At 41.4% G+C, this 144,179-nt stretch overlaps 1 protein-coding gene across 1 annotated transcript; it reads right to left on the minus strand.

Moving 5' to 3' along the window:
• Positions 1 to 85,446: 85,446 nt before the first annotated feature.
• Positions 85,447 to 88,953, minus strand: LOC148018831 (uncharacterized). Its single transcript, XM_087701365.1, has 3 exons — positions 87,714 to 88,953; positions 86,309 to 87,209; positions 85,447 to 85,898 (listed from the first exon to the last, which is right to left on the minus strand). Exons 1-3 carry the CDS (start codon positions 88,689 to 88,691, stop codon positions 85,720 to 85,722), a joined length of 2,058 nt encoding a protein of 685 aa, XP_087557491.1. The 5' UTR covers positions 88,692 to 88,953; the 3' UTR covers positions 85,447 to 85,719.
• Between the last annotated feature and the right edge of the window lie 55,226 nt (positions 88,954 to 144,179).

Genomic DNA, 144,179 nt, shown 5'->3' on the forward strand with positions numbered 1-144,179 from the left:
TGGGGATGTCTTGGATGCTTATGCCATCATTTGTCAAGACATTCTTCTTTTCTATCTTCAACATGGCATAAACATCTCTCTTATGTCTCTTTTCCACCTTTAGTTCCAATTCTAGCTCCTTCTCTACCAAGGTCTTATTGAGAGGGACCTACATTGTTTGGCTCCTTCTCTACTCCCCACAGCTACTGTCCCACACTCCTTGTCAGGGTCGTATGTCCTTAAGAATTCCAAACACTTAGTGTGGTCAAACTTTTCGATGTACTTGGCGAGGTTGCACTATTCTACAACCCTCGTGACAACCTCCTCATTGGCCATCACCTCTTTGATGTTGTGAATGCTCTTAAATTTGAGCTGGTTGTAGGCCCAATTTTCAAGAGGAGGGCCATACTTTGCTCTTTTCTCTTCCATGAAGGGAAGGCAATGGGCTTAGTCTTGCTAAAATGAACCATGGTTTATCATTAGTGCTTTCCAAAATAGTTACTTGCTAGAAGAAAAGACTTCATGCTTGCTAAATTTGATAGGACCAAAAATGGGCCGGCACTAGCTATGGCACTAGCCGGGACCTCATGCACACAATAGACAACTCCAACACCATATGGCCTCACGGGCCAGGAGCATCTATAATAACTAAATGCACACTAGATACATCTAATATTGCATTTGTAGGTGGATAAGAGTGCAATGGCACCTTCCCCAAGACTCCTCAAATGGTATTCCACACATATTGGCAATATGTGCCATGTATCACAGACATAGGAGGCACCCCATCGACTGATTGCTGTGGCTCCACTACAATTCTCCTACATCTTGGGGATTGGCCCCTCGATGTGCTGCTTTTACATATAAACACATTTGCAAAAGACTCTCCTCTTTTATTCCAGCGAGATCTAGGAGATACCATGTCTCCTCACCAATAATTTCCCCCAAGAAACAAACGGCTAACCTACGGGCAAGGGGAATCTCACCCTCTCAAGCATGGGTCAACTATAATTCAAACAATTGCTATGCATTTCCAAGAGTTGATACCATATGTATGATCAATGCAATAGTGGATGTCTCATCGCGCACAAATAGTTATGTTTCGAAATCAGCCTACATTCTGGTACGAAAACAATATTTTCATGAATTCCAACTAATACGTATATGCTTCATCACAAGAATCTAGCACCAAGGCAAACCTTGTGCTACTAGATCCCTTATTTCCAAATAGGCCATTTCCTAAATGCTATGCATAGAAAAAGAAATCAGAATTTGTATTATTTCAACCCTTAAACTATTGCACAAAATCCTCCTCCCTCTCACCATTTAGGTTTTACTTCATTGCATAGGTGTATAGAGGTTGTTTTGTCATGGTTTAATGTATAAAAAGTGATAAATCACACACTATGACAAAAAGATAGGGCAAACTAAGGCCAAACCTCATGCTCTGCCACTACCATACATTCACAAACACTTATTATATTTTTCCTTATGTTTCTGAGGCGTATTCCTAATTTTTTCCTATTTTTCCTCATTTTTCTCTATTTTTTCAATAAAAAAATTGATATATTTTTAGAGCTATGGCACTTGATTCTTAGAACAATAGAAAAATAGATTTTATTGGCATTTTATCCCATGTGTATTGGTTTATCCCACCCGAAAACACAAAAAAACCCCATTTTTCTCATAAAAACCGTGTTTTACGGGTTTTTAAAAATTATTTCTAGCATTTTGACTTTATGTTTCCTAAATTTTCCACTATGCGAGCATAAAACAAATAGTAAACAACATGTCTACCAATTTTCACTCCATAAGAACAACATTGGCTCAATCAAACATAAAAAGAAGCAATTTTCCTTTGTAAAATAGAGTTATCGTTTTTTTCCTTCTTTGCGGGTTTTAAAATCTGATTCAAGACTGTAGATCAGCCCTCATTAAAGGCTCAGCCCACCTCCAAACAGCCAACTCTAGCCCTCCATCGATTCGGGAGTGATCTGGTACCATGCCGGACAAGTGTTCACCACCCGATTCTCTTCTTGATTCTTCCCACATGAATTGCCTCTTTCAAGAAAGAGAAAGAGGAGATAGAAAGACTGGTTTTTGTTCTTCATCTTCGGGCAGCCATTCCACGGGCAAAGACAGGCAATAGGATCCATGAAAATTCTTTTCTCGATCATGACATCAGATAGGGGGGTTGTTTGTAACCACCTCTATGGCTTATGAGCCCCCTCCTCACCCCCTTCCTTTTTTTTTCGATCGAAAAAGAAACGCCCCCCCACGCTATCAAATTTTGGGGATGCCAAGCCCCCCCAAAGGGGTGGCACCCCTTGGCCAGGCATTACCCTCATAATAGCATTGCACTTGCAATAGCCTTGACTGTACGTTGATGTCTAGTTGCGTCTTGGCCTTCTAGGGCACAAGGTGAGATTCTTAGTCTTGCGGAGCTGTGGGTGTCTACTCCTAGGTGGTGTCCTTGCAGTTTAGGCATCCATTGAAGCTTTGGCTCATGGGCCTTAGCTTTGACTTCAGTGATTTTCTAGTCTTAAGGCTTGGTGGGTGTGATGAAGCACTACCGCCGTCCTTCGACTTGGCTGTAGGTTTCTCTACTAGTGGCTTTGCAGACTTGGAATGAGTCATACAGCCCTTGCTAAAAGCTGTAACTATACGGATGTTGCCCATGGCTAGGTGGATACACTGCGACTCGTAGTCGATATTACAACGAGCTTGCTTCTTAAAGGTTTGTCCCTTAATAGCGACTCCGTGCTTACATCTTCAATGTTGGGCAACACATAGAAGATCATCGCCATGCTTTGAGACTCGATAGAAACTGCAGCCTTGCACTTTCCCAAGAGTGCATATGACCGGCCCCCATACGGGCTGAGTTTAGCATTAGTGGGCTGTAACTGTGGTTTGCCAATTTGGGTCCAATGATCATGAATTAAGACATTAAATTCAGCTCCCTCATCGATTAATGCATTGAAGGTGCATGTGTGCTTGGCAGTGACCATTATGCTTAGGTAAGCTGGTTGTACAGCTTCCTCATCCTCATTGTCCATCTCAATGATAGTGGCTACTCATAGATTGACAGGGGACTCTAGCATTGGAGGCTCATGCAATGGGTGCATGGGAGGGTAGTACTTTTTAATGCAGCTACCATTGAAGAAGCCTATGTCCTCACCTTCCAAGGTTGTGAGTTCTACGTTGCCAGTTCGACTAATGGCCCAAACTCTGAAAGGTCCTAACCCCCTAAACTTCATTTTTTGTTTATGTCCCTTGACTGAGTATAGTATTACTAAGACGCCTTGTTCAAAGTCTTGCTACTTGACATGCTTGTCAAACCAGCTTTTGCATCTTGCCTTCTCACATATTAGCACATGGGTGGCTAGAAGCCGAGTTTTCGATAAGCATTTGAGCTCAACAAGGTGTTCCGTCCATGCCTCCTTCCCATCCCATCTCTCTTCTTGAAGGGCTATCCTAAGGCTAGGAACAAAAAACTCTAAGGGAAGAATTACTTCAGTTCCATAGGTCAACCCAAAGAGATTCTGATCCACATCCATTTTATAAGCCATGCGGTAGGCCCACAAGGCCACCATCAACTTGTTATCCCAGTTACTACGCAAAGCAGAGACTACCTTGGTCAAGATGTTCAGCAAGATTTTATTTGTGGATTCAGCTTGGCCCTTTGCCTGAGGATAATAAGGTGAAGATTTCCGATGGATGATTAGGAAGGTGGATAGGAGATGAGCTATCACTTTGTTGATAAAGTGTGTGCCTTGGTCACTAATAAGTTTGATGGGGCAGTCGAATCATGAGATCACTTGCTCTCATAAGAACTTAGCAGTGGTCCTAGTGTCATTTTTTATCGTATCTCATGCTTCTGTCCATTTGGTTTGGCAACAATGATGTACTTAGCTAATATTGTGCCACGAGACTAATGGGGTCCGATCAAGTCAATCCCCCATTTCTCAAAGGGTTGTCATACAATGATTGGGGTTAGCCCCATGTGATTCTTACAAATAGGGACTTTAGTTCGTTGGCACTCATCACAATGCTTTACGAATTGTGCTGCATCGAAAAAGAGTAGGCCACCACAGCTGGGACTGTAGCACCTTGCGGGCTATCGTGTCTCCATCGAAGTGTCCTCCCGTGATTTTGCCATATGTCTCTATGAGTACGATATGCATTTCATGCTCACACACGCATCTACGTAGTAACCCATCTTGCCCCATCCTATAGAGTTGGCTTGCTATCAATTGATAGGGTTGGATCTTTGGGATGAGTCCACTCTCAAGCACTTGGACTATGTCATCTTTCCAATATGGCATCATGTTGGCTTTGAACAAATCTCTTTCACTGGATAAGCTGAATAGATGCGTGTTTGGCAATTTTTCTATAATGCCTTGTTCAACAGCTTCTCCTATGGGGATGCGAGACATATGGTCAGCCATGTAGTGTTGCTTCCTTTACATAAGACCACCAAGAAGTCAAATTCTAGAAGCAAAAGGAGCCATTGAGCGATGCATCCTGTAGCACAAGGTTTATTAACAAGATATAATAAGGCTTAATGGTCAACAAAGAAGGTAAAAGGCATATCCAAAAGATAATGCCAAAATTTCTTTACAGCAAACACCATGACCAAAACCCTCTTTTTCTATTGTTGAGTAATTCATTTCAGTCTTAATGAGTTTTCTGTTAGCAAAGCTCATTGGATAATCTAGGTTGTGCTCACGAGGTTGGCACAACACAGCTTCTACAGTGAATTTCGAAGCGTCAATGTGCACATGGAATGTGAGTGTCTAATCTGGGGCTTGCAAAATTGGTGCAGTGGTTAGAGCCTTTTTCAGTTCCTCATATGCGTGTTGGTATTCCTTGTCCATTTGAATATGATCAACAACTTGTATAGAGGTCTAGCAATCAATGCATAGTTCAAAAAAACCACCGATAATACCCTATATGGCCTAAGAAGCATTGAAAGCCCTTGTAATCAGTTTGGTGGTGGAATATTGACAATGACCTTGACCTTTGAGAAGACCATGGAAATTTCGTTCTTCGACACTACGTACCCTAGGATGCATCTATGCTTTACCCAAAACTAGCACTTCAAGGTGTTCAATGAGAGATGATATAGTTGACACCATTCAAAGACCGCTTGGAGTTTGTTTAAGTGTTCCCTCTAAGTAGAGTGAACACACACGTCATCCAGGAAGACCTCTAAATCCTTTCTAAGCATATCCTTGAATATAATGCACATAAGTCATTGAAAGGTAGCTGGCGCATTAGTCAACCCAAAGAGCATGAATATATAGGCAAAGACACCCCCACTCAGTGGGGCAAATGCAGTCTTATGCCTATCATTAGGATGCACTTGCACATGATTGTATCTAGAGAAGCAGTCCAGAAAACTATAGGCCTCTTTGCCAGCCACTCTCTCGAGCATGTGCTCGGTGTATGACAATGGATAGTTGTCTCTTTTCGTAGCAACATTTACCTTCTTGTAATTGACGTACACTCTAATCTTTCCATTCTTCTTCAATACGATGACTATGGGTGAAACCCAGTCTGTGTGCTTGATTTCGTAGATGAATCTTGCTCTCATTAGCTTGTCAATTTCTTCCCTGATGGCATTGGCGTGCATTGGATTCATGGGATATAGTCGCTGCATGGCGTTGCGTCAGGTGTCATGGGTATGTTGCAAGTCACTACACTCGGGTCTACCCCTTTGAGCTCTTCTAAGGACCAAGCAAGGACGTCTATATACTCTCATAAGAGAGCAATGAGACTTGCTTCCTTTTCCTCAGTCAAGTCATTGGCTATAAAGATAGATCGGGGTGTCTCCCCTTCCCTGGCTAAATTGACCTCCTTGACCTTGGTAGGTCCTTCGATTGGTTCGCTTGCTTGCCCTTGTCATTTGGCTCTGAACAAGATCACTACCCTGTCTTTTTTTTTTTAATTTCATGAATCGCTTTGGTAGGCCTTGTAGTTTTTGTTGCTCTTCTGCCTACGTATCCTTAGGCAACTTCCATCATTCCTCTCTTAACTGTCAGTGTCTTAGGTGGATGGGTAGGTCCCCCTTGGTGCGTCTAGACTTGGAAGGTTGAGGCACCTCATGATGATCACTATCTGAGCTGACTTTTGACTCAAAATCAAACTCTCCATCTTCACTAGAAGAGAGAGTCTCTCCTGGTGGTCGTAGCTCGGAAGGTGAGTCCATTCTCAGCAGTGGTGTGGCACTTGATTGGGTTAGGATTTCTTGCTCGTAGTCAATTGTGCCTATGTGCTCCAACCAGGTTTGATCGCAATCCATGCATGTGACTCCTCTCTCTAACCTACATGAAATTTTCTTGCGTGGTCTGGAGTTAGCTCGTATTTGTTTGATTACACATCCCCCAATGTCATATTCTATAGTGTCTATTTCCCTTTCAGTCTCATCACTGAAGGAACAATAGTCTTCATATTTGTCATCAGAGCTGTCATTGTTTGACTGCTCATCATCTCCCAAAATTCATGATATGTCTCTTCTTGTTGGTCCGGGACTAAGGCCCAATTATACATCAAGTTTAAATCGTGCACCTTGGACCATCGCCACTTAGGCTCATCCAAGAGATCTTGGAGTGGCTTGAGATTCGTTGCCGGATTCCCAATCAACTTGTCAGTCAGATATCCTAGGATCTCAAGGAGCTCTTGTCTATTGTTCATCGGGACTTGGAATGTGATAGGGTTGGGTCTTCCATGTAGGCTTCTAGCCATCATGCAGACTAAAACTGAGGGTGTGTCCTTGGGCTTGCTAATTTTCTTGATGGCTTGTTCGTACTCCTCATTGTCCAAGAATGGTAGGTTGATGGTATCAAGAATATGCATCCAGTCTCACTTGTTCTCAGGACACGGGATATACTTGGTTGAGGGACCATAGGATTTCCTAATTTGGCCGTCACCCTTCAGCATGGTGGAGATGGCATCTAGGTCAACTAGCATAGTCTTCCAGGTGTCCATCTCTACCCTTAGAACCTTCGTTAGATTGCCTAGGAAGATGGGACCGTTTCCCCAATCTTTCATGACTCTCACATTGCGCATCTAGGGTCAGCCTAGCAGGATGTTGTAGTCCACTCCCTTCATGACTATAAAGTCAACAGAGAATTGGACTCATGCAATCTTCACTGGCCAATTATTTAACACATCGAATAGTTTCACCTTCATTTCGTTAGCTTGTGTGATGTTGAACCTAGCAGTCTCAACGACCGGCAAGTTACCCCAAGTTTGGAGTACCACATGGCTTGGCACACTAACTCCCGCTCCTATATCTACGATTCCCTTTCTTTTGACATCTCCAAGAGCTAATACCAACAGGACCGCATGCATCTCTGTACCTTCCCAGAAAGCATTGGCATGCAAAGAATTATGCAACGGAGTGCAGCATCATGCTCGGTGTTTGTGTTTCTACGTTGTGCTTGTTCAAGTCTGCGATAACTTGCTCATTTGATTCTTCCTCTCCTAATGTAGTTCTTGGCCAATGGCCTTGACTAATTTGCTAGCCCGTAGTAGCATTTAGACTTTGTCTAAGTGGCACTACTTGTGGCACAGTCGCAACCCTCGATTTTTCTTGTGGAGGTGAGATTGACGTGCTTGTGCTTGACAGATCATTTACCTCATCTTCTAGTATGGGCTCAACATCCTTTAGGTGCTCTTGGGCTTCTTTCACCCACTCATTCACTTTCTCGATGGCTTCAAGTTGGGATACTCCCCATCGACCTTAGCACTTCCCTTTTAAGCCATCTTTGGAGCCGACATTTCTGCCTCTGTGTCAGTGACTTTCTTTCCAACATGCAGTGTTGTGGCACTTTTGGTTTTGAGCGTGTTCTTAGCGTCTGGTCTCTTTTTCATCCGTCTCTGACTCTTCTTACCGATTGAAGTTGCGTCGAGATTGCTAGGCCTTGGCAATGATATGCTAGCCATCTTTGTCTACGAGTGGGTCATGACATGCTATGGGATAGGTGTGGCCTCCCCCCATTGAGTCTCGACATCGAAAAACCCCAATAAGATCGATGGCTTGGTTATCAAACTAGAGGATGGCTTCTGTCTACTAGGGAAATTGACAAAGAGATGAGTGATTCCACACTTAGTGCATCTTAGGTCAGTCTTGTCTCTATTTGCTTGCTCCCTCTTGAGGCAGTGCGAAGAAACGTGTCCTTGGTGACCACAAGTCTAACATACAATCGACTCTCGGATTTTCCCTCCTAGGCCTCCGCCTCTCCCTCTACCTAATGCCATCATCGGTATTGGTCGGTAGTCCATAAGGATTGCATTGCCTTCTTCGTTGTATGATACGTAAGGGTGTACATAAGGCTCTTTGCTGTTCGAGTCCTCCACATAGTGGACTGGAGTGTCACTCTTTGGATGGGTTATATAGGGTCCGAGTGGGGGCCTAGGGATACCCATAGGGTTTATCTCCATCCTAGGGATGGCCAGCTTAGTGTCATTAGGTGTTGGGAGGGGAGATGGGGCTCCCCTTCCAAAGAAGTTTGGCGGCCTATTCGCAAGGTAGGGTTGACCATAAGGCTGCGCATATGCGAGTCTTTGAAGTAATCAACAATGCATGGTGTCATGGCCGAACCTACCACAATTAGCACAAGGTCATGACACTCAGCTAGTAGGTGGTTTCCACCACAATGAATGCATTGGATGTGTGGGTGCGTTGGTCGTCTCATCATCTCTTGCAATTTGGCTATGTCCATCTTCATCTTCGCTAGCTCTTGTCATGAATCAGAGCTCTTCCCTTTATTCTGAGCACTTGGGCTTGATCTCTCGGTTGTTGGCGTTGAAGCTCTCTCGAAATTTCTAGCACTAAAGTCTTATTGATTCGAGCTTTTGGAGCTTCTCTCCTTGAGCTAGTCATCCACTCTAATAGCTTCCTCAAAGACCCTTGCCAGTGCATCTCGCTGCAGGCTCGAGTTGCCTGCCAAGGCTTTGTAGAGCTCTTTTCTTTGTATTCCGTTAATGAATACTATGGATACTGATCTTTTGGTTGGTCTCTCACCCATAGGGATTCTCTTCAAGAGGCTCCTTACATGGGTCACGTAATCTCGGATGTCCTCTTTCTCTCTCTACTTGACATTCATGAGTCGCACTAGCAAGTTATCGGAGTATCCTGGTTTGGAGAATCTCTTAATGAAGAGATTTTTCAAGCCATTGAAATTGGCTCACTCAGCAGCATCTAAACTCATGTGCCAGGTCTCCTACCCTTATCATCTAAGCATAAGGACAAAAGGCTTGCGAGCGTTGAGTGAGATCAGTGAGGCCGTTGGCCTCACAGACCTACTTGAACTACTCTACAAAGCTATGCGGATAGTTGTTTGGCTGGTATTTGTCGAGCTACTTTGCTACTATGGGAATTTTTGATTGGATCTTAGAGCCTCGGCTAACTCACCCTGCCAGTAGTGATATTGCTAATGCTGCAACACTTTGCTCCATTGCCATGTTATCTATCAATCGCTTTGCAGTAGCTCGCTCAGCGTGAGGTCTCCTTCTAGCGCTCTCTCCTTCTCTATTCGATTTCTGCTTGTTAGGGCTATCACTCTTTGGATATCTTGCATTTCCATGCTCTGGCGTAAGCTCCTAGTCTGCTGATCGTGGTTGTAAGAAACTATGCCTTGCAGAGCTTGGCATGCTAGTTTCCTCTCCTTCTCAGGGTCCTCTATGATGTCCTCTACTGTAGGTTTGCCACGATGTTCTAACCGGGTTTGAGCATCATACTTGCTCATTAATTGTTGGATTGCCTCATGAAAGTCTCCTGGATCAAGTTCTTCATTGCATTTACGATCGGAGCTACCCTCTTCCATGTCCAATATTTCCCATTATGCCAAGTCGTTGATCAAGTTGATGAGATTGGTTTAATCCATATCCTTGAGGTTGGTCCTATGCTTGGGCATTCGATCACCCATCTATGTCTTGGGATCTTCTCTTACTGGTGGGTTCTTTCAAGTTTTTATATCTGAGTGAGTTTCTTGTTAATTACAAACAATCCTCAACTTACCTTCACTCTGTGTGTGGGTGTATGTGTACTCTTTTCCGTGCATTGTGTGCAATCAAGCTTTTAGCTTTTCTTAAGTGTGTTTCAAGTGTTGGAAATTAGAGTGAGTGAGAAGACAAAGTGTCTAAGCGGCTATTTCACTCTTGTTCCTGGGTTTGACCTGATAGGCTTGTATGTCGTCCTCGCCAGTTTATAGGGTTTTCACTATGCCTTTCGCTTTGTCAAGACTAGCGTCGCCTCTACATCTGCATCTTGCTAATTCTTCTATTCCTCGCACCAGAAAGGTATTTCAAGTGTCTGTATGGCCCTTTGGAGGTTCGTACGACTAGGGTCTAGGTGGGTTTGGTCTAGAATTTAAAAATTTTGGAAAAAATCAAATTCAGCCCAACAAGTCTGATTTACAAGGGGGCGAGTATATAACTCGGACAAGCCAAATGTCCGAGGGTGGGTGTTGTGTCTAAGGACTGAGTGGATGTTGTGTCCGAGGGCCGAGTGGCCGGCTGAATCAAGCAAGCCAAATTGGGAACCAGGCCCAGTACCTAATGTGTTTGAATGTGAGATTCTGCCCAAGTGGGCTGAGTGGTTGTGCGTCTGAGTGAGCAAGGCCGAATAGGCCGAGATGAGTAGACCAAAGACAAGTGGCCAAGGGCCGATTCTGAGGCTTGGCCCAAAATTGAGCAGCTCTCGAATGGGCCAAACACAAAGCATTTTTACCGAAATGGCAAAACAAATCGAGTGACTCAAGGCTTTATAATCATCGAGCACTTCCAGATCACGTCCATGGATTTAAGAGAAGGTTTGGATATACCTGTAGCAGGCAACAAACTCGTTGGTGGCAAGATCAAAGCGAATCCATGCAATGGATCTCTCTCTCTCTCTCTCTCTCTCTCTCTCTCTCTCTCTCTCTCTCTCTCTCTCTCTCTCTCTCTCTCTCTCTCTCTCTCTCTCTCTCTCTCTCTCTCTCTCTCTCTCTCTCTCTCTCTCTCTCTCTCTCTCTCTCTCTCTCTCTCTCTCTCTCTCTCTCTCTCAATTAGGGTGTCAAATGAGCTCTCCCTTGGCGTATTGGCTATTAAACCCCTTCCCAACAAAGGTCTTGCCATTCATAATCACACTTGTTGACCTTAATCCCCTTGAGCACTCTTTTTTCCTCGTTTTTCTTTATTTGTGCCCTATTTGGGCCTATTTTACAACAGCAAACCCCATGCTTTTCCAATCCGATTTCTTAATCCTAACCTACTCTAAATGTAACAAGAATAAAAAACAAAGTACTGAATTGATTTCTCCTACTATTCTAATCATCAAACCACCAAAATAACCAAAATACTTACTTTTTTGTGAAGATTAAAAACCCAAAACATCCTACCTATCTCAAGCTTCGGTTTAGGGATGAAACCCTTACTTTGATGCTCGATTTGAGGTGCACAATGCTCAAGCTTGAATCCGTTGGTTCCGAAAATAGAACCAAAATGTAGAGGTGAGCTCATGCTCAATCGCCAAGACCCATGGATGGCTTATTGTTCAAGTGTTTCAAGCGAGCACCTATGGCTGTCTCTCAGTTAGCTGTCGTGTCTTCAATCCTACTGAGATGTTTGCAATCACACCTAACTCAGCCTCTTTGTATGAGGCAGTTTTGGCTTAGGACGTGCAGGTAGACTAAATCCCATAGGCGCACAGAGAGGGAGACTGCTACCTATCCAGCAACTATAAATCATTGTACTTGACTATCATTTTTTCATATATGATGAATGGAATATCATGATGCTTTCCTCTTTCAATTAGTGTCTTGGTCATTGTCAGTCTTATACACAAGATTGTGTTTATGATTCCAAGTCCCAATCTTGGAACCTAATTCACTTGTGTAACAGGTCAAGTCTTTGTCTATGTCATCATGAACTTAATCTTCATCTTTTATCCACCATATCTTTTGCCATGCTCTAGATCCCATGCCTTTTGACATGGTATCAGAACCGTGTCAGGCATGGCCTAGCTGAACTCAGCTCATCTTCACTTCTGGTCAGCTCATGGCTTCACTTCTAGCTCTATTCTCACTCTACCTTCAGTGAAGCTTCAATGGCTGCCATAGTCAGACAAGACCCTGCTCACTTGGAGTACTTGGATATCTCTCCAGAAGCCATATCTTAAATTACCTTCTTCTAGGGATCTATTCTCCTAATTAGGGCACCTCCATGTATACCACATTACAGTACGACATTACTGATCCATATGTCCAGCATTTCGAAAATTCAACATCGTTGTCAGATTTGTGCCCTGTCATGGTCATATAGTTGGAGCGGCCAGCAGATGCCGAGATCTACCCTACGGTCTTAGGGAAATTGAAGCCTACCTTGTAAGCTTACTCCCCACCAAACCATTTGCACTATAGCTGTGTATACGAGCTGCATTGATCAAAAACCAGTCGGGTCAAAACCCTAATTGTAGAGACTCCATAGCCTATTGAGCTAAAGCTCAAGTATTTCTTCCTTTTCTCTCCCTTGCCACTCAAATGTTACCCTAATTGCACTAAATTTGAAGGTTTCAACAAAGATTTGGGATATTTGGAAGATTTTTTTGAAGTCTTGAAGACCTCAAGCAGTAGCAATAAAAAAAGGCTTCTTTCTTTGCTTCATTCTTCCTCCATTTGTACTTCTGGTTGTAATTGAGGAGGGGCGTTGAGATGTTTGTAATCACACCTAACTCAACATCTTTGTATGAGGCAGTTCTGAGCTTAGGACATGTAGACAGACTAAATCCCACATGCATAGAGAGGGAGACTGTTACCTATCCAGAAACTATAAAGCATTGTACTTGACTATCATTTTTCGTATATGATAAATGCAATATCATGATGCTTTCCTCTTTCAGTTAGTGTCTTGGTCATTGTCAGTATTATACACAAGATTGTGTTTATGAGTCCAAGTCTCAATCTTGGAACCTAATTCACTTGTGTAACAGGTCAAGTCTCTGTCTATGTCATCGTGAGCTTAATCTTCATCTTCCATCCACCATAGCTTCTGCCATGCTCTAGATCCCGCGTCTTTTGACATGAATGAGTTGCCTCCTCCCTCAAGCACACAAGTAGCCCCATGACTCATGATGCAAGCTCAAGCATCCTCAAGCCTCAACCTCCAAGCTCCATCCTCCATAGCTGCATGCAAGACAAGAGAAGAGAAGAGAAGAAGAAGAAGAGAGGAGATAGTGGAGAGCTTCACCTCCTTGATCCCTCACACTCTCACAATCCCTCTCTCAAGCACACACAAGCAAGCAAAGAGAAGAGAAGAAGAGAAGAAGAAGAGTCTCTTGTTGCCACACACCAAAGAATGACCTCTCATTCACTTTTGCACTTTATATACATGCCCTAGAATCCCATGGGCACCCATCCCCTTTTTTACATGACCGGCCATTGTGGCAAGGTTCTCTTTTCCATTCCCTTCTACTTGACCTATATCTTTAGCCTATGCCCATCTTCTTGAGATATCGAGCTCCACTCGTGATATGCCAGGGTGACCGTTGTGCATTTATGTCACCGACTTGTCACTTGCAGATGCGGTTGGTACACCGCCCATGAATAATAGCTAGATGACAGCTATCCTTATCTACTCTAGTTCGTGGCTCAGTTAGTATGCCACCTTAGTTAGTTGAGTTTGGTTTGAGAGCCATATATAGGGTTCTTCTATTTCTATGTACTCGAGTTCTTTTTGGCTTACATAACTAAGAAGAGGAAAACTGTTTTCAGCCTCCACCTTTGTGTGTATTCCCCCATTGTGCAAGCAAAAAAGCTACAAGTGAGACTCCTTCCTTCTCTCCCACAATCTTGACATGGTATCAGAGCCTTGTTCGTGGTAAGGAGCTCAAGAAAGCAAACCAAGTTCGCGGTGTTCTGGTAAGAGGACTAGTGTTGCTTTCATTTTTCTGTTTTGGGAGCAAGTCTCTACAGGTAGCACAGCCGGAAAGCGCAAGAGTGCATTGTCTCAGATTGAAATGCCCTTCGCGGTGTAGCAAGAGGGCAGTATATGCTACGGGCAGGGCTTTAGCCCTTGGTTGCTTTGTTTTTTTTATTTGAGGCCATTTCGGGGCCTGTTTTGGAGTCGGAAGTTTTTTGCACGCACTCAGGAAAAGGCCCTATTTTATGCTATGCAACCACTGTTCTATAGGTCGGTGAAAAGTTACTGTAGAAATTGCATCATATGCCTGTGTGCAGAGACATTGGGAGTTACAGAATCATCCTTGTTGCCTGTTGATGCAAAATCGTCACTAGGAAGTGACTGTGTGGTCAAATACCACTTTCGTCAGTTTTGCAGATTTGCCCTTGTGAGGTTGAAGCTGCGTTCTTTGTAGTGACAGAATTTTTTGCAGTGTTCTGTAATGGCATCTGATTCTCTTTCACAGATTGTCAGTAAAAAGCTTGACAAGAACTTCCAAGCATGGAAGTTCAGAATGACGAATTCCCTTATGGGAAAAGGATATTGGGAATTTGTTGCAGGAAATGAAGAAGAACCAGTTCTTCCTAATGTTCCCAATCAATAGCAAATGCAGGCATTTAAAGCATGGCATGAGAGAGCCATGAAATTTATGTACTGGTTGTCTATCAGCATTTCAGACTCTATGATTGTGCATATTCAAGATGCAAGTACGCCAAAGGAGGCATGGGATACTTTGTCAAAAATGTATAGCACAAATATGCAAGCCAGGAAAATGCAGCTCAAGCAAGAGTTGCACAATGTGCAAAGAGAAAGTATGAGCATCAATGACTACCACATGAAGGTGAAGAAGATTACAGATGCACTTGCTTCCATTGGGTCGCCAATGGAAGATGATGATTTAGTTTCTGTGACCTTGAATGGTCTAGGAAAGGATTATGCACAGTTCCGAACATCCATTTCCGTCCGTGAAAGATTTCCTGATTTTAAGGAGTTGATTGCTCTTCTAATTTCTGAGGAGCAGAGAAATGGTGGTGCATATTCTTCAGGAGGAACTTCAAAAGAAGCTGTCTTCTACTCAAATGCTGGAAGAGATAGAGGATGTCAAGATTGTGGGAGAGAAGGAAGGAGTCTCACTTGTAGCTTTCTTGCTTGCACAATGGGGGAATACACACACGGGTGGAGACTGAAAACAGTTTTCCTCTTCTTAGTTGTGTAAGCCAAAAAGAACTCAAGTACAAAAGAAATAGAAGAACCCTATATATGGGTCTCAAACCAAACTCAACTAACTAAGGTGGCATACTAACTGAGCCACGAACTAGAGTAGATAAGGATAGCTGTCATCTAGCTATTATTCATGGGCGGTGTACCAACCACATCTGCAACAACTGACAAGTCGGTGACATAAATGCACAACGGCCACCCTGGCATATCACGAGTGGAGCTCGATATCTCAACACTCCCCCCGAGCTCAATCCCAATTCCTGCACACCAAGCAGGTCTCTGAACTTGTGCAGCTTCTCTGCGCCCAATACCTTCGTAAATATGTCAGCTACCTGATCCTCTGTGCTGACATGAACTAGATCAATAAGACCTAGTAAAACCCTCTCCCGCACATAGTGATAATGCACCTCAATGTGCTTTGTTCTAGCATGATAGACTGGGTTATTTGCCAAGTGTATACTGCTCATGTTGTCACAATAAATGATAACAGGCCCATCTGTAGGCTGATGCATATCATAAAGTAGCTTATGCAACCAAGCTACCTCACATGCAGCCATTGCTGCACCCCTGTACTCAGCCTCCGTGCTTGACAAGGCAACTGTAGGCTGTTTCTTGCTGCTCCAAGTGACTGCAGCACTCCCAAAAGGGAACACATATCCACTAGTAGATCGTCTATCAAAAATACTACCAGCCCAATCAGCATCAGTGTATCCATACAACTGTATCTGAACCCCAGTCTCATAAAGTAGTCCATACTACAATGTGGACTTCATATACCTGAGTATGCATCTAGCCGCATCTAAATGCGGTATCCTTGGAGCCTGCATAAACTGACTTACCAATCCAACAGCATAGCTCAAATCTAGCCTGGTAATAGTCATATAAATCAAACTTCCTACTATGCGTCTGTACATAGTAGGGTCTTCTAGAAGCTCACCTGCATCTGCGCTCAGCTTCACATTCTGCTCCAAAGGAACTGAAATAGGCTTACAGCCTGTCATCCCATATTTGGACAGCATGTCCAATCTATACTGCCTCTGTAAGAGCCATATCCCACTTGGTGATCTAATCACCTCAATGCCCAAGAAATAACGTAGCTCTCCCAAATCCTTCATCTCAAACTTCTGCTTCAATAGCATTTTCACATGAAGGATATCTTCATCACTATCACCTGTGATAGTCAAATCATCAACATAAATGACAAGCAGCATAATACCTTTCTCTGTTTTTCTCACATAAAGTGAGAAATCTGCCTTGGAAATCTGAAAGCCAATAGTGACAAGATACTGTCCTATCTTGTCAGACCATGCTCTAGGTGCTTGCTTCAAGCCATACAATGCTTTCTTCAACCTACAAATAAACTCAAGATGAACAGCATGCACATAACCTGGTGGCTGCTCCATATATACCTCTTCTTGCAAATCACCATGCAAGAAGGCATTCTTTACATCCATCTGATGTAAAGACCATTCCTTTGATGCAGCCATAGCAATGATTGCTCTTACGGTTGCCATCCTTGCAACCGGACTGAATGTTTCTTCATAATCAATGCCATATGTTTGTGCATACCCCTTGACTACTAATCTTGCCTTGTATCTGTTCACAGAACCATCTGCATTGTGCTTCACCTTATAAACCCACTTACAGCCAATTACATTCTTACCTTTAGGCAAAGGTACCAATTCCCATGTAGCATTTGCTTCCAAGGCATCCATTTCTTCATCCATGGCTTTCTCCCATTTTTCTTTTCCCATGGCTTGCTCAAAAGAAGTGGGTTCTGGTTCCTGTATCACTTTGACCATATATGCATAGTGAATGGCTGTAAATCCATCATATTTCAGCCTATCCACAGGATACCTAGCTCTCGTAGACCTGCGCAAAGTAGGTTCACTCCCAGGTGCTCTCAAAACATCCCTGGTCTTCCTTACTCCAGGTGTAACAATAGAAAGAATACCCAACTCATCATCAATGCTCTGTTCTGAGCCACAGGATTCACCATCCACATAAGAGTGACGTGCATTCACATCAAGCATGGGCTGATCTACCTTCTCTTTTCCTTTTCATGATACCTGCATACCACTATCTACATTGCTTTGAGAAGATTCTCCTGATCTCAATCTGCATGTCCATGGCGAAGAATGTGAACCACTGCTAGAGGACGCTCCAGGTCCACTAATATCTTGTGACTGCTGCTGTGAATTTTGTGCAGCATTACCATTTTGTGCATCTGCATTATCAATCACATTTACTGGTTTATACCAACTACTCATCTCATCAAAAACAACATCTCTGCTCACTGTAAACTTACGAGTAGAAGGGTTATAGCATCTATACCCTTTCTGCTGCAAAGAGTAACCAATAAAGATGCACTTCTCAGCTTTTGGATCCAACTTGGATCTCAACTCATCTGACACATGAACATAAGCAATGCAACAAAAAAATTTCAAATGAGAAATATCTGGTTTCCTACTAGTATACCTCTCCTCTGGAGTCATGCCATGTATTGCTGCAGTGGGAGTCCTGTTCATTATGTAGACTGCTGTAGCAACTGTCTCAGCCCAATAAAAATCTGGCAGGTCTTTTTCATTGAGCATGGCACGAGATACCTCTCCAATATGCTTGTTTTTTCTTTCTGCAATTCCATTTTGTTGTGGGGTATGACTGCATGAATATTGCTGCTTTATGCCATGCTCCTGCAAGAACCTTGCAAACTCATTTGAGAGATAATCTCCCCCTCCATCTGACCTTAGGCATTTTATTTGCAGGCCTGTTTCTTTTTCAACCATAGCTTTAAGAGTTTTGAAATGCCCAAAAACTTCACTTTTCTTTTTCATAAAGTACACCCAAACTTTTCTGCTATAGTCATCAATAAAAGTGACAAAATAATGACAGCCTCCAAGAGATACAGCTTTAGTAGTCCACACATCAGAGTGGATTAATTCCAATGGCTTCTTACTCTCTTGAACATGTCTAGGAAATGGTTTCCTTGCCTGTTTTCCAAATTGGCAGGCTTCACATACCTTATGCATTTCTGCAACCTTGAATTTAGGCAATTCTGCAACAATATTTTGGGCCTGCATTGATTTAAGTCACTGTACATTAACATGACCAATGCGTTTATGCCAGATATCAATATCTGCAACTACACCGGTCCCATGTGCAAACATTGCTGCACTCAATTCAGACATATCTGCATCCAACGTAAACATTTTGCCCTTCTTCTTTCCTTTTGCTATCAAGCGACCTTTATTTTTCATATCCTCAACAAAGCATCCATGAGAGTTAAATCTAACCTGCAAGCCCTGCTCAACCATTTGACCAACAGAAACTAGGTTCTTGGTGATATTCGAGACATGAAATACATCCGACAGGTATTTCTTTTTCCCATCCTACATAGACAAAGGAATTTTTCCAATATGCACAATAGGATGTGCAGTATCATCACCAGTCTCCACAAATCCTAGTTTTTCCATTTTCCTTGCATCCTGCATCCATTCTGCATGAATGTGGTTTGATGCACCTGAGTCAACATACCACACATCATTTCTTTCTTCTGCACTTGTCAGAGAATTGGTCATATACTGCACCATAAAAAAATGCTCATTTCTATCATCACCCTGTCTATTAGAAGATGTATAATTCCCTTGTTGCAATTTTCCATTCATGATGTCATTCTGCTTTTCATAGCAGTCCTTAGCCATATGACCCATTTTACCACAGTAGTAGCATTCAACATTGTTGTTTGCATTTTGGCCTCTTTGCCATCCACCACGACCTCTTTGGCTCCCCCTGCCTCTAGAGTTACCACGTCCTCCTCCATAGGACTGGTTTTCTTGAGTTTGCTGCATATTCTGATTTCTACCACAGCCTCCAGATCGGCATCCTCTACCTCTGCCTCTACCTCTTCCAACATTTGAGTAGAAGACAGCTTCTTTTGAAGTTCCTCCTGAAGAAGATGCACCACCATTTCTCTGCTCCTCAGAAATTAGAAGAGCAATCAACTCCTCAAAATCAAGAAATCTTTCACGGACGGAAATGGATGTTCGGAACTGTGCATAATCCTTTCCTATACCATTCAAGGTCACAGAAACTAAATCATCATCTTCCACTGGCGACCCAATGGAAGCAAGTGCATCTGCAATCTTCTTCACCTTCATGTGGTAGTCATTGATGCTCATATTTTCTCTTTGCACATTATGCAACTCTTGCTTGAGCTGCATTTTCTTGGCTTGCGTATTTGTGCTATACATTCTTGACAAAGTATCCCATGCCTCCTTTGGTGTACTTGCATCTTGATTATGTACAATCATAAAGTCTGAAATGCTGATAGACAGCCAATACATAACTTTCCTGGCTCTCTCATGCCATGCTTTAAATGCCTGCATTTGCTATTGATTGGGAATATCAGGAAGAACTGGTTCTTCTTCATTTCCTGCAACAAATTCCCAATATCCTTTTCCCATAAGGAGATTCGTCATTCTGAACTTCCATGCTTGAAAGTTGTTCTTGTCAAGCTTTTCAGTGACAATCTGTGAAAGAGAATCAGACCACATTATAGAACACTGCAAAAAATTCTGTCACTGCAAAGAACACAGCTTCAGTCTCACAAGGGCAAATCTGCAAAACTGACAAAAGTGGTATTTGACCACACAGTCACTTCCTAGTGACGATTTTGCATCAACAGGCAACAAGGATGATTCTGTAACTCCCAATGTCTCTGCGCACAGGCATACGATGCAATTTCTACAGTAACTTTTCACTGACCTGTAGAATAGTGGTCGCACAGCATAAAACTGGGCCTTCTCTTGAGTGCGTGCAGAAAACTTACGCCTCCAAAACAGGCCCCGAAATGGCCTCAAATCAAAAAAATAGGGTCACCAAGGGCCAAAGCCCTTACCCGCAGCATATACTGCCCGCTTGCTTCACCGCGAAGGGCGTCTCAACCTGAGACAATGCACTCTTGCACTTTTCGGCTGTGCTACCTGCAGAGACTTGCTCCCAAAACAGAAGAATGAAAGCAACACTGGTCCTCTTACTAGAACACCGCGAACTTGGCTTGCTTTCTTGAGCTCCTTACTACGAACAAGGCTCTGATACCATGTCAAGATTGTGGGAGAGAAGGAAGGAGTCTCACTTGTAGCTTTCTTGCTTGCACAATGGGGGAATACACACATGGGTGGAGGCTGAAAACAGCTTTCCTCTTCTTAGTTGTGTAAGCCAAAAATAACTGTAGTACAAAAGAAATAGAAGAGGCCTATATATGGGTCTCAAACCAAACTCAACTAACTGAGGTGGCATACTAACTGAGCCACGAACTAGAGTAGATAAGGATAGCTGTCATCTAGCTATTATTCATGGGCGGTGTACCAACCGCATCTGCAACTGACAAGTCGGTGACATAAATGCACAACGGTCACCCTGGCATATGAGAGCGGAATTTAGGTGACGGGAAGTGCTTAAAAATAGCTAAAAATTATGAATATCAAGGAAAAAATATTCACCGTCAAAGGCGGCGGCTCGATCTAGGACGATTTTAAGCATAAGCAGTCGACGGGCGCCCAAGTGACCCGTCTGGATTTTTAGTAATTTTTCTGTCAATCAGGACAGGATGTGGGAGCTGCAGGCCTGTCCGGGATGCCGAGAGGGACGCCCAGAAATTTACATCACGTCAATCGGAGTCTGTATGAGGAAGTAGCCCAAAAACTGGCCGGGGTGCCCAAAAAGGGGGCCAAAGTTGGAAATATCAAAAGGTGGGGATAGAGGGGGGTGACCTTTGGCACCCCCCCCCTCAAAAAAAAACGTGATGCAGGGGGGGCGGCGGCTGTTTTCAGCCGCCGAAAAACGCGCCTCCCTCCCAAATCGAGTTGATGGCTGCAAAGCAAGCCAGGAAATCAAGCACTGCAAGCCACTACATCCTTTCTACGCTCTGTATCGCTCCGCTCCACGCATTCAATGGCAGCCTGTAGAGGGAGAGAGAAAATCAGTCTTTCTCTCTCCTCCCTCTCTCTCTTCTAAAGGCAAGTTCATGTGGGAAGAAGAAGGAAGAAGAAAGAATGGTGGAGGCTTGTCCGGCATGGATCGGATTGCTCCACGGGCTGGAAATGGTGATTGGTGATTGTGCTGGATATGAAGTGCTGCTGATTTTCAGATTTGCAGCCATGGACATGAAACCCGAAACACGCAAATAAGCGGTAATTCAAAATTTTCAAAGGAAATTTGAGATTTTATGGCTTTGGATTGATGAAATGTTGTTCATGTGGGCTAAAAATTGTTCATGTTGCTGTTTTCTATGAGTTCTTGCTGGTCATAATCAAAAAATCAGAAAGATATGCATCTTGTGGTTCAAAATAATACATTAAAACACGTAAAACATGAAAAATCAAGGGAAAATGATGGTTTTTTGGTATAAAAATGGGAAAGTGAATAGGAACACCAACTAAACTTTCATTTTTCTGCAAGAAGGAACTAAGGGCCACAGCCCATAACCTGTTTTGAATTTTCAGTAATTAAATAATGCAGAAAAATAAGGGAAAATACAAGAAAAGGGTGAAAAAATCCTTAAAAATAGGGGAAAAATACATTTTGGATTTCGAAAGATAAGGATAAATAAGAGCAATGTTTGTGAATGTTTGTGGGGACTGAAGCATGAGGATTTGCCTCAGTTCAACCCCACCTTTTTGTTCTAGTGTGTCTTTTTCCGTTTTTTCCACATAAAATGATGGTAAAATACCCTATAAATCTATCCAACGATGCAATATTTAAACGGGGAAGGGTAGAGGAGTTGAAATATGTCTAAATGCCGTGTGAGATGATGGGAAAGTTGCTGATTTCTATGCATAGCATTTAGGACGGATGATAATTAAAATTAAGAGCTTAGTAGCACGAGGATCACCTCGGTGCTAGGCCCATGCAACAAAGCACGAACGGTAGTTGGAAAGCATTAAAAGAATGTTTTTACACTTGTGCACGATACTGTTTTGCTAAATGTTTGAGCACTAGGCATCCACCAAATGCATAGAGCATGAAAAGAATTTAGAAAATATCAGTGACCAGCTCCTGGAAATGCATTGCAATTGGTTTATTGGAACCTAACCTACGATAAGAGGCAGTGAGGTACCCATGTTGTAGGCTAGTCGTGGGGTCTAGGGGAAAGAGAAGTAAGGACAATGGTACATTCCTGGACACGCTTATTTGGTACCTTGAGCAACTTTTGTGCGAAATGTCTAAATGTTGAGCGACGCATCGAGGGGCCAATCCCCAAGGTGTAGGAGAGTCGCAGAGGGTTGACGGCATTCAGCCGTAGGAGGAACCCTATGTGTATGTGATTCAAGCATATTTGGCTATGTGAAAGGGACTCCCTCTGAGGAGTAATATTGGGTTAGGATCAGTTGGACTACAACGTATTACAAACGCAATGTTTAGGAAGGCAGAGATTTTGATAGACGCTCCTGGCCGCGAGGCCGAGGGGTTGTCTTGTGCGTAGTGACGAGGCCCGGCTAGTGCATGAGCCAGTGCCGGCCCGTTTTTAGGTCCATCAGCATATCACGAGTGGAGCTCGATATCTCAACAGAGGAGGCCGATCTGGAGGCCCTGGTAGAAATCAGAATATGCAGCAAACTCAAGAAAACCAGTCCTATTGAGGAGGACGTGGTAACTCTATACGCAGGGGGAGCCAAAGAGGTCGTGGTGGATGGCAAAGAGGCCAAAATGCAAACAGCAATGTTGAATGCTACTACTGTGGTAAAATGGGTCATATGGCTAAAGACTGCTATAAAAAGCAGAATGACATCATGAATGGAAAATTGCAACAATTGAATTATGCATCTTCTAGTAGACAGGGTGATGACAGAAATGAGCATTTGTTTATGGTGCAGCACATGACCAATTCCGTGACAAGTGCAGAAGAAAGCAACGATGTGTGGTATGTTGACTCAGGTGCATCAAACCATATGACAGGTTATACAGAATGGATGCAGGATATAAGGAAAATGGAAAAACCAGGATTTGTGGAGACTGGTGATGATACTGCACATCCTATTGTGTAGATTGAAAAAATTCCTTTGTCTATGCAAGATGGGAAAAAGAAATACCTGTCAAATGTATTTCATGTCCCGAATATCACCAAGAACCTGGTTTCTGTTGGTCAAATGGTTGAGCAGGGCTTGCAGGTCAGATTTAATTATCATGGATGCTTTGTTGAGGATATGAAAAATAAAGATCGCTTGATAGCAAAAGGAAAGAAGAAAGGCAGAATGTTTACGTTGGAAGCAGACATGCCTGAATTGAGTACAGCAATGTTTGCACACGGGACTAGTGTAGTTGCAGATATTGATATCTAGCATAAACGCATTGGTCATGTTAATGTACAGCGACTTAAATCAATGCAAGCCCAAAATATTGTTGCAGGATTGCCTAAATTCAAGGTTGCAGAAATGCATAAGATATGTGAAGCGTGTCAATTTGGAAAACAGGCAAGGAAACCATTTCCTAGACATGTTCAAGAGAGTAAGAAGCCATTGGAATTAATCCACTCTGATGTGTGGACTACTAAAGCTGCATCTCTTGGAGGCTATCATTATTTTGTCACTTTTATTGATGACTATAGAAGAAAATTTTGGGTGTATTTTATGAAAAAGAAAAGTGAAGTTTTTGGGTATTTCAAAACTCTTAAAGCTATGGTTGAAAAAGAAACAGGCCTACAAATAAAATGCCTAAGGTTAGATGGAGGGGGAGAGTACCTCTCAAATGAGTTTGCACGGTTCTTACAGGAGTATGGCATAAAGCAACAATATTCATTTAGTCATACCCCACAACAAAATGGAATTGCAGAAAGAAAAAACAGGCATATTGGAGAGGTATCTCGTGCCATGCTCAATGAAAAAGACCTGCCAGATTTTTACTGGGCTGAGGCAGTTGCTACAGCATTCTACATAATGAACAGGACTCCCACTGCAGCAATACATGGCGTGACTCCAGAGGAGAGGTATACTGGTACGAAACCAGATATTTCTCATTTGAGAATTTTTTGTTGCATTGCCTATGTTCATGTGCCAGATGAGTTGAGATCCAAGTTGGATCCAAAAGCTGAGAAGTGCATCTTTATTGGTTACTCTCTGCAGAGCAGAAAGGGTATAGATGCTATAACCCTTCTACTCGTAAGTTTACAGTGAGCAGAGATGTTGTTTTTGATGAGATAAGTAGCTGGTATAAACCAGTAAATGTGATTGATAATGTAGATACACAAAATGGTAATGCTGCACAGAATTCACAGCAGCAGTCACAAGATATTAGTGGACCTGGAGCGTCCTCTAGCAGTGGTTCACATTCTTCGCCATGGACATGCAAATTGAGATCAGGAGAATCTTCTCAAAGCAATGCAGATAGTGGTATGCAGGTATCACGAAAAGGAAAAGAGAAGGTAGATTAGCCCATGTTTGATGTGAATGCAGGTCACTCTTATGTGGATGGTGAATCCAGTGGCTCAGAACAGAGCATTGATGATGAGTTGGGTATTCCTTCTATTGTTACACCTGGAGTAAGGAAGACCAGGGATGTTTTGAGAGCACTTGGGAGTGAACCTACTTTGCGCAGGTCTACTAGAGCTAGGTATCCTGTGGATAGGCTGAAATATGATGGATTTACAGCCATTCACTATGCATATATGGTCAAAGTGATACAGGAACTAGAACCCACTTCTTTTGAGCAAGCCATGGGAAAAGAAAAATGGGAGAAAGCCATGGATGAAGAAATGGATGCCTTGGAAGCAAATGCTACATGGAAATTGGTACCTTTGTGTAAAGATAAGAATGCAATTGGTTGTAAGTGGGTTTATAAGGTGAAGCACAATGCAGATGGTTCTGTGAACAGATACAAGGCAAGATTAGTAGTCAAGGGGTATGCACAAACATATGGCATTGATTATGAAGAAACATTCAGTCCGGTTGTAAGGATGGCAACCGTAAGAACAGTCATTGCTATGGCTGCATCAAAGGAATGGTCTTTACATCAGATGGATGTAAAGAATGTCTTCTTGCATGGTGATTTGCAAGAAGAGGTATATATGGAGCAACCACCAGGTTATGTGCATGCTGTTCATCCTGAGTTTGTTTGTAGGTTGAAGAAAGCCTTGTATGGCTTGAAGCAAGCACCTAGAGCATGGCTTGACAAGATAGGACAGTATTTTGTCACTATTGGCTTTCAAATTTCCAAGGCAGATTTCTCACTTTATGTGAGAAAAACAGAGAAAGCTATTATGCTACTTGTCATTTATGTTGATGATTTGATTATGACAGGTGACAGTGATGAAGATATCCTTCATGTGAAAATGCTATTGAAGCAGAAGTTTGAGATGAAGGATTTGGGAGAGCTGCGTTATTTCTTAGGCATTGAGGTGATTAGATCACCAAGTGGGATACGGCTCTTGCAAAGGCAGTATGGATTGGACATGCTGTCCAAATATGGGATGACAGGCTGTAAGCCTATTTCAGTTCCTTTGGAGCAGAATGTGAAGCTGAGCGCAAATGCATGTGAGCTTCTGGAAGACCCTACTATGTACAGAAGCATAGTAGGAAGTTTGATTTATATGACTATTACCAGGCCAGATTTGAGCTATGATGTTGGATTGGTAAGTCAGTTTATGTAGGCTCCAAGGAAATCGCATTTGGATGCGGCTAGACGCATACTCAAGTATGTGAAGTCCACATTGCAATATGGACTATTTTATGAGACTGGGGTTCAGATACAGTTGCATGGATACACTGATGCTGATTGGGCTGGTAGTATTTCTGATAGACGATCTACCAGTGGATATGTGTTCTCTTTTGGGAGTGCTGCAGTCACTTGGAGCAGCAAGAAACAGCCTACAGTTGCCTTGTCGAGCACAGAGGCTGAGTACAGGGGTGCAACAATGGCTGCATGTGGGGTAGCTTGGTTGCATAAGCTACTTTATGATATGCATCAGCCTACAGATGGGCCAGTTGTCATTTATTCATTAGGGCCAAAAACGCTTCAAAAAATGCACTTTTGTTAATCATGGGATTAAAGAAAGGGCCAAAGAGAGTTCGCCACGTGTGCAAGAATATGGTATTCTTGTCTTCTCTTTTTTAGAGATAGTAGAGTCCATTTCATGATTCTCTCTTCTTTTTTAGCCAAAACCCCTGCTACGTTTTAGTTCATTCACCCCTCTTTGAGCTTCTTTCTCTGCGCTTTCATTCTTTTCATGGCTTCCTCCAGGCGCCCTTCTCGTTTAATACACTCTTGCATAGTCTATAGCCAGGGAGCAGATGGAAATTTTGAGCCCAAATCCTTTGCTGTAAACGATTGGGTTACCATGCTGCCATCTTGCAAGGGCTCTCATAAGGTGAAAAGAAGAAAATGAGATGATATAAAACATCACTGGAAGGGGCGTATCATTGCCTTCAAAATTATGCCCGAAGGCTGGTTTGTCAAGGTGCAACATGTTTACATGGCCAAGGATATGCACTTGCCTCCAAACGAACGTGTTCCCCAACAAACACATTGTAAGTTATTAGTTGAATAACGTATATAATTCTTTTCCATTTATGCAAGTTCTAACAAACGGTTCGTCATTGTAGATATCTTTCTGTCAACAAGTATTGAATGGCAACCTGTGGAAAGCCTAAGTGGGACTTTCCATGCCATTCATAAGGTATTGGCAGACATTATTTATGCCGATCAAACTGTGTCTTTTTTTAGTGAATGCAAGGTTTTTATATATTATGCACAGTATGTGGTTCCCTCTAAAGCAGATAGGTATGGGAATATCAAAGATTTGGCATTGCCAAGTCTTTCATCTCTAAACTGGGAGATTCCTGACAAGGTAACGGTGCAGAGTTTCAAATTCAAAATATCTCAGGATATTAAAAAGTCCATGATAGCTGGAAGGATCTCAAGAAGAATACGTTTATCATGGTTTGTACCCCTCCATATCTTCGTGGCTTGCTTCAAAACAGCAAATTTACAAAGAACGAAGGTATCCTGGCTAAGTAGAAACTTTTCGGAAGAGGATTTGGACAACACTATAGGGACGCATTGGAAATCTAGAAAGTGCGACCATAAGGGTGATATCTTGAGGTGCAGTGCATGCCCTCAATCCTTGGCTTTGGCTTACAGTATCCCTCGCCAAACTCTTGCTTTGGGCTTTGATTACAGGAGATACAAACTAAGATTGGGTATTTGGGTTCCCTTGGATTTCGATACAGATTACACACCATATAAACTTGCTGTGCACGTTTTGCCGCATGAAGAAGTAAAGAAGGTGAATGTTACTTCCAATTGGAGTCTGAAAGATGTGAGGGATACCTTGGAATTGCTAGACAATACATCCCCTAGATATAAGTTCAAAGTGAATGGCGTAACAATTGGTAAAAGAGCCGAGCGCTCTTTCTCTTGTACGAGTTGTTTGTCTCCCACAATTGTGAGTTTTGAGCCTTGAGAATGAAAACTTTGCAGGAATTTATCTTAATAGACTGTCCTTAAGATATTTTTTAGTGGGAACTCATAAGCTATCATGAAGCAAGTTGCCTTTCGAATGTATATAAATAAAATGTACATTACATTCGATTTATAAGTGAAAATTTTCATTACACCATGAGGTACAAAAATTTTATATAAATGTACAAAGCCAAAATAATAAGGCTCGTGTATGCTTATGTTTGCTATTTTGATTCTTTATCGATTTCTTCAAAGACATTTTTTCTCACAGGGCCTTTCTTTGATTGTTGAAAAAATTTCACCTTTACAGGTAGTCTCTTTTCTTGGGGCTTAAGAGGGGATGGATCAAATTTCAGAGGAGAAAGCATTGGCATTCCTTTTTTTTTAGACTCTGCGCAACAGTGGTCCCATTGCCTTTGCCGTTGCCCTTGCCCTTGCCCTTGCCCTTGCCCTTGCCCTTGCCCTTACCATTGCCATTGTCCTTACCCTTTCCCTTGCCCTTTCCCTTGCTTGTGCCCTTGGCCATTGAAGTTTTGGAAGGAAGAGGGGAGTCAGGATCATATGGTGTGATTGCCTTGTCCAGAATCAGCTCAATGCATCTCTCCCTTATCCACCAAACATATGAATCAGGATAGTCTCTACACTGTAAGAATAAATGTTATAAGTTAGTGAAAAGAAATCATGATAAGGGTTACACAAACATCAAATGAAATTAACTTACATTCACTCCTTCTATTTGTAACAACTTTGAATCCACTGTTCTGCAAATATTTGAGATAACTCTCCATCCACAAGAATGCGCATCGCTTTGCAATGGAACTTCTTGTAGAAGAAACGTATAAGGCCTTTGAGGATCAGCAAGATCCTCATATGTAGTATCCAAAAATGTAGAAACAAGTCTACCAGCACTGCAAAAGGAAGCTTTGTAAGTTCAAAATATTTTTTGTAGATAAAATCAAAGTAAGTAATTTTCTTTCAACATACATTCGTGCTTGACCATGAACACCATTGAGAGAGTTCATAAAGATAATTTCTCTTGTAAGACAATTAATGTAGATGAGACTCCAATGCCCTCTGCAAATTCATAAAAGAGGTGAGTAGAAGGGTGAAAGCAAATGAATATAAATTTTCCTCTACAGAAAAAGAAAAATACCTTTCTACATAAGGGAAAAAGATGTGGTAATTTGTCACACTTTCGAAGCTACGAAAAAATGGTGAAATATTAGAACCAGATTTTGCAAATAGTTCCACAGAGAGAAGTGGATCAACAATATATATGGTTCTACGGATATCGAGAGTGAGAGAGGAGACCAATGCCCTGCAGTCAATAGCAAAAGCTATTCAATACAAATTACATCCAAAATATACTTGAACCTATAAGACTTTACTTACGCAAAAAATATATATATATATATATAAGCCTTACCTTATGCAACAAAAAACAACAGAGTCAAATAGTTGGACATCCCTTTTTTCCAACATGGGCTGGTCCTCGGGAGATATACTAAGATATTCCTCCTCAGGTTCCGCAGAAACATTCACAAGTATCTGCCCATACACTTTGCCCATCCTCTCGCTATTGACGGGAGCAAGTGATGCGGCTTTCCTCTTGTAAACTTCGTCTTCAATTTCCAACACCTCCTGATTTTTTTCACTCAAAAGACTCCTGCTGGGTGGCACCCCTTGTAGAGTAAAGGTGAGTTACATCCTCAACCTTTAGCTTTTTCTCTTTCCTGGACAATTTCGGGGGAATGTTAAGGATTTCAAGGGCTTTTTGATCGTTGGAAGGCAAGGGCCTCAGCACTTTATCGAACCTATACCTGATTCTGCTGATGATGCTGAAATCCTTATTCATAAGGGTGATTCTATGAGCATGGGCGGCAGCAATGTAAGCATTGTTCATGAAATCAATAACAAAATCTTCTGCGGCCTCTTGCAGGGCAAGAATGGCTGAGAGTTGTGAGAAATGCAGGATCTAGAGCATGGCAAAGGCGGAAGCTATGGAGGATGGAAGATGAAGATACTACTCATGTTGACATTGACAAAGAAGACAACTGTTACACAAGTGAATTAGGTTTCAAGATTGAGACTTGAACTCATAAACACAATCTTGTGTAGGACTGACAATGGCACAGAGGCTTGACAGAAAGAGACAAGTACTATTGCATTATCATCATATGAAAGTGATAGTCAAGTACATCATTATATAGGAATGCTTGGTAGCACATTTCATCACTGTGCCTATGGGATCTGTCTCTCTTCTTAGAATGAACTGCATCTTCATAGCCTAGTTGTTCCATACAAAGGGGCATACATAGGGTGTGATTGGCAGATTCTCAACACCCCTCCTCAATCACAACCTCAAAGTACAAAGTGTGTAGAGGCTTTAGTGAGAGCTGCACCTGCAAAGTGTGGGCATACCACAAACATGGCAAAACACCAGAGGCTGTCGTAGAAAAGGCTAAGTGTGGGTACCATAAACATGGTGGACATCCAGAGGCTGTAACAGGGGCCTCACAAAGTGTACAGAGGCTGTAGTACAAGGCTACATGAGGAGTTTACAAAGCTTATGAAAGGAACATTAAGGCAGGTACAATGCTTTTAAAACAGAAAATGAGAGACAAGGACCGATAGGCCCTTGTGGTCTTTTTCAGCATATGATTTCTCTTTGTTAGCATAAAAAATCTTCTTGTCTTTCATCTTTGGTTCTTCAGCTTTGAATGATGTGGTCTTTTGGTCTTCATGGGGCTGATCTTCTTATTGTCCTTCTTCCTTTGCTCTTTGATCTTACGGTCTTCTTGGTCTGGTTCTTCTTTGACTTTGCTTGCAACTTTAGTCTTCATGTCCATGTCTTTGTCCCCCTCAAGCAAAGACATCTCATTCTTCATGATGGCCAAGGTAACTGGAGTGCCTTCAAAAACTTTAGATGGAATCATTGATTGCACTTTAGTATGATCTTCTATGTAGTGTAGATAAGTCATGTTGCTTTTCATAGATATGACCAAGAATCTGCTTTAAATCTGTGAGTAAGTGGCAACCAAATTGATCTTCAATGTGTCAAAAAACACAAGTGAAGATAGTGTTAAATCAACACTCTTAAGTATCAAGGGATACTAGAGTTGAAGATGGTGATTCTTGATGCCGATCCTTTGCTTGATGAACCAGTTGTTTGAGTCCCCTCCTTGCTAGTAAAATCTTGCTAAACACTGAGTAAATACTCAGATCAGATTAGCAAAATCTTCAGTTGAGTGAAAAGAGTAAGAAAATGAAGCTTTGGAGCTCAAGTCTATGAGAGGTCTTCAAATCTTCAATGGTCTTTAAGTGCTTCAGAGATCTCCCCTCCTTGATTTGATGGACAAATGTTGTTGGAGACTAATCAAATCAGTGAATCAAAGTGGCAGAGGCTTGGGTTGAGTGTCAAGAGAGAGAAAATGAAGAATTTTTTAGTTTGAAGGATTTTGGCTATGGTGGATTTTAGGGTTTCTGAGACAGGGGCCTGGTTTTTCTAACATTGCAGGAGCTATGGTGGACCATTTTCAAAACTTTTTTTATGGAAATGTAGCTTATGTGATGCTCTACCAAAGCCCTAATCTCTTCGCCCAGATCACGGCCCGTACTGCATGCGCAGAGACGAATTCCGTGAATAGGCGCAATCTTTATAGATTTCCGCGATTTCCGCAATGCTGGGCTCGATGACGAGCAATGTTGGACTGTGATGTATCAGGGAGCTTCGCCACGAGTAGAGGAATGTTTCTCCAGAAGAAATCATGGGGTAGGATGGCCTGTAGAGTAAGATATAGAAGCTCCAAGTGCTGTATGTCCTGTCCGGCTATGGCAGACACAGAGCAGAGATTGACAGGTTAAGCAATGCTGAGCTATGGAGTGGCCAGTGTCAAGCTCTTAAGTGATAGAAAGAAGCCTTGGGAGTCAAGGAACAAATGTCTAGAAGAGAGTAGGTTCAGATATGACCTATGGAGAGAGATCCAGGAGCTTCAAGTTGACAGGGTGCTGCTGGCTATGGCTGCCATGGAAGCTTCAGTGAGGATAGAGGTAAGAAGTGGAACCATGAGCTGGACTTGAGCTGACCTGAGGTTAAGAGGGACTAAGAGAGCAGATAAGGGAGTTATGCCATGCCCGACTGGGCTCTGATACCATGTGAGAAATGCAGGATCTAGAGCATGGCAAAGGCGGAAGCTATGGAGGATGGAAGATGAAGATACTACTCATGTTGACATTGACAAAGAAGACAACTGTTACACAAGTGAATTAGGCTTCAAGATTGAGACTTGAACTCATAAACACAATCTTGTGTAGGACTGACAATGACACAGAGACTTGACAGAAAGAGACAAGTACTATTGCATTATCATCATATGAAAGTGATAGTCAAGTACATGATTATATAGGAATGCTTGGTAGCACATTTCATCACTGTGCCTATGGGATCTGTCTCTCTTCCTAGAATGAACTGCATCTTCATAGCCTAGTTGTTCCATACAAAGGGGCATACATAGGGTGTGATTGGCAGATTCTCAACAAGAGTTGTCACTTCTTATTTAGACCAGAGACAGTTGCCACTTGAGACAATCTATCAGAGATCTCTTTAACGACTCTTATAAAAGCAGCCTTTGGAATGACATGCTGTGTAGCTCTCTGGGCTTTCCTGATCTCATTGAAACATCTTGTTGAGACTCAAGCTCATTTGTCTTCTGTCAGTTGCTTACCTTAGTGAATAAGGTTAAGTCACACTGACTTAACCATGATTAGATTTAGGTCAGTTTATCTTTGAGTGTGGATGGTACATACAGTTGACTTGTGTGTGACTGTGTGTGGATAATGGAGAATGAAATGAAGGGAGCTGTCTGCTACCCTTGGGCCTGAGTCTTTTGTCTCTATCTCTTTTTTTCCTTCTGAACTCTAATATGGTATCAGAGCCTCCATCCTCTGTGAGACCTGCTTAAATGAAGAAGAGGAGTCTGTGGATGAATGACAGTCCGAGGGCAGGATCTCGAGATGGTCTCTCAGTTCTGGTGCTGACTTCATGTGATGCAATCTAGGCATAAGCATTGCCTTTGGAATAATCAGTAACACCATAATTGTACGTCAACTCCAATACAGTCGTTTTAATCCTCAGATGCCTCTCCATCTTGTCCTTGAGGTATTGGTTGTCCTGCATGCCCAGGATCTTGTACAGGAGCACGGTCTCAGCGGTTATGGACGCGTTGCTCTCCAGTTCTGCCCACCAGTAGCCTTCCGGGTACTGCAGGGACAGTAGAAAGTCTTGGCTCTTCTTGATGGCCTCCTCCAGCTGGGACGACGTCATCGCCATAGTTGGGCACTGTAACGGCCTCTGGCTGCCATCTAGCTTAGGTTCTAGGTCAGGACCCCTCAGCAGGCCGCTGCTTATGTCTTGACTGTAGGGCGTCTGCATGGCTGCTCACGAACTTTCCTGCTGGTGAATATAATTGCTGATGAAAAAAAGGACAATGAGCTGCTGCGCCTACTGTGTACTTCTGTTCTGGGTTGTCACGAGTCCGAAGCAGTGGCATACAAAAGGCTTTTTGCATAGAAATTAATGGATCTATTCAAATCTCCAACTCTGAGCATGACTTGGCAGAGAGGCTATGGAGTGGATCCTCGCTCATTCTCAGCATCTAACGGCAGCAGTAGCGTGGTGAAAAATTTACAATCACCCAATTGCCCCATCTGTCAGGAAAGGGTTCTGAAGCTCTTTAACTTGGAGCTTATAACTGGTTTGCTCTGCACCAGGGCTGAAGCTTAGATCAAGGCTTTTAACAATACATATACCACAATAGCCTCTCGAGATCAAAGAAATCAAAAAGATTGCTATTGAAGATATGGTATTTATCTGAATAGAAGACATGTGTGTTGCCAAAATAGAGGCTGATGCTATTATTTCCCCTTTGATGTTACCATTGACTGGGATCCACATTTTTCAGCTCTTCTGAAATAACAAACACAGCAAGAGGAGCAAGACTTGACAACTTAAAACAGAGGTAACTTGAGGTAGCACTCTGAATTGCAGAAGCAGCACATTGTTGCTACACAAACATATGACAAGTTCATGGGTTATTCAAAAGCACTTGTAAACAGGTGCTAGGGCACAATAAAGAAATGCAGAGCAAGAAAGAATTGCAGTTTTTTTTTCTCATGGTTCTTAATGCACACTTGAAATATACATGTCATGTATGCTTGGCTGAACAGTGCTCAGTCTGGCACTTCAAATACGGATACTTGCAAATCTGCCACAGTGGGTAATATCTGCAGGTGCAGTGGCTACAGACCCATTGTTGATGCATGTAAGAGCCTTGTTGGAGACAAATTCTGCAGCAACAGTGAATGTATCAAGTGAAACTTTAATATCTGTACTTGATGTTCTCTTAGGCAAAGTTGTTGATGCATTGTAACTGCAGTTGAATGGAAACAGAAGCACATGCATTTTTACATTAAAAACTGGTTGCACTACAAGTTATTGAAGTATATTGCCTGTGGCATTTTGGAAAATTGACTGGTTTTACAAAGCTTAAGGCTTTAAAATGGCAAACACAGGAGAGAAGGATACTATCACTCAGATAGTTGGTGAGAAGCTGGACTATAACAATTTCGTTCTATGGAAATTCAGGATGTCTAATTTTTTAATTGGAAGAGGCTATTGGGACCTAGTCACAGGTCTTGAAGATGAGCCCAAGCTACCGGAAGATAGACCTCTAACACAGGATCAGTTGAAGGCACACAGGACTTGGTTGGAAAAGGCCAGCAAGGTCTTGCATTGGTTGTCACTATGTGTGTCAGACACAAAGGCTATGCAAATTGCAAATTGTACTTCCCCAAAAGCTGCTTGGGACTTATTGATGAAGAATTATGGGCATGTCACTCATGCAAGAAAGACACAACTGAAGCAAAAATTCAGCCACATATCTAGGAATGGAAGGTCTATTGAGGACTATGTCAGTGAGATCAGATCCATTGCAGAACAACTAGGATCAATTGGAGCTGAAGTTGAGGATGATGATCTGGTAGCTACTACCCTCCATGGACTTGGACAGGAATATAAGCAGTTTGATACTTCCATTTCAGTGCGTCAGGAGCAGCCTGACTTTGATGAACTTGTAGCACTTCTTTTGCATGAAGAAGTGAAACTTGGACTTAATACAAGTTCTAGTGGGTCTAAAAACAGTAGGGATAGTGTCTTCTACTCAAATCAAAGGGGTAGAGGTGGAAGAGGAAAATCAAATTTTCGAGGAAGAGGTGCTGGAAATGCATATGCAGCCCGTGGACAGCAAGCTACTGGATGGCAAAATAGGCAGCCTCAAGCAACTAGAGGTGCCTCAAATGCTCGTGGAAGAGGAGGTTATTCACCTAGAGGAAGAGGCACTTGGCAGCAGCCTCAAATGAGTTATGGACAGCAATCAAATACAAATAAGGATTGCCATTATTGTGGCAAATACGGGCATGTAGCTAAGGATTGCTACAAAAAGCAAAATGATCAGAGAGCAAGAGGGAAGCAACATGGTAATTATGCTTCTTCTAGTGGTATGCAGGAGGATGACATGTTGTTTGCAATGCAACATGTGAAGAAAGGGTTGCCTGTACACGACAAAGCAGATGATGTATGGTATATAGACTCAGGGGCATCTAACCACATGACTCCTCATGGAGAGTGGTTTGACACATTGGTAGAAGGTGCTCATGGATATGTTTGCACAGGGGATGATACGCAACATGACATTATGCATACAGGTACTGTTCCCTTGATGATGCATGGTGACAAAAGAAAGAGTCTTTATGATGTATTGCATGTACCCTCCATAACCAAAAACTTGCTTTCTGTGGGACAAATGGCTGAACAAAATCTACAAGTTAGATTCAATAGAGATGGATGCTACATTGAAGAGTATGGTCAAGGATGCAAACTCATTGCTAAAGGCAAAAGAAATGGCAGGATGTTTACATTGGATACGAAAATTCCAGCATTGAATGCTGCTATGTACTCACATGAAAATGCTGCAATAAGGGACATTGAGATATGGCATAAAAGGATTGGACATGTAAATGTTCAAAAGTTGAAGAATATGCAACATAAACAAGTTGTACTTGGACTTCCTAAGTTCAAGCATGCGGAATTGGGACATGTATGTCAGTCTTGTCAATTTGGAAAGCAATCAAGGCTTCCATTTATGAGGCATGTAAGCACTACCACTAGACCATTACAGCTTGTACATTCTGATGTATGGGGACCCTCACAGAATGTATCTCTTGGGGGATCACGTTACTATGTGTCATTCATAGATGACTATAGTAGGTACACATGGTTGTATGTGCTAAAGCACAAGAGTGATGTCATGGATGTTTTTCAGGATTTTAAGAGACATGTGGAGAAAGAATTGGCTTGCTATATCTCATGCTTGAGATCTGATAGTGGTGGCGAATATGTTTCTAAAGACTTTGATCACTTCTTGGCAGCTCATGGAATTAAAAGGCAACTGACATGCAGGTACACACCACAACAAAATGGTGTAGCCGAAAGGAAAAACAGGGTGATCATGGAATCGGCTAGAGCCATGTTGAATGAGAAAAGCCTACCAAATGCATATTGGGCAGAGGCTGTAATGACTACAGTGTATGTCATGAATCGTACACCAACAGCAGGTATACATGAGGTGACTCCTTATGAGAGGCTTTATGGGATAAAGCCAGACATCAGCCATCTTAAGGTTTTTGGATGCTTGGCATATGTACATGTTCCAGATGAAAAGAGGAAAAAGCTTGATCCAAAGGCAGAAAAGGCCATCTTTATTGGGTATGCACAGGATAGGAAAGCGTACAAATGCTACAATCCTTCCACTCATGAGACATTGGTCTCAAGAGATGTGGTATTTGATGAACTGAAATCATGGCATGAGAAGAAGATCACTGTGATGAATGATGAGGATGGCTATCACGAGCCTTATATACATGCAGGTACTAATGAAAGTGCAAAAATTTCTGGGCCTTCTAAAGATGCTACTACATCAGTTAGTCCTTGGACAGGCAGATTGAGGACTTCAGCATCTTTGTCCACTGACACGGGTATGTCAATGAGGGGGAGAGATGTGGATAAAGGCAAAGGAAAACTTGATGATGCTACAGGGCCACTCACTTGTGGTTATGATTCACCTGGTTACTGACAGCTTGGATAGTGAGTTTGGTATTCCATCGGTTGTGACTCCTGGTGTGAGACATAGATATATACCACCTCATGAGAGAGGAGAGTCTCATACTGCACCTCAGTTGAGGAGATCAGAAAGAGTCAGGAAGCCTATGGATAGGCTTACATACAGTGGTTACACAGTAAGACACTATGCATATATGGCAAAAGTCACTAGCTTCAAGGAACCCACAAAGTTTTTTGAAGCTATTTTGGATGATCATTGGTGTAAGGCAATGGATGAGGAATATTCAGCATTGGCTGAAAATGACACTTGGGATTTGGTTGAATTGCCTGAAGGAAAAATGGCTATTGGTTGCAAATGGGTATACAAAGTGAAATGCAAATCAAATGGCACATTGGAAAGGTACAAGGCAAGACTTGTGGCAAAAGGGTATGCACAACAATATGGTCTTGATTATGAGGAAATATTCAGTCCTGTTGCTAAAATGGCAACCGTGAGGACAGTGATTTCGTTGGCAGCATCTAAAGGATGGAGTATGTATCAGATGGATGTGAAGAATGCTTTTCTCAATGGTGATTTGGTTTAGGAAGTATACATGGATCAGCCCGAGGGCTATACACATCCAGATTTTCCTACATATGTGTGTAGATTGAAGAAAGCATTATATGGGCTGAAGCAAGCACCTAGAGCTTGGAATGCTAAGATAAGTGCATGCTTACAAAAACTTGGCTTTACTATGGGCAAGGCTGATCATAGCTTATTCACAAAGAAGACAAGAGCTGGTTATGTAGTATTAGTCATCTATGTGGATGACTTAATCATTACAGGTGATGATGTCACAGGAATTGGAGAGATCAAGGAAATGTTACATGCTGAATTTCAGGTCAAAGATTTGGGAGATCTAAAGTATTTCCTTGGGATTGAGGTTATCTCTACATCTCATGGTACTTGGTTGTTGCAGAAGCAGTATGCACAGGATATGTTAACCAAGTATGGTATGTTGGATTGCAAAGCATTGAGCACTCCATTGGAACAAAATGTTAAGCTACTTGCAAATGTTGGACATGAGATTGAGAATGTCACTATGTATAGACAAATGGTGGGTAGCCTGATTTACCTTACCATTACTAGATTGGATCTTAGTTATTCAGTTGGACTGATTAGTCAGTTCATGCAGAAGCCTATGAAGCCACACTTGGATGCAGTAAGGAGGATCTTGAGATATGTAAAGGCTACATCAGATTATGGTCTATTCTATGAGCATGATAAGCCTTTGGAGCTTATAGGATATACAGATGCTGACTGGGCAGGAAGTATCTATGACAGGAGATCTACTAGTGGGTATGCATTTTCCCTTGGTAGTAGTATGGTCAGCTGGAGCAGTAAGAAGCAACCTACAGTTGCACTCTCTAGTACTGAGGCAGAGTATAGAGGTGCTGCACTAGCTGCATGTGAGGCAGCATGGCTCATGAAGCTTCTTGATGATTTGGGCATGTAGGAAGTCAGGCCTGTCACACTCTATTGTGACAACATGAGTAGTGTACTCCTAGCCAATAATCCTATCTATCATGCTAGGACTAAGCACATTGAGGTACACTATCACTTCATCAGGGAAAAAGTGATTGCAGGTGACATTGATTTGGTCCATGTGAGGACAGAAGACCAAGTTGCAGATATCTTTACCAAGTCATTGGGTAAAGATAAGTTTGTGTATTTCAGAGAGTTACTTGGAGTCAAGTATCCTACTTGAGCTTGAGGGGGAGTGTTGAGACTCAAGCTCATTTGTCTTCTGTCAGTTGCTTACCTTAGTGAATAAGGTTAAGTCACACTGACTTAACCATGATTAGATTTAGGTCAGTTTATCTTTGAGTGTGGATGGTACATACAGTTGACTTGTGTGTGACTGTGTGTGGATAATGGAGAATGAAATGAAGGGAGTTGTCTACTACCCTTGGGCCTGAGTCTTTTGTCTCTATCTCTTTTTTTCCTTCTGAACTCTAATACATCTCTGCATATAGAAGAACCGGGACTTCCTCTTTCTCTTTTGTGGCTTGGGAGGTTCAGTGGCTTCAGCAGATGTAGGCTTAGGTGCAATTGTAGGGGATGAATCTTTCACAGGGCAAGTCTCACCCTTTGCTTCCTCAACTTTAGGAGAAGAAACATTCAGTGCACTGAAATTCTTTAACTCCATGGAAGATGTTAGGCCAACACCTGGTGTAGGGGGGATTTCTGTGGTAAAATGCTCTGGGGCCTGTGACGGCCCAGCTTCAGCAAAATTTGAAGAGGGCTCCTCCTCAAATTCACCAAATTGTAACTTTCTTCTACCCCCACTGTCCTTCCCATCCAGATACACTCTTCTTGCAGTTTGCTTTGTCCTTGCCATCCAGAGAAGCAAATACAAGAACCAGAAGGACAACAACTGAAATAGCAAAAATCTGTAAACGCAACAGGCTAAACGGCATGAGAAGGGACGAAAAGAGAAATTCCGATACGACGCGATATGAACAATATGAACAGTATGGAAGCACGCCCTCGCTCCGTATTGGAGATTACAAGAGGAAAAATGCCAAAATGGCGCGATAGGAGGAATGCAAAGACGATGGAACCACGCCCTCGCTCCATATTGGAGACGACAATGCTGATACGGCGCGATATGGAGAAAACGAAGACAACGTAGAGAAGCCCTCGCTCCGTATTGGAAATGACACAAGGCCGATATGACGCGAGGGGGAGGTTACGAAAGCCTCAGACAAACGTCCTCGCTCCGTATCGGCACACCTTGTTTTGACCAGCGAAGCAAAGGACTCAGCAAAAAGACCACCGATACAACGCGAGAGATTAGAAACGCAGAAGACACAAGACTTGGATCGCACCGTATCGGCAAGCAAGGCGGAAGAGCTCGAGAAATGTAAAGTGTACACATAGGAAAAATAACCCCTTATATACCCACGTCAATCATGACACGTGTCTGACGCTGATTGTGCCACGTGTCTGCGCATATCGTGCATATGCTACGTGTGGACTAACGACCGGTCCACGTGTTTGCCACGTGTTTATTGGCCACGTGTTGGCCAACGGCTACTGCCACGTGTCGAAGCCCAACGGATAGTGCCAGGTGGCATAATTCCACGCCTACATAAGGGTGTGTCCCTAATCCGTATGGCTTTTTTTGGTTTTTTGTGGACCTCTATCTCTTATCCTAATACGGCACGAGAGCGAGTGTTTGTCTTCTTTGCTTTCGTCTGTTCGCGTCGTTTTGGAGGTTCTGCAGAGTCTTCCTTCAGCTTGCCTCCTAAGCTCATAGTGCCCAAGCTCGGGTGATCACGGTTGTGGCTCTTTCGTTAAGGTTCTTGCTGGAATCACCGATACGGCGCGAGGGGGCACATCCGTCTGAAGCGTTTCGGTCGTATCGCGCCGTATCGGCACAAGTTGGAAACATGTCTGAACCCACAGAATTCCTAGGCTCCAAGGTTTTTCCAGGAACTAGTAAAAGAAGAAGGCTTTCAAAAGGCTCAAGGGCATCAACATGTGATGAGCCTGTGCATTCTGTTTCTTCTCCATGCTCTGCCACCAGTGTGAGAATGCCAAGTACATCTCCAGGGAAGCGAACGTCGGTAATGAGAGGTCAAGGAGTATCAGAGCTTACTGATATCACTCCATCAGAGAGGCTTCTTGATTTTATCCTTCAGAATGGAATGGATCTCTCATTCTATGGAGTTGTGAAAAATGTCTTTAATCCTGATTGGGACCTTGACAGTGTTTTGAAATCTTGTAAAAAATATATTTTGGAGGACTTTTTGGAGTTTGAAAATCTTGCAGGTCCTTCTGTTGAAGTTGGCACAATTGAATATGTCCATGTTCCCATTGGGTCAACAGGAAATGAAAAGTCAGTGTTTACTAAGAAGTGTGGTGCCCACTCTCTGGAGAGGTTTTATTCAAGAGACATATTGTGCTCCACTCATTCCAAAAACTGCAAGATGATGAGAAAATCTGCTGCTTTTATTGTTTTCACCCTTGTCAAATATCCTGTGAAAGCTGAGGAGCAACAGTTGGAAGGAGCAAAGTCTGCCAGCTTTTGCATGTTAGATGATTTGGCAGATGAAAAGGAAGCAGAGGAGGTTGTAGATGGAGATTTTGAGGCTTCTATTGCTGAGAATTTGGATGTTGCTCACTTCAAAGCTGAGACTATCATTGAGGAGAGCCAAGGAGATACAAACCCTCCAACTGATGAGAGTTCTCACCATATTGTTCCTTCTCTACCATCTATACCTTTCAAGGACAAGGAGTACATTTTACTATCAGATATTCAAAAACTTTTTAATCTCAGGGAAGATTATTGTCTAGCAATTATTGCAGAGGCTTCTGATGCTGCAAATGGGATAATTGACACAGAGAATGAATCAAAGGAAGAGATACTCAAACTTGATAAAGAAACTCTAGACGATAAGTTTATTGATGCTGGTGAGGCCCTCTCTCTTTGTTTTGAAAAGGCCAAAGAAGCTGAGAAAGAGTTGAGTATTACTGATGAGGACTTCGATCGCATTCAAAGCGAACTTGGGATTTCCAATTTTGGAAGAGAGGAGTCTGAATATGTTAAAGAATTGATTAACACCAATGAGACATCATCATCAATAAATTTATGGAATCCATTTAAATTGGAGTACGATGAAAATCAAGTGGTAAGATAATTTTGAATTTGCTTTTACACATTGGTAGGTTTACATTTCATTCTCATTCAGTATGGGTTTTATTTGCAGTTGGAGATTGCTGATACATATAACTTCTTGGGACGTGGCAAAGGATCGAGAGCTGTTGGTAGTACATTCAAAGACATTGCACTCGGCCACTACTTGGCTAGGATTGACCCTGATTCCTTTTTAGTACTTCATAGTAGTTTCTCAGAGGATGCAGCATGGCCCATACTTTGTATTAAAGCTCTTACAAGGCTTCTAGGTTTCTCAGGATTACAATATAATGCCCACAAAGTAATGTTTTTGGAAAAGACTGCAGCAATTAGGATTTTTGGCTACGGTCCAGGTTACTCTGCTTCTAGAGCAGGATACTTTTTGGTGTTCACATCCTACGCCTTGGCTGCAAACCGAACTGATGTAAAATCTATAGCTGGCTACAAGAGAAAAAAATTTCTACGTTATAGAGGAAAGATTCCTGAGGAGGAAGAGAATGTGAGAGTTTTGGAAAAGTAGCTTTGTATATATTCTTTCTTATATATAAAAGTGTGATTGCTCATGTGTCATTGCCGTCTTTTATCTGCATTCTTTGAAGTTGTCGTCGAAAAAACCAATTGAATAGCTCCTCCAAAGCATTGCTTTTTGTAACTCCTCCCCCATGCCTTGTGCTTCGAAAATAACTTGTGCGTGCTTGATAGTGGGATTTTTCCATGCCTTGGTTACTTTAAGTTGCTAAGGGGCCATGCTCCTCCATAAAGTAAGGTTCATGAATATGAAGAATATGCTGCAATAGAAAGTAACACTAATTTTATACCAATTGAAAAACCTATCAAAATAAGCCCATATTAAATAATTGTTACTTTACCAGATAAAAAGTGATATCTTTTTCTCCCCATGCCTCTTTTATCGCCTGAACAAGCTTTATGATTGATCTTTTGAACTCTTCCGCATATGTATATGTTGTCTTATGTTGCCTGAGGAGTTTCAGAAAAACATCAAGGTGTATCCAGACCTCCATTCTAAGAAACGCAAGCCTCGGCGTGCTTGCAACATTTGTTGTGATCTCACATAGCTCTCTCCAACACTCCCAAGCTGCATTCACCTGCCTTCCTGAATGGTTTCCTAAGAATCGTCTAGCTTTTGAGCCTCCCATAGAGACATCGGCCAAGATATCTCTTGTTTTTCCTGAAAGTATTGGATCCTTTCTCAAGTGAACTTGGCCCCCATGAAATCCCATTTTCGATAGTAATGCCTCGCATTTATCAATACACTCATCTGATAAAGATAATGGCTTAATGGAATATGCGTAGTCAAGATGCAACCTGAGAAGCTTATCGATTATTCTAATCTCTGCATGCAAAGTACAAATATGAACATTCTTAAGAGAGATGGAAAGAATGGGATCCCAGATGTCTTCTATGCTTTTAAGTTTACTCAAATCTATAGAGTCTCTATTTGGGGCTCTTCTTACTGGTCGCAAACTACTCCAATCTTTGGATCCAATACTTTCCATGCAATAAATGCAAGAATATTTTGCATTTGCACCATTACATATTCCAAGCATACATTTGATAGTTTTCAAATCAGCACTCATATGCCATTCCACATTAAATTTACCAACCCCATCAACTACCAACATTTCGCCTTCACTTTGAGACTTAATGATATTTGGAATACCTGTATGGTTGAACAACCATTTCAACGTTTGATGATTTTCAATTGGTACCTGGGCTGCACCAATCCACCAAATCTCCATCTCGGATTGGATCTTATGCAATGGAGCTTGGCCCTCACCATTGCTATGGTCCAATGCCATGTTCATGAGGAAAATGCTAATTCTTTCCATCTTCTGTCCCTTTTGAATCTGTGCTTCATCCAACTTCAAGGCAAACTTTAGAACACCATAACTTTCTTCTACTGTGATTTTATACATGTGAACCATTGCAATTTGCACCTTTTTTAGATCAACCCATATATTGTTAAATGCATTGTAATCAAAAATTACCTATTTTTTTTGTTTTTCATAGGACATAGACCTTTCGATGTGAATGTAATCTCCAAAAACATATGGAATCTTGCAATTCATGGCAATTCTTGCAGTCGAAACTGCAAGGGCTTGGGGCAATCCAAATATAGTTACCCTATTGCGTTTAAGATTTTTAAACCATAATCCAGAGATAGCACGATAACCTTTTTGACTTATACCCACAGTATCACATGTCTCTACAATTTCATTTGCTTTCACCGTGCCTTTTAAATCCTTCACTAACTCTTTGAGAGTTGGACCTCTCAAATCCGCATTTTTGGGTGACTTAAGAATCCTCAAAATATCTTTCTTATTCATGGTTTCCTTCAAAAGTTTGATTCTTTCCTCATTCTCTCGGATATTTATGCCTAGTATGTTAGAGACATATTTCTTTGTAAGATTTAGTCTCCTTTTCTTTGCTCTCTCACACAAGCTGGTTATATTTTTTAATGGTCTCTTTCTCTCTCTAAATCCTACTGGAGTTTCTCTCAAGCGTGTTAGCTTATCCTGCAATGACTTGTTAACATTTTTCAAAATATCAATCTGACTTTCAACTCTAAAATATTTGTTTGTGTAGTTTCTAGTGCTTTTTTCATTTCGTGCATTTGAGCTATATATGTGTAAGACGCAGAGTATAACCTCATACAATAGCCAAGCATTCCATTGTAACCTTCTCTAGCATATCTTATATAGTCATGGACATTGAAAAAAGGAGGTGGTTTACCTGTAGAAGGATCCCTGAGATAAATATTTCCATCCACCCACAAATCTATATGCTTCATTCCTTGTGTTCGCAACCTGTTGGCTTCAATCTCATCTATCAATACTCGATGATGTATACTTCTCCAAGATGTGTAAATCGGATCTAGCTGAATAGATAACTTGTATTTACGTGTGCTTGCGCCTGTGTTATTTGAAGTAGTATTGCTAGACATTCTAGCAAATGAACCGAGCAAGAATCTCACAGTGATAGGAAGCAAGTGCAACAAAAGGAATGGTAAAAGAGAATAGTGTGTAGAAAGAAAACGCGGGAGCAAACAAATGCGAAGTTCGTACGAAAATCTCGAAAATACAAAATCTCTCGAGTTCCAAGACAAAAACGGCCGAAAAGGTGACCCCTGACCTGGATTAAAAGATGAGGGCAATTAATGGCCGACCTCTTCAATGAACCAAATATTCTCTCATTAATCACATCTGGACAACCAAATGTAGAGGTTTTATTCTACCTAAACCTCAACTAATTAGCAACTTAATCACTTTCTTACAAGTGCCATTTTTTAAGCGTTTTTGGCTCTAATGTGTGACAACATGAGTAGTATACACTTGGCAAATAACCTAGTCTATCATGCTAGAACAAAGCTGTTGGGGGTAAAGGCGCCTCCGCCGTGCCGCCCCGTGTATTACTACACTGACAGTACCTGCCACTGCACACTGCAGGTGGCGGGCGCCCGTCACGTCACTTTATTCTTTATTCTTTTAGTGACAGTTTGAATAAAGGAAGGCCCGGTCACACATTGTGACTGTTGGAGTTCCCATTTCTTGTCTCTCTCTTTCTTGCTCTTGCTCTCCCGCCATAGCTCGCGTGCAAGCTTCGATCCTTCTCACCTTTCAACTGGTATCAGAGCTTGGCTTCCTCTTGCTCGAGCTCGACTCGGTGCTTCTCTACCTTCGCATCGACTCCCTTCACGCATTGGATCTCCATCCCGGCAGCCATATCCGATCTCCCCGAGCTCCCGTCACTCCCCGGCTTCCCGAGCACCTTCCCGGCCTATTGAGGCACCTTCAAGGCATTGATACTGAGGTATTTGATCATTCTTTCAGGGTTTTATTTTAGTCTACAGGTTGCAAATAGCAAGGGCATCCATGGCTTCAAACCCTTGAAGCTTATTCCCCTCATATTGTGCCTTACACCTATCAAGGCTCAAAGAGGCTTGTCATAGGCCTTCGATAGGCCCTTCTTGAGCCCCCCATTACCCCCTTTTCAGCCCATGTGGAGCAGCAGCAAGTTCAGCACCAACAGGGCAGATTGCATCATTTTTTTCCAGGCTGTGAGCACTCATCTACTTCAGCTCCACACTTGGCCATTGCTTCTTGCTCTCTACCTTGATCAAGAGGGCTATAGACTTCATGTTTGATGTCATTCAAGCTTTGGGCATTGGTCTTGATCATTCGGGGCTGATTTCTTCAGATTTGGGACTGTCATAAACTGTCATAATAGGCTGAAAACAGGGCAGCACCATTGGCATTAGCATTTGTTGCTTATACTCCATTCCGGTTGTGCTATTTGATGCCCGTATGCGGTCTACATGATGCCTAGTGCCTTGGGAATGTATGCACATGATTATGCCATGATTTTGGCTTGAAATTTTGGCTGATTTGGGACTGTTATTTACTGTTATACAGTGCTGGAAACAGGGCAGCCACACTTGGCATTGGCATTTGATGCTTATACTCTACTCCAGTTACCTTATTTGATGCCCGTATGCGGTCTACTTCCTACCCGGATGTATTGGGGATGTATGCATTTGGTTTGACCATGATTTTGGCTTGAATTCGGGGCTGAAATCTACTGTTTAGAACAGTAAATACATGCTGGAATAACAGTGGGCTGAAGGTACTTTACATGCTTTGGCACTTACCTACCGATACCGGATGTATGCTTTGAGCTTTGGCATGATGTCTCTGACATTTGGGGACGACTTGGAGCATATGTATGAGATTATGGGATGCTTTTGAGCTTTGCATTAGCTCCATCTTCACTGGCATTTGGACCGACTTGGCATGCTCGTGGACCACCTATGCCTCATGTCTCTGCTTGATAGTTAGGCTTTTGCATTACATGCTTTGGTTCGTGACATACGCTATTTGGTTCGTGTATGCCATACCGACATTTGGAGCTTGGATTTGGATGTATTTGAGTATTCCCAGCTTACTTGATCACTGATCTTGGTTGCTATTTGGATGTCATTGAGTTGACCGAGAGCTTATTTGGGCTTATGTATTGCTTCATGGTTAATACGACCGGTGCTTCATGTATGTCATGCTCTCTTGGATGCGCTTGATTCATTGACAGGGTCACTTATCACTGGTGCTTTCTCTTGGGTTGTTTGAGCTTCTAAGCTCGCTTTGTACGCCTTTTGTGCCAGTGGGAGCATTTTACATGCTTGCTTGACCTTTGACAATTGCATGCTATTGAAGCACTTACATGTATTTGGAGCAGTTTATGTCTTGAGCAGCTTTATACGCATTGAGACTTTGGGATCATACTCCGATCTTTATGGATATGCATTGATGTACTCTTGGTTCACAGGATGCTTATGAGCTGAGTCTCATATTTTGGATCTTTCTCTTTGAGCAGACACCTATTTGTGTCAGGTTTTGGCAGTTACATGAACACTTTGCCTAGAGTGTCTGGGGGTGTGCCTTTCACTGGCAGATGTTATTTTGACATGCTTCGGTGTTGAGCTCATGTTCTTTTCACTGTCATTGGCCTTGCTTATGTCCATTTCATGCCGGCTTTGGACCTAGCATTGTTTGCTTGACATTGGATCCTATTTTGGGACAGTTTGCTCTCTAGACTGCATACCTGCAATTTATTATAGCAAGCAGTTATTGGTGGACTGAGGTGTACTTTTCATGCTGAAATATCCTGATTTGGTGTACCGCACCTAGTACTAAGTGGGCAGCAACTTTTGGCACACTTTGCTCGCCCTTTGGACCCCGTTTTGGTCATTTTTGGGCAGTTTCTGTAGTAAAACAGCAAGCAGTTTTGGACTGTTTGGGCATTTCCAGCCTGCATAATGGCATCATCTTCGCATGATAGTGCCATCTTTAACATTACAAAGTTGGATGGTACCAACTACTCTTATTGGAAGAGTCAAATTTGGCAGGTCTTGGTGCAGAAATCTCAGATTAAGCCACTTCGGTTGAGTGGGGAGCAGCCTGAAACTATGGACAATGACGACTGGCTTGAACTTGATGAGCTATGCAAGTCCACGATTGTATTGTCTCTCACTGAACAGGTACATTATAATGTATTTGAGGAAGCACAGAGTGCATGGGATCTATGGAATAAGATCAAGAATCTTTATGATAAGAAAAGTCCGGCAAGTCAGATGTACTGGTTGAAGCAGCTTATGGATCTGTGCATGAAGGATAATGCGACTATGTCTGCTCACTTGAGCCAGTTCCATGCTATACTGAAGAACCTGACTTCGCAGGATATCACCTTTGGAGAGGAAGTAACTCCTCTTTTCTTGCTTGGGACTCTGAATGAGTCATGGGATGTTTTCCGTACTGCTCTTTGTGCCTCTAGTGCTACTCTAAAATTGGCAGATGTTGAGAGTGCTCTTCTTCAGGAAGAGGTGAATCGCAAAAACTTGGATGCCTCTCGTGGTAGTCATGCTTTGACAGTTAGAGGCAAGAATGACAGGTATGACCGTGGTAATGGCTAAGGCCGTGACTCGCAGAAGGGTCGGTCTAAATCTCATGGCAAGTCGCGTAGTAAGTCGCGTGGGCGCAATGCAAATGTCACTTGTCATCATTGTGGGAAAAAGGGCCATATTAGACCACAATGTCATGAGTTGCGCAATGAGAAGCGCAAGGATAAGGGAAAAGATAAAGTGCAGGAGAAGTCCTCTGATCGCAGCATAGTACCTGCGAAGTCCAGCGTCAAGATTGAGGAAATTAATGTCACGCAGACTGAGGAGTCCGATGGTGGTGATGAGTTTATACTTGCAGCTAGTTCTTCTGATGCTTCACACTTGACTGAGACACCTAGTATGTATGCACAGTGCTGGTTATTGGATTCAGGTGCGTCCTTCCATGTGATGCCTTACCGTGAGTGGTTTCACTCTTACCGTACTGTATCTGGATCAGTCAGATTTGGAGATGACAGGTCTCTTGATATTGTGGGCTGTGGAGATATTCAGTTGCAGTTTTCCACTGGCATTTCCTTTTTGCTCAGGGATGTACGTCATGTACCTGTGCTTACGCGTAGTCTTATGTCTGCAGGACAGTTGGATGATGCAGGGTTTCATGTTTGTTTTGGGGATTCTGCCTGGAAGATTACCAAAGGCAGACTTGTGCTTGCTAGAGGCGCCAAGGCTAGCAGCCTCTATCCTCTTGTTGTATCTGGGTCTTCTGTAGACCATGTTTTGGCAGTGGGCTCTATCCCACATGTATCACTTTGGCATGCCCGTTTGGGGCATATGTCTTTGAAAGGAATGAAAATGTTATCTGGTTTGCAGTATCTTCCGCCTTTGGACTATGCACGTTTTGACTCGTGTGATCATTGTCTTTATGGTAAGCAGAATAGGTCTACGCATAAGAAATCGGGTAGGCCACGCATGAGTGAGCCCTTGGCATTGGTGCATTCCGATGTTTGTGGGCCTATGCCTTGCATGTCTATGGGTGGCGCGAAGTACTTCGTTACCTTCATTGATGATTTTTCTAGGAAAGTGTGGGCTTATCCCATAAAGCAAAAGTCTGATGTCTTGGCAGTTTTTCAGAGATGGCTTGCTCTTGTTGAGAACCAGACTGGGTATAGGCTGAAATGCCTTAGGACAGATAATGGGGGAGAATATGTCTCGCATGCTTTTGAGCAGTTTTGTGATGACAGGGGTATTAAGCGTCAGTTGACTGCCCCTTACACCCCACCCCAGAATGGTTTGGCTGAGCGCATGAACAGGACTATTTAGGAGCGTGTGCGCTCTATGCTTAGCCATGCAGGCCTACCCCAGAGTTTTTGGGCTGAGGCAGTTAGTACGGCAGTGCATGTCATAAACCGATCGTCTTCCAGTGGATTGGATTTCCAGGTTGCAGAGGAAGTTTGGGCTGGTAAGCCACCCTCTTATGCGCATCTCCGTGTCTTTGGATGTGAGGCATTCTGCCATGTGCCCAAGGACAAGAGGAGTAAATTGGATCCAAAGAGCATTAAATGCATATTCCTTGGCTATGGTGAGTCAAGAGAGATGGGCTATCGCCTATGGGATCCGCAGGCGCGGAAAATAGTACGCAGCCATGATGTCGTCTTCCATGAAGACAAGATGCACAGGCAGCCTGAGAAGGTGGTTGAGATCCGCAAAGTGATCTTTCAGGAGGAGCCTAGAGCTCCAGCACTGCCAGTAGTACAGCCTGCAGCAGTTCCTCCACAGGGCCAGGGTGTTGGACAGGCAGTTAGACAGGCAACAGAGCCTGCGGTGAGACGATCTACTAGAGACAGACGTCCACCTGACAAATTTCAGCCCTCTATGCATTATGTTTTGGTTACAGATGCAGAAGAGCCTTTCACTTATGATGAGGCTATGCGCCGGGGTGACAGTCACTCCTGGGAGAGGGCTATGCAGTCTGAGATAGACTCCCTGAATAAGAATGAGACTTGGGATTTGGTTGCCTTGCCTAAGGGCAAGAAGGCTTTGCCATGCAAGTGGGTGTACAAGCTGAAAAGTACCCCTGGACACCCCAAGCCGGCATACAAGGCTAGATTGGTAACAAAGGGTTTTAAGCAGGAACATGGTGTGGACTTTGATGAGATCTTCTCTCCTGTGGTTAAGATGACCACCCTGCGCTTGGTCTTGGCTTTGGTTGCACAGCTTGACTTAGATCTATATCAGATGGATGTCAAGACGGCTTTTCTACATGGGGACTTGCATGATGAGATCTATATGGATCAGCCTAAGGGCTTTGCAGATTCTGGCAGGGAGCACTTAGTGTGCAAGTTGAAGAAGAGCTTGTATGGCTTGAAGCAGGCACCTAGGGAATGGTATCATAAGTTTGATGCCTTTATGCAGTCACAGAGCTACAGCAGGAGTGCTATGGATCCGTGTCTTTACACGAAGAAAGCCCGTGATGGCAGTTTGCTTATCTTGGTACTCTATGTTGATGATATGCTGATAGCAGGGAAAGCTCATGATGAGCTAGATGCTCTTAAATCTCAGCTGAAGAAGAGCTTTGAGATGAAGGATTTGGGACAGGCCTCACATATACTTGGGATGCGCATTAAGCGCGATAGGCATCAGGGGCTTTTGTATCTCTCACAGCGGGAGTACATTCATAAAGTCCTTGAGCGCTTCCGCATGCAGGACGTAAAGCCTATTGGCTGTCCATTACCTTCTTATGTGAAGGTATCACAGGCCGATTGTCCGCAGACAGATGAGCAGAGGGCCGAGATGGCCAAGATCCCTTATGCTTCAGCCATGGGCAGTTTGATGTATGCCATGATAGCCACTCGTCCAGATATTACGCATGCAGTTGGTGTTGTGGCACACTATATGGCTACACCTGGCAGCAGACATTGGGATGCCGTGAAGGGTATCATGAGGTACTTGAAGGGCACAGCAGATATGTGTATTTGCTATGGCAGCCAGGATACAGGGGTTGTGGGGTACACTGACTCCGATTATGCAGGACATGCAGATAGTAGGAAGTCCACTTCTGGCTATGTATTCACCTATGCTGGAGGGGCTGTCTCTTGGATGTCCAGGGTTCAGAAGTGTACGGCTTTGTCTACCACTGAGGCCGAGTATGTTGCAGCCACTGAGGCTTGCAAGGAGGCCATATGGCTAGGCCATCTAGTTGCTGACCTTGGGATTGATGCTATACCTACACTGCATTCGGATTCTATGAGTGCCATTCAGTTGGCTAAGAATCCGGTCTTCCATGCGAAGACAAAACACATTGAGGTGAGATATCAGTTTAGACGTGGTGTTGTGGAGGACAAGTCTGTTGACCTTGTCAAGATCTCCACTGACGAGAACCCTGCAGATCTGCTCATGAAAAGCCTCACTACTGAGCGCTTTGCCTTCCTCAGGAGATTGATGGGCATTGGATGAGATGTTGCCTTTCCTCATCCCTTGTACCTATGTACATTTGTACTGTCTTTTCTTTTTTCTTTTCTCTCTCACTAGGGCATATTCGCCTTTAAGTGGGAGGTTGTTGGGGGTAAAGGCGCCTCCGCCGTGCCGCCCCGTGTATTACTACACTGACAGTACCCGCCACTACACATTGCAGGTGGCGGGCGCCCATCACGTCACTTTATTCTTTATTCTTTTAGTGACAGTTTGAATAAAGGAAGGCCCGGTCACACATTGTGACTGTTGGAGTTCCCATTTCTTGTCTCTCTCTATCTTGCTCTTGCTCTCCTGCCATAGCTCGCGTGCAAGCTTCGATCCTTCTCACCTTTCAAAAGCAAATTGAGGTGCATTATCACTCTGTGCGGGAGAGGGTTTTACTAGGTCTTATTGATCTAGTTTATGTCAGCACAGAGGATCAGGTAGCTGACATATTCACGAAGGCATTGGGTGCAGAGAAGCTGCGCAAGTTCAGAGACCTGCTTGGTGTGCAGGAATTGGGATTGAGCTCGAGGGGGAGTGTTGAGATATCGAGCTCCACTCGTGATATGCCAGGGTGATCGTGTCAAGATTGTGGGAGAGAAGGAAGGAGTCTCACTTGTAGCTTTCTTGCTTGCACAATGGGGGAATACACACACAGGTGGAGGCTGAAAACAGTTTTCCTCTTCTTAGTTGTGTAAGCCAAAAGAACTCTCATACAAAGAAATAGAAGAACCCTATATATGGGTCTCAAACCAAAGACAACTAACTAAGGTGGCATACTAACTGAGCCACGAACTAGAGTAGATAAGGATAGCTATCATGTAGCTATTATTCATGGGCGGTGTACCAACCGCGTCTGCAACTGACAAGTCGGTGACATAAATACACAACGGTCACCCTGGCGTATCACGAGTGGAGCTCGATATCTCAACACTCCCCCTCGAGCTCAATCCCAATTCCTGCACACCAAGCAGGTCTCTGAACTTGCGCAGCTTCTCTACGCCCAATGCCTTTGTGAATATGTCAGCTACCTGATCCTCTGTGCTGACATAAACTAGATCAATAAGACCTAGTAAAACCCTCTCTCGCACATACTGATAATGCACCTCAATGTGCTTTGTTCTAGCATGATAGACTGGGTTATTTGCCAAGTGTATACTACTCATGTTGTCACAATAAATGACAACTGGCCCATCTGTAGACTGATGCATATCATAAAGTAGCTTATGCAACCAAGCTACCTCACATGCAGCCATTGCTGCACCCCTGTACTCAGCCTCTGTGCTCGACAAGGCAACTGTAGGCTGTTTCTTGCTGCTCCAAGTGACTGCAGCACTCCCAAACTGTATCTGAACCCCAGTCTCATAAAATAGTCCATACTGCAATGTGGACTTCACATACCTGAGTATGCATCTAGCCGCATCCAAATGTGGTTTCCTTGGAGCCTGCATAAACTGACTTACCAATCCAACAGCATAGCTCAAATCTGGCCTGGTAATAGTCATATAAATCAAACTTCCTACTATGTGCCTGTACATAGTAGGGTCTTCTAGAAGCCCACCTGCATCTGTGCTCAGCTTCACATTTTGCTCCAAAGGAACTGAAATAGGCTTACAGCCTGTCATCCCATATTTGGATAGCATGTTCAATCCATACTGCCTCTGCAAGAGCTGTATCCCACTTGGTGATCTAATCACCTCAATGCCCAAGAAATAACGCAGCTCTCCCAAATCCTTCATCTCAAACTTCTGCTTCAATAGCATTTTCACATGAAGGATATCTTCATCACTGTCACCTGTCATAATCAAATCATCAATATAAATGACAAGTAGCATAATACCTTTCTCTGTTTTTCTCACATAAAGTGAGAAATCTGCCTTGGAAATCTGAAAGCCAATAGTGACAAGATACTGTCCTATCTTGTCAGACCATGCTCTAGGTGCTTGCTTCAAGCCATGCAAGGCTTTCTTCAACCTGCAAACAAACTCAGGATGAACAGCATGTACATAACCTGGTGGCTGCTCCATATAGACCTCTTCTTGCAAATCACCATGCAAGAAGGCATTCTTTACATCCATCTGATGTAAAGACCATCCCTTTGATGCAACCATAGCAATGACTGCTCTTACGATTGCCATCCTTGCAACCAGACTGAATGTTTCTTCATAGTCAATGCCATATGTTTGTGCATATCCCTTGACTACTAATCTTGCCTTGTATCTGTTCACAGAACCATCTGCATTGTGCTTCACCTTATAAACCCACTTACAGCCAATTGCATTTTTACCTTTAGGCAAAGGTACCAATTCCCATGTAGCATTTGCTGCCAAGGCATCCATTTCTTCATCCATGGCTTTCTCCTATTTTTCTTTTCCCATGGCTTGCTTAAAAGAAGTGGGTTCTGGTTCCTGTATCACTTTGACCATATATGCATAGTGAATGGCTGTAAATCCATCATATTTCAGCCTATCCACAGGATACCTAGCTCTCGTAGACCTGCGCAAAGTAGGTTCACTCCCAGGTGCTCTCAAAACATCCCTGGTCTTCCTTACTCCAGGTGTAACAATAGAAGGAATACTCAACTCATCATCAATGCTCTGTTCTGAGCCACTGGATTCACCATCCACATAAGAGTGACCTGCATTCACATCAAACATGGGCTGATCAACCTTCTCTTTTCCTTTTCGTGATACCTGCATACCACTATCTGCATTACTTTGAGAAGATTCTCCTGATCTCAATCTGCCTGTCCATGGCGAAGAATGTGAGCCACTGCTAGAGGACGTTGCAGGTCCACTAATATTTTGTGACTGCTGCTGTGAATTCTGTCCAGCATTACCATTTTGCGCATCTACATCATCAATCACATTTACTGGTTTATACCAGCTACTCATCTCATCAAAAACAACATCTCTGCTCACTGTAAACTTACGAGTAGAAGGGTTATAGCATCTATACCCTTTTTGCTGCAGAGAGTAACCAATAAAGATGCACTTCTTAGCTTTTGGATCCAACTTGGATCTCAACTCATCTGGCACATGTACATAGGCAATGCAACCAAAAATTTTTAAATGAGAAATATCTGGTTTCCTACTAGTATACCTCTCCTCTGGAGTCATTCTATGTATTGCTCCAGTGGGAGTCCTGTTCATTATGTAGACTGCTATAGCAACTGCTTCACCCCAATAAAAATCTGGCAAGTTTTTTTCATTGAGCATGGCACGAGATACCTCTCCAATATGCCTGTTTTTTCTTTCTGCAATTCCATTTTGCTGTGGGGTATGACTGCATGAATATTGCTGCTTTATGCCATGCTCCTGCAAGAACCTTGCAAACTCATTGGAGAGGTACTCTCCCCCTCCATCTGACCTTAGGCATTTTATTTGCAGGCCTGTTTCTTTTTCAACCATAGCTTTAAGAATTTTGAAATGCCCAAAAACTTCACTTTTCTTTTTCATAAAATACACCCAAACTTTTTTGCTATAGTCATCAATAAAAGTAACAAAATAATGACAGCCTCCAAGAGATGCAGCTTTAGTACTCCACACATCAGAGTGGATTAATTCCAATGGCTTTTCACTCTCTTGAACATGTCTAGGAAATGGTTTCCTTGCCTGTTTTCCAAATTGGCAGGCTTCACATACCTTATGCATTTCTGCAACCTTGAATTTAGGCAATCCTACAACAATATTTTGGGCCTACATTGATTTAAGTCGCTGTACATTAACATGACCAATGCGTTTATGCCAGATATCAATATCTGCAACTACACCGGTCCCATGTGCAAACATTGCTGCACTCAATTCAGGCATGTCTGCATCCAACATAAACATTCTGCCCTTATTATTTCCTTTTGCTATCAAGCGACCTTTATTTTTCATATCCTCAACAAAGCATCCATGAGGATTAAATCTGACCTGCAAGCCCTGCTCAACCATTTGACCAACAGAAACCAGATTCTTGGTGATATTCGGGACATGAAATACATCGGACAGGTATTTCTTTTTCCCATCCTGCATAGACAAAGGAATTTTTCCAATCTGCACAATAGGATGTGCAGTATCATCACCAGTCTCCACAAATCCTGGTTTTTCCATTTTCCTTGCATCCTCCATCCATTCTGCATGACCTGTCATGTGGTTTGATGCACCTGAGTCAACATACCATATATCATTGCTTTCTTCTGCACTTGTCATAGAATTGTTCATGTGTTGCACCATAAACAAATGCTCATTTCTGTCATCACCCTGTCTACTAGAAGATGCATAATTCCCTTGTTGCAGTTTTCCATTCATGATGTCATTCTGCTTTTTATAGCAGTCTTTAGCCATATGACCCATTTTACCACAGTAGTAGCATTCAACATTACTGTTTGCATTTTGGCCTCTTTGCCATCCACCACGACCTCTTTGGCTCCCCCTGCCTCTAGAGTTACCACGTCCTCCTCCATAGGACTAGTTTTCTTGAGTTTGCTACATATTCTGATTTCTACCACGGCCTCCAAATCGGTCTCCTCTACCTCTGCCTCTACCTCTTCCAGCATTTGAGTAGAAGACAGCTTCTTTTGAAGTTCCTCCTGAAGAAGATGCACCACCATTTCTCTGCTCCTCAGAAATTAGAAGAGCAATCAACTCCTCAAAATCAGGAAATCTTTCACGAACTGAAATGGATGTCCGAAACTGTGCATAATCCTTTCCTAGACCATTCAAGGTCACAGAAACTAAATCATCATCTTCCACTGGTGACCCAATCGAAGCAAGTGCATCTGTAATCTTCTTCACCTTCATGTGGTAGTCATTGATGCTCATACTTTCTCTTTGCACATTATGCAACTCTTGCTTGAGCTGCATTTTTCTAGCTTGCGTATTTGTGCTATACATTTTTTACAAAGTATCCCATGCCTCCTTTGGCGTACTTGCATCTTGAATATGCACAATCATAGAGTCTGAAATGCTGATAGACAGCCAGTACATAACTTTCCTGGCTCTCTCATGCCATGCTTTAAATGCCTGCATTTGCTGTTGATTGGGAACATCAGGAAGAACTGGTTCTTCTTCATTTCCTGCAACAAATTCCCAATATCCTTTTCCCATAAGGAAATTCGTCATTCTAAACTTCCATGCTTGGAAGTTGTTCTTGTCAAGCTTTTCAGTGACAATCTGTGAGAGAGAATCAGACGCCATTACAGAACACTGCAAAAAATTCTATCACTGCAAAGAACACAGCTTCAGCCTCACAAAGGCAAATCTGCAAAACTGACGAGAGTGGTATTTGACCACACAGTCACTTCCTAGTGACGATTTTGCATCAACAGGCAACAGGGATGATTCTGTAACTCCCAATGTCTCTGCGCACAAGCATACGATGCAATTTCTACAGTAACTTTTCACCGACCTGTAGAATAGTGGTTGCACAGCATAAAACTGGGCCTTTTCCTGAGTGCGTGCAGAAAACTTCCGCCTCCAAAACAGGCCCCGAAATGGCCTCAAATCAAAAAAACAAGGTCGCCAAGGGCTAAAGCCCTTACCCGCAGCATATACTGCCCTCTTGCTTCACCGCGAAGGGCATCTCAACCTGAGACAATGCACTCTTGCAATTTCCGACTGTGCTGCCTGCAGAGATCTGCTCCCAAAACAAAAAATGAAAGCACCACTGCTTCTCTTACCAGAACACCGCGAGCTTGGCTTTCTTTCTTGAGCTCCTTACCACGAACAAGGCTCTGATACCATGTCAAGATTATGGGAGAGAAGGAAGGAGTCTCACTTGTAGCTTTCTTGCTTGCACAATGGGGGAATACACACAGAGGTGGAGGCTGAAAACAGTTTTCCTCTTCTTAGTTGTGTAAGCCAAAAGAACTCTCATACAAAGAAATAGAAGAACCCTATATATGGGTCTCAAACCAAAGACAACTAACTAAGGTGGCATACTAACTGAGCCACGAACTAGATTAGATAAGGATAGCTATCATGTAGCTATTATTCATGGGCGGTGTACCAACCGCATCTGCAACTGACAAGTCAGTGACATAAATACACAACGGTCACCCTGGCGTATCACGAGTGGAGCTCGATATCTCAACAGATCGTTATGCATTTATGTCAGCGACTTGTCAGTTCAGATGCGGTTGGTACACCGCCCATGAATAATAGCTAGATGATAGCTATCCTTATCTACTCTAGTTTGTGGCTCAGTTAGTATGCCACCTTAGTTAGTTGAGTTTGGTTTGAGACCCATATATAGGGTTCTTCTATTTCTATGACTTGAGTTCTTTTTTGCTTACACAACTAAGAAGAGGAAAACTGTTTTCAGCCTCCACCTTTGTGTGTATTCCCCCATTGTGCAAGCAAGAAAGCTACAAGTGAGACTCCTTCCTTCTCTCCCACAATCTTGACACATCTATCCTTTTACAACTTGCACAGGAAGGAGTCTGACGCTCTTTTACAAAAGTTTCGGGGTGCCTTTCACTTAGAAATGTGCTTTTTCCTTTAACTTGATTTTAGAGGCCGCTCGTCTTGCTTCTTCCATTTCATCTACATTTTGCTTCTTTTGCTTCCATCTCAAGTTGGGGTTAACACATACATATATACATATCCACCTAAAAGTGAGTTGACAAATTATTTTCATATCCACCTGAAAGTGAATATGAATACCTAGAATAGGATCGTGTCCCCATTGCCACATGATGTGTTACTTTTTTTTGCTTATATTGACATGTTACTTTTTTTTGTTTTTGAAAACAGGTCGTGTACATATATGGCTTCTTCCAGGAATGGTTTGTTGATCTCTTTGAGGACTATCTTGCAGGCGAACGACATCCCGAGAGAGCAAATAGAAAAGGATTGACCAAATTATGAGTGCCTCCCCGATGTAGAGCTATAGGCGACAATAGTTTGTCTCCATCAAATTTTGAGGCCAGTTCGCCCTGATGAGGGCTCTTCTCGAGAGCCACATGCAGGACGAGGTGCAGGAGGAGCACACAGGTGTCAATCACCTCTTATGTAGGGAAAAAAGTGTTTTATATTTTATATAATAAGTTTAGGGCCCAAATTCTAACTTGTTAATGCTACTAGGACTCCCCTTCTAGACAATACCCACCACTGGGTGATGGGGTTGTGACTCAGTAGGAGATTGAGACACGGTTAGATAACTTGCCCCTCTGTTTTAGGTTAGCGTGAGGTCCTATGAACATATGACTAATTATCTTGTGTTGTTTCTTACTTGTAGAGAGCCTCCATGATGACAACGACAGCGGACCTCTACCACCACATCTAAATCTGCAACGGACGGCTTCTAGGGAGCACTCGGGCTCCCAGGTATCTCCCACCCCACCAAAGAGCCTTGCAGCACATCAGCCACCTTTCAGGATCTGCATCAGAGAGTTAGGGACCACTTGCAACATCGATGCCGAGGGACAGGTCGATGGAGGCGGGGATGTCTTTTCCATCAACACATCGGATCATTGTTGCTGGAGACCTACATGCCTAGAGTGCATGTTCTATGGGCATATGTATCTTTGACTTGCTTTAATGATTCAAAATATCAGGAGTTTGTTTAATTATTTTTTGTTGCAATGCAGGGATCAGTTAGAGCTCGACAAAAAGTTTGTCCTCAGTCACCTAGAGTGCAAGTTCACGGTACCAGATGGAGCCATAAGAGGGTGTTGCATGACATGGCTCAACTGCTATATATATATATATATGAAATGAAACGTTATGAGAAAAGATGTTGGGAAAGAGAGAGAGGCTAGGATGTCCTACATTGGTGCTAGGTAGTGATGGATCTTCAAAACATGTTAAAATAAAAAATATCGAGTCTGTAGGAAATGGGGAATCAAACCCAAACTCCAGCCATAGATGGCTGTCATCCATAAGACTCCCCACCCAACCCACCCATTGTTAGTAAGATTCGAAGAGAGCAATGAAAGAATGAATATGATCATTGGAAAAATGTGCTAGGTCCTACCAATAGGGTTCATTGATACCAATTTAATTTTCCTACAATCATTAAGAAAGTGGTTGGAATGTTCAAGACAAAACACTTGATATAATACCTTGGATTTTACCATTCAAGCGTGGTTTGGAAAGAGATCAATGATCAAGTCAATCTCTTCATTGTCTTGCATTGTCTCTCGAAGCTCCTCATTCATGAGTTCTACATCAAGAGCAAGAGTGGGCAGCAAAGCTATCGATGGTTTAGGGTCTACAGTCCTCCGTCTCATCATCTCTTACATCATTGTCACTCACTTCCTCTTCCTGGTGCTCTTCTTGTGCTAATGTTGTTTGTGAATGGGGCTCTGTAGAAGTTGAGTTATCCTCTTGTAGACTCTCTTGGTCCCCCTCCCCGCAGGTGGTGTCAAACACCCGTCGTCCTCGAGGATCAATAGTAGGCACAACTTGCCTCCATGGACTACGAGAATCTAGGGCAGTAGAAGAAATTTGCTCACAGTGTGTTGGTAATATGTATGGTTCTTGTGTTGTCTGTAATGGCTTTGAAGAGTCAAAACCTAGAGGGCCCTTGTCTCATTGTGGCTCTAGCCCCTTTGTACTCAGCACGGAACCAGTCAACCTTCAACAAAACCTGTTAACATACAAGATTTGCAACATTTTAGAAGGAAGTCTAAAGCAAAGATTGTCAAAGTAATATTGTTGTCAGAAATTACCCTCTTGCAAATACAGTAGCCAAGCTCGTAAATACCGACTATGGCTCCCACATAGTCGAGCTCCTCTTCAATAAGATTTGTGTCTCATGTGGTTGCACGTGATTGTTGGCTAAAAGAAGAGATAATGCAAGAATCTTGGGTCTGATGCAATCGATCAATTCTGTTGACTCAAAGATGTTGACCATATGCCCACATTTTGTTGTACCCATGTACCTAAAGTGCAAGAATGAAATATGTAAACTTTAAGTTACATCACTAAGATTACATACAACTCAATTTAGGTCATGAAAAAAAGAAATGTTACCGCTCTATCACAGCCAAATCCAATCTCTCTTTGCTCATCATTGATGTCTTCCCCTTCCATGATTCCATCTTTAAAACAGTGGGATAACCATGAAAGAATTGAGGGAGGTTTGGTCTTGCTAGATTTCCGACCTTCTTGTCTTCTTTGTGCATTGCAAACTACTTCACGGTACTCTTCAACAAAATTTTCCATACACTGTGAGTTGCGAATAACAAACATGGACAAGTTTGTACGTTCCTCGTATGAGACCTTGAAAAGTAACACCCTTACTGTTGAGATGACAAGCTCAACACATGCGGACATTGATGATGGACCGCCTGGTTAGATGGGTCCACACGTCTACACTTAGCACGTCGGTGGTCATTATGACTCTCACATGGCCACTGACTCATTACTTATTATATTCAGGTTGTTACACCTATTTACAGCTGGCATAGTTATAGCGCCAGTCGACTAGTGTAGTCGGTTATGCATTGTTTGACTTAGTAGGCCACTTTCCTTTTATGTTGTATCTTATCTATACTTTGTGTACATTGTAAAGAGTGTGGAAGAAGAAGAAGAAATCAGCAAGAAAACGTTTTGGCCTCCATCTCTCTTCTTGTCTCTTGAGTGAGCTTCTCCTTGTGCATTCTGTGTGTGTTCGGCGCAGCATCTTGAGCAACGCCCTCCACCACGCGATTCTTGACATGGTATCAGAGCCGCGCCATTGAGAGAGGCTGATTTCGAAGGTTGAAGTGAAGGAGAAGAAGCAAGGTTCGAGCAAGCAAGCTACGGGTAAGAATCTCTCCCATTCTTCCACTCCTTCTCTTGGATAGTGCCTGTGGAGGCACCGGAAGCAGGGCAGAGCAAAAATCTCAGATTGCAGTGAGATTTGGTGTGCGCGAAGAGCACTGTGTATTCTGCAGATAAGCCCTTTAGGGCTTGCCCGCAGTTATTTTGGGCATCTGAGGCCGTTTCAGGGCCCGTTTTAGAGCCGCAAGGTTGCGGACAGCAGTTTCAGGGTACGCTGTGACTTCGACTGTATTGACCGAAAGTGGGTGCGCAGGTTACAGATTTCAGATCTGTAAGTTCAAAGGTGTTTACCAGTGAGTAAACACAAGGTTTATCTGCAAACAGGTTGCAGATTGCATGTATTGTTGAGCAGACAGTTAAAAAGGCTGTCTGGTGTATTGCTGTGCACTACAGGTCCACAGTTGCAGAAGATTTACTTGTTGTTGGTATTAATTTTGTGATAATGGCAGAGAACAGTGGAAGCCCTATCATTGAGAAGCTCGACAAGAACAACTACCCTTCATGGAAGTTCCGTGTCACGAACTTCCTTATTGGAAAAGGCCTCTACGAGTTTGTTTCAGGTGAAGAAAAGGAACCGGAGATGAGTGATCCTCCAACTGCAGAAGAGACAAAGGCACGGAAGGAATGGAATGCAAAGGATAAAAAGGTCATGTATTGGTTGTCTGCAGTAATTGACAATAATATGCTGGGACACATTAGAAATGCAGAGAATTCATATGCAGCTTGGACCATACTTGAAAGTATGTTTTCTGTAAATACAAAGGCACGAAAGATTCAACTCAAGCAAGAGTTGAATACATTGAAGAAAGGGAAGATGTCTATCAATGAGTATGCACTGAAGGTAAGAAGCATTGCAGATGCATTGGCAGCGATTGATGCAATGCCCGATGATGATGATTTGGTGTCGTCTACCTTGGGTGGACTTAACAATGAAAAGGCTTGGAAGTCTTTTGTAACTTCCGTATATGTCAGAAAGCCATTTCCAGATTTCGATGAGTTGGTCTCCCTTATGATCACTGAAGAGATCAACATGCAGAGTGAGACATCTAAAAGAAGTGGTGAACAGGTCCAAGCTTTCTACTCCAGTTCAGGAAGGGGACGTGGCAGGTTCTCTTCAAGAGGCCGTGGTATAGGACGTGGTAGTGACAACCAGCAAAACAGATTGAATCAGCAATTTGGCGATATGCAGGTTTCAGGAGGTCGTGGTAACTTTAGAGGCAGGGGGAGCTTTAGAGGAAGAGGTGGATGGCAGAACAAAGGTTCTAACAACTCTGGTATTGTGTGCCACTACTGTGGCAAAACAGGTCATATTGCAGCCCAATGTTATGCTAAGAGAGATGATATCCGCAGTGGTAAGTTGCAGCAAGGAAACTATGCATCGTCTTCACGACAGAATGAAGATAAAAATGAACGTTTGTTCGTTATGCAGCATATGCTGAATGCTGTTACAGGAAAGGGAACACATGAAGATGTTTGGTATGTTGATTCAGGTGCATCCAATCATATGACCAGCCATGCAGAATGGTTTGGAGAGATGCAAGATTTGCAGAATGCAGGTTATGTGCAGACGGGTGATGACTCATGCCACCCAATTTCACACATTGGAAAAGTTCCCTTGTCCTTGCATGATGGTAAGACAAAGAGTCTTTCAGATGTATTACATGTGCCATCTATTACAAAGAACTTGGTGTCAGTCGGTCAAATGGTAGAGCAAGGGCTGCAAGTCAGATTTAATGCAAAGGGCTGCTTTGTAGAAGACTTCAATGACAAGTGCAGGTTGGTAGCAAAGGGAAGTAGAGTTGGACGTATGTTCACTCTAGATGCTGGAATTCCTACTATGAATGCTGCTATGTATGCCAAAGGAAAAGGTGTTGTTGCAGACATTGAAATTTGGCACAAACGCATTGGACATGCAAATGTACAAAGGCTGAAATTAATGCAGTCCAAAGGGTTGGTTACAGGTTTGCCTACTTTTAAAGTTGCAGAATTTCAGAAGGTATGTGAAGCATGTCAGTTTGGTAAGCAGGCAAGACAACCCTTTTCACATGACAGAGATGTAAGCAGAAATATCCTTGATGTTGTGCATACAGACATTTGGGGGCCTACACAAAATGTATCTCTTGGAGGCAGTTCATACTTTGTCACATTCATTGATGATTGTTCTAGAAAGCTGTGGGTATATTTTATGAAGGAAAAGAGTGAAGCTTTTGAGCACTTTAGAACTTTCAAGGCTGCAGTTGAAAGAGAAACAGGCTTGAAAGTAAAGTGCCTAAGGTCAGATGGAGGGGGAGAGTACCTCTCAAATGAGTTCAGTGATTTTCTGAGGTCTCATGGGATAAAGAGACAGTTCACATGCAGGTATACCCCACAGCAAAATGGGGTTGCAGAAAGGAAAAACAGGCATATTGCAGAAGTTGCACGTGCCTTGATGGCTGAAAAGAATATGCCTAAGCATTTTTGGTCTGAGGCTGTTCATACTGCTGTTTATATTATGAATAGAACTCCCACAGCTGCAGTTCATGGTATGACCCCCGAAGAATGTTTTACAGGTAAAAAGCCTGATGTTTCACACTTGAAAGTATTTGGCTGCATTGCGTATGTTCATGTGCCAGATGAGTTGCGGAAAAAACTGGATCCAAAGGCTGAAAAGTGTGTCTTTATTGGATACTCTTTAGAGCAGAAAGGGTATCGCTGTTACAACCCTGTCACATGTAAGTTCAGAGTGAGCAGGGATGTCATCTTTGATGAAATGAGCAGTTGGTATGCATCTAGTGGTGATGCATTGGATGATGATGATGATCATGACACTCATGTGCAGGCTGAAAAGCAAGAATCACGAACTCTTAGTGGACCAGAGACATCATCTGGTAGTCCTTGGTCTGGGAGACTAAGGAGTACCTCTACATCTTCGGGTGCATCTAGTAGCACTACAGGTAAAGACAAAGGAAAGAATAAAGTGTCAGAAGGCATTGATGCGGTTCTTGATGGAGACTCCAGTGGCTCAGAGAGCTTGGATGATGAGCTTGGCATTCCTTCAGTGAGGACTCCAGGTGTGCAGAGAGCACGTGTTAATGCAAAGACTCCATTGAGTGATCCAGTGGTACGCAGGTCTAGCAGGGTGAGATACCCTGTTAAAAGATTTGGTTTTGAGGGTTATGCAGCTCACCATTATGCTTATATGGTGAAACTAGTTGAGGATGTTGAGCCCACATGTTTTGAGGAGGCTGTTGGTCATGCTCATTGGGATGTAGCAATGGATGAGGAGATGGCTGCATTAGAGGCCAATAAGACTTGGGATCTAGTATCATTGCCAAAGGGAAAGAAAGCTATTGGATGTAAGTGGGTTTATAAGATTAAGCACAATGCAGATGGTTCTATTAGCAGGTACAAAGCTAGGCTGGTTGCAAAAGGCTATGCCCAAACATATGGCATAGATTATGATGAAACCTTCAGTCCAGTTGCTAGGATGGCAACTGTCAGATGTGTGATTGCTTTGGCAGCAGCCAAAGGTTGGAGGTTGCAGCAAATGGATGTAAAGAATGCCTTCTTGCATGGTGATTTGCAGGAAGAAGTGTATATGGATCAGCCAGCAGGTTATGAAGATTTAGAGCATCCCACGTATGTGTGCAGGTTGAAGAAGGCACTCTATGGGCTCAAGCAAGCACCAAGAGCATGGTCTGACAAGATCAGAGAGTATCTTGTCAATATTGGCTTTTATGTTTCTGATGCTGATCACTCACTTTATGTGAGAAAGGGAGATGCAGGTTTGGTCATCATAGTCATCTATGTGGATGACTTGATTATTACAGGTGACAGTGATAGTGGGATTGCTGAAGTCAAGGACTTTTTGAAGAAGAATTTTGAGATGAAGGATTTAGGTGAGCTAAGATACTTCCTTGGCATTGAGGTGATCAGATGTGAGGATGGTATATGGCTGTCCCAAAGACAGTATGGCTTGGATATGTTGTCCAAGTATGGTATGACAGCATGCAAACCACTTTCAGTCCCGTTGGAGCAAAATGTAAAGTTGAGTGCTGATGTTGGGGATGAGATAGAAGACCCTACTATGTTCAGGAGGATAGTGGGGAGTTTGATCTACATGACTATTACAAGGCCAGACTTGAGCTACGCTGTTGGTCTTGTGAGTCAGTTTATGCAAGTACCTAGAAAGCCACACTTGGATGCAGTGAGACGCATATTGAGATATGTGAAGTCCACATTACATTATGGACTTTTCTATGAGGCAGGTACAGAGGTACAGGTGTTTGGATACACAGATGCAGATTGGGCTGGTAGTATGTCTGATAGAAGATCTACCAGCGGATACATGTTCTCTCTTGGTAGTGCAGCAGTTGCATGGAGCAGCAAAAAGCAATCTACAGTTGCTTTGTCGAGTACTGAGGCTGAGTATAGAGGTGCTGCTGTTGCAGCATGTGAGGTACTATGGCTGCAAAAGTTACTGGCTGATTTGGATGTGCAGGTGGAAGGTCCAGTTGTCATTTATTGTGACAACATGAGCAGTATACAGTTGGCTAGGAACCCTGTGTTCCATGCTAGGACAAAACATATTGAGGTACACTACCACTTTGTGAGAGAGAAGGTACTAGCAGGTGAGATTGACTTGGTGTATGTCAGCACACAGGATCAGATAGCTGATATCTTCACGAAGGCCTTGGGTACAGAGAAGCTTCAAAAGTTTCGAAGCTTACTTGGAGTTGCAGAGATGCAGTTGAGCTTGAGGGGGAGTGTTGAGATGACAAGCTCAACACATGCGGACATTGATGATGGACCGCCTGGTTAGATGGGTCCACACGTCTACACTTAGCACGTCGGTGGTCATTATGACTCTCACATGGCCACTGACTCATTACTTATTATATTCAGGTTGTTACACCTATTTACAGCTGGCATAGTTATAGCGCCAGTCGACTAGTGTAGTCGGTTATGCATTGTTTGACTTAGTAGGCCACTTTCCTTTTATGTTGTATCTTATCTATACTTTGTGTACATTGTAAAGAGTGTGGAAGAAGAAGAAGAAATCAGCAAGAAAACGTTTTGGCCTCCATCTCTCTTCTTGTCTCTTGAGTGAGCTTCTCCTTGTGCATTCTGTGTGTGTTCGGCGCAGCATCTTGAGCAACGCCCTCCACCACGCGATTCTTGACACTTACCACATAATACCTCATCAGATAGTGTAGTGGTCTCATCCACTATCCATCTATGTCACGAGGAGCATCCTCATCAACACGCTCAATGTACTCGGCAAGGTAGTACATGCACTCTCCGAGCAACCATCCCTTCAGCATTGAGCCCTCTAGATGGGCTCTTTGGCGAACAAGCCCCTTCATTACTCCCATGAACCTCTCTATCCAAAACATCCAATGAGTGCTAACAACACCTACAATCTCTATCTCATCCACCAAATGGATTAGTATGTGGACTTGAATGTCAAAAAAAGGAGTTTGTAGCTCCTTCTCCATCAGGAAAATGAGCTCAATGCATTCCCTTTTCTTTTGCGCTATTGACAACACATCTTCTCCTTAGATGTGATCCATCTGAAAAAATAGATGAACATTAAGTGAAATCCCATTCCAAGCATAGATATAGGCATGTGCAAAGTGTAGACGTACCTTGTGAGCTTCCCCAAAAAGAGGTAGATAACGTCGCAAACACCACTCATCAACAGACAACCTTTGATGAGACAAGAGGGCTGCATATGTCTATTTTACAATACAGTTATACAATTTGTCTAGACAACAACAAGCTACAGACCAAAAAAAGTAAGAGTTACCTTGATGAAATTATGCCAATCATATGTTTTCAAGTTGGAAAGACTCGCGTCATCCACAGTATATATGTTTTGCAATGATGTACCATATCCTATGGGTGTTTGAATAGACCGTATCCACCACTTGATCATTGAAATCTCCGTGTGGGTTAACACCCATGGTGCATGTGCATACTCTTTTCTTCCTGTCTCTTCATCGTCCACTTGAGGCCATAAAGCATGCTTGCAATTTTTCTCCTTTAAGTCATTTTTTGGCTTGCTCCATGTCCTTCAAACCAATGAGATGTTTCCATAAAGAGTGTCCTACATTCTTAAATATATGCATAGGATCAAGAATATGGCAAATCTTCATATCCTTCCAATACTCTAGACAAAACCATATAGAGATAGAGGGAGCTAGATAACTTTGTCCTCGACCACATTCATCATCTTCATCGCTTGCAAGCTCTAAATGTGGATCGATGATAGGTCCTTCCATCCACTTTTTGTACCAATCTATGGACGTCATCAATACTGGACATCGGCCCCTCTCAACCATTCCCTTGAAGTGCCTAGTTTGTGTCCTTCGACATAGTGAGTGATCTTTAGGCAAGAATCGAATATGCCGAAGATATATGTTCTTGTTGAGATGCTTACTATATGTAGATTTCAACCAATAACTGCATAGGGGACAAGATTTATAATCCTTGGTTGAACACCCTGTGCCCATAGTAAAACATTTAGCATGAGCATGAAAGATTAAATTGAAATGAAAATACTCTTGCATGTGCTACTTAAATCACAACCGAATACCTGAACAAAATCCATAGCCAAGAAAGTCATGTATACTCCATGCTAGAATTCCACGAACTTGAAACCTTGTTTTCTCGTCTTGTTTTGACATGTCAAGCACGTCTATGCCTCTCCATAACTCTAGGAGATCATCAATAAGAGGAGCCAAATAAACATTGTCTTGACTTGACATTTTCCTAGGATTATGAGGGACAAAATTAGGCGTTGTTTCTTAAAACAAATAAATGGTGGCAAGTTGTAGTTCACAAGAACTACTGGCCAAGTGGACCATTTACTTGAACACATGGAGAAAGGATTCACACCATCCAATCCAACACCCATCTTAATGTGTCGTGGCTCTTTTTCAAATTTTGGCCACTTTGAATTGATATGCTTAAAGGCAAGACAGTCCAAGGGCATTCACATAATCCCATCTGTACTTATGTTCTTTGCTCCCCAATCCATAAGTCTTGCTATCTCTGGGGTCCGAAATATATGTTGTATATGGGGAGCCAATGGAAAATGTCAAAGCACCTTGCGAGGGATCTTTTTGCTTGCATCTTTGTAATGTGATGTTTCACATTTTGGGCATCTCTCCTCGTTCTCGTATTCACCTTTGTATAAAATACAATCGTTGGGACATGCATGAATCATGTTGTAGTCCAATCCAAACTTGGTGATCGTCTTCTTCACCTCATCTCTTGACGTAAGAAGGACATCGTTTGTAGGTAAAAACTTTTGTGATAGTAGGCTATAGCATTTCAAGCACACATAAATCTTAGATTTTTTTAAATAACACACTCAACATTGACATGGGAGAAGCAACTTACTTTAATAGTGCTGAAACGGATGTCTTACTCCAAGCATAATGACTTTGAAGGTTCAAGATAAGTAAAATCGCACTTAATTGTGATAATTTTGAGCCTTTGTAGATTTGTTGAAGTGCTTCAGCTTTAAGAAAGCTTTCATCCTCGCCTACTTCACCTTCTTCATACCAATCATTAATAAACTTGTCCATGTCATCATCATTGTTGAAGTCTTCGTGCACTTTTCCAAAATCTGTGTCATAATGTTTCTTCAAACTGTCATAACTTTTTGGATCACTCTTACAAATGAGTCGCATGTACTCATTTGTGTTCAAAGAGTAGAGAGAGAGAAAGGGAAAGACTCCATATCCATGAGCCTTCAGGCTCTCAAGCTCATTCCTTCATTTCCACACACTCTACTGAAAAGCACATACACTACAAGATAAAGTGACCTAGTGTAAACGTAGACTAGACTGACTAACTCTAGTCAGGTCACTGACTGACTACTAACCCGACTTATTTAATGTAGTCACATGTAGACAGCTGTACACACTAGCTGTCATAGATGTCGGTCATAGATGAAGACACACTGACGGTGAGCTTGATTTCTAACACTCCCCCTCAAGCTCAAAAACAAAACTCAAATCATCTGCATCACTCCAAGTAGCTGTCTAAAGTGAATGAACTTATCTTTACCAAGTGATTTGGTAAAGATGTCTGCTACCTAGTCTTCAGTCTTCACATGCTCCAAGTCAATCTGATCTGCTAAAACCATTTCCCTGATGAAATGGTAGTGAACCTCAATGTGTTTTGATCTTGCATGATAAACAGGATTGCTTGCTAACATAACACTGCTCAAATTGTCACAGTACAGCTTGACTTTGTTGTCCAAGTGTACTCCCAAGTCATTCAGTAACTTCTGTAACCACTTAGCTTCACAGGCCGCTAAGGCCGCACCACGATACTCTACTTCCGTACTGGACAATGCAACTGTAGGCTGTTTCTTACTCTGCCAACTGATCATGCTACTACCCAATCCAAATGCATAGCCGTTGGTTGACCTCCTGTCATACGTGCAACTAGCCCAATCAGCATCAGTGTACCCCATCAAGTCAAGGGTTTTCCCATATGCATAAAACAGCCCATGATCTGTGGTACCCTTTACATATCTCAGAATTCTTCTGACTGTATCCAAGTGTGGTTTGCGAGGCTTCTGCATGAACTGACTGATCAGCCCCACAGCATAACTCAAGTCAGGTCTAGTGATCGTGAGATAGATCAAGCTGCCTACCATCTATCTGTACATAGTAACATTCTCAATCTCTGTCCCAACATCAATCTGTAGCTTGACATTCTGCTCCAAAGGCGTATCCATAGGCTTGCAATCAGCCATACCATATTTCTATAACATGTCATGAGCATACTGCTTCTGTAGCAGCCATATGCCTCGAGGTTTTGAGACAACCTCAATCCCCAAAAAATATTTCAGCTCTCCAAGATCCTTGACCTTAAACTCAGCCTGTAAACATGTCTTTATTTCTGCAATCCCATTTTCATCATCTCCTATAATGATTAGGTCATCAACATAGACAACTAGAAAAACATAGCCACTATCTGTCTTCTTCGCAAATAGACTATGATCAGCATCTCCCAATCGGAAACCATGTTGCTGTAAATAACTGTTGATGCGAGCATTCCATGCTCTGGGTGCCTGTTTCAACCCATATAATGCCTTTTTCAGCCGACATACATGTGCTGGAAATTCTGGATGTAGATAGCCTTCAGGCTGTTCCATGTAAACCTCTTCCTGTAATTCTCCATTGAGAAATGCATTCTTTACATCCATCTGCCATAGTTTCCAGCCTCTAGCTGCTGCCAAAGCAATCATAGTTCTAACTGTAGCCATCTTTGCTACAGGACTGAAAGTCTCCTCATAATCAAGACCATACTGCTGCGCATACCCTTTTGCAACTAGCCTGGCCTTATATCTTTCCAATGATCCATCTGATTTACATTTTACCTTATACACCCACTTGCATCCAATAGGTGTTTTGCGCTCAGGCAACTGTACCAAATCCCATGTACAATTTTCAGCCAAAGCTGAATATTCCTCATCCATAGCGGCATGCCAATTCTCATCTGAAACTGCCTCATCAAACTTGGTTCTCTTAAACCTGTTACTTTCGTCATATAAGCATAATGACGAGCTGAATATCCAGTGTAAGTATACTTGTCAACAGGTCGTCTGACCCTCTCTGATCTCCTGAGCTGTGGCTCACTATGAGCTTGCCTCTCATGAGGCGGCACATAACGGCTCTGTCTAGCACCTGGCGTCATAACAGACGGAATCCCCAATTCACTATCTAAGTTGTCACTGCTAGATGAATCATAACCTGCAGTGAGTGGACCTGTTACATCTTCAAAAACCTTTTCTTTTCCCTTATCTGTTCTCCCCCTCACTGATATATCTGTGTCAGTGGATGCAGTAGTGCGACTCCGTAATCGTCCTGTCCAAGGACTCACTGTAGATGATGCATCACCTGTCTGACCAGTCATGGAAGTACTCTTTGCAGGAGTATTTTCAGCATGACTCATACTGGGTGAGCCATCAGTAGGCACTGCAACAGGATTCCCATACCAAGATGCTAACTCATCAAATACCACATCTCTGCTTATGAGTGTCTCATGCGTAGAAGGTACATAACACTTATAAGCTTTCCGTTCCTGTGCATATCCAATAAACACACTTTTCACTGCCTTAGGATCCAATTTCTTCCTCTTCTCATCCGGTATATGCACATATGCAATGCTGCCAAATACCTTCAAGTGTGAAATATCAAGTTTATGACCATACAGCCGTTCATACGGAGTGACATCATGAATCCCTGCTGTAGGGGTTCGATTCAGCACATATACAGCAGTCACCACTGCTTCAGCCCAATAACCATTTGGCAGACATTTTTCATTCAGCATAGCTCTAGCTGACTCCATCAAAACCCTGTTTTTCCTCTCTGCAACACCGTTTTGCTGCGGTGTATAACTGCATGTGAGCTGTCTTCTGATCCCATGTTTAGCAAGATACCTGTCAAAATAGTTTGAGACATATTCACCTCCTCCATCTGATCTCAAACATGATATGTAACAGCCCAATTCATTTTCAGCATGTTTCTTGAAGTCTTTGAATGCATCAAACACATCATCCTTATGTTTCAAGATATAAAGCCAAGTGTACCTGCTGAAATCATCAATAAATGAGACATAATATCGTGCACTGCCAAAGGAAGCATTATGTGAAGGACCCCAAACATCAGAGTGTACCAACTGTAAAGGCCTAGTGCTGTTTTTTACATGTCTCATGAAAGGAAACCGTGCCTGCTTCCCAAACTGACATGCAGGGCATACATGACCAAAATCATTATACTTGAATTTAGGTAATCCAAGTACTAGTTCTTTCTGCTGCATAGATTTCAGCTTTTGTACATTGACATGTCTAATCCGCTTGTGCCAAATCTCTACATCCCGAATGGCACTCTCATCATGAGCAAACATAGCTGCTTTAAGTTCAGGAATGGTCGCTTCTAAAGTAAACATCCTGCCATCCCTTCTGCCCTTGGCAATTAGCTTGCAGCCATTTCCATACTCCTCAATGAAACACCCATCTTTGTTGAACCTCAACGGCGAATTTCTGCAATGCTGGAGCTACAGATCACCAATGTTGGTGTTTAAAGTGACAGGAGGCAGCGCCCTGAGCCAAAGAACATTTCTCCAGAAGAAATCATGTTGAAATTCTGCCTGTGGAGGGAGATCAAGAAACTCCAAGTGAGCTGGGTCCTGTTGGCTATGGAGGACACCCAAAGCAGAAGCAGAGAAGATTGACAATGCTGAACTCCAGGGTGTATAATGCTTAGGTGTGAGGTGCCAGGGAGGAGGACTTGTGTTGGGGAAGATTCCCCCAGAAGGAATCGTGAAGAGATATGGTCTCTATGAGGAGATATAAGTGTTCAAAGCAGGGTATGTGTTGTGTAGCTATAGCTGCCAAGCAGGGCAGTGAGAAGAAAGAGTAGGAGATGAGGTCCTAGACTTGGCCTGAGCTGGACTGAGCTCAAACTGAGCTAGATGAGAGTGAATTGGAGTTGGAGGAGCAATGCCATGCCCGTCTGTGCTCTGATACCATGTGAAAGATGCGGGATCTAGGACATGGCAGTGAGTTATGGTGGATGGAAGGAGAAGTGTGGACTCATGATGGAGAAGACAAAGACACTATTTGTTACACAAGTGAATTAGGTTCCAAGATTGAGACTTGGACTCATAAACACAATCTTATGTATGTGGACAATGACATTGACACTTCACTGAAAAGAAAAGAGTACTATCATTGCATTAAGAAAAGGAAGCAAGTACAATGCTTTATAGGAAAGTAGGAAACTGCAGTAGGCACCACTGTGCATATGGGATAGGTAACCCTACATGTCCTTGGCCCTGAAGCTCCATACAAAGAGGCTGTCAATGAGTGTGATTGCTGAATCTCAACATGAATGTGCGGTGACCAAGGGTGGACTATGTGGGTGTAGCCCAATTGTAGAATCATTGGCATATCCTCATGTCAGTCACCTAACATGCTAGTGAGTAATATTCTGTCACATCACCAAGGCACGTAGTGGATGCTAGCTCATGTTTGTAGAGTTTGACATCTCAACACCATTGGGAATTGGACTCAAGAGCGCTTAGGTGTCAAATCCTATGTTATCCTAAGGAATGGACTCAACACCATTGGGAAGTGGACTCAAGAGCGCTCAAGTGACAAATCCTATGTTAACCTGAGTATCAGTGGCATCATTCAGAATAATCTCTTGATGGGCTACTAAATCATGTCATTGAGGGGTCCTTATCCAAGCATGTTACAGGTTCCATCCATGCTAGCTATGTTCATAATATAAAGGTCCAACATGGATAATGGATAGAGCAAACATTCATGGGTGTACATGCAACCAAGAGAAATATGCCCTCATTGAGTAAGACATCGTGATTTATTGAAGAATCATTAAAACGTATAGATTGCTTAGGTTTAAGGAGGTTAGAGATAAAAATCTAGTTGCAATAGTAAAATATGTTTACATTGCAAAGGATTTGAAGCTTGCCCCCCATGATACACGTTGTGTATTCCTCTCTAATTATAAGATTTGCTAAGGTATACCTAAAGAGTTCTTCACATCTATTTTAAGATAATTAGGGATAAAGTGAAGCGGTATGCATAGAGGTAATGTTTACTCATGTAGGGTGCCTAGCACCAGTATTATTTTATCAGCGCTTGATTCTATGTCATTCATTGTATATGTGCTTCCATTATCAAAAGTGGATGAAAAACAAAGACAATTGGATTCCTTTAGAGTCCAATAAAGGTAAGGGATCAACCTTTAACATTAAAATTTGTATGCCAAGCGGGTTGGTTGTTTGAGAAATTCTATGTAAATAAGTATTGGAGTTGATTAGATGTGCATGAATATCTTACTTTGATGGAAAGTGTTGGCATCAATTGTTTTAGCTTTCAAGTTGGATGTAGAAAGATACATTTTTTTGTGCATGTAACCTATAGCTTTGCATGGATTTGAGATCCATGTAAAATATAGAGTTAAAATCAAATAATTACATATTATATTTCTCTAACACACTAGTTTTTATTTTTGTAAATGATACAGTAGTTTGGCATGGCAAACAACACCCTAATTATATGAGTGCCCATCCTACATAGTCCTACCTTTGCCACCTCCCCACCTACGTTGGGTGCCCATGTACCCACTTGCATCTAGCCTTTGTCTGCTATACTCTACTCATGTCCTCCCATCTGAAACATGACTACTTTTCTTTGGCCATGTATGCTGTATTGCTCGCTTTGCTTTGCTTACCAACACTAGTTTTTGGCCTCTTTTCTTAAGCCCAAGTGATCATCAATTGATGGAGTTGCCCAGGCAATCCTTAATGGAGCATTGACACATAAGAGGAAGTATCATTGAGAGTCATTAATAGATATGACTAACCCTACTCTTCTGCCATATCACTTTTAGAACGAGATTGATGCTACTTTAGCTTCAATGTGGGGTTTTGGCCCTATTCAGGGGTAGACATGCTCTCCCAGCCACTCAAGACAAAGTTGGTGTGGTGGAGTGCAAGTGTCTCAAGAAGACACATCCTCTACATGATGTAGACAAAACATGCTCTTCTTCTCCTCATGGCTAGAAATCTTCCTATACACCCCCCTAGGGACACTCACCTCCATCCTACAGTTAGCCACTCTCTAGAGCTTCCCACACTCCAAATATATTAGTGGAGTATAACAACTTGGGAGCATGCCCTAGAATGGATGGTACAAAGATGATTGTAGGGACCTATACTAATACCTCCAGATGCAAAGAGGACTAGGGTCTATTATAGAAATGGAGGCCCATAAGTACATGAGGACCATGACTCATCGTAAATGGCTCTACTTTAGGATTATTTTGCATTTTTCACAAGACTAAGCTCAACTCTTATATTAATGTGTAGTCTTATGCATTTGATTTTTACGTGGATGATGTGTTTATTGTTGGGAAATCTATATTGGATGTGAATGCATTAAAGAGAGGATTGAGTAAAACCTTCAAATAATGTTTAGGAGATAGAATTCATATTCTTCATAGGACTACATGGTATCTTTCAAGGGATCCCGAAATGATTGCATCCCTTATGACATCTTGGCATATCAATCATGATGAAAGCCTTTGAAAAATGGCTCTCTAGGTTCCTCTTTTCGTCTATAGGGAATTCACCATGCAGAAAACCACAACACTTGGAAATGACATATTTGCCAATTTCTCTCATGGACAGCCACATTTGTCCTCCTATTGAATGTTCTTGAAGATCCTCCTACTTTCCAAATCAATGAAGAGGATCAAGTTGGTGTCTTATTGCAAGATGTCAAAAAATATAAGCCAAAGCTACTCAACAAAGGACATGAAGCAAAGGTAGCAACAAAAGAGCTTGCTATAGTCCTTGCCTCCTCGAGGGTTCATCTATGTCTACTAGTAATGGTGAGGGAGAGGAAGCCTCTCAAGAATCCTCCCTTCAAATAGTGCCCAAATTCCACTCCACATCCCATGGCAAGGTGGATGAAAGCATGGATGTAGAGTCAAGGGTGTCTAGCCTAGCCAAAATCTGTATCAACCACTCAAAGATGATGGTTCCATAGCTTGAAAAAAAGATTATGAAGCTCCTAGCCCACAAGGAGTTCTTATAAAAGAAATTTAGGACAATGATAAGGATGTTGCTAAAGAGTGAGTGGAAACATCCACTTTCAAGAGATCTCAAAGAGAATCTAAACCTCCTAATAGGCTTACATATACTAGAAATGAGGACAATGTATTTCAATAATCTTAATGTCCATGGTTACCTCTATCATGCAAGAAGAAGAGCCTCTATTCTATGAAGGTGCAATCATAGGAAAATTTTGACACATAAGCAAATATGACTACTTTTCGAGCTCTCATATCTATGACTACCAGCAAAATTCGAAGCATCTATCGAATGGATCTTAAGAATTCGTGAATGGATGAAGAAGTATACATGCAACAACCTAAAGGTTTCATTATGAAAGGTAAAGAAAATGTTGTTTATATGTTGAAGAGGAGTATATGTGGGCTGAAGCAAGCTTCAAGGAGATATTATTCAAGATTGCATACAAAACTTATGCAAATGGGTTTGAGAAGGTTTTATGATCATAGTCCCTACTAGAAGGATAATGGTCAAAATATCTCTTTCATCTTGCTTTGTGTTGATGATTTGACTGTAATGATTATAATATTTTGGATTATATTAAAGATATTTAAATTCAAAATTTAAGATGAAAGACCTAGGTATTCTTCATTGGATTTTGGAAATAGAAGTATAGAGAAACAAAGATTCTACTTTTATCTCTCAATGAAAGTAAACTACTCTTTTCAAAAAGTTTTGGATGGGCAACTACAAGTTAGTTATGATCCCAATGGAAATCGATTGCAAAGCTAAAATGCATTTAATTCAAATCGCATTATGGCTACAACTATGCAATGGACCAAAAGTCCACCACTAATTGTGTCTTCGTTCTAGCAAGTTATGTGGCTTTCAAAGAAGCAATATATATCATCTCTCTTTCTTCTACTAAAACTAAGTATAAAGCTATTATACTCACAGAAAAAGAGCCTTTATGGCTACAAATATTACTTGCTAAAGTTGGAACGCAAGATGAGAGACTCCCAAAACAATCTTCAATGACTACCAATCAGCACGAGAATTGGTACAATCCAATTTGTCATGCAAGGTCAAAACATTTTGAAGTGAAAGATTGCTTTACTAGGGAAAAGGTTCTCCCTCCTAAAGTAATTTCAAATCATGTTTTCTCCAACAACTTTACTACATGCATATTTACAAAGCCACTTGCAAAAGCACTATTCAAGCAACATAGAAAATCTTAGAGTCAAAGAAAGACACATGCATTTGAGGGGGAATGATAAATGTTTAGGTATTTTATCATTGGAATGCATTTTCTTCAAGGCACAAGGCAAGATATGTTCATTTTAAAGGAGAATATCAAAGTATCAAATGTCAACTTCAATCAATATGTGAACTACATTTTTGCATGCTATATAAGCAGTTCAATTTTATGTAAGTTATCTTTTCTATGAAGAATCATCTAGCAATGAGATTCTGTAGAGCTGTCCAACACATCAAGGGCTACAAATCTTTAGATCAATTTGGACTAAAAAATTTCTCCAATTTGGAGATACTAGTTGCTCAAGAGTGGTTGATATTATAGTTTACTATTGTCCTTGACTTAAGGCGCAAATGTAAAAATGCCTATATTATTGCCATTGATTGGGCTTAATGGATGCTTCTAGATGAATGAGTTAGTGATTAAAATGCAAAATTTACAATCTAGAAAAGTAGCTTTATTCTAATGTCCTAAAGTATGCTAGATAGGCTAGAGATATGCCTATCACAACAAATGAACTTTGGGTGGAATGTACAAGTACCGAGCTATCATTCTCAAGATGAATGACCTTAGAATCTAGAACTTCTTGAATTTTTCATGTAACTAAACATATTCTTGAATGTACCAATGAGGATCTGAGTTCCAAGAAGATAGATTTAGGGAATGTAATTCACTTGGCAAGTAACCCTAGATCTCCCACATGCAAAAGATGCATTTCTTACACCATGGATCCATAAGCAACGTTGGGATTAGAATCTACAATGGAAGTAGTTTGATATGACAATTGAGGCCAACTCAATATTTGGCATGTGTACAAAAACAAAGTGGCCAAGTGAAAATTTGAAGAGGCAACATAGGCATGGGAAGGAAATCCCTGTGTTTGATCTCTCTATGGTGATGAACAGTATAAGCATGGATGGAAATATCTATATGTTTTCTCCTTGGGGTGGTGCAATAACACCAAAAGCACTTAGTATATTGTCTGAGATTATGCCAAAGGGGAGATGAAACTCTATGGTACATAGGAATACTAAGATTAAAGGAGACTTGAATTGGTGAAAGATTGGGCATTTGTAGGAAAGAGCAACATAGAGAAAGGATTTGTGGCTGGGAGTGGTAATTTTTGGAGCAATCAGAAACCGACTATAAGTAAAATAAGTCATGATAGTATATGTTTGGCATTTGCTTTGCTTTTACATCCTCTTCTCAAACTCAAACATTGATACAGTCCTAAGTCTCCATGGTAAACTCATGTCCCCTATATATAAATTACATAGATCAATAGGGCAAGAAAGCAATCATACAAATCATTAGGAATGTAAAATCTGGTGTTGTATACAATTGTGATGAAGGCACTAGCTAATTGGTCATATTCATATACATGTGTTCTCCCTAAACTAGGAGCTCCATGTTGGTTACCTTAACTTGAGTGCATCTTTTGAAGGCATTGGTTTGATGTTGAGATCATAGGAAGTAGAAGTGCCATCCCAAGAGGAAGAAGGAATATAATGAGGCTTTATGCTTGACAAGGGTAAGCTAAAGAATGATGGTACCACTCTCATAAAGTGGTACCATCAAACAAATCAAGAATAGTAGGGAAAGTAACAAAGAGACAATATGAATCATAGAAATCATTATATTAATGTAAAATTTGATGTTATATATGATTGTGATGAAAGAAATGGGTGGGTAATTAGTCATACCCATGTACATGTGTTCTCCTTCATCTAGGAGCTCCAAATTCTTGCTCATTGGTTACCTCAACTTAGGTGCATCTTTTGAAGACATTGGTATGATGTTGAAATCATCGTGAGAAAGAGTTGTGTGCCAAGAAGATGAAGGAATATAGTGACACTTAATGGTTGAAAGGTAAGGTGATGGACAAGGATCACTCTCATGGAGTCTATAGATGGGAAACTAGTTGACAGAGTATTGGCTTTGATGATGATAGATACATGGAAGTTGGAGATATCAAGTGCCCTAATTTTCATTGTAGCTCTAGTGTTAAGAGCATCCGACTCTCATACGATGTGAAGACACAAGGGCTAATAAAGTACACAAACATGTGTTGCAAGGAAAGTTAAGATATTAAGTTATTCCATGTGTGCTCTTGTAGACCTTAGTGCTCACAATAGCTCAAGTAACTAAAATAAGAGCACCTAGCTTTTGACACCACGAGAGAATCCACTAGGGTTTGATGATATCATGATGACTCTTTGGGGCTTTCAAATGGGTGGCAGTTGTCAAGACAAGGGTCCTAAGTAGATATGGTCCATAAGAAAGGTCGGCCTTAATGCTAAGAGTGAGTAATAGGCTAGCATGTCAAGGCATTCACAAGGTTAAGTGGTCAATGGATAGCTATGTTCCTATGCCAAGAGATGAGCACAAAGGTAGATGGGCCGAAGGGTCAAAGGATAGGTGACTGGTGTGAATGGACTCACTAAGGTCTCTAAATGTAGAGACCATAGATTGTTTTAAAGATACCATTGTAGTGCAAAAAAGAGGTTATTTGCTTGAGTGGTTGAGAGGTTAACTAAGCTTTTGTGAGCTTCTATGCTCACGAGAAACTATGGTTTGTATGCATGCATGACATTGATATGAGAGCAAGGTTACAACAAAATATCAAAGAGCACATGTGTGATAGCCCTATAACTAATCGATACACAACCTACACAATCCCCAGCAATCAAGCATACAATCATTGTCAACATCTAGATTGTGGACAATATAGTGGGTTCCCTCTTGTAGCTTATGATCAAGATGGCAACCAATGCATAGTCCTTGGTATACTTGGCAACAATACTACAAAGGCTTAATTGGCATTGTTGGCTATGTATGAGGATCAATCATTTGCTTGAAGAAAAAACTTCCCGAGAGGTCACGCATCATAACTCAGTAATCACCCAAGTGTGCTTAACTACAAGGTAACTAGCCATAAAGTTAAGCCTTTTTGTTGCTTCATACAACCCAAAAAAAATGTTTTTTCTGGAGAAAAGGCTTTTCAAGCACCTTCCACTTACAAATTCGCATGCAATCCCTTTGGAGTTCTACCACATCACTTTTGCAATTCTATAAATTGTTCCCTAGTAAAGACATTGCATGTAAGTGGCAATTTCTCTCTTTCAATTTCAAGCATTATATCATGCCCTCACCATCGCATGCACAACATGATGAGCCTACACACATGCATGTAGATGAAATCATGAATGATCTAGATAATTTAGATGCACTTGAACTAGTTGATGAGAGGAAATTCAGTTCTCTAGCGACTCACGCAGCAACACTAGAGAAAATTATTTCTACTCTTAGTAAAAATGTCACGAAGATCTTGGGTCCTTTATAGCAATTGTACCAACACACTTTGGGTATCCCAGGTGTACCTTTTGTTGATGTTGTTGCTCTTGGAGCTACTTTTTAAAGAGGGCCACATCAAGATGCTGAGGCATCTAGCTATTTGATACACAAGAGGCTACTAATATGTTAAAGAGCATGAAACTTAGTGTTACATCAAAGAATAATAATACTAAAAATCCCAAGGCGGCTACACAGCTACCCTCAAGCAAAAGGTTTGCAAGAGCACGTAAGAAGAAGTTGTGTTTCAACTATTTAGGCCCTCGTGAATGCAAGGCTTATCCACAGCTCAAGAGCAACAAGCTTGATCATAGAAAGGGGAAAGAAAAAACAATGCATATGGTGCGTGTGCTTCCTAGCTTATTCTCTAAGAACTCAAATACACAAGATAGTCACCGAGCTAATAAGCATGAGTGTTATTTGACTATCTCTCCATTGCAATTCACATTTCACCCCATGAGTTGTTCTATATACATGGCATGATCGATAGACAATGAGTTTGTATTCTTATGAATTACAAATCAACTCACAATGTTCTTAGCTATATGTTAGTTAAGAAACTATGCTTGCCCAAGATGCCCAATACTCATACTTCTCTTACAAATGGGAGCACCAAGGGAGTACACGATATGGAAGTGTGTGATGTTGCATTAGAGTTGCAAGGGCATACTATAAAAATAAGCTTCCAAATTATACACATGACTAGGACAAATGTAGTCTTAGGGCAAGAGTGATTGCACAACTTGGGCAACACACTACCATATAGTTATGAGCATAACACTCTTGCATTCGAGTATGTATTGCTCAATTTCATTGTTTGATAAGTATAAGGAAATAGAATATGTCTGTTTTTGTTATGCTTTATTCTACATTTTTCTCTTCCTACAAGTGTGTCAATTAAAATATCTCTATTTTTGTTATGACTTGTCTCTCTTTTCTCTTCATACAAGATTGTATCTCATATTGAAAATGTTGTGGATATTTCTTTAATGGAATATAATGATAAATTAAGTACATCTCTCTCTACTCTCTTTAAAAGAAAATTCCTTACTATTGTATTCACTTATGAACTTCTTTTCTCTTTTTCTACTGTGTTTCTCATAAGATGCAAAAGGCATTTAAGAAATACAATGATGAGTTTCATCTTGATTTTCCACCAACTTTACCTCCCAAATGTATTATATCATGCAATATTGACATTCTACTAGGACATAAACCCGTTAGTCGACCACCTTATCAACTTAGTGCTAGTCAAGCTAGTGAAGTGGAAAAGCAATTTGATGAATATCTCCAATGAGGACTTACTCAACTTAGTTACTCTCCATGGACTTCACCAATATTATTGATAAAGACGTAGGATGTGTCTATGCATATGTGCATAGGCTATTGTGGTTTAAATGTGATCACAATAAAGAATTAAGTATCCACCTTCTAATGTGTTGATGAGTATTTGATGAACTTAGAGAAGCATGATACACTACCAAGATTCACTTGAGATCACAGTACCATCAAGTATGAGTACACACAAAGAAAGGTTCCCAAACTGGTCTTTCAAATGCATTTCAACCGTTATGAGTTTTTTATAATACCCGTTGGTCTAACTAATCCTTGTGTAACATTCATCACAGCTATGGATAATGTGTAACATTCATCACATTCATCACCTAAATTCAAGTATAATGATTTTGGTCATGTATGCCCTGCATGTCAGTTTAGGAAGCACGCACGGTTTCCTTTCATGAGACATGTAAAAAACAGCACTAGGCCTTTACAGTTGGTACACTCTGATGTTTGGGGTCCTTCACATAATGCTTCCTTTGGCAGTGCACGATATTATGTCTCATTTATTGATGATTTCAGCAGGTACACTTGGCTTTATATCTTGAAACATAAGGATGATGTGTTTGATGCATTCAAAGACTTCAAGAAACATGCTGAAAATGAATTGGGCTATTACATATCATGTTTGAGATCAGATGGAGGAGGTGAATATGTCTCAAACTACTTTGATAGGTATCTTGCTAAACATGGGATCAGAAGACAGCTCACATGCAGTTATACACCGCAGCAAAACGGTGTTGCAGAGAGGAAAAACAGGGTTTTGATGATATCCTTACCCTTATAATCATTCTAAATGAGAAATTGTGAAATTTTTCACTTAAGTCTTTGAATTTCTCAAAAAGCATACTCTATGAGAAGGAAAATAAATGTGAACTTTTCAAGATAAAAGATCACTATATTGACCATACAATATTTGAAAAATATATTAGGATGGATCTCAACAAGATCCAACCATGTTCTCATCCTACAAACCTTGAGTTACGAATATTCCTTGGCTTGGTAGGATCTCATCAAAAATGTATCAAAGAATATACTTACATATGTATTCCTATGATGGACCAATTGAAAGCTTAAGGTTACACTTCTCTTAAGGTAAGCAATAACAACACAGTTTTGATCAACCCAAAGTAGCTATTGCTATGCACCAATGCTAGCCATAGTGAATTCAAGTGCCACAACCATTCTAGCCATGTCACTCCAAGAGGGTAGACTTGTGACTTTAGAAGTCAAAAGCTAGAAAGGGCTCAACAAAATTATACTACATTTGCTAAAATCCTTCGAGAATTTGACTACACACTATGCTATCACACGGCTCAATACAACATTGTAGCCCATACTCTCTATAAAATACTTGAGGTTTTGTTTCACTCATTCCAAGTGTCAAAAATTAGTTACATTCAATCTCAATGAGGCAAATGTGAACTCAACTAGTCTTATAAAAAGGAGTGAAATGTGGTTAGAAGTAATCTCTCACCAATCCATGCACAAGATGTGAATTCCACATAAGACTCCTCTCTTACAAGTAATAACCTCAATCAATAGAAAAAATTTACCATCGATGATGGTTACTTACTTCACAAGGGTTGAATATATGTACCCAAGGCTTAGATACATGGCACCAAAATTCTTTATAAGTGACACCAAAATTCTTTACAAGTGTCATGATAGTCTTACTACAAGTCATTTAGGGATACGAAAGATCTGCATACATGTATGCCAACACTTTTATTGGTCTGGAATACATAAAGGTTATAGAAAAATATATTACACAATGCCAAAAGTATCAAGTGAACAAAGCCAAGCACTTGAAAACAAGTGGACTTTTGTATTCCTTAGAGATTCCTAATGGCCAATGGAAGTATTACTAACAATTTGATTGTTGGACTTGCTACTACCAATCATGGTCATCACTCCTTTTGGGTAGTAGTAGTGGACAGATTCTCTAAGGTATATATATTCCAACAAAGATAACAATTAAGCCTTCCAATTTAACACATCTAATTGTGGAGAACTTATTATCAGCTATAATTTAACACATCACTTGAGTGGCGGGCAGGTTAACTGAGATTTTCTCGACTACTGTGCTCACAAGAGGCCATGATTTGCATGCGTGCATGACAGGAGCACCAAACCAGGATAACTCAACAGCACAGATGCCTCTAAAGATGTCCACCATCTCATGTTTGAAGCAGCAAATGCAAGGCAAAGCAACAAAGACTCTATAATACCACGGTAAGGAGCATATTGTTAGTTTGATACTAATGAAGCACACATAAATCTAAGGGTTTGATACTAATGAAGCAACAAAGACTCTATAATACCACAGTAAGGAGCATATTGTTAGTTTGATACTAATGAAGCCCACATAAATCTAAGGGGTTGTGGACATCAAGCTCAACTCCCAAACATACAGCCAACAAGCACACCCCTGAGCCTGGGACCAACAGCAGAACAAGCCACACTCATCACAAGGACAAGCATCCGATACAATCTGCCCAAACCATCCCAATGTATGGATGAGATAGCCAATGGGCCCAAAAGTCCAACTGAGGTGATCACATAAAATGTGTCACAAATAAGCCCTGGAGTCTCTTTTTTTTAGGACTCCTTAACACACCTCATCTTAGCACACATTCACATCTAGTCACTGACCCTCAACTGTGCCTGGTGCTGCAAGCAGTGACCCTCAGCCATGGCCGATGCCACGGGCACCCATCCTGGATAACAACCAATATAACAACTCAGCGCCTTCCAAACTGCGGCAGTACATTCTTGACCGAATATTAAATCTGTTAAAATACGTACATCAACAGATGTTCGCTTTTCTAAGATACAGTGAAACTGAGGCACAAATGAACCTTGGAATCCCTTTAATAGGATTCCTTAACTGCCCTGATTTTAGTATATGTTCATAGTTACCAAGTGGCCCTCAACCATGGCCGATGCTGCAAGCAATGACCCTTGGCAATGGCCAATGCCACATCCATCCTGGATCTCCAAGGATTAACAACTTGACTCCTTCCAAACTGCAAGAACCAGCAAGTATGCTTATACTTTTGACAGGAGATTAGATCCTTTAAACTAAGTGCATCAGCAGTTATTCACTTTTCTAGAATACGTTAAACTGTATTCTTGTCAAAATGCACACAGCAGCAAAGATGAAGGAGAAGGAAAATTGAAAGCAACTTGAAAGTGAAAGCAATCAACTGATAAACAGGAGTGATGAGGACCTGCACGAAGTACAATGTGTATCAGCAACGAGGGTGCCACTGAGGAGTAAAGAACAGAAGTATGGCCAGCTGAAATTCGAAATGAGTGAGACACTATGTATCACCATACTGACAGGCTGCCCTTGAATAGGCATGTACAACTTTGACCTAGATTAGCACTTAAAAAAGCCCCAAGCAGACAAAAACATGGACGTTGAACAAAACTTGATAGTCTTAATATGTTAACTCCATGTAACTGCTAACAGTTCTTTGGATATTTTTGCCAAACATACTCCAGACATCTTGCATTGCAGTTGGTCAAAGAAACACACAACAAAAGTTTGAAGAAGCAATGGAACAGCAGCAGTGAGTCTGCTAACAGCAGAAAAACATCCATAAAACAACCCACCTCATTTCAACTTCATAGAAAGGACTGAAGGAAAAATATGTACAATCGAGGTGATCAAAAAGGGAGAACGGTAGAATCTTAGGTGCAATCAGTGTGAGGAAGGGATATCCTTTCCTCATCTCCTGTGGGGGAAGGGCCTTTGCCCATCTCTAGCTATTCTTGAAGGTATTACTCTTAATTAAGAATATCTCTCTTCCACTGGATCTAAGAAGCTTGAGTAAATAACAAAATAGTGTGTCCGTACAGAAACGTTCAGATAATTGGTGAAATATCGTACAACAAATTCTAATCCTCCTGCAAACAAAGACCTTGTAACCAAAAGGAAAATTTACAATTGACAGGCTCAATAACTATGATCAGATTTATGTGTGCAAATGAGCTCATGCTTTGAGGCAAAGCATATGCCATATAACATGAACTCAACACCTTTCCTGAAAACCCTACACCTAATTATGTGCTATACAGAGATGCGAGTGCTAATTTAAGGTTTTCTTTGCTTCATTTTGTTTGTTGAGAAGGCGTCTTTCCTGAATCAGTGTGTAGATCCTTTTCTTCAGCAATTCTTTGTCCAATGAAGGATCTTTTCTTCCATTCTTCTCATTTAACTCGATAAAAGGCTTCCCTTCAGACATAGATTGTCTTTTTATGTCCATGCCTGCAAGAAACTAACACAGATGAACACATGCCAAGAAGAGAGAAAATGTTTTCACACTGCATTATACCTTGAGCTCTGATAACATATGCTAAGACAGAACAAGAAGTACCCACAGTCATCTGTACAAATGCATACTCTGTCTGTTATAAGTCCTGGTAGCGTATTGAATCAGCGTTCATGTACCCCCAATTTTTTATTTGGAGAATTTGCTGGGCTTATTTATCAGTAACCTAACCTATCAGTTATTGGTGTCCTTCAGCCTCATGGTTTGACTAAAACTCACCATAGCCATTACCTCACTCCCAACCTCTGTCTCGAGTGACACTGCAGGTGACTTGAGAGGACAGCATTATCTTAAGATGCAGAAGCCGAAAAGGAAAACAAACAAACAATTTTAATTGATAATGCACCTTTCAAAGAGGAGACGAGCCTTTGCCAGTTGTGGTCTGGCTTTTCAATCTCTGGGTGATGATCACTCTCCCCCTCATCCTTACTGCATGACCCTTGATCCGTTGTATCATCAACAAGATTCATGTCGCTCTCACTTGCTGTCTCCCATTCAGAGTCCTCTTCTTCCTCATCTCCCTCCTCTTCTTCCTCGTCCTTTTCTTTGGCATCTAATTGGCCTGAGTGGACCCGCATATCCCCATGCCTATGTGCCGCCTCTGCAAAGAGCCATGTTGCTTTCATCTGCTTTTTAACTAAGCGTTCAGCATAATCTGGCACAGCCCCTGCATTTGCATTGGAGCATTCATTGATAAACATGATTGCATCCAACAAGCTTTCCTTAGACAACCCCAACAATTCATAAGCCTGAGCTCTTCTCCACAAGCTCCTCCCGTGTCCATTCATTGGTTTGTACAAGCACAGAGCTCGAGTAGTGTCACTGATTGCAGCTTCAGCATCTTGAAGTAGAAGATAGCACTGTGCTCTATTGCTGTAAAGCACTACTCTTTCTTTGGTTGCCCTTAATGGACATAGTGACAATGCCTCTGTATATTTATGAATTGCCCCAATTACATCCCCTGCTGAGAACATGGTATTACCCTCCAGCTTCACAACATGGGCTGCTTGCTGTTTGACACCCAAATCATCTTTGGACATGGATTTTTCCCATTTTAATCTCTGCTTTTGACCAGCCAGGTCATCCAGAAAATACCTAGTCTGACTGGCAAACATCCTGCCACGCACAGGTGATTGTATATCTTGTTGAAGCAGTGTATCTACAATAATCCTGCCCAGCTTCCTCCTTTCTCCCGAGCAAGGTTGCACAGCCAGGTCAACCAGTGGTACCACTGCCTCGTCAAAAACCTGCTCATACCAGCAGGTAAACATACGATCTTAACAACACTTTGAAATCACGAGAAGGGTGGCAACTCATAATATTAAGAGAAGTATTATCACTTAAACAACCATATTGTTAAGTGCATTAACAGCTTATACAACCAAATTGATATCCTAAGCACAAATAGGCAGCTTAAAGTAGATCTGTGCAAAAGGACAAATCAAACATCCATGTAAAACCAAACCTCCCTCTTAACTTACACGGTGGGATGGTACATGATTAGAAAATGCTGATAAAAATTCCCCAAAGCTTTGAAGAAAGCATACAGCAGCAATTTTGCCCCCTAATACACATTAAGAATATGACTTCTGGACATACTCTTAATGACAGACTTAAGGACGGCAATAAACAATGAACAGGGGTCACTCTGGAGATCAACTAAAATGAAAACGATTAAATACATCACATATTTGGCAAGACCTTGACAACTAAGTTGAAAAAGGTGTATGGTTGGTGGAAGCGGCAACTACCCGTCTTCGAGTATGTGAATCTTGCAGAAGTAGCAAGAGACAATCCACAGCCATGTGCTGCCAATCATCGGAAGAACGAGCAGTGTTGCAAATTGCACGGACAACACTGGGGCAAGCTGCCACAGAGCTCCTGCCAAGCTTGTGATGACAGAGGGTGAGGAGCAAGCCCATTCCTGCAGGAGAATTTTCATTCATGAGGCCTCCCCACATGCCTGGAAGTTTAATAAGAAATCCAGGCCTGCAAATGATGGGCAGATACTTCTCTTTGATAGCGAAACAATTGACGAGCTGAAGAGACCAACATTGCAATTGGCTGGCCCATTCTTCCCCTTTTCGAGACTCAACTTCAGGACCTCTCATGCCACGGGTGAGTAAATCCCTATGATACTTGAGCCGCCGGTCTTTGCAGCGGATAAACTGTGTGTAGACAATGTCAGTTGCCGATACCGCAAGTTCCATGGCCAGTTCCAGCACCTCATCCGTTGCAGCGATGGCCGGGAACGTCTCTTCAAATGTGGCAATGTGTCCTATCGCCCGAACAGCCACACGCTGCTCGACCCAGGTCAGGCGACCTCTGAGCAGCTGCAGCAGCGGTGGTACCACGCCTTCGCGGACGGCAATCTCTGCAAAATCGGCCCTGTTCATGGTGAATGACCCAATGATATGGGCAGCATAATAAGGGATGAAGATGTTGTGCTCTTTGAGGAGCCAGCGCCGGTACTCCAAGCCTCGGGTGATGAGGGCGGCCATGGCCGAGAAGGCACCCTGCTGGACGAGCTCTGGATCGTTGGGGTGCGCCATGGCCCAGCTCCATATTGCAGAAATGGAGAAGCCCTGCCCTTGGGGCTCGCGAGGGAGCTGCTCAAAGAAGCTGGCGAGGCCGGACCTCCTCTTGTGTGGGTTGGATTCCTTGATAATGCACAGGAAGCAGTTCACTTTGGGGCAGTTGTGCTCGTGCTCTCTGTTGGGTCTAGGCATGGTTAGCAGAGGCAAAGCAGAAGAAGGAGGGGCATATAATAATGAGCTATAGCAGGTGCCCAAAAAGGAGGAAGAGCATGTGGAAGCTCCAGATGGACAAAAGCACAGCTAAACAACAAGGGGCGCAGAGAGACAGGCAGGGGCATGGATTGGGATCGCGACGATGGGGGAGAAGACTCAGAAGAGAGAGAGACACACACACAGACACAGAGAGATTGATTAAAAGCGGACTTGTGTTGTGTGGGAGTAGTATAGGCCTTAGTGTCAGTTAGTGTGATGAGATTGAGAGGCTTGTGTGTTTGGGTGGCCGTTGCACAGCGGACGCTCGAGTTGGCACATGGGAACAGGGGCCACGCTTAGAAAGCACAAAGTGTGTGTGCACGAAGCGCACCTTCTGCCCTAGCTATGCCCTTGGGCACCCTAAGAGAGGATCCAACATGCATCCACCCATCCAAAGGCCCTTCCCCAAAGAATATGTCAATTGGTAGGATGAGAGGCTTGTGTTCGGGTGGCCCTTGCACAAAAACCACTTGAGCCCATGGGAATAGGGGCCATGCCTACAATGTGTAAAGTGTGCATGAAGTGCATTTCCTACGCTAATGAGGCCCTCGAGGACCCAAGGCAACGATCTAGTATCCATCCACCGATCCCAAAGGCCCTTCACCAAATCATGTGTCAATCAATGTGATAAGAGGGCTTCTATTTGTGTGCCCACTGCACAAAGGGTGCTCAAGTTGTCACATGGGACCAAGGGCCACACCTACAAAGCACAAAGTGTGTGCCCAAAGCACACCTTCTGCTCTAGCTAGGTGCCCAAGGGCTAGAGGCAAGGATCTAATATCCACCCCCCCATCCAAACAACCTCCACTCATCCTGTGAATTTTTTAATGGAAGGGCAACTGTCAATGGAATGGTGATGGATGAAAGAACACAAAGAGTTGCCTCTCCTATGTGAAAGGCAAAAATTATTGTGAATGTCTATACAATGTCTTCACATGCCCAATATCATTCAAAAAGCATTGATACGATGTATCCATCATAATAGAAATGTTTTGTTAATAAGTGGTAACTTGTAAGCCACACATGTGGCGAGCCTAACCATTACATTGTACACTCAAACTAGTATCATTCAAGAAGCCTTCATATGACATAGCTATCATGATTTGAGCAAATGGAAATGCACCTTTTCGAAGTTGGGTGAGACAAGAGACCTTTTGGACCATGTTGCAAGATGGTGGATGAAGAGTACTATTGAGTTGGGAGGTCTATATAACATTCAAGTAGAACACAATTTGTTCTTCCAATATACATAGGAGATGAAGAGAAAACATAGATAGCAAATGCTTCACACCATTTTCCATGATTTCAAGCCAGATGAAGATATAGAGTACATAAGTAATCAAAGTTGGCAACATGGAGGCTTTTGTACAAGTAACAATATTCTTCTCTTATAGCATGTTTGTGATGTTATCGTGCAAATCCATTCTAGAAATGTAATGGTGAAGTGATAATTTGTAAGCCTACACCTTATAAATAGTATCTCATTACATTGAATATATGTATACCCTAGACCATGAAGTCAAAACATAATGGGAAAACAACATAAAATTGTGAATGGGCTAGCAATGTGAAGTGAAATTTTGCCATAGTTTGTGATAGGCAAGATTGGCAAGTTGTTTTCTTGTGAACTATTCTCGCACGTGGATTCTTGCCTTGTTAGTTTTATCTCATGGTGGCATGATTGGTTCATTGCCTTTCTATCCAATGGCCTACAAGTCCAACCAACTTCTCATGAAACAGTAGGCAAAGTCATCCAAAACGATCACCTATTGGTTCATCAAAGGCTTACAAGTTCATAGTTCTAAGATATTGAAAATATAAAGTGGGTCAAAAAATCTGCAAAAGAGATCATGTACACAAACATCTTCAAGAGAGACCAAGAACTAGAGAGAATTTCTTCACAAAATCACATGAGAGGAGGCAGCAAGGGAGGGAATGGGAAGTTGAATTTTAAGGTGGATTATACACGAAAGTGCATGCCACCAATCCTTTAGGTGTAGATTGGTGGCAAGTACTCATATTACACACTCTAAAGCTATAACCATTCAAGACAACAAAATATAAATATGCTGATGGGGTTAATATTTCAATTAAGGTGCAACCAAGCATGGTTCAACTCTCATATTTGTGTGTTTCTATTATTTGTATGTATACTTAATGGCAATGCTCTCTCTTTAATGAAATGGGAGTGTGAAACTTTGAATTGATGGGGGATATTGGCCATCCATGCATATCCATGTATCATCCGTTTTGCAAAGCAAAAGTGTGTGCAAGAAGTGGCAACACACCCCTTATAGACCAAAGACACAGGCAAGAAAAGATTCCGACTGTCACTCTTCCTCTAGCATGTGACATCAAACTTGATCTTAGATGACAATAATATATCACATCAATGGTTTTATTAAGAAAGTTTGCTATCCAATTTTGCAAAGATCACACACACAATTTTGCAATCTCAAATGAACAAGGGCGCACTATCGCGTGCAAGAGCATTGCCCTTTTTTTCACAGAGAGAGTTTTTTTTTTTTTTTTTTTTTTTTGAGAGAGAGAGAGAGAGAGAGAGAGAGAGAGAACACCCTTTCTCTTTAATTTTCTGAAATAAACTCTTCTTTCTTGAAAAGCAAGATATCCACACATTTTAAGACTAAGTGAATCACTTAACTGAAGTTAACAGTAAGTAATTTTTATGGGACTTGCACCACCTTGTCACGGCACCATTGTATAAGTATATGCCCTAAAGGACAATGCTAACAAATAATGACCTAACACAAGAAAAGACTTGGTAAGAGAGGGTGTGTGGTTGATGGATTGGTTGATTATGTGGATATGCAAAATCAATTTTTGTACATTTGATTTCGAGTATTGATAACTCTAGATCTATCATTACATGTCACTAGCCCAAAATTAGAAGTTTAGCTTGTAAAATGCAAATGCCATTTGCAATAAGAAGGGTCTCTACTTATTAAGAGATTAGCCCAATGGGCCTTGCCCCCAACCTTCATTTTCTTATGTGCATGTAGACCTTATCATCTAAATATGCATAACACAAGATAAAAGCATAGACTATGTGCAGCATGAGTGATCGAAGAAGCAATGATGCAAGACCTAACACTTTGTACCATGTTTGAGGATGTTCACACACACACACCCCTTCCCACCCTACCCCCCATTAATCTTATCTTGGATCTTTCAATATAGCAAGAGGTTGTGAGCTCCCTATATGCACACAATTCAAAAAGTTTTATTAGTTATATCTTGTTTTTCCTTATGGCCATCCATGATGGGATACACCATGCAATAGTGGTATTCACCTTTGGGTCTCATAGGTCATGTTGGTCTTCCTAAACACAATATATATTAATATATTGATTACTTCAAATGTGTGAGTGGGACTTGAGAGTCGATATTCTACACATCCAAACTACCAAAACTAAAACATGATAAGTACATACTTACCACTTGTCAAAAATGAAAGGTCAACTAAATTACCACACATAGATATGGGACTTGAATGTCAATATTCTACACATTGAAATAGTAGTAAGTAAAACTAAGACGTAATAACTACATACTCACCACTTATCAAAATAAAAATTTGGCCGAATTAGTAGATGATGATTTGTAGTTGATAGATGCTTAATCATGAATGCTTACAAGTCCAAACCATAGATCCATAACAAGACAATGCAAAACTTAACTATTGAAATGCATGTGCCTAAAGATATCATCCATTCGTCAATCTCTACACATATTATGACAATCTTCCACTTTTTAAAGCGAAGGTATTAGTTTGCTACCAACTTAATGCTTTGAGAGAATCCCCCTCCCAGCTTATGGCTTAGACATAAATCAATTTTTATTGTGCCTCTTTTAAAGTCTAGATTTTACTTCCAAGTATTGGGTTAAGACTTGATACATTCCACTAGATTGGCTAAGGGAATTGTCATCTATCACAAAGGGGTTATGAAATAGAATATGAAATAAAATGTAGATTAGCATTTACACACTCATTTAATCATAATCATTGGCTAGGTTAATGTTTGGAAGGCACAACCCTCTAAGATACAATGTCATCATATTTGATATTAGGCATGGGGCTTAGCAAGAGATCTAATGGGTTTGTCTAAATTTTTAATAAAGTATGCTATCATTCATGCGTTAGGTGTAGTCCATGTGCTAAAAGCCACATGTATCAATTGTGAACGGTATATGTTTTAGTCCTCACACAATAGGCTTGTCAAAGCCTTCATGAGCATATCATCCTAGTTCATTGGGACCATAGATATATGGCCTACCAAAATCTATCCATCCTTAGATGAGAAAAATGAGTTCCTTGATATCAATGAGCTAGGGAGAGCAATACATTGTGAAGCATTGGGATGTAAGTTACAAGGGTGTATTTAAGGTAGAAGTGTACCATGCCTAAACCTCACAAGGGGTATTGCCTAGATGTCTTCACATCCTCTCACATATTCTTATTTAGCATAAGCAAGTGACATAACATCATTCATTTCTAGATGGTTTGCTTAGGTCAAAATGAATGGTTTGCTTAGGTCAAAATGAATGTTTGTGAATGTGATATAACATCATTCATTTCTAGATGGTTTGCTTAGGTCAAAATGAATGTTTGCAAATGTGCAAGGAAGGCAACACATTTCACATGTAAAGTCATCTATTTCTATGATATGAAAATTTTTCTACCAATATAGCAATTAATATATCACAAATTTCAACATTCACATTGAGAGATGAATGGGCCCACAACTTTCAAGCCATTTAACGTTTCAACCGTAGAAAATGAGAGAGGCATATGCCTACCATTCAAAAAGTTTTATAGGTGTAATGACAGAAAATGAAGAAATTTTGGTTTTTCTTCCAAGAGATCAAAGTTTGTGTCATGTGACTAACTCCAAAAAGTTTAAGCATGCTCACTAGGAAGTAGTTTCGTTTCATCTATCATACAACTAGCATCTTCTTTAAAAATCTTGAGCAATATCAACTTGAGTGATAAGCAAACAAATGGACATCCCTTGTGGCTAATGTCCTCAAAGAAAAAGTATGTATTCTCGAACACTTTTATACAATTATGTGAATAGAAAGGGACAATTTTGATTAACTAACCTCATTACCACAAATGATGTAGTCCTATACTATATATGAGAACTAAAGTAATGATTGTGCCACAAGTAGAGTCTATACTTGACTTTCAAAGTAAAGGTGACTCTAATTAAAGTAAGTAAGAAGTTAAAAGGTCAATGAGACACCATGCAAACTCAACTTATTTTACATCTAAAAGGTCTAGCATGTCTTGATGAAATCCCTTCCCCAACCCAACCCTTTCTGAGGCTTCATACACTATACTATTGCTAGCCAAAATCCCAATTCATGAGAGTACAATTTTGTTACACAATCAAAGCATGGTCAAACAAAACCACGATAATACATACTACTTCACGTATGATCTTATTCAAATCCTACTTAGCCATTTATAAAATGTGAATGCAAAAACTATTTATTCTCACATGGCCCAATGATTTGGTAAGAGCTTAAAAGCCACACCCAACATTGTTACTGGTTGCCTATCTCTAAAATCCATCCTCCTAACGGTGCATGAGAATGAACTTAACTTAGTATAGCTAGATATATGGCGCCTTTACTTAAATTCATTCCACATACATCACCTCCATTGGTATCCATAAGTACTTGAAATAGCTCGATAGATATCAATAGTGTCCCTTTCTCTTTATTCTAGCCATATATTGAAGAAGGTCTCTAAAGGTTTGTCCCATCAAGGCAAAACCTAAGTTACATTCTAGCTAGTGCTACCATGGTATCCAAACCCATGTGAGTCCTAATTATTTCATTCTGCAACAATGTTGCAAGCATGCCTAGTCTTTGAAAGGGGCGGAGTTGACATTTCAATAGATTAGGGTGGTCAACTATTAGAAGAAACATGTAAAATAATTATTTGTAGTTGTTTACTTAATTGCTTTTCATAGCACTTCATATCTCCATCAAACGTGTATAGTAATTGGTGTCTTCACTTTTGTATCATGGCCTAATATGTGTTAAATTTGTGTTGTTACTTTAACATCACATCTCCTTGTGATGAATCCTCAGAAGTTGATGTACTAACAACTGTGCCATGTGTGCTAGCAAAAATGTCATGTAAATGTATATATTATGGCATGAAAAAACCCATTTTTGAACCTACATCATTGTCTAAATATCCCATGATATATGGATTCGTGGTGGGACAACTCACTTTTTTGAAGGATAGTTCGAATTTGATTGCTTTGCTAATATAATTTTAATGTTATGCCAATGTAAACTAGGAATTCAACCTCCTCTTTCCATGTGAAGGACATGAGATTGTCTATATACTTGGTACCATGGGAAATAACCCTACAATTTATTTATACTGGAATCACATGGTATCAAATAGAATTTAAAGGATAAGAAAGGCATTAAAACAAGGTTATGGGTTTTCCCATATCAAGAAAGTATGTTTTTGTATTGAAGTTATGCCCAAAAAATCATTGCTAGTTGGGGGCCCATATGACTTGTTCTTTCTAGCTCTTCTTATTGTAATCAATGCAAAAAGTTTTCATGTCAAAGGTTTTCCCCCAAAAAGTTACCTTTCAAAGTTCACTACTCTTCATGTGAGTATTCCCTACCTTCATGAGAGGTCCTAGGTCCCATGCATGCCACATGTAGAAACTTAATATAAGTGAAAATGACTCCATGCATGTGGACATGCCACTTCTCTTTCAAGCTTGAAGCTTTGAATGTTCTTGCAATATAGTGAGATGGTTAGAGATATACAAGTGCAAAATAAGTCTCATTCAAATGAAGCCACTTTATCCTCAATTGCAAAAATTGCAAATTATCCATTGATTGTTTCCTATATATTAAATATTGCAATGAGATATTTTGGCATAACAAGCTAGAAATTATAAGGACAATTTGAAAAGACAAGACTTGACATTGTGTACTTCTCAAGAACTTATTAAAGCTATGTTGAAGTTGGTGTGATGGAGCTCAAGATATTTGCAAAATATTCCTATAGTTAGAATGCATCTATTGGCAGATAAATCATCTGGGTGCTTGCATAGATTGAGCTTTAGCAACAACTACTTGCTCATTGGTATCCATGATCCATCGTACAACAACTTTATGCAAGATGCCCCTTCTCAAGTAAGGGTGGTATCTTGTCTTTATACAAATGAGCTGCGGATGAAACAACTAAAATTATCATTTTGGACAACCTCTATGGCTTTATAAATGTTCATTTTCTCATGTTGTACTTTGAATTTGCCTCAACTTAATGCCACAACATTACTTTCAAATTGCCTAAAAGAATCTTCAATTAGTATTGTTTTCCATTGTTTAGGAGGATCTCGCAATATCATTCTAGGGTAATTGACAATAATGAACAACTTTAACATAAAGGAAAAAATGGACAAGTAGAAGATAAGACATAATGCTCATGCATCACCATAACATATATTTATGTGTATTTTGGTATGTGAGGTAAATGGGATGATCATCTATAGGGTAAGTTGAGGCATGCAACCTTTAAGTAAAGAATTCTAATGAGGCACATATTGACCATAAGTTAAGACTAGACAAGTAGCATGCCTTGTTTACAACCTTAAATCCAATGCATTGTTTTAAAGATATGCACGCAAGTCAGGTGTGCATTCAAGACTATTAACTTTACACCTTTCTATGTTAGGAAGCTCAACTTGTGATATTGTATAAATGTAAAGATACATATAGAAAAGGTTGTGTCATATCATAGGTAGCATGCTAGTTTAAGTAGATATAAAATCTTTCTGATCACAACAAGTCACAATTTCAAAGTTGATTAATGTAACAATTTACTAGCTAAATGTAAGCTTCCCAAAAAAATTGAACTGCCTGGAGTGAATAGTAAAATGAGATGTACAAAATAAGTTCCAATTTATTAGACACGATAATTGTTGTTCTATAATAAAATAATCAAAGTTAAGAAAAAACATCTCATGCTTTAACAATGACAGTTGTAGTATCGCTCAATTTTCTTATTATTAATGGCATAAGGTGAATTGACTACACCATGATAGCCTATCAACAAAACCAATCTATTTTAGTGAAAGGGACAAATACAAAATCAATGCACGTTATCAATTTTGGGTCATCTCTTAAATAACCCTATGACATAAATGTTAAATTTACAAAGAAAATGCACCTAGTGAACTTATGAAAATGGTGTCACTTGGATTTTTACACATGTTTTCTTTAGCTTGTCTCTAAGCATATTCATAATCAACATGTTAAATTTCTAATCATATCGTTAAAGAGATCACATATAAAGACAGTAAGGTGCATGATCAACAACATTTACATAATTTGAACACTTCAAATTTCATGTAAGTGCAAAGTTTGCTTAATGTGAATAGAATATGACACGTGTAGTGCTCAAAAGGTAATTATAGCTCCATGAAATAGGAAGAAAATGACTATTAGGACATAGCTACAAGGCTTTCTTTAGTAGCTAAGCTACAATCCTAAACATAAGGTAGCCATTTAGGCTTTTCATCTGGACTACAACTTCACTTAAGCACTCGTTCAAATTAAAGGATAGTAAAGCGAACTTATTTCTATCCCACCAAAAAGGAAAACGTTTCTTGCTTTCCATATAACATGCAACAACAAAGCTCCAATGACATTCCAAAGCTTCATCTCCTCTTCATTTAGTTTCCTATGATCACCAAAAAAACATGTCTCATGCTAAAGGAGCTAAATAGGCTAGCTCTACATAAGATTTTCCTCACTTTCCTCCATAGCTCCTTAACCTATGGGACTTGAATAGACACATATACTTTCATGTGTTCTTTGTGTGTGTGTGTGCATGCGCGTGTGCGTGTGCATGTGTGTCACCTAACTAGCTCAAACTCTTCCTCTAAATTCAACTAGTTCTCTCTTCTCAATTCCATGTAAAAAAAAAGAGCTAAACAACTCAAAAATCAATGTAATGAGCACTCATTATATTCCTATTTGTTGCAAGTTTCTGATAAGCTCCATGTTTGAGTATAGTCCCTCTCAATCCACCACTACTTCCTCCTTTGATCCATCTATTATTACTGCCACTACAATACCAAGAGGAGAATAGATAAGAAGTAGAAGAAGAAAAAGAGGATAGAAAACATAGCTTCTTCCAGTAAGTCCCTCATTCTCAATCTCTCACACTCTCCCCCCCACTCAGTCCCTTATTGTTATGCTCTCACCTTCTCACCATTTGGATAGCAAGGTGGGGAGAAGAAGAAGTGAATGATGATAGCTTCTCTTCCTTGAGTCCCTCACTTACTCCCTCACACTCTCTCACTCTCCCCTCTTCACTCTCGAGGTATGGTGAAATAAGCAAAAAGGTATAGAAAAAGATTCTCTCAATAGTTTTCACATACAAGAATGAGCTCTCTATTCACCTTTACATAGTATCTACATTAGGGTTAGGATTTCCACTTTAGGTTGGGCAATCTCTACCCCTTTTCCACTTGTGGTTGGTACCTCTCTTTTTTATATTTCACTTTGGATATTGTGGACATGATGTTTTAAGGTAAAAACAAACAACATTGCTTGCAACTTGCATGAGAGCAACCTTGACTCTCACTTTCTATCTACAAAAATAAAAGAATCCCATATTTCCAAGTAATGAATGGAAAAGTTATTGTATTCACTTTGTAGACATACGATACGTAAAATACCATATTGCATAGTCTCAAAACTTATAAGTCTTTTGAAAATTTACTTGTGGCACATTGATTAACCTTTCCCACTTCTAGGCTCTTATTATATTCAGTAGTTGTTTTTTGTAGGTCCCAAATTAGGTTAACATTCACCTCCTCCTAGATGAGTGCTAGTCCCTTGGCCCTCTCCATAAACATTAGTGTGCTTTTGAGCTCATGTGATGTAAAGTTTTGGGAGGAGAAAAGGGTGTTCTTGATGGTAGAGATTGATGTAATGGATGGCTCTTGAGTTCCTCTTGAGCTATTGAGCAAGTAGAGTGGAACTTGCCCCCTCCTAGCCTTGTTTGTACATTGAAGTAATCAAGATTGCCTCATTTCGTTAGCCTTTTCTTCAACTTTGGGTGTTTTCCACTATTAACAAGCTCTTAATCTACAACAACTTAATAAAATCATAAAAGATAACCTAATGTGCAAGTCTAATTCCTCTTTATGGTTCGTGTTGTGTGCAATGATATTTAAGTTTTTTTTTGTAATTATCTATGTACAAGAAATAATGGGTTTTTAAAACTTATATACAAAAGGAACATGGCTTAAGGAAGAAGCCATTGGTAGAAATTTGGTTTGTATTGAAGAGAAATATATATGTCTAGGCCATAAAGTCAAAACACCATGTGCCTTAATGGCCCTCCACTCTTCAACATTGGTTATATTCATGAGTTGAAATCCTTTATACTCAAATGAAGCTCTAAACTTATATTGTGATTTTAAGAAGAGGGATGTGGCAATTTGTGCCTTTTGATCTCATTTTTGGATCTCTTACTTGTTTAGTTAGATTGATGTTGGTTCTGAATGAGTAAGAAACCTTGAAGCTTTAGCCATATCCTCTAATAGAGTGTTTTTAAGTCCATCTATTATCTTATATTGGTGGCTAAAGATATGCTTCTATTATTCCCAACTATTTGGCATAGACTCAAGTGCATTAGCACCCTCTTCATTGTTACGAATTGTGTGCTCGGGGAACTTGCTTGAGTTGCTATGCCAAAGACACACCATACACACAAGAGAAAGTTCACTCAGGAACACAAGAAGAGAGATGGAGGCCAAAACGTTTTCTTGTTGGTTTCTTCTTCTTCTTTCATGCATAATACAATGTACACAAAGTATAGATAAGATATAACATAAAGGAAAGTGGCCTACTAAGTCAAAAAATGCATAACTGACTATACTAATTGATTGGTGCTATAACTATGCCAGTTGTAGGTAGGTGCAACAAACCAAATATAATAAGCTATAAATTAGTGGCTATGTAAGAGTCGTAATGACCACCAATGTGCTAAGTGTGGATGTGCAGATCCATCTAACCAAGCAATCCATCATCAATGTCCACACGTGTTGAGCTTTCCATCTCAATACTCCCCCTCAAGCTCAACTGTGTCTTTGCAACTCCAAGTAAGCTTCAAAAATTTTGAAGCTTCTCTACACCCAATGCCCTTATGAAGATGTCAGCTATTTGATTCTGTGTGCTGACATACACCAAGTCAATCTCTCTTGAGAGCACCTTCTCTCTCACAAAATGGTAATGCACCTCAATGTGTTTTCCTGGCATGGAACACTGGGTTCCTAAGCTAACTGTATGTTGCTCATGTTGTCACAATGAATGACAACTAGATCATCTCCCTACACATCCAAATCACCCAATAGCTTTTGTAGCAATACCACCTCACATGCTAGCATAGTAGCACCTTTGTACTTAGCCTATGTACTCGATAAAGCAACTACATGTTGCTTTTTGCTACTCCATCTAATTGCTGCATTACTAAGGGAAAACATGAATCCACTAGTAGATCTTCTATCAGACATGCTGCCTGCCCAATCTGCATCTCTGTATCCAAATACATGTATATCCTTACCTGCCTCATAAAGAAGTCCATAATGCAAAGTGGACTTTACATACCTCAATATGCATCTAACTACATCCAAATGAGGCTTTCTAGCCATCTACATAAATTAGCTGGGAAGGCCAATAGCGTAACTCAACTTTAGTCTTATGATAATCATGTAAATCAAACTCCCTACTATCCTCCTAAACATAGTAGGATCTTCTATCTCATCCCCAATATCAACACTCAAATTCACATTTTACTTCAATGGCATTGGCTTACATGCTGTCATACCATACTTAGACAACATATCCAAGCCATACTATCTTTGGGATAGCCATATACCATCATCACATCTGATCACCTCAATACCAAGAAAGTACCTTAGCTCACCCAAATCCTTCATCTAAAACTTCTTCTTAAAAAGATCATTGACTTCAGTAATCCCATTGTCATTGTCACATGTAATAATCAAGTCATCCACATAAATGACTATGATGACCAAACCTACATCTCTCTTTCACACATAAAGTGAGTGATCAGCATATCAGTAACATAAAAGGAAATGTTGATAAGGTGCTCTCCGATCTCATTAGACCATGCTCTAGGTGCTTGCTTCAGCTTATAGAGCGCCTTCTTTAACCTCCACACATATGTGGGATGCTCTAAATCCTCATAACCTATTGGTTGCTTCATATACACCTCTTCTTGCAATTCACCAAGCAAGAAGGAATTCTTTGCATCCATTTGCTATAACCTCCACCTTTGGCTGCTACCAAAGCAATCACGCATCTAAATTGTCATAACCTATTGGTTGCTCCAACCCCACAACAAAATGGAATTGCAGAAAGGAAAAACAGGCATATTGGAGAGGTATCTCGTGCCATGCTCAATGAAAAAGACTTGCCAGATTTTTATTGGGCTGAAGCAGTTGCTACAGCAGTCTACATAATGAACAGGACTCCCACTGCAGCAATACATGGAATGACTCCAGAGGAGAGGTATACTGGTAGGAAACCAGATATTTCTCATTTGAAAATTTTTGGTTGCATTGCCTATGTACATGTGCCAGATGAGTTGAGATCCAAGTTGGATCCAAAAGCTGAGAAGTGCATCTTTATTGGTTACTCTCTGCAGCAAAAAGGGTATAGATGCTATAACCCTTCTACTCGTAAGTTTACAGTGAGCAGAGATGTTGTTTTTGATGAGATGAGTAGCTGGTATAAACCAGTAAATGTGATTGATGATGTAGATGCACAAAATGGTAATGCTGCACAGAATTCACAGCAGCAGTCACAAAATATTAGTGGACCTGGAGCGTCCTCTAGCAGTGGTTCACATTCTTCGCCATGGACAGGCAGATTGAGATCAGGAGAATCTTCTCAAAGTAATGCAGATAGTGGTATGCAGGTATCACGAAAAGGAAAAGAGAAGGTTGATCAGCCCATGTTTGATGTGAATGCAGGTCACTCTTATGTGGATGGTGAATCCAGTGGCTCAGAACAGAGCATTGATGATGAGTTGGGTATTCCTTCTATTGTTACACCTGGAGTAAGGAAGAGCAGGGATGTTTTGAGAGCACCTGGGAGTGAACCTACTTTGCGCAGGTCTACGAGAGCTAGGTATCCTGTGGATAGGCTGAAATATGATGGATTTACAGCCATTCACTATGCATTTATGGTCAAAGTGATACAGAAACCAGAACCCACTTCTTTTGAGCAAGCCATGGCAAAAGAAAAATGGGAGAAAGCCATGGATGAAGAAATGGATGCCTTGGAAGCAAATGCTACATGGGAATTGGTACCTTTGCCTAAAGGTAAAAATGCAATTGGCTGTAAGTGGGTTTATAAGGTGAAGCACAATGCAGATGGTTTTGTGAACAGATACAAGGCAAGATTAGTAGTCAAGGGGTATGCACAAACATATGGCATTGACTATGAAGAAACATTCAGTCCGGTTGCAAGGATGGCAGCCGTAAGAGCAGTCATTGCTATGGCTGCATCAAAGGGATGGTCTTTACATCAGATGGATGTAAAGAATGCCTTCTTGCATGGTGATTTGCAAGAAGAGGTCTATATGGAGCAGCCACCAGGTTATGTGCATGCTGTTCATCCTGAGTTTGTTTGCAGGTTGAAGAAAGCCTTGTATGGCTTGAAGCAAGCACCTAGAGCATGGTCTGACAAGATAGGACAGTATCTTGTCACTATTGGCTTTCAGATTTCCAAGGCAGATTTCTCACTTTATGTGAGAAAAACAGAGAAAGGTATTATGCTACTTGTCATTTATGTTGATGATTTGATTATGACAGGTGGCAGTGATGAAGATATCCTTCATGTGAAAATGCTATTGAAGCAGAAGTTTGAGATGAAGGATTTGCGAGAGCTGCGTTATTTCTTGGGCATTGAGGTGATTAGATCACCAAGTGGGATACAGCTCTTGCAGAGGCAGTATGGATTGGCCAAATATGGGATGACAGGCTGTAAGCCTATTTCAGTTCCTTTGGAGCAGAATGTGAAGCTGAGCACAGATGCAGGTGGGCTTCTAGAAGACCCTACTATGTACAGACGCATAGTAGGAAGTTTGATTTATATGACTATTACCAGGCCAGATTTGAGCTATGCTGTTGGATTGGTAAGTCAGTTTATGCAGGCTCCAAGGAAACCACATTTGGATGCGGCTAGACACATACTCAGGTATGTGAAGTCCACATTGCAGTATGGACTATTTTATGAGACTGGGGTTCAGATACAGTTGCATGGATACACTGATGCTGATTGGGCTGTAGTATTTCTGATAGACGATCTACCAGTGGATATGTGTTCTCTTTTGGGAGTGCTGCAGTCACTTGGAGCAGCAAGAAACAGCCTACAGTTGCCTTGTCGAGCACAGAGGCTGAGTACAGGGGTGCAGCAATGGCTGCATGTGAGGTAGCTTGGTTGCATAAGCTACTTTATGATATGCATCAGTCTACAGATGGGCCAGTTGTCATTTTTTGTGACAACATGAGTAGTATACACTTGGCAAATAACCCAGTCTATCATGCTAGAACAAAGCACATTGAGGTGCATTATCACTATGTGCGAGAGAGGGTTTTACTAGGTCTTATTGATCTAGTTTAGTTAGCACAGAGGATCAGGTAGCTGACATATTTACGAAGGCATTGGGCGCAGAGAAGCTGCGCAAGTTCAGAGACCTGCTTGGTATGCAGGAATTGGGATAGAGCTCGAGGGGGAGTGTTGAAATATCGAGCTTCACTCGTGATACGCCAGGGTGACCGTTGTGTATTTATGTCACCGACTTGTCAGTTGCAGATGCGGTTGGTACACTGCCCATGAATAATAGCTAGATGACAGCTATCCTTATCTACTCTAGTTCCTGGCTCAGTTAGTATGCCACCTTAGTTAGTTGAGTTTGGTTTGAGACCCATATATAGGGTTCTTCTATTTCTTTGTATGAGAGTTCTTTTGGCTTACACAACTAAGAAGAGGAAAATTGTTTTCAGCCTCCACCTCTGTGTGTATTCCCCCATTGTGCAAGCAAGAAAGCTACAAGTGAGACTCCTTCCTTCTCTCCCACAATCTTGACAAATACATCCAATTCTACGGGAAAAGCTTCAAAAATGAATAACTCAAAAATAGGAAGTCGAAACAAGGGGATAGAAAAAGGAAAAGTGTGTCAATTGAAGGGATGAACATGGCTATAAAGTTGGATCGGGAGTGTGGTGAACGTAGGATATGTTCACATAGAAAATGAAAAAATTGCGCAATAAAAGCAACCACAAGAGAAACAGCCTTGACGACAGAGGATATGAGGGTAGTTGGGTGGGGAAGGGACCCCATCAGGGCAGAACTAGTATGTGGTAGACACGCATGATTGGGTAATGACATATGCAGGGGGTATGCACATTAGACGTGCAGGGACGCATCCCCACACTTAAGACCTTATCGGTTAGGGTAGACTAATCAATAGGGACCTAGGACCTAACAACAGAGTGGACTTGGACATCCCCACACTTAAGACATGACTTACACTGGTAAATAGAAGGAAGTAGGGTTAGAAACACTTAGCCCATTTTGTAGATGGTTGAAGGGAACCGTCATTGTTGATGTAGGAAGATTGAAGCCGTCGTCGAGTGGCAGGAGGGACCAGGACGCGCCACAAAACACGTCCAGCATGGCAGGGACCATGCAATAGCACCCAGGGAGGTAGCTTTGTCAATAAAGACCGTCGATTAAGTGTCGATGACTAAGAATAGAACTCTTAGCTCACAGGCACTCAGGAGGATGATAGAACAATCTCTCGCCCCATGAGTTATATCACTCGGGGTAATATTTATGGAAACCCAGATCTCACACCTGGTCTAGAAATCAGAAATGAGAATGGTGTAGGGAGAAGTACGCTAGTGTTCACAATTACTAGTGCAGTCGTGAAGCCCACCCGTTTGGTAGTGCACATAACAGGGTGACATGTCATGTGATCATGGCAAAGACCCGTCCCGTGTGTGCATAGGAAAACAGAAACGTACCTGACTCCAATTGTCGTAACGTCCCTCAACCTCACCTCTCAGAATTGATTGAGGAGAAACACCAGTCACACTCAACCCACCCTCTGTCTCACGCTCTGTTGAAAGATACAGAGGGCAGCCCATTCCTGAAACCCATTGATGTAATCCTCATAGTCACTTTGCAAAGGTTGTATGCCTTGTGCACATTTGATGGTGCAACTGTGCATCCCGCCCTGTGCCGGCATATGGTGCAAGAATGAAGGCCAGGGAGCCTTGTAGTGTAGTGCACAAGAACAGATTGTGCTTTGTGCATTGAGAGGCCCATCCCGTGCATGCAACACTCCATTCACACATCGCATCTCTCATTGGAATTGAAGGGAAAGGACTGGTCACTCGGCCCACCCTTTGTTGTGCACTCATTCGATAGCTACAGGAGGGTAGCCCATGCTCACATCACTCAGGAGGTTGTCAATGAAGATCGCATAGCAATTTGTTTGTTTTTTTTTTCTTTTTTTTCTTAATAAAGAGAATGGTAGAAATACCATGTAGTAGGACCATTCTCATCGCCACTGCTGGATCAGACGAGAGGAAAATAGAGTAAGGATGGGAGGTGTCTGGGAGGGGCTAGCAGAACGAGACTGCCTTATGCGTAAGATCATAAGGGCTATCAGAAGCACGAAGAGAAGGACAATGCGACACCCAAAAGGGAAAGGGTGGGTCAACTGTAATTGTCAAGATCCCCAGGGAGGGAAGTACTTCTTCAGGCGATAGCCATTGATCAGAAAGGGATCCTTAGAAGCGTCAATGGCTTGCACTTGGACAGAACCATTAGGATTGACAATAAGGATCTTATAGGGACCCATCCAATGTTGTTGTAGCTTACCAGGAAACTTGCCAAATCGGGAATCATAGACCATGACAAGATCACCTTCTTTGAACTCCTTGTGCTTGATGAAGCTGTCATGATAGGCCTTGCGTCACGCTTGAGTGGTTTCTATGCATTGCATGGCCATCCGCTGGAATCTCATCCAAACATTCCAAATGCAGCAGGCGGCACTAGAGGGACTCTTCATCTTCGAGGCGTTCTCTAATTGCCACTCGCAAAGAGGGCAACTCCAGCTCAATAGGGAAGACAGCTTCTGTGCCATATACCAATTGGAAAGGAGTTTGTCCTGTAATTGCCTTATAAGAGGTTCTGTATGCCCAGAGGGCCTCTATAAGTCGATCATCCCAATCGCGATAATGTGTGGCAATCGTCCTCGTTAGGATTGAGTAGAGGATGCGATTGGTGACTTCAACTTGGCTGTTGGCTATGGGGTAATAGGGGGTGGACTTGAGATGTTAGATCTTATATAGTTACGTCAACTCTTCCATTATCTTGTTAAGGAAATGAGTACCTCTATCACTTATGAGCTCTAGGGGACTACCAAAACAGGTGATGATATTCTCGTACATGAATAGGGCTACACTGTTACCATCATCTTGCTTCAGCGCTTTAGCTTCACACCACTTTGTGACATAATTCGTACATACCAGGATGTGAATGTTCTGCTTTTGTTTGGTGGGCGAATCAATGGGACCCACGAAATCAATCCCCCACTTCTCGAATGACTTGAGGGGAAGGATAGGTTGCAGTGGCATGGCACTAGTCTTGCTGGGTTTCCCCATTCGCTGACAAGCATCGCATCTCTTATAGTAGTCATAGGCATACTTGCGAAGGGTCGGCCACCAGTATCCTGTGACTGACAGGACATGTGACCACATATATCTAAATGGAAAAAAGCCAAAGGCTCTCACATGTGCTTCATGCCATACTTCTTATGTGTACTACGAGTCTGTCTACCATGTAAAAAATAATCACACCTCAAAACACTTATAGTTTAGGGGCAAAAGATACTGCAAATTGGTAAGCATTTTTATTCCTTTCAAAGACGTGCCTAGGGTGATGATGCCAAAGAGATACATGTAGAACTATAGCCATAGCCAAAACATGGTCAACAAATCTAGACACAAGCAAGGGATAAAGGGTACTAGACTTAGCATTATGTGCAAGAACAAGATTTCCACGGGTAATCTTCAATGAGAAATCACCAAAAGAGACAAAATAACCTGCATCATCCAAGGTGCTAGTAGTAGAGATAAGGCTCTTTGTGAGAGCTGATACATGATGTACATCATGAAGAGTGAACATGCTGCCTAAACCAAATTGGACATCACCAATACCAACTATCTCTAATGCCAAGTCATTATTCAAATAGATAGATCCAGTCATACTGTGATATGAGTAAAACCACTCTTTACAAGGGCTCACATGAAAGGAAGCCCTTGAATCTATCAACCAACATTGAGTATATCCTAACAAAGCATCACTCAATTGTGAAGCATCCAAGGAAGAAGCTACCAATGCGAGATCATCACTCACATCAGGCTACACCACATTAATCTTCTTAATCTTGACACTAGACTTGCTAGGCACAATGCTACGATCATGATTCTTTTCCTACACTTTCTCTTTACCCTTTTGTCGGGACCAAAAAATGGGCCTAACACTGGCTCTAAGGCTCTAGTTGGGCCTCTATGCTTAACCAAAACATCTCACTGCCTCACGGCCACAAGAGCATATGGAGGCTAAACACACTGATCTAACTTAGATATGCATTTACATTGTTCATAGACCAATGAATCCCTTCCCAACTCCAAGTAATTGGAGTTTCCAGATAGATTAGTGACTAGCACCTCGTATCACATACATAGGGATCACCCCCTAGCTGATTGTTGTGGCCCCACTACGGCTCTCCTGCACCCCAGGGATTAGCCCAAGGATGCATCGTTCCAATATAAAGGACATGCAAACCATAGTCCTCTCTTTCAATATTCATTCAGGAGATAATTTAATCCTTACCAAATTAGGCCCCAAAGGAAACGAACATACTAACCTACAACTAGGGACTCCTTACGCCCTCAACACGGGTCAATGATTGTGGCAATAAAGTGCAATGCATCCAAGATTTATTCTTCTCATACCATGTGTATGTGTAATGCAATGCAAATGTGAATGCCTTTAAGTGCATGCAAACTTATAGATCAAACAACATGGATTGTGCACAAACAATTCTTTTCATGATTTCACCTTAACGCAATGTATTGTTGCTAAGGTAGCACCAAAATAATTCATGCTATTGCCTTTCTTAGACTTAAAACAAACGAATCATACATATCAAGATATGCATAAAATCAGATTTCCAATGGATCCTTAACTCCCCACAATCCTTTTCCCCTACTGTTTATGATTTTGCATTCATTAGTAGGTGTAAAGAGTATTTTTATGTGTTTTTCGTATGTTAAAAACCAATAAATATGTACTTTAACTTAAAAATAAAAATAGGGATAAACTGAGGCTGAACCTCATGCCCTAGCCTCACCATACATTCACGGACACATTTATATTTTTTTGGTAAGTTTTTCATGCGTAAAGTTTATTTTTTTCATTTTTCATCTTATAATTTATTAAATTTTTTCTAATTCTTAGACATGTAGAGCTTGTAAGAACCAAGATACAATAAAGCCATGGGTACAAGGTGCAGAGAAGAGAGAGAAAGATTGAAATCATAGATTTTCATTCCTTGCATCATATTGCATGTGCATACATTTAGATTGAAGCCCTTGATACATAGATCAGAGGATTGTCTTCCATCTCTAACCGATTGTGCGGGAGCGAGAAGCCATTATCATGCTAATCTATGAGGCGCCAAAAAACTACATCCCCTCCCTCCTCTACGTAGATTTCTTGAAGTTTTTTATGTAAGCTTAAACATTAACCTTTGGAATTAACCAGTTCAAGTCCCGTGCGTTCACACTTCTCGAAAGTGGTTTCGGCTCTGTTGGCCTCGGAATTGTGATCCGATCAGACGACTCACTTTGTGGCACCAAAATCCATCGGGTTGGCCTCCATCGTGCTCTTTTCAGCTCCCCGGATTTGATAGCTACTTTATAACGTGAACCTTACAGGGATTAAATGGAGGGGTTAAATAGACTCCAATCGATGAAAGGAGACTTGCGTTGGGTTCCTGGTGTTGAAATCTATCTAGAAAAACTTTAGATCATCGATTTGTGCTCGTTTTATTTTCCATGAAAAATTGCTCATTTATGCCTCTTGGACCACTTTTACACTCAAAAAATGGGCCTCAAAATCCAGCTTTCACATTTTCCTTGCACTTGTCTTCGCACATTTTATGGCACTATGGTTGAATATGACTTACTTTTCCATAATAATGACAAGTAAGACTGGACTTATGGCCACCACGAGACTTACTGTGAGATTATCCATGTGTTTGAGGAGCCTCAGACCTTCGAGTGTCTCTATCATGGCCATTTTTGTCTTGTCGGCCTCTCACAGTCAATGCATGTGATGTATAGGAAGCATCCATATTCTTTCTGTTCATCTCTTCTATTAAGAGGGCACTCTCAACATCTTGTGATTTCAGCCCATCTTTTGAGGTGTTAGCACACAGAGCCATACAAAAAGTGTCCCACAACGCAAGTAGAGTACCAAGAAAAAAATGAAGAATGCAAAGGATCCTTGAACTCAATCTCTTGCAAAGCTAGATGGCTGATGATGGAGCGAAACTCATTCAAATGTGTAGACATAGAAGTCCCTTCCTTCATGCGAAGATCCATCAACTGTTTCAACCAATACATTTGAGATGGAGGATCTGTCATGAAGATTCTTAATTTGTGTCCAAATCTAATATACAGTCTGATTTTTAGTCACAACATTGTAGTGAATCTCCTTAGAGAGTGATAAAATGAATGTGGACTCGCATAGCTCATCCAGTTCAACCTAATCCTCAGCCTCAATGTTTTTGGGTTTGGCACCCTCATTTTTGAGTGGTCTAACTTGCAATTTTTGCACTAAAACCTACCATATTTGTGTCTTTTAATAGCTATAGTTGGTCCTATCCAGTTTTTCAATATTTAAGATAGCACTTTCATGAGAATCACCAGCCATAATAAGACCAAGCAAGTGCATAGAAGGGCAAAACATGTTGCTATAATTTCTTGCAAATTAGCCCCAAAACCACTACCAAATCAAGTTGAAACAAGAAAGATTGCCAAGATAATGAGCTATCCACAAACTACAATCAAGAAACTATCGAGTACAAGTGAGTGCACTCATAAAGAATGCATAGATAAAAAATGATAGGCTAATGTAATAAATTGCATCAATAGATCAACTACCCACAATGAGCAATCAAGATGAAGAAGCCAGGAACAACCGATACCGAAGACTATCACAACTGCAATGTGTTAGTAACCATATATGTGTCAGGTGCCTCCTCCAACAGACCCAAAGGAGTCCTCTAGTAGTCGACTAAAATTCATATCCATGCACATCACTATCCCATCTCTCCATGGGAAACCTTGGACTTAGTTGAACATGGGAATCTCAGTTCTACTTCATAGGGGAAGCGTGGACAAGTCACCCTTAACAGCAATCTAATGCCCACCTAAGAAAGGCCACTTTGTAATCAATCAAAGGCAGGACTAAGGTTAACACCGCACTTAGTTCAAAGAGAGTGAGAGACGGGGGAGAGTATAACTCGATCCCCCTGCCCATAAGGTAAAATCTCAACTCTGGCCCCCTAAAATGATGTTAAACCTAGTAACTAATCCTATCAGTATTGGGAGGGTCACGATTTAATCAACTCTATCTAGGGTTGGAAAGCTACCTAACATATCGGGTCCACCTAGCCACATGCATCCAATCATCAGGATCGAAGCCTCCCACTTTCCTCGATGGGTTTGCTTAGTTTTCTAATTAGCAAAGCATACTACCACACTGTTTGGACATATAAAATCAGCTTCCTTTTATTACTCTATTAAACTGGGTTCGTTAAACTCAATCTTTAGCACATAACAAACATTTTGGAAATCAAATACTTTATTTCACCATCACTCTGTAGAGTGATACAAAACCATCTTTCCATAGAAAGACACTGTCTAGTGCATAGGATAGGACCTTCCAATCCCTCGAGATTGGGCTATATGTGATCGCACTCCATCCGTGGTCAACAGGGAATTTACTGGCTCAGAGCCCCTCTAAGCTTCCCTGAGCCTTCGGAGCCATCCTACATAACAGGGGCACTTACCACTCCGCCCTTTGCCCTCTCAGGTGCTCGAGTGATCAAAAACCAAAAACACCTACCTCCCTTGGGAGCGTAGGACCCCCATCCGTAGGTGAGTTTTTTGACACTCCGTAGAGTGTAAGGGAGCATTGGGTTGGGGATCCCAATCTCCTGAACCACCACAATCCACAACTCGTTTGGCTGTGCAAGCCCGGAATCATAAGATCCATAACTCATCATTCACAAATCCAAAAGCAGTCATAACCATAAGACATTTTAACACAGTTGTCAATGTGATGCATAGAATCTATCCCCTTCATCAATTTCCATGTTTCTTCCTAAAAGGCATTTGATAATAATAACATGCTTTTACAAGTCTAAGTAAGTTCTAACTAATCGTGATACTTTTCTTATGTACTAACCTGATTATCTTCGTTTGGCCATCTAAATCGTGATTACGGTTTATAGCCACGACCTCGATTTATTGTGGGATGGCTGGTTATTTGGTTTGAATGGGCTCGGGGTTAACTTCCACTTGTGCTTCAGCATTGTGTTGAGTCCTGCCAACAGCAGCGGCAACCACTTCGTCGTGTTGGAGGGCTCTCTGAGCATGACCTTGCTTAGCATCTCGATGTCTCTTGGGAGCCATGGAAGAAGCTTGATGGGTTGGGTAGCACTTCCGCGTAGGGGTGGAGAGAGAGAGAGAAAGAGAGGCTCAACTAATTGCAGCAGAGCTTCTCGCGTCAATAGCAGTAGAGAGACTTCTGCATGGGTCGTTGTGTGTCTATGTGTGCTCTTGACGTGATGCTCTACCCCTGTTTATATAGTAATCAGGGAGGGGGTAAAGAGAGGGCACTTGCTTTTTAGCATTTTTGATGACATCATCAATGATAAAGAGGGAACGCTTTCTTTTAGTGTTTTTGACGACGTCAATAAGGAGCTCCATTTTTGTAGCATGAAGATAAAAATTGATGGATATATGGGTAAGCACGCACTGTGCATCGTGGGCGTCACTCCAAGGCAGCGATTTAAGGCATCGACCAAGGCATAGACCTTGGCATCTTGGCCTTGGCATACTTGGCATCGGGCTACAAAGGCTTCATTGGCACCGTTGGCTGCACGTGAGAAGCTCCCACTACCTTGTAGGAAAATCTTCTCGGGAGGTCACCTATCCCAGCTATGTCGTCACCCAAGTGAACTTAACTACCAAGTGACTATCCACTAGGCTAGTTCTTTTTGTTGTTCTATACTACAAACATAGTTTTAATAAGCTAGTCTTGGGAGGGTTTGCCAAGTCTTTCTTCCATGAATTGGCATATAATATCTTATTAATAATAACAATTATCTGCATAAATAGACCCAGTTTCATAAATTTTGTTTAAAAAAATGAGCAACATAAATCAATTTTCTTTGGAATGTATACACACATTGTTTATTAAAATAAACTAAGTAATGGGGACATTACAATATGCAATAGGCATAGACATCATGCATAGGATAGGTCTCAAGGGAAAATGAAGAGAACTGCCAAATGCATAATTCACTGAGCAAAGCTTAATACATAACCCAAAAACGCTTCTTGTTCTCCCTACTGTCATGCCATTGACAAGTATCGCATCTCTTAACATACTCAAATGAATCTTGGAAGATGGACAGCCACCAATATCTAGCTCTAAAGGTCTTTTGTGCCGTCAACCGCCCAGCAAAGTGCCCTCCACAGGCAAAGCCATGGCACTCCTCTAAGATAAATGGAACCTCGTCAGCCATCACACATCGGCGATAGATATCATCAACCCCCTGCCGATATAGTGTTCCTGTGATTAACACAAATTTTAAAGCCTGATGTTTAATTTTTCTCTTTTCGGATTTTGATAGAGTAGCTCCAGTCCCTCTTGTAGATAGATAGTGCATTATAGCACCATACCAGGAGGGAATAGATGCCATATCAATCTTAAACAATGTTTCCATGTTACTTCCTTCAGCCAAGACATCTTTTGGCTCTCCGAAATTCACAAGACATTCTACAATGCCTTGTAGCTTTAGTGGCTTGCTCTTAATCTCATAATCAAACTCTTGCAAAGTGATTAACCACTTTGCTAAGCAATCAGGCGGCTGTAACTTGTTCAGCAACAATCAAAGCCCTTCTACCTTCATATAAAAAACCACCTTCTCATAAAGAATGTAGTGCCTGAACTTTTTGGTCACAAATACCATTGCAAGGCACAACTTCTCCATATAGGTATAGTTAATTTTCGATATGCCCAACTTTCGACTAGCAAAGGCTATTAGATGGTACCATTTTTCCTCCCAAATCTGGGCCAAACAACAACTAATACTATGCATTATTGCTGCTGAAAATATATAAAATATTTCTCCCCTCCTAGGTACTTTTAGAACAGGTGCTTTGGCAAGCTCCTGCTTCACATCATAAAAAAAAACTTTGCAAACATCACTCCATGCAAACAAACAATTAAAGGACAATAGGTCTATCAGAGGCAACGTTCCTTTTGCCAAGGCATTCATAAACCTCTGATAGTACCCTACTGATGGACAAAGAGCTATGCACCTCCTTTGGAGTACGTGGCAGACTCATGGCAACTATGACCTTGATCTTTTCAAGGTCAGTTTTGCGATCCCTACTGAACTGACCACATGGCCTAACAGTAGCCCATAAGGCACCCCAAAGACGCACTTCCGTGGGTTAAGAGCTATGCAGAATTGTCTGCAACGCTCAAAACACTTCTGCAAAATAATCAACTACCTTTCTCTTATGGTGACTACCCCCAGGTCATTAATGAATACTTTTAAGTCCTCGGGGGGGAGATGCCACCAAAGGTCTTATTAGCTGTTCTTTGCCACGAACTAGGTACATTACATAAACCAAATGCCATCACATGGTAGGGAAAGATACTAAAGACAGTAATAAATGTTGTTTTAGATTTGTCTTGCTCAGCAATCACCATTTGGTTATACCTTGCAAAGCAATCCATGAACGAATATATTTCCCTACCTGCTAATTGATCCAAAATTTGGTCAATAAAGGGCAACGGGTAGTAGTCCTTAACTATTTGCTTATTTAGCTCTCTAAAGTCTACACAAAACCAGATTTGGTTATTTTTCTTCTTTCTGATCACAACTGGTGAACACCATTCAGTATGTTGAACAAGGAAGATCAAACCGGCTTTTTGCAACTTCTGTAGCTCCTCAAACAACTCGTCCCTTAGTTCAAAAGGCATGTACCTTACTTTTTGACGTACGGGCCGACTTCCTTCCTTTAGAGGAATGGTATGCACAGCTAGGCTGGGAGGAATGCCTCTAAGATGTTGCAAAACTCTTGAATTAAGGATGCATAGTTGTCTCTTTCCTTCGAACAAAGCATGGAACCTAATTTGATTAGCCGCGAATCATTTGGCGTACCAAGGTCCAACTCAATTACATCCGTGTCTCTTATCATATAATGTGGCTTTATCGGCTCCTTCAAAGTTATTTGATAAATGTCCTCTGTAGTGGATCCTTCTTTAGATCCATCGCTCGATGACGTCTCACTACCAGATGGATCATCTACTATTTCTAGTTTAGTAGAGGATAAAGGAGCTCTCTCACACTGTGAGGAGACTCAGGGTAAGCATCCACTATTACATGATTGGCACCTCTACCTAGAATCACTCGACTAGTGGGTATATCAACTTGACAGTCTGTTCGTAAAATCCATGGCCTGCCTAGAAAAACTCGATACTAGGATGTTCTACAAACCTTATCACCCTAAAGTCCATATAGCATTCCACGCTTGTAACGGTAACATGGACTTTAGTGATGCAACCTTCTGGTTACCTTAGACTGTCATTAGCCATCCTAAGAAGTGTGGAGCCATCTTTTTGGATTTCTAGACCTAGCCTTTCCATCAAGTCTGAACTCATGATATTTAGGGAGCATCCAATGTCCACGATAGCATGCTCCAATAATATTCCATCCACATATGCTGGAACCCTAGGACAATGTTTTTCAGCATGATCGAACCAATCTTCTCCTACTCGTGCTATGCCCAAAGGTGCTACAATATACCCAATACACAGGATTTTCTTACATTCCTTGTGTACTCCTGGAGACAGTTTAATCAATTGCAGGAGGTTCACATTTAGTTTAACTTCGCAAAGAGAACTTGCTAAATCAAAGTCGTGATAGTTAGCCAAAGCTCTTTTCTCTCGCTAAACCATTCTCTCCTTTGGTCTTTGGACCATCTTTGGTGCCTCTTTTTGAACTTTTTCCTTCTTTCTTGGCAATTCTTTATCCTTCTCAGGATCAACTTTACTCTCAACAGGCCTTAGAGGTCCACCTTCCATATCAGGATTCAGGACTTGCTTCCCTCTAGCATCTTGCTTAGGGTTTCCCTCGATAGGTTTTACATTTACTTTGTCACCCTCTCTAGTATTTTGACCTCTTATTATGGCTCGTAGACTAGAAGTTTTAGCGTCATTGACATGTACATCCTCAATAAGAATGACTCTACTGCCATGAGGCAACTCCTCTACCATAGCCTTTCCTCTTTGCAGTATTTGTCTTGGTCCATCATCTTGTTGGAGATTATTCCCTTGTGCATGATGATTAACTAGGCCTGGTTGTTTACTTCCTTGTTGGAGAGAACTGATCTTACTCCAACAGGTAGTAGCTAATTATTTCCGTAAATATTGCATTTGATATTTGGACAATTCCTAGGGAAATGTTGGCCACCACACCACTTACAATTGAATCTTAAGGGGGCACCCTCTTCAGGGTGTTGACTCCCTATCAAATTCTGCTGCTTGTTAAGGAAATTGACATCCATAACTGTTTGTCTATACTGTTCGATAATCATGTCAGTGTAGTGCTTCATCATATCCTTAACTTCACCAAGGACATTTGAGGCATTTGACTCATAGTCGTGATCGTGTATCAGTCGTCCCATCGGCCTAATCACTTGATTGGGAATTAGCCACTGCTGTTGAGACAGCATTAGGGTTCATTGTTTGGCCTCCACCATTCAATGGAGCCATCTGACTAGCCATAGGCATAATCACACTGGGAGCAGCTGGTAACATAGGCAAATTTGGCATGATACTCCCTCTTCCATTCGCATTTGACATGGGGTCCCCTTAACTCCCGTTGGTCAGTGGCAAATTATTGCCATTCCAATTTACCCTTGTTGCATAAGTTGCTTGCAAGAGCGACTCTACTCCTTCTACTTGGGTAATAGCAGTGTCAATGTCAACCAAAGCAACACTACTAAGTTGCACCTGGATGTTGAAATCTAATCCATGTAGGAAATTTTGCAACTATGCAGCCGATGGAATGGGAATATAAGTATCAAGTTTGCGAAGAACTTACTTTAGTTTCTTGGCATAGGCATGTACATTCTCATTTGGCTCCTGGCGTGTTATATTCAAGACATGCAACCAATACTGTCCACCCCTCTCAGGGGCAAACTCTCTACGAAAGGCCATGAATAATTGGTCAATGCTAGTTATGGTTCCAACTTCTAGACCGTGATACCATATTGCTACCCTTCCTTTTATTGTCATGTTGAAGAACATCATTAAGTGTCCTTCATCTTGGATTCGATAGTTGAACATGAGTTTTTGAAACTCATTAATATGGAGTTCTCCATCTTCTTCTGCTAACCCATGGAAGATGGGCAAAGGTGCTCCTAATGCTGGTAAATTCTATGTCCCTGTTGGAATTGCAATGGGTTGTGCCGCGGCTACAACCGGATTGACAATAGGAGTTTGTGTAGGTAAAGCTACACCCCCACTTGAAGTGGGTTGATTGACTAGAAGAGGGGAAGTATTAGGACTTCCTCTTGCACTCAAAAGGGCTGCTTGTGACACTTGGGTTATTAAAACCACTATTGCTTATGCGCCTTAGAATCTCAGACCACTGTCTAGCCCTCTCAGCACATTCCTCTTTTTGTATTTCAACTTGGCAGTTCTTGTCAGAAGACATAAATTGACTATTTGGTCCCTAGAGACCCTAGATTAAGAACCACCACTTATTGGTGGCTCCCGAAAAATGCACCACCTGTCCGGACCTATAATGGGCCCGACACTAGCTCTCTAGCACTAATCAAACCCCTAAGACACACACAAGACACCCCGCATGGCCTCGCGGCCAGGAGCATCTAAGGATCAGACTACACTAAACTCTAATATCGATTTTGCATTTGTAATAGGACATAGTCCAACATTTACCTTCCCCTACTCCTTAGAGGGAGATCCCATAACATTTAGGTATAATACCTCGTATCACATACATAGGAGGTAACCTCTCGACTAAAACACCATGGCCTCACTGCAATTCTCCTACATCTCGGGGATTGGCCCCAAGATACGGTGCCTCAACATATAAGACACACGATACATAGTCCACTCTTTGATTATCAAATGATCTAGGAGTTGATATTTCCTACTGAACTTATCCCAAGGAATTGCTCGTTTAACCTACAACAAAGGACTTCCTCACACTCTCAGTGTTGGTCAATGTTTAGCATATAGGTGATATGTATCCAGGGTTTTATACCATAGGGCATGCAAAGTGCAAAAGTGGATATTTATTGTGCACAACCATTTTATTTTAAAATAAATTAGCAAAGTGGAGTGTAAAAATCATCCCCTCAATGATTTTTGATCTATGCGTTATTACTGCATTGCTAGTAGAGACTAGCACCGAACTTAATTGTGCTACTAGCCGCTTTAGACTTAAATTATCATCATCCTATATGATGTGCACAAACCAAAATATTTGACTTTACTTCATTTTCAGCACTTAAATGCTTCCACAACCCTTCTCTTCCCCTACCACTTCTGTGTTGCATCGTTGCACAGGTATATGGTTTTATTTTTTGTCATTTTCAATGTATAAATCAATAAAAACCACACTAACACATACAAACAAGGGTGATCTAAGGCTATAACTCATGCCTCAACCTTGCCAAACATGCACGTACATTAATCATATTTTTTTACATTTTTCTTTCTAAAAAACCCTAAAAATTTTCAATTTTCTCTATTTTACCATATTTATTTATCAAGAAAATAGAGTATTTACTAGTTTTTTTGAGTTTTCTGATTGTGAAAATTGAGAATCACTCATTTTCCACATTTCATCCCTCATGTATCCTTTTATTAAACTTGAAATGACTAAAAACCCCATTTTCTTTGTAAATTGAATGTTTTTCAGGATTTAGAAAATTATTTTCAGCATTATGGCATTATGTATTCTGATTTTTCTGACATAGAATCATCAAACATACAAAAACAACATTCCTACCAATTTTCATCCAATATGAACATCATTTTGCCAACCAAACCTAAAAAAGAAGCAGTTTTTTCCTTTATAAAATAGAATTACTGGGTTTTTATTGTTGCGGGTTTCCAAAACCGGATTCAGGACATCAAAACAGTCTGCCATTAATGCTCAGCCCATCTCCAATCATCCATCTCTAGCCCCAAGTCGACTCGGAAGTGATCCGATACCACGTTGGATAAGCATTCATCACCATCCGTGCCCCATCTCCCTTCACACGCAAGAACTGCCCCTTACAGGAGAGAGGGAGGAGGGAGAGACTGAGTTTGGATCTCAGCAACTAGGCAGTCATTGCACAAGCCGGAGGCGACAATTGGGAGTGAAGAAACACTGAAATTCACTAATGTAATCGGCCATGCTTGTTATTCTTTAGTCCTATAGCCCCTTCTCCACCACACGTTGCCAAAATGGAGGGGGGCAACATGTACTGTAGGCCACGGTTTTGAAATGGCGCCCACCCTCCCCCCCTTCACCCCACAGGTTGGATGGCACTGTTAAGGCGGCAATCTTTTCAATCTTAGCAAGATCTGTTGCTATCCCTTGTGCAGAGACAATGTGTCTTAGAAGAACTCTTGATGAGACGCTAAAGACACATTTGTTGGGGCTGAGAGAAATCCCATACTCTTGACATCTGTCAAAACACTGCTCTAGATCTCCCCAATGCTCCCGGATTAAGCTATAGACACAGAAGTCATAGATATACACCTCAATGAAATCATGTAAATGGTTCTAGAAGGCAGCCATCATCACTAGTTGGAAGGTAGCAGGAGCATTATAAAGCCCAAACGACATCACTCTGTAAGCATAGGTTCCCCATTCTGTTGTGAAGGTTGTTTTGGATTGGTCCTCTTTTACGATTTGGACTTGGTTGTATTCGCTGAATCCATCCAAGAGAGAATAGAGCTCATGGCTTGCCCTCCCATGCCAGGAATGGTATACCCACCAAATGCATTCCCAGGGACAGTTCCTACCCATACCCCTAGATGCAAACAGTGCCGCAATATAATGCACCTAATCCATAGTGACCGCAAACGACAATGACTCAAATTATGGTTCAACCACAACAGCAGTGGTCTCAAACAATTCCTCCAATGACAACTCAACAACAGTGGAATCCTACCCACTGGAATCAACAATACCAAGTCTCAGGAGCTTTGAGTCAGAACTAGAGTAAGGGACCTCTTCGATTGAATAACACCCTGCCACGGCACAAATAGAATGTTTGAACAGGTCAAGTAGAGGCTGCAAGCACACTTGCTGGCCACAAAAACTTGCAAGAAACCTTCTTCTTCACCAAGAACCATTGCTCCAAAACACACAAGAGGAAGGCACACAAGAAATTAGGAAATTCTTCCATCCTCACCCTCTTCCTCTTCCTCACTCTCCATTAGATTTGGCAATGGAGCATAAGAGAAAGGATCAAGAACAAGAAAGATGAGAGTTGTGTCAAAATGGGGAGAGGAAAAAATGAAGTGTGAGAGGAGAAGATAAAGGAAGAGAGAGGTGTAACCACCTCAACCTCCCATCTTGTCAAATCACCTGACAAGCCTCTTCCTTTTCTTTTCTTGATATATAAAATTGAATTGCATACATTTTGGCTAAGGTCTAAAGACCCTTCAATTTTAGAATGGGACAAAATGTGTTTGACCTTGCTTTTCCTTTCCATACTTTTAGATGTGAGCCTAAGGACCCACATTGTTACATTGCTTCATAAATGATTTTTGACAAAAAGTACATTTGCAATGGATCATTATACAAAAGATGTTTCCATGACAAGCACATTTTGGTGCCTTTATTTGCACATATTTGTCAGTCATCATTCCTCCCACGCTTAAGTGTGAAGCGTCCCCGTGAAAAAATTTGAAGAAGAACCACAATTAGCTCTTTGACAAATCTTGTATCTTCATCTTTGGTCTTCATTGTCTTTGAATTGTCATTGGATAGGGAAGGAAAAAAAACTTTCTGAGGTCTCATGGGATAAAGAGACAGTTCACATGCAGATATACCCCAGAGCAAAATGGGGTTGCAGAAAGGAAAAACAAGCATATTGCAGAAGTTGCACGCGCCTTGATGCTGAAAAGAATATGCCTAAGCATTTTTGGTCTGAGGCTGTTCATACCGCTGTTTATATTATGAACAAAAATCCCACAGCTGCAGTCCATGGGATGACTCCCGAAGAATGTTTTACAGGTAAGAAGCCTGACGTCTCACACTTGAAAGTGTTTGGCTGCATTGCGTATGCTCATGTGCCAGATGAGTTGTGGAAGAAAGTGGATCCAAAGGCTGAAAAGTGTGTCTTTATTGGATACTCTTTAGAGCAGAAAGGGTATCGCTGTTACAACCCTATCACATGTAAGTTCAGAGTGAGCAGGGATGTCATCTTTGATGAAATGAGCAGTTGGTATGCATCTAGTGGTGATGCATTGGATGATGATGATGATCATGACACTCATATGCAGGCTGAAAAGCAAGAATCACGGACTCTTAGTGGACCAGAGACATCATCTGGTAGTCCTTGGTCTGGGAGACTAAGGAGTACCTCTACATCTTCATGTGCATCTAGTAGCACTATAGGTAAAGACAAAGGAAAGAATAAAGTGTCAGAAGGCATTGATGCAGTTCTTGATGGAGACTCCAGTGGCTCAGAGAGCTTGGCATTCCTTTAGTGAGGACTCCAGGTGTGCAGAGAGCATGCGTTAATGCAAAGACTCCATTGAGTGATCCAGTGGTACGCAGGTCTAGCAGGGTGAGATACCTTGTTAAAAGATTTGGTTTTGAAGGTTATGCAGCTCACCATTATGCTTATATGGTGAAACTAGTTGAGGATGTTGAGCCCGCATGTTTTGAGGAGGCTATTGGCCATGCTCATTGGGATGCAGCAATGGATGAGGAGATGGCTGCATTAGAGGCTAATAAGACTTGGGATCTAGTATCATTGCCAAAGGGCAAGAAAGCTATTGGTTGTAAGTGGGCTTATAAGATTAAGCACAATGCAGATGGTTCTATTAGTAGGTACAAAGCTAGGCTGGTTGCAAAAGGCTATGCCCAGACATATGGCATAGATTATTATGAAACCTTCAGTCCAGTTGCTAGGATGGCAATTGTTAGATGTGTGATTGCTTTGGCAGCAGCCAAAGGTTGGAGGTTACAACAAATGGATGTGAAGAATGCCTTCTTGCATGGTGATTTGCAGGAAGAAGTGTATATGTATCAGCCAGCAAGTTATGAAGATTTAGAGCATCCCACGTATGTGCGCAGGTTGAAGAAGGTGCTCTATGGGCTCAAGCAAGCACCTAGAGCATGGTCTGACAAGATGAGAGAGTATCTTGTCAATATTGGCTTTTATGTTTCTGATGCTGATCACTCACTTTATGTGAGAAAGGGAGATGCAGATTCGGTCATCATAGTCATCTATGTGGATGACTTGATTATTACAGGTGATAGTGATAGTGGGATTGCTGAAGTCAAGGACTTCTTGAAGAAGAAGTTTGAGATGAAGGATTTAGGTGAGCTAAGGTACTTCCTTGGCATTGAGGTGATCAGATGTGATGATGGTATATGGCTGTCCCAAAGACAGTATGGCTTGGATATGTTGTCCAAGTATGGTATGACAGCATGCAAACCACTTTCAGTTCCGTTGGAGCAGAATGTAAAGTTGAGTGTTAATGTTGGGGATGAGATAGAAGACCCTACTATGTTCAGGAGGATAGTGGGGAGTTTGATCTACATGGCCATTACAAGGCCAGACTTGAGCTACGCTGTTGGTCTTGTCAGTTTATGCAAGTATCTAGAAAGTCACATTTGGATGCAGTCAGATGCATATTGAGATATGTGAAGTCCACATTACATTATGGACTTTTCTATGAGGCAGGTACAGATGTACATGTGTTTGGATACACAGATGCAGATTGGGCTGGTAGTATGTCTGATAGAAGATCTACCAGCGGATACATGTTCTCTCTTGGTAGTGCAGCAGTTGCTTGGAGTAGCAAAAAGCAATCTACAGTTGCTTTGTCGAGTACAGAGGCTGAGTATAGAGGTGCTGCTGTTGCAGCATGTGAGGTAGTATGACTGCAAAAGTTATTGGCTGATTTAGATGTGCAGGTGGAAGGTGCAGTTGTCATTTATTGTGACAACATGAGCAGTATACAGTTGGCTAGGAACCCTGTGTTCCATGTGAGGATAAAGCATATTGAGGTACACTACCACTTTGTGAGAGAGAAGGTACTAGCAGGTGAGATTGATTTGGTGTATGTCAGCACCACACAGGATCAGATAGCTGACATCTTCACGAAGGCATTGGGTACAGAGAAGCTTCAAAAGTTTCGAAGCTTACTTGGAGTTGCAGAGATGCAGTTGAGCTTGAGGGGGAGTGTTGAGATGACAAGCTCAACACATGTGGACATTGATGATGGACCGCCTGGTTAGATGGGTCCACACGTCTACACTTAGCATGTCGGTGGTCATTATGACTCTCACATGGCCACTGACTCATTACTTATTATATTCAAGTTGTTACACCTATTTACAGCTGGCATAGTTATAGCGCCAGTCGACTAGTGTAGTCGGTTATGCATTGTTTGACTTAGTAGGCCATTTTCCTTTATGTTGTATCTTATCTATACTTTGTGTACATTGTAAAGTGTGTGGAAGAAGAAGAAGAAACCAGCAAGAAAACGTTTTGGCATCCATCTCTCTTCTTGTCTCTTGAGTGAGCTTCTCCTTGTGCATTCTGTGTGTGTTCGGCATAGCATCTTGAGCAAGTCCCCCCACCATGCGATTCTTGACATTTGGTTGGTACAAAGACAATATTCCTTGGAGATGTAGGAGAAGTATGGCATGATAGGATGTAAGCCAGTGGATACTCCCTTGGATCAGAACATCAAAATGATTGATGATGGGCAATATGTGGAAGATGTGACTATGTTTAGAAAGATGGTTGGTAGTCTTATCTACTTAACCATTACAAGGCCAGATTTGAGTTATGTTGTTGGATTGATTAGCCAATTTATGCAAAGACTATGTAAATCAAATTTGGATGCAGTGAGGAGAGTTCTAAGGTATGTGAAGAAGACAATTGGATTTGGCTTGTTCTATGAGAAGGGAATAAAGCCTACCTTGTTTGGATATACTGATGCAGATTGGGTAGGTAATTCTATGGATAGGAGATCCACCAGTGGTTATGCATTTTCATTTGGATTAGCCCCATCATAAGTTGGAGCAGTAAAAAGAAACCTACAGTTGCTTTATCAAGTACAAAAGCTGAGTATCGAAGTATTGCATTGGCATCATGTGAGCAGACATGGCTGAGATTGGTTTTATGTGACATGGGGATTGAAATTGATAGTGGAGTCATCATATAGTGTGACAATATTAGTAGTATTATGTTGGCAAAGAACCCAGTCTACCATGCCAAGACAAAACACATAGAATTGCACTATCACTTCATTAGAGAGAAATTCATTGATGGAGAGGTTGACTTGGTCATCCATGCCAAAACAAATGACCAAGTTGCTGATATCTTTACCAAAGCATTAGGTAAAGATAAGTTTGAGTATCTCAGGAGTGCACTTGGAGTAATACCTTTGCAAGCTCATTTTGATCTTGAGGGGGAGTGTTGAGAAATAAGGCAAAAGCCTAAGCTTTATCCATGGTTGTATTAAGTGTGTGTGAGAGACTTGTAAGAAAAATTTGAAGAGAAGATAGAATGAAAAAAATAACGTAGAGGAGGAGAGCATGTAGCTCATGACCTCTACTTGCTTCATCTTTGGTCTTCCCCCACTTGAAGTTTTATCATAGCTTAATTATAATCCTCCTCGTTCGTCAACTGAGAACGACAGATTGATGGTGGCTGGCATATGCATCCAATCTCGCTTGTTCTTGGGGCAAGGGATATACTTTGTTAGTGGCTAATAGGAATTGTTGACTTATGAGTCTCCTTTCAAGATAGTGGAGATGGCATCTAGGTCAATTGGCATGGTCCTTCATATGTCCATCTCGACTTTTACAGCTTTCGATCTGTTGCCTAAGAATATTACACCATTGCCCCAGTCTTCTATCACTCATGCATTTCACATCTAGGGTTGGCCTAGCAGGATGTTGTAGTCCACTCCCTTCATGACTATGAAGTTCACTGATAACTGGACTTCAGCTATCTTCAAGGGCTAGTCTTTTAGTACTCTAAATGGTCTAACCTTCATTCATTTAGCTAGTGTGACATTAAACCTAGTGGTCTCCACAAGTTGGTCACTCCATGACCGCCAAGCCACTCTTAACCAGGTTACCAAGCCAACTCCTCAGAGTTGTTGCACTAGATAGGCGATTGTTGACACTAACTACAATAACTCTATCTATCATTCCTTGATATTTATGACACTCGTTCGTAGTAGTCCAACTGATCTAATATCTAGAACTCAATAAGCTTACTTATCCTTGCACTTCTTCTCTTAAATCTTCACGGCTAGGTCTCTATTCTAGACACTAGAATGCTAAGCCTAGGATATTTATCCCTTAGAGAATTATTTCAGGGCATAGATCTGATGGATCTATCTGCACATCTCCATTTAAGTTTCTTTTAAATTATTTCTTCTCTACTTTTATAATAAATTCCTTTTATTATTTACTAATCAGCAAACATTCAAAACAATCAACTAACGTTCTACAAACCCATAAACCTTAATTTCCCTTTTAAACGTCTCCCCTCTCCCATATAGTAAAACTTAATACTTTTTCAACACTCTTAACTTGCATAAAGTTGAAAACACTATATTTTATATAAATATTTTATTAAATTAATAACATTAAATTAAGTTTCTCTTTCTTTAATTTCAAGAAAATTCCATAAAACATCAAAAACCATATTTTCAGATTTTCCATAAAAGATCCTAATTTTTATTGAATTATAAATATGATTTTTATCAATAAATACTACAATTTTCTTTCAAAATAACAACTTTTGATTTTTGAAACATGTTAAACATCTTCCAAAAATTCTCAAATTTTTAAAAAATACTTTGAGTAGTATATCTCATAATTATTCAATCAGATATTTTATAAAAATTTATCTATGTCATTTTAAAACCATTTAAAAGTATTTTTAGTTATTTTTTATTTTTAAAATATATAATAAGACCTATATAAATACTAACAACCATTCAAAGTTGAAAAACGGGTTTTAAGGCACTGGAGAAAAATTCTAAACCAAGAAAATTATAAGCTCATACTACTTATTTTTATTAAACGGATCGAGTGCTTACTTGAAAACACGCAAGTCGAGATTTTGTCTTGAAGGCACACGTCCCGCAGAGTCCAGCCAAGGTCTACTTTCCACCCAGTTGTCTCAAATGCGTGATCTTCACTTTTTCACTTTCTCGCAGCTCCTCACACGCTAATTGCCTTATGACAATATGAATGGCCTTTAAAACTTTAAAGCTATTAAGCTTTAATTAAAAGCTTAAAATCCATGGCTATGGCTAATTCGAAGGTGACGTCTTCATTAGGGAAAGATAACTAATTAAAATTGTGGCCCATCTCTCCACCAATCTACGCGTGAATTAGAGCGATTTGAAGAGGAGAAATTCTTCTACTTACCAGCCTATAATCTCAGTCTACCCAAGTATATTGAGGCTCCGAATTGGCCATTGTGAAGAAAGGAGAGCGATGGAGGAGCAAGAGTGAAATTGGGATTCAATTGATTTCTGTGATGATTTATGGATCTTGTCTGGGCTTTAGGAGCATCGATTGTATAACCTTTGAGCCAAATCATCCCTCCATTGAAGGCGCCCTCTCTTCTTTCTTCCTTGGCGATGCTTCTTGATGGCACCCCCTTCATAATCATCCCTCCCTTCTTGCCGAATGACCAAGTTTTTTATTTACACACTCTCTCTCTTTGTCTCTCTCATTTTTTGCTTCTTCTCTCTTCCAATTCATGGCTTTTCCTCTCCCTCTCTCCCTCTGGTTTATGGCGCTCCCCCTCTTTCTCTTCTTGGCATCCCTAGAAGAAGGCACCGCCTCTTTGTAGTCTCACACCCCCCTTAATCCGATTGCAACAATTTTTTTGTTTTAATAATATTTTTATTCTTTTAACTAGACACCACTCTCCAAATAAATGAACATACTCTCATATAAAAACTACTTATCAATTCTAGTTCATGAAGAACAAGAGTTAAAGTGGCTATTTTCCTACTTTGACTTATCTCAGCTCGTTTCCAGACTTGCTATGTTAATATAGGACTTTGTCTACCACAAATCTTCTCCATGTTCATGAGTAGTTTTGTAGATACTTCAGTGCTAAAATGAGGACAAGATCGACATTGCTCTCGATGAATAGCCCGAGCCACAAGTTTGTCATTCAGCCCATCTTGTAGCTCTTTCCTTAGACTAAGAAATTGCTTTGTTCACTCAAATACCTCTTGCCCTTTAAGTGGAAACTCCCCATTAAGATGGAGATTCATCTTTAGATGTTTGCACACTTAGTCCTCAAAGGATTCCCTGATGATTGTCTTCAGCCTAGGGTGTCGTAGGCATTGACCTTCGCGATGCCATAGTCTTGCAAAAATGGTCTGAGACTTTCAGGGGTTTCTTTGGAGACTTTGTGTGTTATATTATGCAAGTAGGAAAGCCCCATCCTTAGTAGCAAGCATTGATGGTTCCAGCTACATGAAAGTCTATGCAGTGAAGAAGGCTTAGTAGTATCATCAGAAGAATGGATAGATTTCGTCAACAGTCTCAAGATCCTGTGTCCTTTGGAGTGATATGCTCTTTTGGAATTGCAATGGTAGGTATTCCAAGATATACATATGCTCTTCTCCATTGTACGTAACTCCATGTCTTTCTCGTTAGTAAGCATTGGCAGTTTTTCCCATAAAATTGTGAGCAACGGGATCAACATAACTATAGGATAAAACTTCTTCTAGTAGGCAACCATATCTTTGGCATTAAACAAGATAACAAAGAGCTAACTCTATGTGCCACCTAATTATCAATACTTTCCCTTGCTATTGTGCTACTTCGGACTCGCATTTTGTAAGATTAACATTTTTATATACCCCTAGCTATCTAAACCAAGGCCTCTGAATGTAGTAACCTTACAGTCCCTAGAAAGGCTTTAATCCCTCTCCCCACTTGTAACTTGCCTTGCAACTTATCACTTCTATGAAGATTAACAATAACCCCTTTTCCTCTACTACAAATCCTAAAGCACTATGCTCAATGTAACATCCTTCTTTTCCTTTTGCTGGACTGCTTGACCGCCCTCTGAAGACAATAACTACAACCACATCTGCATAGAATTAATATAAAAATTTGGTAACAGTGTACTAATTGTATACATTTTTGCTAAAAATTTGTGCAATATTTGGCATGTTTCTAGGTGTTGTCATTCTCCCCCCACTTAATTGCGAAGTGTCCTCATGAGCACTATTACATCACGAACATCCAGTAGCATGAACACAGCTCCCATGAGCATTGCTACGCAACGGCAAACGAAAAATATACTCTCCTCCACTTAATTGCGAAGCGTCCTCGCAAGCATAGATACAAGATCTACAAAAACACACATTGAAGACTAGCAGACACTGAAAAAGTATATCTAAAAAAATACGGACTTGTATGATCATAAATTAAACAAGACAAATCTTGCAAGTTGTATAAAAACTTGTGAAAACTAGCATTCTCCCTCACTCACTCGCCCCATTGAAATGCATAACGTAGTTGCACCCAATGATAGAGCATACAAACTAGGAAGCTTTCTAGAGCCGTTAAGCAACAATAATCCCTCTAGGCAAGAAAATGCCACACTACTATCCCACTAGGAATATTGCATTTGAAATAGCCTCACTGATAAGGTCCATGCCTAACAAAGAACCCAAACAAAGCAAGCTAATATAACGACACCAAATAGGAATCCTAAGGTTTAGCTGCAAACCCTCTATGTTCTACTAGAACAGCCAGTCAATGGTCCCTAACTTCTAATTGTCCAAAGTTTTTTAAAAAAAGGGGTTTCCTTTTCAATGTCAAAAGAGAATATAGATTTATTCTACTTCCCAAAAGGTCCCACCCCAAAGAGATGCAAGGCATCGAACACAAGGCACCCATCAAGGAAATCCCTACAGCCTACTAGGACCTCAGAGGTGATGGTTATCTTCTTTTGGTGTTTTGTTTTTTTTCTTTCTTTCTTCTTTAACCCTGCATTCTCAGGATGTTTAAAAAAAAATGAAGAATAAATATACAGACTCTTTCGAACTTTTATTATTTGGATTGGATTTTAAGTTTTTTTTTTTAAATTTTAAGTTTTTTAAAAAAAGGATCAACTAGAAGGCTAAGAATACATCACTTAATTGACCAGGCAAACATTTCAACTCAACAACTTTGCTTGAGGAAACTAATCTAGCACATAATACTAGTCACGCTGTCTAGGCAAATGCAAGGACAAAGAGACCCACTAGCTCAGCATCTCCCTTCCACGCTAGTCTTGGTCAAAATTTCGTGGAGAGAACCTTGGTGCTTAGCTACCCCACATATTGCTAGAAAAATGAAGGAAAAAGGCAAGGGAAAACTCTATGGGATTCCTAATTAACACCCATATAGTGAAATTCACTATGTTATGCACACAAATCACCTCTTTTCAATCACTCCCTAGTGCTAAGTCCCATCCCATGTTGGTGGACTCTCATATAGACTAAATTGTTTATGTATCTTTCGGTGTATGTGTATTTTAAAAAGTGAGTTTTGTGTTTCTTCTGTTGGTACTTAGGCTTGCAAGTCTCTAAATGATTACAATCAAGTTCTATATATATATATTACTTTCCTTATTTCAAACAAATATAAATAGATAAATTAGATAAGAAACAACCTGTTATGTATGTGGATATTGCAACTCCAAGATAACGCAAAGATAAACACATACTGGTTCACAAATTGCAAAAATCATCAAACCTGCATAGAAATCAACCACTAACCACTCAACCATTAATATGTTAGATCAATAAAGAGTGAAACTTCTTTAGAAACTGGCCATCTAGTCAAACTTCCTTGTAATGAGCTCTTAGCACTGAAGGAGTATCCCAACCATGCGTGCAACTAACTACCTAACCATGTGGAGACTAACTAAGATAAAGTGTGCTAAACCCTAAAGTAAAAAGGCATCAACTCAAGAAGGTTTTTTTCAAGGATTATTTGGTTTTTTTAAAAATGGAATAAAGTAAAAACCCAAAAGACTAAGAAAACAAAAGATCTAAACTAAAATATTCAAATTCCCTAGGATCTTCGACTCTGCAAACAATAACCCTAAGCCAAAATCATCCACACTATCGAAGTCAAAACTATCAACTAAAGTATCAAATATAGGATGCTTATGAATAGCCTCTAGCGTAGGCACATTGGATGTCATAGACCCGCTATCAGGTGCATTGCTAAAAACTTCCATCATATCATGGCGCGGAGCAGTAGCTGCATCATCATAATAGGGCATAGGTTCCACTGGTAAACATCCTAAAGAGTAGCCCTGGGTTGCATCCATATACCAACATATATAATCCAAACAAAGACAACTAACAGTGACTTGATCATTGGGAGATGATGGAGTAAAACAGTAAGCAATAGCTTGATATCGGAAAAATTCTTACTGGTCTCTACCCACCCTATACTGAGCAACACCACCTTTAGGTGAGAATGCACTATCATAATCGTGGCGCTGATAAGTGTAACCTATAGCATCATGCATGATAGTGGTACCATAATGTTGAAAGTATGTGCGACACTGCCAACACAGGAGCTACACATGCACATCAAGATGCCGCTGATACGGTCTACAACCAAAGGTTGGATGGTATTGCAAACAAAAAATGATCACAAAAGAAGAACCACAATAGGCCTCTCCCCTCGGTGCATACAAAAACCTATTATGCGTCTGAAAATGTGGAATACTATAAGGCCCATGCATAATTAGGATCTGAACTATTAGCATCAAGACAAGGGTAAAGCGCATCCATCCACAGAAAATCCATTCCTGCATCCCCATTAAAAACCCCAAAAAGAAAATAAATCCAAATATAGATTAGTGAGAGTATTATTCTAACCACTAATCTAACTATACCTAGCTACCCTAAGTCACAAAATGTTTAAGGCGGAGGCCATTGACCCTAGATATCTCATTTTCAACATTAATATCTTGTACATCAAGAGAACCATTATCATAAACTTTAACAACCTTAAAGGGTCCTAACCAACGAATTTTAAGCTTCATAGGAAATTTGTAATAGCAACTGTCATATAGTAAAACTAAATCATCTTCTTTAAACTCTCATACTTTGATATTTTGATCATGCCAAGCTTTTCGGAACTTTTGCATTGCTTCTAAGCTTTGTAAAGCTAATAGTCGTTCCTCATCCAATTTCACCAATTGTAAAATCCTTTGCTTCAACGATTCAACTTCACCTAATTGTAATGATAGAGCTACTTGTAAAGTAGGCAATTCTTGCTCAATGGGGAATATAGCATTGGTTCCAAAAACTAAATTGAAGGGTGTAATTTGCATTGTCACCTTATAAGTGGTTCTATAGGCCCACAATGCCTCATATAGACGTTCATCCCAATCTCACCTGTGAGAAGCAACCATTTTAGTTAAAATTTCGCAAATAATACCATTGGTAACTTCAACCGGGCCGTTAGCTTTGGGATAATAAGGCGTTGATTTGCGATGCTTAATTTTATATATTTCCATTAGCTCACTAATAAGAACATTCAAGAAATGGGAACCTCGGTCACTTACTAATTCTAGTGGGCAACCAAAACACGTAATGAGATTCTCATACATAAACTTAGCCACATCAATGGTTTTATATGTCTTAAGCGCTTTTGCTTCCACCCACTTGGCAATATAGTCAGTACAAACCAAGATATAATGATTAGATCAATATCTGGTAGGCAAATCAATTGGGCCCACAAAATCAATTCCCCACTTCTCAAATGGCGCTAATGCCAATATAGGTGTCAAAGGCATAGCAAACCTCTTAGAAGGACGACTAGCCCTTTCACATACATCACATTTTCGATAGTAATAATAAGCATCTTTAAATAGGGTAGGCCACCACTAACCAACTAATAGAACTTTTTGTGTAATTAATTCACCAACAAAATGGCCACCACACGGCTCATCATGCAATGCCTTAAGAACTACAGGGACTTCATCTTCCCTTACTCATCGCCGATAGATACCTTTCCTTGGAAAAAAAATTATAAAGATAACCCCCTGATAATCCATAGGAGCGTGCTTACATTAAAATTTGTCACTTTCGTTGTTTATCAGCATCTGGTGGATAACGAGCCGTGCTAAGAAAATTTGCAATATCAACATACCATGGATGATGGGACCTAAAACGGGCCGGCACTAGCTCATGCACTAGCCGGACCTCTATCATGCGCTCAACAACCCCACGGCCTCACCGCCAGGAGCGTGGATGACACATACATCATCTTCCTAAACATCTTGCATTTGTATCACGTCTCGTAGTCCAACTCTAACCCAATTAACACTCCTCAGAGGGAGTCCCTAGCACATTGCCAAATAGCATGAAGTACAAACATAGGAGGTCCTCCCACGGCTGACTTCCGCTACCTCACTGCGACTCTCCTACACCTTGGGGATTGGCCCCTCGATGCATCGCTAAACATGTATAACACAACATCGCACATAGTTCTCTCAAGGTACCAATTGATCTCCAGGAATGTACCATTGTCTTCACTTTCTTTCCCCTTAGACCCAACGCCTAGCCTACAGCTCAGACAACCTTACTCACTCAACGTTGGTCATATTCCTCTAGAAAGCAATTGCCATGCATCCAGGAGATATTGTCTGATACCCTTTATCATTTTATGCTTCATGCAAATTGTGAATGTCCATGTGCTCAAGCAATTAAAAATCAGCATTTGTGTTTAGTGCAAAAGCATTCTTTCAATGACTTTTACTATCGCTCGTATGCGGCGTTGCATGAACCTAGCACCGAGAAACCCTCGTGCTACTAGGTTCTTAATCTTTAATTATCGACCAACCTAAATGGTATGCATAAAAACCAGCAAGCTTTTCATCATTTCATTCAGCATTTAAACACCTTTTACACACTCTACCCCCTCACCCGTTTAGGTTGTGCATGGTGCATAGGTTTAGGGTTCATTTTTCACATTTTTATTGTATGAAAAGCAATAAAAACTCACTAAAACATAAAGGTAGGGCTGAACTGAGGCTAAACCTCATACTTCAGACCCTCCATACATACACAAACATGAATCTTATTTTTCCTTAATTTTCGGCACTCAAAATCTATTTTTTCCCTATTTTTACCCATTTTCCCTATTTTTCTTGTATTTTTCCGCAATATTAAATGACTAAAAATTCAAAATGAGTTGTGAACTGTGGCCCTTAGGTTCATTTGTAGCAAAAACACAAATTTAGTTGGTGTGTCTTATTATATTTTCCATTTATGTCTCAAAAACACCCAATTTTCCCATATTTCGCGTGTTTTACGGGTTTTACACTATTAATTTCATCCACAACACTTATGATTTTTTGATTTTTTGAGCATAAACAGTTGGAAGACATTGCAAACAATATTATAATGCATAATCATCCCATGGGAACAAGTATTCATGAAGCAAATTGCATAAAACATCAATTTCCTTTGTATAAATGAGATTACCGTTCTTTGCGGGTTGCCGGTTTTTATTTCCCATATCTCGGGACTGATTTCCAGCCACCATTAATGCTCATGACAGTCCACAATCAACAATCTTCATTCCTCGAGCAATCCGGTATTCATTGGACAAGCATCCGTCATCCATTCTTCTTCTTCTTCTTCACCACATGAATCTGCCCTTAGAAGAGAGAGAGGGAGGAGAGAGAAAGACTGAAAACAGAGATATTCATAGAGACCACATTGGAGGAGCGAAGCACGGCGAAATGATCGGCATCCAGGAGGGAAGCAAGGGCAATGATCAGTGGTGTGGATTGTTTGCAGGCTGGAGGTTGAGCATCTCCCATGATGGCGCAATTTTCGGGCGCATTCTGCTCACGTTCTTCCCTTCTCTCTCTCTCCACGATTTGTCATGTGGCATAAAATGCTTATTGGCCCCAAAGGTCACTACCCACTCTTGGCCAAAACAAGTCCACCTCTTCAAATCTTGCCCATTTGTTGGCCATTTTCCCGTCCGGACTCCGAATTGAGCTCTGAAAAATCTTGGGCATCCGGCTTGACATCCCACATTGGCGGTAACTCTTGTCAACTGCACGACAGTCTGAAAAATTATGAAAAATCAACAAGTGTCGCTCAGGCGCCTTTGAAGCACTTTGGCGCTTAAAATCGTCCTAGATCGAGCCGCTGCCTTCGACGTTGAATATTTTTCCCTTGATATTCATAATTTTTAGCTATTTTTAAGCACTTCTTAGCACCAAAATTCCGCTCTCATTGGCGACCACGGGATAGGGCGACTCAGCCCGTCGAATCCCACACCAGATCTGCACAAAAACAACCAAAGGAAGCATCAAGCTGATACAAAACAAATATGTAATAAAACTCAGCACAATGCTCTCACCCAACCCCCTGACAGAACCAAGGCATGACATCCACAAGGAGTAGGCCTAGCATGATCTGATAAAGGGTTCGAAGCTAGTCACTAACCAACTGCTCCAACACGGCCAAACTAAAAAAAAATGTCAAAGAGGTTGCCCTGAGTGGTGGTCTGAACTACCTACCTAACTAAGGACAACACAACAAGGAGCTCCTATTAGGCGAGGACTCCTATAGCCTGATCAAGAAGTATTTTCTTTCAGCACATTTCTTCTTTTAGGGTTTTTATTTTATTGACATACTCGGGCATGTAAAAAGGAGGGAGCTGAGCGTAGTGACCCAAGGAGAACAGGGCATCGGCCTCAGGACCTATCTCGGTACCCAAGAACCTACCAAGCCCTCGCAAGGCGACACTTAATCCTTTTTTGACGCTCACTTTTATTTTCACTCCAACCTTCCTTATTTCTTCTTTTCCAGCAAGAAGCCACCCCTAGGAAGACAAGGTATCGACCCCGGGTCTGACTCATCTCCAGGAACCTACCAGGCCTTCGCAAGGCAATGATCATGTTGAGATATCGAGCTCCACTCATGATACGCCAGGGTGACAGTTGTGTATTTATATCACCGACTTGTCAGTGTTGCAGATGTAGTTGGTACACCGCCCATGAATAATAGCTAGATGACAGCTATCCTTATCTACTCTAGTTCGTGGCTCAGTTAGAATGCCACCTTAGTTAGTTGTCTTTGGTTTGAGACCCATATATAGGGTTCTTCTATTTCTTTGTATGAGAGTTCTTTTGGCTTACACAACTAAGAAGAGGAAAACTGTTTTCAGCCTCCACCCTTGTGTGTATTCCCCCATTGTGCAAGCAAGAAAGCTACAAGTGAGACTCCTTCCTTCTCTCCCACAATCTTGACATGGTATCAGAGCCTTGTTCGTGGTAAGGAGCTCAAGAAAGCAAGCCAAGCTCGCGGTGTTCTGGTAAGAGGAGCAATGTTGCTTTCATTTTCTGTTTTGGGAGCAGATCTCTGCAGGTAGCACAGCCGGAAATTGCAAGAGTGCATTGTCTCAGGTTGAGACACCCTTCGCGGTGAAGCAAGAGGGCAGTATATGCTGTGGGAAAAGGCTTTAGCCCCCGGCGACCCTGTTTTTTTGATTTGAGGCCATTTCGGGGCCTGTTTTGGAGGCGGAAGTTTTCTGCACGCACTCAGGAAAAAGCCCTGTTTTATGCTATGCGACCACTGTTCTATAGGTCGGTGAAAAGTTACCATAGATATTGCATCGTATGCTCGTGTGCAGAGACATTGGGAGTTACAGAATCATCCTTGGTTCCTGTATATGCAAAATCGTCACTAGGAAGTGACTGTGTGGTCGAATACCACTTTCGCCAGTTTTGCAGATTTGCCCTTGTGAGGCTAAAGCTGTGTTCTTTGCAGTGACAGAATTTTTTGCAGTGTTCTGTAATGGCGTCTGATTCTCTTTCACAGATTGTCACTAAAAAGCTTGACAAGAACAACTTCCAAGCATAGAAGTTTAGAATGACAAATTTCCTTATGGGAAAAGGATATTGGGAATTTGTTGCAGGAAATGAAGAAGAACCAGTTCTTCCTGATGTTCCCAATCAACAGCAAATGCAGGCATTTAAAGCATGGCATGAGAGAGCCAGGAAAGTTTTGTACTGGCTGTCTATCAGCATTTCAGACTCTATGATTGTGCATATTCAAGATGCAAGTACGTCAAAGGAGGCATGGGATACTTTATCAAAAATATATAGCACAAATACGCAAGCCAGGAAAATGCAGCTCAAGCAAGAGTTGCACAATGTGCAAAGAGAAAATATGAGCATCAACGACTACCACATGAAGGTGAAGAAGATTGCAGATGCACTTGCTTCCATTGGGTCGCCAGTGGAAGATGATGATTTAGTTTCTGTGACCTTGAATGGTCTAGGAAAGGATTATGCACAGTTTTGGACATCCATTTCAGTTCGTGAAAGATTTCCTGATTTTGAGGAGTTGATTGCTCTTCTAATTTCTGAGGAGCAGAGAAATGGTGATGCATCTTCTTCAGGAGGAACCTCAAAAGAAGCTGTCTTCTACTCAAATGCTGGAAGAGGTAGAGGCAGAGGTAGAGGAGGCCGATTTGGAGGCCGTGGTAGAAATAGGAATATGCAGCAAACTCAAGAAAACCAGTCCTATGGAGGAGGACGTGGTAACTCTAGAGGCAGGGGGAGCCAAAGAGGTCGTGGTGGATGGCAAAGAGGCCAAAATGCAAACAGTAATGTTGAATGCTACTACTGTGGTAAAGTGGGTCATATGGCTAAAGACTGCTATAAAAAACAGAATGACATCATGAATGGAAAACTGCAACAAGGAAATTATGCATCTTCTAGTAGACAGGGTGATGACAGAAATGAACATTTGTTTATGGTGCAACACATGAACAATTCTGTGACAAGTGCAAAAGAAAGCAACGAAGTGTGGTATGTTGACTCAAGTGTATCAAACCACATGACAGGTCATGCAGAATGGATGGAGGATGCAAGGAAAATGGAAAAACCAGGATTTGTGGAGACTGGTTATGATACTGCACATCCTATTGTGCAGATTGGAAAAATTCCTTTGTCTATGCAGGATGGGAAAAAGAAATACCTGTCCGATGTATTTCATGTCCCGAATATCACCAAGAATCTGGTTTCTGTTGGTCAAATGGTTGAGCAGGGCTTGCAGGTCAGATTTAATCCTCATGGATGCTTTGTTGAGGATATGAAAAATAAAGGTCGCTTGATAGCAAAAGGAAAGAAGAAGGGCAGAATGTTTACATTGGATGCAGACATGCCTGAATTGAGAGCAGCAATGTTTGCACATGGGACCGGTGTAGTTGCAGATATTGATATCTGGCATAAACGCATTGGTCATGTTAATGTACAGCGACTTAAATCAATACAGGCCCAAAACATTGTTGAAGGATTGCCAAAATTCAAGGTTGCAGAAATGCATAAGGTATGTGAAGCCTGTCAGTTTGGAAAACAGGCAAGGAAACCATTTCCTAGACATGTTCAAGAGAGTAAGAAGCCATTGGAATTAATCCACTCTGATGTGTGGACTACTAAAGCTGCATCTCTTGGAGGCTATCATTATTTTGTCACTTTTATTGATGACTATAGTAGAAAAGTTTGGGTGTATTTTATGAAAAAGAAAAGTGAAGTTTTTGGGCATTTCAAAACTCTTAAAGCTATGGTTGAAAAAGAAACAGGCCTGCAAATAAAATGCCTAAGGTCAGATGGAGGGGGAGAGTACCTCTCAAATGAGTTTGCAAGGTTCCTGCAGGAGCATGGCATAAAGCAGCAATATTCATGCAGTCATACCCCACAACAAAATGGAATTGCAGAAAGGAAAAACAGGCATATTGGAGAGGTATCTCGTGCCATGCTCAACGAAAAAGACTTGCCAGATTTTTACTGGGCTGAAGCAGTTGCTACAGCAGTCTATATAATGAACATGACTCCCACTGCAGCAATACATGGGATGACTCCAGAGGAGAGGTATACTGGTAGGAAACCAGATATTTCTCATTTGAAAATTTTTGGTTGCATTGCCTATGTACATGTGCCAGATGAGTTGAGATCCAAGTTGGATCCAAAAGCTGAGAAGTGCATCTTTATTGGTTACTCTCTGCAATAAAAAGGGTATAGATGCTATAACCCTTCTACTCGTAAGTTTACAGTGAGCAGAGATGTTGTTTTTGATGAGATGAGTAGCTGATATAAACCAGTAAATGTGATTGATGATGTAGATGCACAAAATGGTAATGCTGCACAGGTTTCACAGCAGCAGTCACAAAATATTAGTGGACCTGGAGCGTCCTCTAGTAGTGGTTCGCATTCTTCGCCATGGACAGGCAGATTGAGATCAGGAGAATCTTCTCAAAGCAATGCAGATAGTGGTATGCAGGTATCACGAAAAGGAAAAGAGAAGGTTGATCAGCCCATGTTTGATGTGAATGCAGGTCACTCTTATGTGGATGGTGAATCCAGTGGCTCAGAACAGAGCATTGATGGATGAGTTGGGTATTCCTTCTATTGTTACACCTGGAGTAAGGAAGACTAGGGATGTTTTGAGAGCACCTGGGAGTGAACCTATTTTGCGTAGATCTACGAGAAATAGGTATCCTGTGGATAGGCTGAAATATGATGGATTTACAGCTATTCACTATGCATATATGGTCAAAGTGATACAGGAACCAGAACCCACTTCTTTTGAGCAAGCCATGGGAAAAGAAAAATGGGAGAAAGCCATGGATGAAGAAATGGATGCCTTGGAAGCAAATGCTACATGGGAATTGGTACCTTTGCCTAAAGGTAAGAATGCAATTGGCTGTAAGTGGGTTTATAAGGTGAAGCACAATGCAGATGGTTCTGTGAACAGATACAAGGCAAGATTAGTAGTCAAGGGGTATGCACAAACATATGGCATTGACTATGAAGAAACATTCAGTCCGGTTGCAAGGATGGCAACCGTAAGAGCAGTCATTGCTATGGCTGCATCAAAGGGATGGTCTTTACATCAGATGGATGTAAAGAATGCCTTCTTGCATGGTGATTTGTAAGAAGAGGTCTATATGGAGCAGCCACCAGGTTATGTGCATGATGTTCATCCTGAGTTTGTTTGCAGGTTGAAGAAAGCCTTGTATGGCTTGAAGTAAGCACCTAGAGCATGGTCTGACAAGATAGGACAGTATCTTGTCACTATTGGCTTTCAGATTTCCAAGGCAGATTTCTCACTTTATGTGAGAAAAACAGAGAAAGGTATTATGCTACTTGTCATTTATGTTGATGATTTGATTATGACAGGTGACAGTGATGAAGATATCCTTCATGTGAAAATGCTATTGAAGCAGAAGTTTGAGATGAAGGATTTGGGAGAGCTGTGTTATTTCTTGGGCATTGAGGTGATTAGATCACCAAGTGGGATACAGCTCTTGCAGAGGCAGTATGGATTGGACATGCTATCCAAATATGGGATGACAGGCTGTAAGCCTATTTCAGTTCCTTTGGAGCAGAATGTGAAGCTGAGCGCAGATGCAGGTGAGCTTCTGGAAGACCCTACTATGTACAGACACATAGTAGGAAGCTTGATTTATATGACTATTACCAGGCCAGATTTGAGCTATGTTATTGGATTGGTAAGTCAGTTTATGCAGGCTCCAAGGAAACCGCATTTGGATGCGGCTAGACGCATACTCAGGTATGTGAAGTCCACATTACAATATGGACTATTTTATGAGACTGGGGTTCAGATACAGTTGCATGGATACACTGATGCTGATTGAGCTGGTAGCATTTCTGATAGACGATCTACCAGTGGATATGTGTTCTCTTTTGGGAGTGCTTCAGTCACTTGGAGCAGCAAGAAACAGCCTACAGTTACCTTGTCCAGCATAGAGGCTGAGTACAGGGGTGCATCAATGGCTGCATGTGAGGTAGCTTGGTTGCATAAGCTACTTTATGATATGCACCAGCCTACAGATGGGCCAGTTGTCATTTATTGTGACAACATGAGTAGTATACACTTGGCAAATAACCCAGTCTATCATGCTAGAACAAAGCACATTGAGGTGCATTATCACTATGTGCGGGAGAGGGTTTTACTAGGTCTTATTGATCTAGTTTATGTCAGCACAGAGGATCAGGTAGCTAACATACTCACGAAGGCATTGGGCGCAGGGAAGCTGCGCAAGTTCAGAGACCTGCTTGGGTGCAGGAATTGGGATTGAGCTCGAGGAGGAGTGTTGAGATATCGAGCTCCACTCGTGATACGCCAAGGTGACAGTTGTGTATTTATGTCACTGACTTGTCAGTCAGATGCGGTTGGTACACCGCCCATGAATAATAGCTAGATGACAGCTATCCTTATCTACTCTAGTTCGTGGCTCAGTTAGAATGCCACCTTAGTTAGTTGTCTTCTGTTTGAGACCCATATATAGGGTTCTTCTATTTCTTTGTATGAGAGTTCTTTTGGCTTACACAACTAAGAAGAGGAAAACTGTTTTCAGCCTCCACCCTTGTGTGTATTCCCCCATTGTGCAAGCAAGAAAGCTACAAGTGAGACTCTTTCCTTCTCTCCCACAATCTTGACAGATCAACTGCGTATACATTTTTATTTCTTTCCTTTTCGATTTTTATAGGGGTTAGAACCCCTTTTACACACCTTCGTATATTTTTATTGTCTTTTCAGATGTTCAGGGTTTCTTATTATCAGCATTCTTTTCCTTCTGGTAGGCTTCTCTAACTACCTCACAACTAACAAGAACTCCTAGCATAGCCGCCTAGCAGGCTAGCAGAATAGGGTCACTAGAACTCCCTTCTAAAACAGGTCTTTCGGTGTCGGGCAGTGTCTTTACAGGAGGCCACGGCCACTCAGATCTCCCTCAGACATACTAAACCTAAACCTGGGACTTCATGCCTTGGACGCCGGTCCCCAATAAGAAACGAAAAAACCCTCTTTAACAAGTACACAAACACATATAACATAACAACCACAGTACTCATAAAGGAAAGATATCACCTGGATAGGGCCATAAGAAGCTTCCACGCAACAAAAGGCTCCTTCCAAGCTCTTCTTCAAACCTGTCTAGCACAAAACTAAAACAAGAAACCATTAACCTCACCTGCACTAAACAGACAACTGGCCCTCTTGGCCTAATGAAATAAAGCACTTCACTACAAAACTAAATCGGCCCTCTTGGCCTAACGAAATCAAACAGAATAGTAGCTACACACCCTTCCCTGGAAGAGCACAGATATACAATAAGAGGCTCCCTCCAAGGAGGAAAAACAGGCTCATAGCCCTAAACTAAATGCATAAGGTTATGACCCATCCCTCCTGCATAGATAGCAAGAGGCGTACACATAACATGTTGTCTAATCAACCTATGGGTCTCGGATAATAATGGTAGATTGGTCTCGGCTACTCTTTTCATCACCCATATCAACCATCGTCTGCCATATATTGCATGTTCAGATAACATACCCCACAAGCGACCGGGTCCTGTTTCATCATTTATAACAATATCCAGACTAGGACCACAATTAAAGAAGAGGTCTTCCTCATAAGCAAGATTTGCTAATGAATCCACAAATTGATTCCAGTAACGTGGAATCAGCTGAAAAGACACTCTCTCAAACTCCTCAAATAGGGTCATAGCAGTCCGATGATATATACAAAGAATGGGATTCCGCACTGTGTATGTCCCATCTAGCTGATTCAGGATCAAGTGGGAATCCCCTTTTACTAACAATCGACGAATACCACCTTGTTTGGCAATATGCAGTCCCATAATCAAGGCTTTATACTCTGCCATATTGTTAGTGAATCCTACCCCGAGATAAGCAGCTAACTTCATCGTCACTCTACGTCGGGGATCTCGGATTACTACTCCAACACTTCCTTTTCTATTAGGGCCCCTGGACGCTCCGTCAAAGTATAATGTATACTTCCACAATGGGTTTACACAGCCGGCCATCACAAACTCTATTCGTAATTATGGTAATCAAAGTTTAGCATATTGAGAGGATGAACTGACGGCTCCATCCCACCTTCTTCATTGAACTCAACAGGGATACTCGTCAACAGTCGTAAGCAGTGATGGCAGAAGACTTTAATCTCCCACACAAAGGTTCCGTCTTCTTGCTTAATCACTTTGTATCCTTTGCTCCACCAGATGAGTTTCCCCTGATGGTATCTCTGCTCCAGATATGGGTGCTCCAAATAAGGGATTAACCGCCCCATCAACCGGCTTTAAGCTCTTTTGCAGGTCTCAAATCATCCCCAGCATGGACCTGCAATGCATTTTCTTTGTATTAGCATACTTAGAAATAATAAGGTTTAATCTTATTAAGATTAACCTTATTCTTAAACTCTACTCCCTGTAGATCAGCTAATAGGGCTGTAGACCTGTTCTTCCCTAACTTGACGATTTTGTAGGGCCCATCCCATTTAGGTTCCAATTTCCCTGGGAACAGCTCCCTACGCGCATCATAATATAAAACCAGTTGTCCTTTCTTAAAGGTATACTTCTTCGCTTTTAGGTCATGCAACTGCTTCATGCGACGTTTAGCCACCTCTTGGTGTAATAGGCTTTGCAACTTAATTTCATCTAGGTGCGCTAAGGTCGTAAATCGCTCTAATAGGGCATCCTCATTACCCAAACAATGGTTTATTGCGAATCTAATGGTCGGCAACTCAATTTCTAAGGGTAAAACGCACTCTTCACCATAAACTAGTTTGAACGGCGTGTGGCCAGTGGCTCGCTTGAATGTGGTATTATATGCCCATACTGCCACATACAGCTTCTTGTCCCAGTCTCGTTTCTTCTTAGAGACTATCTTGGACAAGATACCCACAAGCTATTTATTAGTACTTTCAACCTGCCCATTTGCTTGCGGATTATAAGGAGTCGTCTTATTGTGCTTGATTTGCCAAGCCTCGGTCAAGCTTTTGATCACCTTATTTAGGAAATGGGTTCCACGGTCCGACACTAATTCTTTCTAGGGACCAAAATGGCATATTATCTGCTCTAAAAGGAAACTAGCAGTTTCTTTAGCATCATCTTTCCTTGTTGCACGTGCTTCTGACCACTTTGTGAAGTAGTCAGTTGCTACAATAATATACCTCTTTTGTGCAGTCGACGATGGAGTAATAGGACCCACAAAGTCTATTCCCCACTTCTCAAATGGAAGTATCGCCATAATAGGGGTGAGTGGTCTTTTCCTATTCTCTCGACTATCATGTCGTTGACAAATATCGCATCTCTTAACATACGCAAACGCATCCTGGAAGATCGCATGCCACCAATAACCTGCTCTTAAAGCCTTTTGTGCTGTAAGCCGTCCAGCAAAATGACCTCCGCAAGCGGAATCATGGCACTCTTCCAAAATGAATGGCACCTCGTCAGGCATCACACATCGGCGATAGATGTCATCAACCCCTTGCCGATATAGTGTACCTGCGATCAAGGCAAACTTTAATGCTTGCTGCTTAATTTTTCTTCTCTCAACTTTAGATAGTTCGGATCCAGCCTCTCCTGTCGATAAATAATGCGTTATTGCAGCATACCAGGAGGGAATAGACACCGTATCTATCTTAAATAATGTCTCCACGTCACTACCTTCAGCCACAGATTCTTTCGGCTCCCCAAAGTCCACAAGACATTCCACAATACCCTGTAACCTTGGTGGCTTACTCCTGATCTCATAATCAAACTCCTGCAAAGTGATTAACCACTTCGCTAGACGATCAGGCGGCTGCAGCTTATTCATCAATAATCGAAGCCCCTCCGCCTTCGTATAAAGCACAACTTTCTCATAGAGGATATAGTGCCTGAATTTCTTGGTCCCAAAGACCATCGCAAGACACAACTTCTCCATGTAGGTATAATTGATCTCGCAAAAGCAATCGGGTGATACCACTTTTCTTCCCAAATTTGGGCTAAACAGCAGCTGATACTATGCATGGTGGCTGCTGAAAATATATAAAATACCTCACCTCTTTTAGGTGCTTTTAAAATGGGAGCTTTTACTAGCTCCTGCTTCACATCCTCGAAAGCTACCTTACAAGGGTCACCCCATACAAATAAATAGCTAAAGGACAATAGATTTGTAAGCGGCAACGTTCTTTCTGCCAATGCATTTATGAATCTATGGTAATAACCAACCGAAGATAGAAAGCTATGAACTTCTTTCAGAGTGCGTGGTGGACCCATGGCAACTATGACTTTGACCTTCTCGGGATCTGTCGCAATTCCTATCGAACTGACCACATGGCCCAGCAAGAGCCCATAAGGTACGCCAAAAACGCACTTCTGTGGGTTAAGAGCGATACAAAATTGTCTGCAGTGCTCAAAGCACTTTCTTAAAATGATCAACTGCATTTCTCTGACGGTGGCGGCCCCTAAGTCATCAATAAACACCTTCAACTCTTCAAGGCATATGTCACCAAATGTCTTATCTGCTGTTCGTTGCCATGAACCAGGCACATTGCATAAACCAAAGGCCATCACATGGTACGAAAAAGTACCAAATGTCAAGATTGTGGGAGAGAAGGAAGGAGTCTCACTTGAAGCTTTCTTGCTTGCACAATGGGGGAATACACACAAGGGTGGAGGCTGAAAACAGTTTTCCTCTTCTTAGTTGTGTAAGCCAAAAGAACTCTCATACAAAGAAATAGAAGAACCCTATATATGGGTCTCAAACCAAACTCAACTAACTAAGGTGGCATACTAACTGAGCCACG

Source organism: Lygodium microphyllum, chromosome 20 (assembly GCF_053477565.2).
Source record: "Lygodium microphyllum isolate KBCC chromosome 20, Lygodium_microphyllum_v1.1.10, whole genome shotgun sequence".
NCBI classification, from domain to species: domain Eukaryota; kingdom Viridiplantae; phylum Streptophyta; class Polypodiopsida; order Schizaeales; family Lygodiaceae; genus Lygodium; species Lygodium microphyllum.

Coding starts and splice junctions, on each gene's coding strand:
- LOC148018831 (XM_087701365.1), bottom strand. CDS start 88,691: ATGCCTAGACCCAACAGAGAGCACGAGCACAACTGCCCCAAAGTGAAC. Junction 87,210..87,713: donor ATTCACATACTCGAAGACGG/GTAGTTGCCGCT, acceptor TGGTATGAGCAG/GTTTTTGACGAGGCAGTGGT. Junction 85,899..86,308: donor GCTCGTCTCCTCTTTGAAAG/GTGCATTATCAA, acceptor AGTTTCTTGCAG/GCATGGACATAAAAAGACAA.